The 138547-nt window shown below is 36.5% G+C and overlaps 14 protein-coding genes, 1 long non-coding RNA gene and 2 pseudogenes across 22 annotated transcripts; 8 read left to right on the top strand and 9 right to left on the bottom strand.

Moving 5' to 3' along the window:
• Positions 1-560: 560 nt before the first annotated feature.
• LOC103948967 (small RNA-binding protein 11, chloroplastic) lies at positions 561-1881 on the bottom strand. Its single transcript, XM_009360064.3, has 4 exons — positions 1473-1881; positions 1318-1386; positions 1099-1205; positions 561-779 (listed from the first exon to the last, which is right to left on the bottom strand). The coding sequence occupies exons 1-4, from the start codon at positions 1507-1509 to the stop codon at positions 708-710; spliced, it is 285 nt and encodes a 94-aa protein (XP_009358339.1). The 5' UTR covers positions 1510-1881; the 3' UTR covers positions 561-707.
• Positions 1882-3458: 1577 nt separating this feature from the next.
• On the bottom strand, positions 3459-4226 carry LOC103948966 (probable histone H2B.1). Its single transcript, XM_018647910.2, is given in 2 exon segments — positions 3459-3995; positions 3998-4226. Coding segments are annotated over 2 exon segments (444 nt in total). The 5' UTR covers positions 4124-4226; the 3' UTR covers positions 3459-3677.
• A 6803-nt stretch (positions 4227-11029) lies between these two features.
• On the bottom strand, positions 11030-11704 carry LOC103948964 (probable histone H2B.1; the record flags this gene model as incomplete). The annotated part of the gene is made up of 1 exon (XM_009360062.3): positions 11030-11704. A coding segment is annotated over one exon (462 nt), but the record flags the coding sequence as incomplete, so codon positions are not given.
• A 9079-nt stretch (positions 11705-20783) lies between these two features.
• Positions 20784-21890, top strand: LOC103948963 (40S ribosomal protein S15a-1). Its single transcript, XM_009360061.2, has 4 exons — positions 20784-20884; positions 21000-21174; positions 21272-21432; positions 21563-21890. The coding sequence occupies exons 2-4, from the start codon at positions 21042-21044 to the stop codon at positions 21659-21661; spliced, it is 393 nt and encodes a 130-aa protein (XP_009358336.1). The 5' UTR covers positions 20784-20884; positions 21000-21041; the 3' UTR covers positions 21662-21890.
• A 22739-nt stretch (positions 21891-44629) lies between these two features.
• LOC103948962 (ras-related protein RABE1c-like) lies at positions 44630-48117 on the top strand. 2 transcript variants are annotated; one of them, XM_009360059.3, is made up of 9 exons: positions 44630-44790; positions 44998-45130; positions 45706-45778; positions 45870-45970; positions 46964-47029; positions 47127-47224; positions 47408-47470; positions 47546-47638; positions 47742-48117. In XM_009360059.3, exons 2-9 carry the CDS (start codon positions 45058-45060, stop codon positions 47820-47822), a joined length of 648 nt encoding a protein of 215 aa, XP_009358334.1. In that variant the 5' UTR covers positions 44630-44790; positions 44998-45057; the 3' UTR covers positions 47823-48117. The 2 variants fall into 2 exon arrangements, with proteins under 2 accessions (XP_009358334.1, XP_009358335.1); XM_009360060.3 differs by having other exon boundaries at positions 44736-44893.
• Positions 48118-48593: 476 nt separating this feature from the next.
• On the bottom strand, positions 48594-51545 carry LOC103948961. 2 transcript variants are annotated; one of them, XM_048569645.1, is made up of 6 exons: positions 51384-51545; positions 51089-51172; positions 49409-50479; positions 49256-49321; positions 48952-49150; positions 48594-48832 (listed from the first exon to the last, which is right to left on the bottom strand). In XM_048569645.1, the coding sequence occupies exons 2-6, from the start codon at positions 51089-51091 to the stop codon at positions 48768-48770; spliced, it is 1404 nt and encodes a 467-aa protein (XP_048425602.1). In that variant the 5' UTR covers positions 51092-51172; positions 51384-51545; the 3' UTR covers positions 48594-48767. The 2 variants fall into 2 exon arrangements, with proteins under 2 accessions (XP_048425602.1, XP_009358333.2); XM_009360058.3 differs by lacking the exon at positions 51089-51172 and having other exon boundaries at positions 51384-51536.
• Positions 51546-56348: 4803 nt separating this feature from the next.
• Positions 56349-57225, bottom strand: LOC103948960 (zinc finger protein ZAT12-like). Its single transcript, XM_009360056.3, has one exon. It carries the CDS (start codon positions 57040-57042, stop codon positions 56521-56523), a length of 522 nt encoding a protein of 173 aa, XP_009358331.2. The 5' UTR covers positions 57043-57225; the 3' UTR covers positions 56349-56520.
• A 7855-nt stretch (positions 57226-65080) lies between these two features.
• Positions 65081-67943, top strand: LOC103948959 (methyl-CpG-binding domain-containing protein 7-like). Of its 2 annotated transcripts, none has more exons than XM_009360055.3 (5): positions 65081-65342; positions 66378-66497; positions 66667-66774; positions 67344-67463; positions 67560-67943. In XM_009360055.3, exons 1-5 carry the CDS (start codon positions 65142-65144, stop codon positions 67848-67850), a joined length of 840 nt encoding a protein of 279 aa, XP_009358330.2. In that variant the 5' UTR covers positions 65081-65141; the 3' UTR covers positions 67851-67943. The 2 variants fall into 2 exon arrangements, with proteins under 2 accessions (XP_009358330.2, XP_009358328.2); XM_009360053.3 differs by having other exon boundaries at positions 66378-66536.
• Positions 67944-68733: 790 nt separating this feature from the next.
• LOC103948956 (methyl-CpG-binding domain-containing protein 7) lies at positions 68734-71966 on the top strand. Of its 3 annotated transcripts, none has more exons than XM_048569531.1 (5): positions 68734-69226; positions 70063-70182; positions 70615-70728; positions 71295-71423; positions 71508-71966. In XM_048569531.1, the coding sequence occupies exons 1-5, from the start codon at positions 69014-69016 to the stop codon at positions 71787-71789; spliced, it is 858 nt and encodes a 285-aa protein (XP_048425488.1). In that variant the 5' UTR covers positions 68734-69013; the 3' UTR covers positions 71790-71966. The 3 variants fall into 3 exon arrangements, with proteins under 3 accessions (XP_048425488.1, XP_009358325.2, XP_048425489.1); XM_009360050.3 differs by having other exon boundaries at positions 68737-69226; positions 71304-71423; XM_048569532.1 differs by having other exon boundaries at positions 69109-69226; positions 70035-70182.
• Positions 71916-75375, bottom strand: LOC103948958 (annotated as a pseudogene).
• A 2982-nt stretch (positions 75376-78357) lies between these two features.
• LOC125470240 lies at positions 78358-80803 on the bottom strand. 2 transcript variants are annotated; one of them, XR_007252512.1, is made up of 4 exons: positions 80766-80803; positions 80362-80411; positions 80168-80235; positions 78358-79883 (listed from the first exon to the last, which is right to left on the bottom strand). It is a non-coding gene; the product is annotated as an uncharacterized LOC125470240 (long non-coding RNA). The 2 variants fall into 2 exon arrangements; XR_007252511.1 differs by lacking the exon at positions 80766-80803 and having other exon boundaries at positions 80362-80639.
• Positions 80804-80864: 61 nt separating this feature from the next.
• LOC103948955 lies at positions 80865-83150 on the top strand (annotated as a pseudogene).
• Positions 83151-84161: 1011 nt separating this feature from the next.
• LOC103948954 (protein SOSEKI 5) lies at positions 84162-88381 on the bottom strand. Its single transcript, XM_009360048.3, has 4 exons — positions 87826-88381; positions 87672-87741; positions 86717-87583; positions 84162-85005 (listed from the first exon to the last, which is right to left on the bottom strand). Exons 1-4 carry the CDS (start codon positions 88049-88051, stop codon positions 84819-84821), a joined length of 1350 nt encoding a protein of 449 aa, XP_009358323.2. The 5' UTR covers positions 88052-88381; the 3' UTR covers positions 84162-84818.
• Positions 88382-117383: 29002 nt separating this feature from the next.
• On the top strand, positions 117384-119482 carry LOC103948953 (transcription factor MYB59-like). 2 transcript variants are annotated; one of them, XM_009360046.2, is made up of 3 exons: positions 117384-117965; positions 118078-118207; positions 118473-119482. In XM_009360046.2, the coding sequence occupies exons 1-3, from the start codon at positions 117839-117841 to the stop codon at positions 118993-118995; spliced, it is 780 nt and encodes a 259-aa protein (XP_009358321.2). In that variant the 5' UTR covers positions 117384-117838; the 3' UTR covers positions 118996-119482. The 2 variants fall into 2 exon arrangements, with proteins under 2 accessions (XP_009358321.2, XP_009358322.2); XM_009360047.3 differs by having other exon boundaries at positions 117387-117994.
• A 6356-nt stretch (positions 119483-125838) lies between these two features.
• Positions 125839-129129, top strand: LOC103948952 (very-long-chain (3R)-3-hydroxyacyl-CoA dehydratase 2). Its single transcript, XM_009360045.2, has 9 exons — positions 125839-125995; positions 126080-126150; positions 126254-126301; positions 126456-126541; positions 127419-127472; positions 127559-127626; positions 127766-127812; positions 127924-128021; positions 128774-129129. The coding sequence occupies exons 1-9, from the start codon at positions 125937-125939 to the stop codon at positions 128876-128878; spliced, it is 636 nt and encodes a 211-aa protein (XP_009358320.2). The 5' UTR covers positions 125839-125936; the 3' UTR covers positions 128879-129129.
• Positions 129130-134919: 5790 nt separating this feature from the next.
• Positions 134920-136204, top strand: LOC103949015 (uracil-DNA glycosylase, mitochondrial-like; the record flags this gene model as incomplete). Its single annotated transcript, XM_048569018.1, has 2 exons — positions 134920-135184; positions 135266-136204. Coding segments are annotated over 2 exons (777 nt in total), but the record flags the coding sequence as incomplete, so codon positions are not given.
• A 104-nt stretch (positions 136205-136308) lies between these two features.
• On the bottom strand, positions 136309-137701 carry LOC103948949 (aquaporin TIP1-3). The gene is made up of 3 exons (XM_009360042.3): positions 137489-137701; positions 136905-137155; positions 136309-136821 (listed from the first exon to the last, which is right to left on the bottom strand). The coding sequence occupies exons 1-3, from the start codon at positions 137619-137621 to the stop codon at positions 136447-136449; spliced, it is 759 nt and encodes a 252-aa protein (XP_009358317.2). The 5' UTR covers positions 137622-137701; the 3' UTR covers positions 136309-136446.
• Between the last annotated feature and the right edge of the window lie 846 nt (positions 137702-138547).

Below are 138547 nucleotides of genomic sequence, written 5' to 3'. Positions count from 1 at the left end.
TAGCAGAGTGTTTGGTAAACTTTTTTGTAAAAGTGTTTTTGAAAAAAAAAAAAAAAGCAGTATAGTGTTTGGTAAACTTTTATGTAAAACAGATGTGAAAAAAAGTTAGTTTTTTAAAGTTGGGTTTTGCAGCTTCTTGTTTTTGGCTTTTTTTCACCCAAAACTGGGAAAAAAACTAAAGTTGAATGTTTACCAAACACAAAAACAGCTTTTGGCTTTTTTTATACTAAATTTTTTCAGAATCACCTCAGTACCAAACCAGGTCTATATCAAGTTTACATCCCCTCATGGCGGTTAATTGAAATGAGCTGAATCGAAAACTTGACTTACGACTGGTTTGGATCTTTTGGTACGGCAAGGGGCGTAGCAGTTGGATGTTCATACGCAATAACAGGGAAAGAACTAAAAATGAGAATATGCACAAGTTTTTGTTGTTTGTGAGATTTTGGAGTGAGAATATGGAAATGTTTGTGTTGTTTGTGAGATTTTGAGGAAACTAAACTTATCGAGAAACTAAACTTATTGAGGAAACTAAACTATATATAAGAGAAACAAACAAGAATAGTAATCTCATCGTTTAGTATAAGCAAAGTTGAATTCTCAATCCTTATGGTAATCTGATTTGAGTTCAATCCTAAACCATTCCATTTTCGTCGATTCAACCGGCCAACACTGAAAGTTACAAAGCTGACTAGGTTAACTTCCTCTCAAGAATAGGTATCGTTTTCATGCCTTCCAGTCTGGGCAACTTCAACAAAAATCAGCCTCCCATCAACCATCTGGACAAATTATCAACAAAGTAAGATTTCAGAAGAGAACGATGTCGAAAAAGCACAACATAACAAAGGATACTGGCAATTTGATCAACCAAACACACGCATTCAGGGATAATAGACCAGAAATGCTTGACAAACTGCAGTCCATAGCATCTCTATCAATTCAATTTGACTAATTTCAATATTAAATTGAAAAACAAACAAATTTACATAATTTAACAGCATAAGAACACTTCTGATACGAGTGAATTAACCACTTTAATCTGAAAAAATATGGGTTTGTGAATTGGGTTTTGTTTTTCCCATAGAGAGAGGAAATTACCCTGCCATTCATTGCCTTCAAAGCTTTTTGTGCCTCCACATCTGACTGGTAAGTAACAAAACCAAAACCTTTTGGTCTATCAGTTCGACGATCCATAATTAACCTGGCTAAACAAACAAATCAAAAAGGAAAAACCAGTCACCAATTTTCCACAAATTACAGAGTAAAAGAAAAGAATTAGAGAAAATTAATATGGAAAAATAAAAATAAAAAATAAACCTTCTGTAACATTTCCAAAGGGAGAAAACAATTTCCTGAGCTTTTCACTGGACGTGAACGATGATAACCCTGAAAAGCAAATCCAGGAAATCAGAACACAAAAACCCAAAACATAAAATTTGAGAGAGAGAGAGAGAGAGAGAGAGAGAGATTACTGCTGACGAAGAGCTGCGAGCCTAATCTTTTGGCCATCTCTGTGTAAACCCAAATCCCAGATTTCTATTTCTTTTGATAAAAAATAATGAACGAGCAGTTTTTGTACGTTTAAGCTAAATTGGGAATTTAGGGTTCATCACTTTGAAGTTGTAAATTTGCAATCTCACTTGTGCCCAGATGTTACATATCTGTTGGGCTTCATTGGGCTTTGTTTATTGCTAACCATCCGGCTCAGATTCTGAAGGAGCTCAAATTAATTTGGTTAACAAAAAACAAAATCTACACAAAAACGAATGAACACTAGCAAATCAAAATTTCAATCTCCTCATTTGCATCTATGCATTAGAGCAAAAATAAATTTTATGCATATGATCTCCAATCTTGGAGATGCTCTTAAGCCTCTTAGTTCTCTCTTCACCCAAACAAGGGACTTTTATTTTCTATTTTCTTTTTCATATACTAGCTATAGGATTTGTTTGAAAATACTTTTAAAATGACTAAACAACTTTTGGTGAAGGTTTTTTTGAGTTTTAAAAGCACTTGAAGTGCATTTCGAAAGAACCACCAATTACATGCTCGTTCCGAGAAGCATTTCAAGTACTTTTTCAAGATTTACTTGCATTTTCACTAAAAGTTGGTTTCATAATGACTTCATCAAAATCGCTTTTAGTCATTTTATTTCCAAACACATCCATACACATCAAGGCAGCAAATGCAAGTACCATATCATATGATATAATATTATGTAAAGAGAAACTTATAATTAATTCAAAATGTCACAATGAAGTGTAATAAATTTAAATAAATTTATTTTTTTCAAAAAAAAATTTGTTAAATTAGGGAGCCGACGGGGTTCAAACTCACGTCGTAGTGCAAGGGTAACACTCCTCTCCAGTCTCCACCACTATGACAGAAGTCCACTTGCTATTGTTAGTTTATTCATAGTTTTATATATTCATACAATTGTATATTAAATTTGATAAACATTATGGTATGTACCAAAAGGGTTTAGAAAAAAAATGATAATTTGCATATCTGAAAAAGTTAGAGAATATTAAAACTTGTAAAATATATCAATTTCAAAAGTTTTGAGATTACTCTGATTTCCAAAAAAAATTGGAATTGAGATTGCAAACCTTGTGGGGTGGATCGACATATTCACCCATTCCAAACAACGTATATTAGAGTACATGTTTTCTATTTAAAACCTTTCAATTTCTGATCATCACGTAAAGATTATTCTTAATCCATTCGAATTTGTGATCAATTATTTATTCAAATGTATCAAGTAAATGCACATTTCATCATGGATATATTATTTGTATACCAACACCGTCGATATTTCCTCAGACATTTGAAATTAGATGATTAAACAACCTCCGATTAGAATGATTTCTTTTTTAATGATCTTTATCTGTTAAAAAATTCAACTGACTTTGATTATAAAATTTATATACTAAAATATGTTATCCGCTAGGCGGATGTAAAAGATGCATATATCCTTCTCATGGGTGGATGCAATAATCATCCTTTTTATTAAAGATCGATGATATTCCCCCTTTATTAATGGGCACGATTGTGAAGAATTTATGTTTAAAGATCCGCTGAGAAGTTACAATTAGATGGAATGGCGTTCGTGATCATCGCAATGCAGTTCTGACAAAACACGAACATAATTGGAGAATCATACACCTAGAGTTTGATAGTATTCGATGACTAAAAACCCTCAATTCGAAGGTTGATTTCTTCTTCGAAAGAACGAGCTCTGAAGCTCCGATAGGGAAGTAACCCCAAGATAATGTTCCAACTAAGAACAAAGAATTCAACTTACTTGGTTGGAAAAGATATCGAACCAGCAGGACGATCAAGAACACCAATCACAATCGGAATTCTTAAATGTCAGAAAAATAAAAACTGAAGCAACAGACTAGGCAACGAGTAGCAATTTGATTTCAGTTGGGCATTTCATCAAACCAGCTTCGCAATTGAAAACCCCACAAGAAAGATCTATATATAAGCACCAAGGATTATATGAACCACAATCGTATTTCATTTCCTAACAAGATAAAGATCGAGATCCAAATCAACGTAAATTCAAAAAAAAATTGAAAGCAAAATACACATTTACTAATTAAAACCCTAACCCTAGACCCATACGACTTGATTTCGAGTACCAGACATTGAAACCCACAAACCCTAACCCTTCAAGAGCTGGTAAACTTAGTCACGGCCTTGGTCCCTTCCGAAACAGCGTGCTTGGCGAGCTCACCAGGGAGCACGAGCCTCACGGCGGTCTGGATTTCCCGGGAAGTGATCGTCGGCTTCTTGTTGTACCTCGCGAGCCTGGACGACTCCTGGGCGAGCTTCTCGAAGATGTCGTTGATGAAGCTGTTCATGATTCCCATGGCCTTGCTGGAGATCCCGATGTCAGGGTGGACCTGCTTCAGCACCTTGAAGATGTAGATCTTGTAGGTCTCCACGCTCTTCTTCGATCTCTTCTTCTTCTTGTCTCCGGCGGCTGCTCCGGCCTCTTGGGAAGCTTCTTCCCGGCCTTGGGCTTCTTCTCGGCGGGGGCTTTCTCCGCCACGGCGGACTTCTTCTCCTCTGCTGGCTTCTTCTCGGCGGGCTTCTTCTCGGCTTTAGGCGCCATTGATGGAGATGGGTGAGAGAAAAGTTCTCGGATTTGGGGATTTTTCGATTTGGATTGAAAGACTCTTGAGAGTTGGATATTTTTGAGATGGACTTAAGAGGTGAGGAGAACGTGTTTTTATACAATGGAAGCGGTTGGATTCTATTGGCTAAAGTATTTTGACGGGGATCGCTGTCTGGGATATGGTTTTGGCCGTGGATTGGGTTTGGGAAAGTTCAAAAATTGACGGTTGCGATGTGTTAAGCTGGATCAAGCGGATTGGTGCCGGATCGGTGAGTTCAAGAGGAATTGGACGGTGGATACTTTCTGTATGAAATTGACAACGGACGGCTGAGATGAGGAACTGATCGATGACGTCATCTGGATGTAGTTCTATTTACAAAGGATATCAAAAGGCAAATTAGAAAGGGAATTGTTATTAGTACTTCAAAAATCTCATTCTACACTCCAAATTTTTTATGTTTGGAAAGAAAAATACACTTGTGAGGAGTGTAGAATGAGATTTTTAGAGTGTCAATAACACTTCCCATTAAAAATATCAAATAGTAAAATTTAGGTGACATCTGATAAAATTTTAAAAAAGAAAAATTCATTAAAATTATACAATATTTTACAACAAAAAATAATAAAAGAACTAATTCTTACCAACTGTGAACTTGGTTTATATCCCCAAGTAGACTGGAAACCTTAAAACAATTGTACAGGAGAAATACGTAGAAGATTCTCTGAAGAGCAATTCCAGCGTTGCAAAGGCCCCCTAGGGCAACTCACTATTGAATAGCCTCCAGTGAACAATAACTGCCTTTGATAAACAGTAATTGCATTTTGCATCTCCACCCCTTAAACTGAATAGTTATGGCAATAGGCAATAAAATATTAGTATTTTTTATTTTTATAAAATACTAAAAAAATATTTTTTTTGTAATTTCGAATAGGATTTTTAATCGATCTCGTTGTAACATATGTCATTAAATAAGAAATTAAACCCAAAGTATTTGAGAAAATATAAAATTATGGTGTAAGTTGGAAGATAATGATAACATATTTATTAAAAATTAAATCAATTTAAAAAAAAAAATTCGGATTTTTTATTAAGTTTTTACTTTTATTAATTTTTTACATTTTTTATTAATTTTTTACGAATTTTTTACATCTTTTTATTAATATTATATATTTTTTATTAATTTTATATCGTGGTTGATGTCAGCCATGCATCACATAGGCCTCGGACTCCCGGGCAACCGATTGGAGCCGGGCCTCTCACTCGGGCCCCCCTTGGCCCACACGCCCGCACGGGCTAGAGCCAGCAGCTGGGGCCATTGGGTTAGAAAATCACAGGTCTATCAGGCTACTCCCCCTGTTGAAGTTGCTCTAAAGTGAAACTTTTTATGAACTTTGTCACCTTATGTTTTTAGCACAATGTTTTATAATGTTGACAATACGGAAATTGATGTTAAAGTATAACATGACAAAGATTCCATGAAGAAGCTCACTTTAAGAGAGTTTTTTTAGCATTTCTCAATTCTGAAATGTTGTATTAAGATTGAAGCACTTCCACCATGCTTAATTGCCTTGTGGATACTGGATAGGCCCCAAATCCATTGCAATCCACCCCTTTCCCCAAAACTCCTCTAGCCACCTTGGGCAATTGGGCTAAGAAGAGCCAACCAAGACGTCAGGCGAAAATCTAAGGCCCGAGCGTCTGGATGGATGTGACGTCAGCCATGTTCTAAAAAAATTTGAGTCAGGCGTGTGGGCAACACGCGCGAGTAGGCGAGTCTCCGACATATTTTCAAACAATGGGGCCCACGTGTCAACCCCACTCAATTACCGTTGAATCTAGACCATTTGATTTCTAAATCAACGATTCTCATTTTTTGGCTTAAAAAAAATTAGAAATGTAACGGTGGGCCACGTGTCAACATAAAGTGCCATCACTTTATATAATAAAATTATTTGTTAGAAAATTTAATAATAATATTATTATATTAAATTTATTAATTGAATGGAAATTAGAAGTGGAGCCTTTTGGTAAAAAGATGTGTCTACTCAAATGAAGAGTTGCAACTTTTGACTCTTCATGAATAGTCACATGTTTTCCAAAGAGATATCTCACATTCTATAAATAGAGAAGCCACCTATAATTACAAGATAATTTTTCATTGTTTTGCATAATCATACATAAAGTGCATGAAATATTAGAGAGTCTCATTGAGTCCATATGAGAGAGTTTTCAACACAATCGTGGTTCATGGAGCCTTGTGATTTGGAGTGCTACTATAACAAGGACGTGGTCGTTGTATCTTGGGAGATATGCGCCGATCAACCATGAGCACCGTAGTGGGACGTAAACTTGTCTTAAGGACAAAGTGTCCAACACTTGCCTCGACCGTATTTTCTAGGTTTTTATAATCCATTATATCATGTTCATTCAACATTGGTTACTCATGTGCATGCATTATTGTGATACATAATTGCATGAATTATTTCTTGAGTTTCTATGTGATTTATTATAGCAATTAGACCCTAATTTTTTCCAACAATCTTAAGACAAGTTTATGGTTTATTTGCTATATTTATGGTTGAATGAAAACATGAAGAAACAATATGTTTATTGGTTTATTTGGTATATTTATGGTTGATTGAAAACATGAAGAAACAATATATTTATATTTGGTTAAAGGGGACACGTTTGCATCCTGGGAATTTTGCTTAAATTGATTCAGTTTTCAAGTTGTTAAGATCTGCCTGTCGCTATATGCACATATATTTCTCTATTGGTTCATTTTATTGATTTGACTTTGAGAGACACGGTATTTAGACAGAAATATATGACAATTATTTTCAATTTTGTTTATGCTAGTTTCCAATTTATCTACTTAGTTTCTAAATAATCACACGTGACTGTGTTGAAACTACGAAGTTTGTTTCCTGTTAGGAAGTAATTTACAAATGCACACAGTGATCAGGAATATAAGAATATACTTGCTTTCATAACTCTATCTTTATAATATTCTTCAGCGATTACATGTTTATGACTTTTCAGAATGTCAGTTATTTGGTTACTCAATGCAGAAACTGTATGCGACTTCTGATAGTCGCACCATTTCGTAGTGGGAACTAATTTGGAATGGATGCTTCTTTTGAGTTCTTGCATTGCATGCAGATGTAATCATACAGATTGCACACGGATGAACTAGAAACGTAGATTTAATTCTAGCGACTCCAAGAAGAGTCTCACCATTTCAAAGCAAGACCACTTGATTAAGAACTTTGAATCTTGATCCGTTTGTATCTCTATGCCTATACGAAAACGAATTGGTGAACCATTTGGTCACTGGTTACTTGCAGAGATGGCGTGGTCACTAGTTTGGTTCTTTTCAGACTATGACCATATTGGTTACAGTGATAATGCCGTTTAGGATTTTGAGTGGCATAAGTTGATTTTCTTTATACGTGGAATGCCACTATATGATATTAGTAGCATAATTGAAAATAAAGCCGCATATAGAATGCATCCTAGTCAAACGGTTCTGCTTTTGTTCCCAAGCACATAAATTTCTGAGATGATGCAGATGCAAAGTGTCCAAAACTCAACTGGCAAAAATTATTGTGCTTCATTTGTATAATACCATTTACAAGGGGCAAGTTGATCACTATGACATATGTGCACTAACCTAAAAGGAAAAACGAATCCCTTCAGAGGCGAATAATGTGATGGCCATCACCGAAGTGTCAAGTGAGTTTTGCATAACTCATGATTGGTCATAGTATCATGAAGTTGTTGAATGGCGACACAAAAGCATTGTTGAATGGCACCAACAAGTGTTTTTCTTAAAAACACAAGTGGCTTTTATAAAGTCTATGTGAAGATACAAAGAGATTTTATCTTTACAGAGAATTCCTACCTCTTAATATGAAATTTAATTTATTGATAGCGTTAAAAGCAACCACAATATGAGAGGAATGTGGGGGTGACTTAGCTATTTTTGAGAAATGGAATATACTTAAAAAGAATGTAAAAGTAATTTTCTTTGAGAAAGAGATAACGATTATCTCTTATAATTAAAGTTTTAAGGTATTGAGAAGTTTGAGATCTTCAAGCAAATATCTTAAATGCGGGGAATTTACCCTAGTGTTAGCAAATTACTTATCAAGTTCAAACGCATGTTTGGAGGAATTATGTTGGAACAACTACTCTCGAATGAAATATAATTTCATAAATGGAAGTACACACCATAAGAGATAGTCATCAACCTAGTGGATCCAATTAATTAAATGTTTGACTAGAGAATAAGTTGTATCATCGAGGGGAATGGGTTAAAAAGCCTACGTCTTTAAGAATCGTCATAATGGCAACACAAGCTGACTGGAGATCCTAAGATCTAGGTTCAAAGGGACAACTGAATTGTGGATGATTCAATGGGAGCACTGCGAAGATAATCTCCTACCCATGTCCTATGATGAAACAGTGTTATCTGCAACGTATTTAGGATAAGCTTTGCATTTAATGATTCTTATACTTGGAAATAACAAGTGGAGTATTACAGGATACTATTAATGGGAAGTCACCTATCTTGAGTGAGGAATGGGGCCGTTCTTGTGAGAATTTTTTTTGAAGGGCTTAGTTTTCTAAAAGCACTCATGAGAAACCAAGAATTGTTCAGGGCCAAAATGAACACAACCAAGCAACCACGGGGTGTCTGGAAGGGTATTGTGTGATTAATATTGTCTTGGTTTACACAAACGGTTGAGCAGTTCAAGACATCGCATTCACTGATTAGCCAAGTAAATCCGATAGTAATTCACTACAAAAGGTTCAAAGCCAAAAGCCACCTATCCCGATGCGATACATTTCTTACTGAATTCTCTGTCTAGTGTCTGCATTGTCATTTGCATAGTATTGAGTCAATTTTCATTCATGTGGGGGATTGTTAGAAAATTTATTATATTAAATTTATTACTTGAATAGAAATTAGAAGTGTGAGCCTTTTGGTAAAAAGATGTGTCTACTCAAATGAAGAGTTGCAACTTTTGACTCTTCATGAATAATCATATGTTTTCCAAAGAGGTATCTCACATTCTATAAATAGAGAAGCCCTTTATAATTACAAGATAACTTTTCATTGTTTTACATAATCATACATAAAGTGCATGAAATATTAGAGAATCTCATTGAGTCCATATGAGAGAGTTTTCAACACAGTTGTGGTTCATGGAGTCTTGTGATTTGGAGTGCTACTATTACAAGGACGTGGTCGTTGTATCTTAGGAGACATGCGCCGATCAACCATGAGCACCGTAGTGGGGCGTAAACTTGTCTTAAGGATAAAGTGTCCAACACTTGCCTCGACCGTATTTTCTAGGTTTTTCTAATCCATTATATCATATTCATTCAACATTGGTTCCTCATGTGCATGCATTATTGTGATATATAATTGCATGAATTAGTTCTTGAGTTTCTATGTGATTTATTATAGCAATTAGACCCTAATTTTTTCCAACACTCTGTATATACAAACATTGCTCATTACGAATGTACTACTAACAACGATAGTAAAGATGTTGGGGTTTGCAGCCCATTGAATCCAACAATGACTAGAGTTTTTAATAAGTGAACAAATCTGAAGTGGATCTATGAACCATCATGCCTCTGCTTTCCAGATAGGGGAGAAGACATGGTATTCTTAAGCCATTGGAGTTTGGGGAATCAATTGAGAGATGGCAACGAAGTGAAAGTTCCCGATTTATGAGATCCTGGTTCCGAGTAAAAGAGGGGCATTCAGCTAATTGTGCACGAGGAAGAAAATAATATGCGCAGTACCCAACATGAAACAACTGGTCCTTGTTTTTCCGATCATTTTTGGACGTTTGGCGTAATACGAGTTGATGCCAAGAACATATTTCGTCTCCCATGGACCATTTGAAAGGAGAAAGAAGACGTTCAGGGATTGCTTCATTCGGTTTTGTTCAATGACATATTTGGGAACTCCGATCAAGAGAAAGAGAGAGAAACCAAAACACTCGACGATTTACAAGGAAAGCGGCGTGATACTCTCACGCAATCAGCAATTTCAGATTGTCTCTGCAGCAGCAATGGCAGGTACGAACATCAATTCAATTTGCTAGTTTGGTTGGTTCGTGTTTTACAATCCAAATCTATAGAAAACTTGCAAAGCCAATGACATATTGGTGGCAAGGGCGAGGATTACTAGTGTCTTGTTTCAGATCATTGCTTCTGAATACGGGTCTTGCAAAATTTCTGGCACCAGCGAAACTGAAACCGAGTTTGAGCCAACCGATCGAATCAATGTGTAGATTGAAATTTTAACTCCCCGTCAAAAACTAACTGATGTGGTTATAAGTTCATTCTATACCGAACCAGACCGAATTAGATTTATATACATTCGAACACGTAGAATCAGACCGAAATAGGGTTATATACATTCTAATATGAGAAGGGATCGAGCATATCTAAATAGGTACTAGGAAATTACAAAATTAAACACAAACAAAAACGTTGCCGCCCAAATTAATTGGTGGCGCCATTGAAATAGCGTCTAAAATCCCTACTTTCCTTTGATATTCTACACATTTGCATAATTCCCATTTCTTTATTTGGGCAATGAAAAACTTGAGCACAAGAAACAATCATCAATAAGACTGCTAATGATATTGAAATCGGATTCAAGACAACCAAAGATTTTGCCGAAAACCAGGTGAATTTTTCAAACACCGTTAGGACAAAATCAAATGACACCACCGATTACATTTCAGCGGGACATTTTATCAAACACCATCCGGGCTAAAGGGTTCTCACCACATCAATGTAAAACTCAAGCAAATGCAAATATTCAACAAATTTAAGTTACTCGAATCATGATTTTAAATTTTAATCACCAAAAGTAAGGAAATGGGCCGTTCATTTCGAATTCAAGAGATTACAGAATCCAAATTCATCAATCCATGCCACCACAAATTTCAGATCATTGTATTTCATCCAAAAGATAAGAAATTACATATCTTCTAACCAGAGACCCTACACACTAAACACATAAAGATCCACTCTTTAAAGCCCTAAAAGACACAGACGACGAACAGAACAGAACCCACCAAATTTCAAGAGCTGGTAAACTTGGTCACCGCCTTAGTCCCCTCAGACACCGCATGCTTAGCGAGCTCACCAGGAAGCACCAATCTCACGGCAGTCTGGATCTCCCGGGAAGTGATCGTAGGCTTCTTGTTGTACCTCGCAAGCCTCGACGATTCCTGGGCGAGCTTCTCGAAGATGTCGTTGATGAAGCTGTTCATGATTCCCATGGCCTTGCTGGAGATCCCGATGTCAGGGTGGACCTGCTTCAGCACCTTGAAGATGTAGATCTTGTAGGTCTCAACGCTCTTCTTCGATTTCTTCTTCTTCTTGTCTCCGGCGGCGCCTCCGGCCTCCTTCGGGAGCTTCTTCCCGGCCTTGGGCTTCTTCTCAGCGGGGGCTTTCTCCGCCACAGCTGACTTCTTCTCCTCTGCTGGCTTCTTCTCGGCGGGCTTCTTCTCAGCTTGGGCGCCATTGGAGTGGTGGGAGAAAATTAGGGTTTGGGAATTTGGGGGTTTTCGAAAGCGAAGTGATATAATTCAATTAAAGAGGGATAGAGTCTCGATGAAGATTATTTTGTGTGTGAATTGAAGTGGAGGAATGCATTTGTTTATATAGAGAGAAGTTCGCTGTTGTTATTGGTCGGTAGGGGTTTCACGCGGATCGCTGATGTGTATCATATTCTGGCCGTGCGATTTGGTTTTGAAAATGTTTAGGGATCGACGGTTGTCATGAGTGGGGACGATTACAGCGGATTCGGATGGATCGCTGAGTTGGCGTGTTACTACACCGCCGATTCTTTATGCACGATAGATTGTTCAGATATGTCATTTATACAGCCTCTCTAGCAATAAATGTTTTCTTAGGAAAATTAATGAAAAATGTATGAAAATTTTGAGTTTTAACGATAAAAATAAAATAAATAATAAAATGAATAGTATCAGGATTAACTTTTTAATGTAAAAATATGATTTTTCGTTAAAGTAAATAATACCGCGGATTTTTCGTTAAAACTTATTCTTTTTTTTACTTGCTTTTAAAGATGTTTTGTGGTAATTGTTTTATAATATGGTTATCAAGATATATTTTTAAATTCATCCATAAAAATGTGATTCAAAGAGGAATTTATAACTTTATTTTTATTGGGAGCAAGAACCTGGCACAACATGTAGTCTCTAACATTATCAGAAATTTACAAAATATAAAGAGAGAAGCACATACTGAAGAAGATTAAAAAAACTCAATGGAAGTGTGTGAAGTGAAATCGGTATGAAGATTTACCGTAACATTAACAATACCAAACTTGAGTACCTAAGAGCAACTCCACCCCTAAAGACTTTTCGCCAGCACCCAGCCCATTTATCCACTTCAGTGACCAGTAATAGACCCTAATGAACAGTAATAGGCCAAAGCATCTCCACCCCTACAAAATGCTCTGGCACCCAGTCTATTTAAAATCTTAAATAATTTTTTAATAAAATAATAAATTAAAAAAATAGTTTTAATTTCGGATAGGATTTTTAATCAATCTCGTCACACCACGTGTCATTATCCAAACGTACTATTTTGTGAATAGATTTCCGCTAAGATTTTCAACCAATCCCGACAAGCCACGTGTCACTTCCTGTTTACAATAATTTAGGCAAAATTTTGATAAGATTTTCAACCAATCTTGTCACGCCACGTGTCATTATCTAAACGTACTATTTTGTAGATAGATTTCTGATAAAATTTTCTACCAATCCCGACACGCCACGTGTCACTTCCTGTTTACAATAATTTAGCCAAGATTTCGATAAGATTTTCAACCAATTACGTAGTGCCACGCAGCATTGTCTAGAGCGTCATCTTTTCTTTTTTTGTCCATATAAACCCTACATCCCTACATCCTTCCTCACACTAAACTCAATCCTTTTTTTTTAGCTCAGAATCCTTCTTTATCGTTTTCAAATCTTGAGTTCTTACAATGTCTTCTTCAAGGAGAGTGTATAAACAGTTGCAACAGCAGCAGAAAAGGTTGTTGGCACAACAGGAAGAATTGGTCAATCTTGACGAAGGTGGAGGTGGAGATGAGGCCTTCGCAATGGAGGAGGATGAGGATGATCACCATAGAAGGCGGAGGATCTCACATTCCCACCGTATCATGGAAGCTGTGGGTCAGATAGCCAAACCCAGACATGCGGCAAACATCGATAGAAGAAGGGAAAGACAGTATTAAAAAATGTGGGATAAGATAGTACTAAAAAATGCGGGTGTAACACAAATAAATAAATTAAAATATTGATGGGCGTGGAATGCATAAGAAATTACATAAAAATTGCATAAGAAATTGCATAAAAATTACATAAGATATTAAATAAATTAAAATATTGATGTGGGTGGAATGCATATAAATAAATAAAAATATTGTTACCTGATCCGCTAAACTTGTCCCACTACGTAGATTACCAGATGTATGAGAGATGACATTTTTCCAACAAGTAAAGGATGCGTTGAGTTTTTTCCAACGACCTTGAAGACCTTGACTAGATCTGGCATCTTTTCCATGTACATCGTAAAACGCTTTCGTAATTTTACTCCACATTTCTTGCTTATTCATCTCATTACTCGTAATCGGATCATGAATAGTGTGAACCCAACATTCACATAACATAACATCTTCAATGAGCTTCCACGAAGTTATTTTTTTTCTCTCAAAGAGTACAAAATATTCAAATGTAGAAAGTGTAGAAACTGTAGAAAATATTGAAATGTGGTGTAAGGTGGAAGATGAGTGTTAGGTATTTCTAGAAAAAAAAAATTTAATTTTTAAAAAATTTTCTGTATTTTAAAAAAAAAATTCATAATTTTTAATGTTGTTAATTAATCTGGACCGTTGGATTTGAAAAATATTCAAATCCAACAGCCAACGAATTGCCACGTGGCCAACGGTCAAAATTCTAACCGTTGGGCCTTTTTTTTTTTTTTTTTTTTTTTTGGTGAAAAAAATGTGGATCGTTGATCTGTGATGGGACGGTCCATTTTAAAAGTCAAATTTAAATTTTTTTTACCGTTGGAAATCCAACGGCCTACAAAAACTAGCCGTTGGAAATCCAACGACTATGAGGAGGGCCACGTAGCCCTTATCTGGGTAAACACAAGTGGGCTGACAAGCAGGGCCCCGCCGCCTACACCCTTGTCTCCTACTCGCGCCTAGTCGCGAGTGTTCTGCACGCGCCAGCCAAATAGGCAGCTTCTGGGTCTGTCTGAAATGGGATGGTCTGTTGCCTGGCTTGGGCTGGGTGCCAGGCTATTTTGCGGGCTGGAGCACTTGAACAAGGTGCTGGCCTTTGTTTTGGACAGGGTGCTAGGCTATTCCACCTCTGGTGGAAGTGCTCTAAAGTAGAGTAAGGTTATTCAATTTGAGATAGCAGTAGGATTTCTTTGCTTTCAGTCCAAATTAGGAAGTAAATCTCCAATTTAAGCTTTGCCATTCCTACACAATTGACAAAGAATGAGGAAAATCAAGATGCATTCATAGACATGATTCCTTTTTCATGAGCTATTATAATAGCAAAATACACTGATCCAAACAATAATGCCTTTACAAAATAACACAACTTTCTTCGGATCAAAAACTTAAAACACAAAGAAATTTCATATAACAAAGGAATATAGGATATGTAGGCCCAAAAGAGTAACCCCATAACAACAAGACAAAACTTTATATTTTGAGGACTACTGCCTCCACCACACCAGCTGCGCCGCTATCGCAAATATGCCAAGACCACCAAGAAAGAGATGTTGGAGTATGCCTGAAAAACAATTGACGTGACAACACATAAGTAGTTATTCGAGCCAATCGAATGTCGAGTTATCGACCAAGGGCAAGTGAGAACATACATCAATTGAGTGTATGACTTAACAATGAATTAGGAAGGTTTATTATTGATTAGGATGAGTCTAAGGAATAGCTTAGGTAGTAGGAACGAGATTGCATAAAGGTTCCAATCTTGAGATATGTATCCTACAAATCTTAAGTCCTAAAATATGTCCATAGACATAGGCTAAGTAAAAGGACTATCTTTTTTTTTTTTTTTTTTGAGAGAGAAAAGGACTATCAAATATATGCAAAGGCGGTTTTTTGTCGTTTTTAGTAGTAAGTCTCAATCTAAGCATGTGGTGACATGAAATAGACATAAAGGTGCTCATCTATGAGATCGAGTTCATTGACCATTAACTAACCATAAAAGTGTACGAATGAAAGAATTATTTACTTGTCAATCGTACCATGCTTCTAAGTTATGGATGCAACTAGTTCTTAAATATGAGGCATCACTGGTTATCTTGTGTTAAGGAATGTGAGCTTTGGTCTCGCCTCAAAGCTCTCAAACAATAGCAGAGCCCTATAATAGAGGTTCACAATCATGTGCATTAACATAGAGATATGTGAATGCATAACAAAAAATATGTCACATTCTAGGTAATCAAGAAGGTTGATAGACTAGTAACCAATTGACGATTTACCTCCAAAAGTCTTTGTTCAAAACAACATACATTAAGGCGATCATATTCATGCTTAGAATTTGATATTCTATGCTCTAAAATATAGTAGACAGAGGAACCTAATTGCATTGTAATCGTAACTAAGGTTTTAAATATGTGTTGTATGAATTCAAACATATTCTGACTAATCTAGTTAGCAGAAATCCATTGCTAAATGTTACTATTCAGTTTGTGAATATTCCTACAAGGTTGAATTATACTGGTTACTAATTATGTAGAAACAAATAAATTTCTTTAATTAATCAAATTAACATTGCCAGCTTTAGTTGGAACCTACAAGGTGACACAAAATAGAATGATATTGAAGGATAAAATTGGTGAATGTTGAATTTAATATAAGTTGTTTATATTCAATACTTTTTTTTATTTTTTATTTGATTAATTCATTTGGAGCTTATATTTATGGGTTAATCTCAGTTTATTACCTTAAAGTTTCGTGGTTTTCAACATTTGGTACATGAAGTTTTTTCATCCCAGAGTCATATCTCAAGTCTTAATTTTTGGACAGTCTCATACATTCGTTAAGTTGACTGTTAAGTAAGCTGCTAACTAGTGACGTGATGCTCATGTGGACAATGACTGAGCACCAGTGTCATTAAGGGTTCACGTGGAAATTAAATTAAAAACTAAAAATTAAAAAATTAGAAAATTAATTTAAAATTTTAAAACCTAAATCTTAACCATCTTCCATCGCTTAGACCCTTTATTCCTAATTTGTCTTCGCCAACTCGGTCTCCCTCTTCCGTCCCTCTCCCTACTTGCACTCGTCATTCCCTCACCACCACCTCCTAACCCGACCCATTTCTCCCCTAATCCTTCCATACCTGACCTGGATTCCCGATTTGGACTCTCCACCACCATGAAAACATGGAATTTGCAGGTGCGGCGTGACTGAGTTTTGTCTTCGCAGCGTGACAGGGGCAGCCTGATCTTTGGCCTAATCCTCTACCACCTGATTTCTCCTCCATAATCTGCAACCTTGCTCTCAAATTTGCTGACTCACTTTTACTTGAGCTTTGATGAATCGGTCACTGCAGTCCTTAACGGCAACAGTAATTCATCATGCAGTTGTTATCGGCCTTCTAATTATATCCAAGTACACCAATGTTCTGGTGGATTCCGTCGCAGTGAAGGGGATTGAGAGCGGGGGGTGAGGTGGGAGATGAGGGTTGGGTGGGATATAGAGGAGATAAGGGAGAAGGGGGTTGGGGAGTGAAGGAGGGGCAGATCGAACTCTTCCTCTGTGAGCAAGTTTCGAAGGAAGTCTGGAATTGGGTTTTTTTTTAAGAAAAACTAATGAAAAGGGCTTGAAAACTTTGAGTTTTAATGATAATGACAGAATAAAGGGTAAAATGAATAGTACCAGGATTGACTTTTTAGTGTAAAAATGTGGTTTTTCGTTAAAGTAAACAGTACTGTAGGCTTTTCGTTAAAACTCCATTTTTTTTTTACCAGAGGAGGAGATCTTGCAAACGAGAAGAGAGGAGGAGACGACCTTCACCTTCGTCCCCAAATTTCTAGGCGCATCTCTATGTGATTTCTTTGTCTCCATTGACCATTGTAGAGACATACTTTTTGAAAGGGCAATGAATTTGTCCATCCATGGTTTAGCATTGTTCTATAGAACCCAGTTAACGGTTGACTTAACAGCTAACTTAACAGATGTATAAGATTGTATGAAAATTAAGACTTGAGGTATGACTTCTGGATGAAAAAAACTTCATTTATCAAATGTTTTTTTTTTTTTTTTATTTTTTTTGTCATTAGTTAAATTTGGGGGTGGGGGGAATCGAACCTGGGTGAGGTGGGAGTTTTCTTGGCTCTAGTGCCACTACAAATAGGCCTCCATCCTCTCATGTATCAAATATTGAAAATCACGAAACTTTAGGATAGTAAATTGAAAATAACCCTATATTAATTATAAGTTTTTTTTTTTTTTGAACAATCGATATTATCCACACTAAGGGAATAGGGGTGGGCTTAGTCTCACAATGTGCTAGCAATAATGTGATTAAAATTCACCTTTGACGAGAATCGAACTCAAGACCTCTTACTTACCAGTGAAGAGAAATACCACTAACTGTAGTTTTAAGTGGCTTATTATAAGTTATTTGAACTAAAATAAATAAGGAATCTCAATCTAAAAGGAAAGATCATATTAATTAAATAAATAAAATAGAAGCAAACCAGGCTAAAGCCCAATGACAAAGGGTAGGTGTGGTAAGCCCGAAGGAAGTGTTTCCTAAGGTATGCAGCACACATGTGAGATAAAAGATTAAATTGAAATCTTACTGGCTTATAAAATTGTGCTATATATCCTAAAGGTCTTTAGACCTAGTGTTGATTTTTTACACATGGTGAAATCAAAAATTGAGGGAGAAGGAAATTAGATTTTCTATTCAGAGAAACTTAAAAATATAACACTGCCCATTGCCGTATTCACCTGGAGGAAAGGGACCAATTGGTTCGTCACCATCCTGCTTCACCAGACAAAGATTAATTCGTGTGGGTATTAGTATAGGGCTAACAGTTAGGAGCCTAAACAACGAATTCATCTTCATATGAAATCTAGATACTGGAATTCTAAACTTAATTTAAATTTATGCATGTGTTCTTAAAATTGTATTGCATGAACATAAGCACGTCAATTAACCTAGATCACATGGATTAATTTAATAAGATTAAATAGAGTCCAACGTTTTGCTAACCATGCATGTAAATTATATTATATATGCTTATATCACATTGCCATGTTTCTGCACACGTGTGTTGTAGTCCACAAACCAACAAAAGAAATTGGATGAACAAGATATGGGTGTGAGCGAGCCACTTGCACAAAAAAAGCTCTCCAAAATCCTTCAAATAGTGCTAATAACACTTTAATAGTCACCTAACACCAAATTGTGTCGCTAAGGAGACGCACATAATGCACCAAGTAGAAAATATTGACGGTAGAAGAATGACCACGAGAAGCAACACTTAGGGGTGGGAAATTTTACCATAAACTGATTTACCGACCGAACCATAAGGTTGGCTCATAATGGTATGGTATATTTTTGGCATTTTTTTCATAATTGGTTGGCATTTTACCGAACTGACAATTAATGGCATGGCTTTGGTAATTGATTTTGTATGTTGGCGGTATGCCATTCCTACCACTATATATATATATATATTTTTTTTTTTTTCTATTTGGATATTTTAGGTATTTTTTACATAAATGACTCCTTAGTTTTAGGGTTTAAAAACTACATGCTTGACTTCTCCCTACTGCTATAAATCAGAATCTGATTGTCCATACTCTGTGCTGCAAGCCAATTGGAATTGGGGTGCAGCGAAATTGATGGCATGGAATGCATGTGAGGCTCACTAATATACTCAATAACCACAGGGATCCCAAACTCCCATACGCGAAGTGACTTGTCATCGCTGGAAGTAACAAACCTACGATTATTGTCCACAAATGTAATCGTTTTCACAACACCCAAATGCTGATCATACACTTGCAAACCTACGGTCATTATCCACACTTTCCTTATTTGCAAACCACCGGTTGTGCCATTTACCAACCGAATCAATCAATAATTTTGGCTAAACCGATTTTTGGTAACCGCAAGAAGACGGTTGACTAGCGGTAACTAATTTTCGGTAATTATGTATATGTGGCTGGCAGATGATACAAGAAATTTGGCACGATTTGCCAACCGAACCCAGCCCTAGCAACACTTGAGCAAGAGTGGGACGTAAAAGCCTGTATGTAACATGAGCTATGAGAAATGAGACAAAATCTCAAATAACAGAAAAAAAAAAAAAGAGGCAAAAGAGATAAAGGGCGTGAAGTAGTTGAGATTAGCCAGTACAAAGAGTTGTCATCGACTCCTACCCAAAAGAAGGAGCCGGCGGAAGGAAGATCAGGTTTGTTTGTTTGTTTTTTTTTTTTTTTCGCTTTCAACGAGACAGAGAAGGCCCTCGGATTTCTTTAGTTGATCTAATTCATAAATTTTAGTTATTTCATACGAATTTTAATTCCTTACATGCAAGTAAATGTGGGATAAGTTATGAGTTGGAACTTATTCTTGTTCTTTTTATTCCTATTATTGATAAGTACGCCAACTCTAAGTTCAAATCTGTATTAGTACTACAATGTATACCTACACTAATAGGGGTGTATTTAATTAGGATCTTGATGAATTTAAATAAATCGTTTTTATGAAGTTTACTTGATTTCTAGAGGTTTTATGTTAAATTTTGAGTGAATTCACTCAAGAGGAGAGGTGAGACTTGAGAATGTTTAAAATATACTATGAAATCTCTGGAATTTCTTCGAATTCCCCAACTTTTTAAAATCCTGATTGGATATACCTAAAATTTCATAAATTTTAGTTATTTTATATGAAATTCTAATTCCTTACATGCAAGTAAACGTCGGAGAAGTTATGAGTTGGAACTTATTCTCTTTCTTTTTATTCCTATTATTGATAAGTAAGCCAACTTAAGTTCAAATATGTATTAGTACTACAATGTATACCTACACTAATACGAGTGTATTCAATTAGGATCTTGATGAATTCAAATCAATCATTTTTTATGGAGTTTACTTCATTTCTAGATGTTTTATGTTAAATTTTGAGTGAATTCCTTCAAACTCTCGGGGGAAGAGGTGAAACTTGAGAATCCTTAAAATATACTGCAAAATCTTTTTAATTTTCTCGACAATTTTAAAAATTCTTTAAAATTAATTTCTAATTGATTACACATGGAGTGTTATAAACTCCTTTAAGATCCAGACTTAATATACCTAAACTTTTATAAAATTACTTAAAATACTGATTGAATATCTATGAATTTGTAAAATAATTAAAATATCTCAAATCCGAATTCACTTTAATTAAATAGAAAAAGCATAGTGGGTTTGTGGGCTTGCCCTTCTTCGATGTCTGTGACCCAATGGTCAACAAACTGGGCTTTGTCCCAACCCAAGTTCGCTCCTCGTGTAAGGTTATTTTCGTAAAAGGGCAATCATAAGAAGGCTGAAAGCTGCTGACTCCGCACCACTTCAAAAACAAAACCCTAGCGCCTTTCCTCTCCAAACTTCATCAGCCAGCCGCCCCCGTCTGTGCTCGCAGGTAAAACCCAATTCTCGAACAATCTCCAAAATGTCCGAACAATTTAACACCTACCCAGTATCCAAAACCCCATGATTTATTGACTGTAAATTTTGTTTCTTTTCTATGCTTGCAGATCTACACCTTTTGATTTCGTTTCCAGCTCGCACTTGCAGTAATGGTGCGCGTCAGTGTTCTCAATGACGCTCTGAAGAGCATGTACAACGCCGAGAAGAGGGGGAAGCGACAGGTCATGATCCGGCCGTCGTCAAAGGTCATCATCAAGTTCCTCCTGGTTATGCAGAAGCATGGTACGTGTTTTTGAAATATTTTCGTTTGTTTTGGAATTTTGTGTTTTGATGGGTGCGATTTGTGAATTGTGATTGTTGGGTTTTGGGATTTGTATAGGATACATTGGGGAGTTTGAGTATGTTGATGACCATAGAGCTGGAAAGATTGTGGTTGAGCTTAATGGGAGGCTGAACAAGTGTGGGGTTATCAGTCCCCGATTCGATGTCGGTGTGAAGGAGATTGAAGGCTGGACTGCTAGGCTTCTGCCTTCCAGACAGGTCTGATTCTCTATCTCAATTACTGGGTTTTGGTCTGTCGTATTATATGAATTTTGTGGTGTTCAACTATGGATTGCTCGATTGTGCATTTTTGTGACTTAAAATGGTTATTGAGCATACTCTTTTTCAGTTCGGATATATTGTGCTGACAACATCTGCTGGAATCATGGACCATGAAGAAGCTAGGAGAAAGAATGTTGGTGGCAAGGTCCTCGGTTTCTTTTATTGACACGATGAAGCACAACTTTAGGAACTTTTTGTGAAATTTTGGTTTCGTTTCATTTGTTTTTGCCGAAGGAAGAGAACCCTTTTTCTCACCAATGCTGGTTTGAAATATTTATTGTACTAGGATATTTAGTTTTATGTTTTGTTTTGATTGACTTTCATGTTATTGCAAGCCTCAATGATAAAGTTACTTGGTATCCAGCGGAAATGGCATTGTATTGGAATTTTATTCATCCTTGTTTCTATCTCCCCTGTCCACATCTCTGCCCTGCAGTTGAGTGGTTTCGTTTTGTTCAAATGCCACGGGAAAAACATGTAAGCAGTTTTGAATCTTGCACCCTGAGATGCCTTTCACGTTATAGGTTGGCTTCTTTTATTTTATAAGAGCTTGCGATTCATGATTCAGTTGAACTATTTTGTGTTAGGGCATTGGCCAAGGGTGTTTTGTAGATTAGGTTTTGTTTGTTTGGCTTATGTTGGCTTAGGGTGTTCTGTTGAGTAAGTTTTGTCGAACGGCAGCACTGATGCCTTGAGTTCCTATAATACTTTGGTGGTTCGTTGCTTGAGCATTGTTTTTTGAGACTAAGCTAGCGTTGGGAAACATCCTCTTAAACTATACTTTTACATTTTATATTGTTTTGAAGTCTAGCAGAGGAAATGAAGTATGCCATTATATATATAATTAAATATTAGAACTTGATGACCTTTGGATCGGCTTAAATATACATACCATTCAATTTCTTAAGTTTTATACATACAAAATAAATAAATTTAAATCTACTTAATATATATACACACCATTGAACTTGATGAAATATGAATTCTACGAAACTAATTTCAACGATCTAACCGTCAAACTTGTTTGTATATGCTTCGAGATCGCATTAGTAAAAAAATCGCAAAAAACAAACATTCAAAGATCAAGTAACGAGACAAAATATTTTTATGGTTCTCAACGAAAAATCATGATTTAATGGTTATTTTAACTTTGATTTTGATGATTTCTTATAGTTACACTCCTTGACCCTATATGAATATAATGAATGAACTCAATCTTCAATTTAAAATATTTACACTATTGGATACCACAAAATCTTATGTTATGCTTAATGAAAGTATGAATAAACTCTTAGTGTTAGTGAATTTATTGTTTTGACGGGATATGCATTCTACGAAACTAGTTTCAACGATCCAACCGTCAAACATGTTTGTATATACTTCAAGATTGCATATGCCAAAAATTGCAAAAAAACAAACATTCAGAGATCAAATGACGAGACAAAACTTTTTGATGGTTATAAACGAAAAATCACTATTTTACGATTATTTTAACTCCGATTTTGATGATTTTTAACAGCTACACTCCTTGACCCTATATGAATACAATGAATGAATTTGATCTTCAATTTAAAATATTTACACTAGTGGATACCACAAAATCTTATGTTATACTTAATGAAAGTATGAATAAACTCTAAGTGTTAGTGAATCTATCGTTTTGATGGGATACGCATTCTACGAAACTAATTTCAATGATCCAACTGTCAAACTTGTTTGTATATGCTTCAAGGTCACATATGCCAAAAATCGCAAAAAACAAACATTCAGAGATCAAGCAACGGAACAAACTTTTCGACGGTCATCAACAAAAAATCACGATTTAACGATTATTTTAACTCCGATTTTGATATTTTTTTTACAATTACACTCCTTGATCCTATATGAATACAATGAATGAATTCCATCTTCAATTTAAAATATTTACACTAGTGGATACCACAAAATCTTATGTTATACTTAATGAAAGTATCAATAAACTCTAAGTGTTAGTAAATCTATCGTTTTGATTGGATACACATTCTATAAAACTAATTTCAATGATCTAACCGTCAAACATGTTTGTATATGCTTCAAGATCGCATACGCCAAAAATCAAAAAAATCAAACATTCAAAGATCAAGCAACGGGACAAAACTTTTCGACAGTTATCAATGAAAAATCACTATTTAACGGTTATTTTAACTCCGATTTTGATGATTTTTATAGCTACACTCCTTGACCCTATAGGAATACAATGAATAAACTCGATCTTTAATTTAAAATATTTACAATAGTGGACTTATGTTATAATTAATGAAAGTATGAATAAACTTTGAAGTGTTAATGAATCTATTGTTTTGATGGGATACGCATTATACGAAACTAGTTTCAACGATCGAACCGTCAAACATGTTTGTATATACTTTGAGATCGTATACGCCAAAAATTGCAAAAAACAAACATTCAGAGATCAAGTAATGGAACAAAACTTTTCAACGATTGTCAACAAAAAATCACGATTTAACGGTTATTTTAACTCCGATTTTGATGATTTTTTTACAATTACAGTCCTTGACCATATATGAATATAATGAATGAACTTGATCTTCAATTTAAAATATTTACACTAGTAAATACCACAAAATCTTATGTTATACTTAATGAAAGTATGAATAAACTCTCAAATGTTAGTGAATCTATCGTTTTGATGGGATACGCATTCTATGAAACTAATTTCAACCATCCAACCATCAAACTTGTTTGTATATGCTTCAAGATCGCATACGCTAAAAATCGCAAAAAAACATTTAGGGATCAAGTAATGGAACAAAACTTTTCGGCGGTTATCAACAAAATCACGATTTAATGGTTATTTTAACTTCGATTTTCATGATTTTTTTACAGCTATACTCACTGACCCTGTATGAATACAATGAATGAACTCGATCTTCAATTTAAAATATTTACACTAGTGGATACCACAAAATCTCGTGTTATACTTAATGAAAGTATGAATAAACTCCTAAGTGTTAGTGAATTTATTGTTTTGATGGGATACACATTCTACAAAACTAGTTTCAACGATCCAACCGTCAAATATGTTTGAATATACTTTGAGATCGCGTACACCAAAAATTGCATAAAAACAAACATTCAGAGATTAAGTAATGGGACAAAATTTTTCGACGGTTATCAATGAAAAATCACGATTTAACGGTTATTTTAACTCTGATTTTGATGATTTTTTATAGTTACACTCCCTGACCCTATATGAATACAATGAATGAATTTGATCTTCAAATTAAAATATTTACACTATACTTAATGAAAGTGTAAATAAACTCTAAGTGTTAGTGAATCTATCGTTTTGATGGGATACGTATTCTACGAAACTAATTTCAACGATCTAACCATCAAACTTGTTTGTATATGCTTCAAGATCGCATACACCAAAAATGGAAAAAAACAAACATTCAGAGATCAAGTAACGGGACAAAACTTTTCGACGGTTATCAACGAAAAATCACGATTTAACGGTTATTTTAACTTCGATTTTGATGATTTTTTACAGCTACACTCATTGATCCTATATGAACACAATGAATGAATTCGATATTCAATTTAAAATATTTACACTAGTGGATACCACAAAATCTTATGTCATGATGATCAATGAAAATTGAGGATTTTGTAAAAGGAATAACATGCAAGCTTTGAGTTCCATCGGCAAAGTTTAAACTTTTGAGAAAGACTTCACAACTTTGAAAACAAAAACTCTTTTATTTTGCATATTCTTACACATTTAATATTTTGTAATAGACTAGTAGTATATGCATGTTTGTTTATTAGGCTTTTATTTTTTAGTGAATGTGTAGTACTTAAACGACATGTGTTTTAATGTTTTGCAGTAATATTTATGTGGATGTGTGGTATGTGCAAATTAAGGAAAAAAAATATTTTTCTTAACAGGTCATAACGGGTCGGGTTAGTTTTACCCAAAGTAACCCGAACTGTTAAGGACCCGTTAAGATAATGGGTGTAACACGACACGACTTGTTAAGATAACAGGTGTTACACGAAAATGACAGACACGACCCATTTTCCAGGCCTACTCGTGCTATTTCAAAGAGGTCTTGTGCCTTGAGAACTGCCAATGAAGATGCATACGACCTTGGAGTAGGCGCAGGCAACGGATACCCATGAGGTTTTGGGATGTGGTGCTGGTGCTGACGGGTACCCAATGAGCTCGTTCGTGGAAAATGTTTGTTCGTGAACTTTATAAGGCTTCTTATACCGAGGCTCTTAAGCATTTGGTTTCGAAGCTCATTTTAACTTGTTATGTACAATCAGGTCTTTAGGATTTGATTCTCTTTTTGTGATTTTATTTTATCTTCTTTTATGTAGTGTTTTACAAAATGTCATCTCCGGAGTCCAAGTATATCGTATCCCACTCGACTTGTGAGTCATTTTACCTATTCGACTAGTTATTATCTTACTGGTTTCAACTCAAGAATATCTGTAAAAGTCATGGAAATGCAACCGAAATTAGTGGTTTGAATTCGGTGCTGCTGCTACAATGAAACCCTCTATTTGCTTCACATTTTTGGCTGTCCAACTCTTAGTTGAAATGAGTTCATTCGATTATTAATGGAACGAACGACAACTATGACAAGCAAATTTACAGTAATCCTGAAAACAGTATAAAAGCAGTGCCGCATAACGACGGTACAAGAAGCTAGACAATGAACCTTTGGCACTAAGGGAAAGGCCAATGCTGACTGAGTGAGATCTCAACCTGCCCAAACTTGAGTTGGGATCCTCTTCGAACCTCACTATTCGGAGCCTAAAGATCAGCAAATCTGGAACGTTCACGAGAGAGAGATTCGGGCCCTTGATTTGTGTGAGATAGGTCAACGAAATGAGTTAGTGAGGATCACCGAGTTCAATTTGAATGGTTCGGTTATTGATCCTTGGCTCCGAACAATGATATCCGGAGAGGACCGTAACTCCTCAAAGTTGTACCAACAAAGAACTCCACATGCTTTTGGGATCTTTCGTTTTCATATTTATTTTAAACCCCCACGTCCCAAACTTCCATTTACATCGCCTCCATAATTACTGCATCCATCGCAATCTGTAACTACGAGTTGAGACTCCTTTTGCATGAACTTAAACTATTGGCCTTCGATGTTTAGGGTTTGGTTGAGGCGGAAGCCCTTTTCACTTACACATTTACTTTTTCCTCCATACACAACGTTCAATAAATTAAGAAAAACACTTGGTTCCGTATGTATAAATAGTTTATCCTTTTTGCTGACAATCAGTGCAAAATAACGTTTTTTTAAATGTAAGAAGTCAAACAATATTTATTATTTCACAAATTGGTTACAAACAAGAATAACAAAAAGAAAGATATCCAAGTGATCTATTACTATTAGTATTCTCACAACCACCATAAAAATTATAGCTTGCAAAAAAACCACCAACAATGTTTCTTCATTTCAAGCTTAAAACAACATGAAGGAAAAGAAACCAAAACCTTGTGCTACTACAAAAACCATGCTTTGCCAAAGAGTCCTTAGTTGCCCAAACATGTTCCAACTTTTACCGGCCACGATTCACGAACTCCTCCTCGCTGTCGTCCTCCTCCTCACCACCACCACCGTTGATCTCCCCGCCACACGTCCTCGTTGCCATGGCGGCCTAGAGCAGCAGTGGACGTACACCTAGATGGACGCCATGGATGGCCTTCCAAGGGGGAATGAGTGAGGGAGGTTTTGTGAACTTTAAAGGGAGGCTTGGTTTTGTGGTAAGAGTATCTTCCAAGCATATGCTTTCAGCATTAACTCGTTGATGGCCCATTCCTTTCCACCTTTAGTTACTTTTATGGGAGCATGGATGCAACTAAGGTATAGGATCTTGCAATGTGCACTTGTCCCATTTTTCTATGGTATTTTGCCTTGTCACTTTGTTTTCCCTCCGATGACACGTGTGCAACAAAATGGGATGGCTTATTAACAAGAACAGTCACCAAATAAGACAAATTATATCATAGTTTAACGTTAATTTTTTTACTGATATTATAAAACATTGTGTAAAAAAATGAAATGAAAGAGAGTTTATGAAGAGTTTCTCACTTTTGAAAGAATCTTCTTAGTTTTTTTTTTTTGAGTACATCGATATTTTTACATTAAGGAAGAAGAAGTGCGGTTAAGCTATATAATGAGCAATCTAATTTAGTATCGAATTTGCCAACCTAATTTAGATTCGAACATAAAACTTCTTACTTTCAAATGAAGAAGAATATTATCGCATTATAGTATTGAGTGACTAGTATTCTTTTTTTATTTACCAGAGAAAATTACTGCGGTCAGGGATTGATCTTAAATTGGTGTGGGTGCTTTGCCCACTAACCCACCTACCCACCGTTATTAAACTGATGTACTTTTTCCCCCTCGTACACTCATAACTACCAAAATTTGTTAAGGAAAAGAAATAAAGAACGAGGTAACATGCCCAAAATCTCGTCGAAAAGATACAACGAAGGTCGTAACAACCTATATAAAATGATAGTTAGGCACGCCTAACCAATCTCATGACAAAAAAAAGAAAAGAAAAAAGAAGTAAGAGTTGGAGGTGAATCCCACCAAGAAAAACTAGAGCTCACCATACTTTGCGAAAGCGTCTGCTGCTTGAGTATCATCACGGAAAATATGAGCTTAAAAGTCCTAGGTCTAATTGGATTATTAATCTTCGTGAGTGACAGAGTAATTGGAATATAGTTTTTGTGAAGAAAAAAAAATTTAGGATTTAAGCTCATGTGATGAAGTCTGTTAGGATTTAGGCTTCCGTTATCTTCGTTAATTGTTAGCATGTGAGCCACACATATGAGGCTAAAACGGAACTATCCATTAATTGTTAGCACCGACTAACTTTAAAAACTTTATCTTTTTAGTCTTAGTGAGCCTCATGTGCTAACAATTAATGAAGAGTTCAATTTTGGGCTTAAATCCTAACATACTTTACAACATGAGCTTAAATTTTAATATTTTTTTTTTTACCACATGAGCTATCTTCTGACTATTTTATCACACAATGATTAATAATCCAATTAAGCCAAAGTCGTGACTACTAATGATACTCATTGGATTAAACTGAACTAATCATGGATTTGATTAATTTTGTTAGGTTCTTGTCTACGGCCAGGCAGATAAATATTAGGTATGGCTTATCATGTTGCTGCTTCACAAAGCATGTGAGGCATATCATTTTGTATTAAAATGACACCAAAACCCAATCAATCATATTTCATTTGAGAGGCACCTTGATTTAGTACAGCACAAATTTGGATATCCATATAAACTTCCACTAAGTCACTCCTTTCTCTGTCTTTTGCAGGTGTAAAGAGTTTTTCAAAAAGCTAAAGTCCTTGTTTTGTTATTAAGTTTGATGCAGATTTACAAGGGAAGATTCGAACTTGAATGCAAAAAATAAACACATTGTTTTGACCAACTGCCATATCCGTATCAGCCTAAAAACCTAATTTTTATCTTCTAATTTTTTGTACTGGTATCTTGAAGATTGCTGACAAAAGCTAGTGCTGCTTTTGCCCTTAGGAAAATATTAACATTCATGTAATGGACCTACCGGTAATGGAAGACAATTAAAGATGAAAAACATGAATCCTCAAGATTTCTAAAGGCCCACAATATTCCTAGGAGAAATTTTTTGGCTGAGCCCCTATAATCTCACTTACACTCAACTTACTTTTTATACTTATTTTATTTTTTATTGAACAATTAATATCTCTTTAAATCTTAATTTACTACTTAAACTATCCTCACAAATCCATTTTATGTAAATTTATCTTTACACGTATTTAAAAATAAAACTCAAGATCAAAACATTTGTTCTTTTCTCTCCTTCCAACAAGTCCATCGTCTTTCCTTTCAATTCTTCATGATTTAATAAAAATCAAAATCGAAATTAATAAGAATTGATGAGGATTAATTTATCCTTTAGGTTTACAAGAGGATGGCATAAAGCCATCATTTATACGATTACCATGTTCAAAAAGCTTGATCTCCTAAGGCTAAGTTCCATAAAGCCCAACTAACAAAAACACAATTAATTCCTTTGACCAGTCTTCTTGTTCTGGTTAGCATCCAACTAGTGTGTTTATTACGATATGCAAATTGCACCAACCAACCATTCAAGTGGCATGGAATCATATATCAATATTGTAAAGTTTTAATAATATGTTGTGATTATTTTTCTTATCAATCTCAGTCTAAAACGCACTTTTTATCAAAATTATTCCCATATGGGTGGGTTAGAAAATCTTTCGAAGCCATTCAAACGAAGTTAAGATCATACATGGCTGTAGATACATGTGTGTCTCATAATATTACGTTCTATTCATATTGTGTTTTCGTCATCATTATGAGACTCACATGCATCGGTTGAACTATTTTGTACCCTGAGATGACATTCACGTTATAAGTTGGCTTCTTTTATTTTATAAGAGCTTGCGATTCATGATTCAGTTGAACTATTTTGTGTTAGGGCATTGGCCAAGGGTGTTTTGTAGATTAGGTTTTGTTTGTTTGGCTTATGTTGGCTTAGGGTATTCTGTAGAGTAATTTTTGTCGAACGGCAGCACTGATGCCTTCAGTTCCTATAATACTTTGGAGGATCGTTGCTTGAGCATTGTTTTTTTAGACTAAGCTAGCGTTGGGAGACATCCTCTTAAACTATACTTTTACATTTGATATTGTTTTGGAGTCTAGCAAAGGAAATGAAGTATGCCATTGTAGGTTCTCGTGCTATTTCAAAGAGGTCTTAAGCCTTGAGAACTGCCAAGGGAGATGCATACGACCCTGGAGTAGGCATGGGCAACGGATACCCATGAGGTTTTGGGATGTGGTGCTGGTGCTGGTGGGTACCGAATGAGCCCGTTCGTGGATAAATGTTTGTTCGTGAACTTTATAAGGCTTCTTATACCGAGGCCCTTAAGCATTTGGTTTCGAAGCTCGATTTTAACTTGTCATGTACAATCAGGTCTTTAGGATTTGATTCTCTTTTTGTGCCTTTACTTTGTCTTCTTTTATGTAGTGCTTTACAAAATGTCATCTCCGGAGTCCAGGTATATGGTATCCCACTCGACTTGTGAGTTATTTTACCTATTTGACTAGATAGTCTCTTACAGGTTTTAACTCCTACTGCGATAGGACTAACGAATATCTGTAGAATCCATGGAAATGCAATCGAAATTAGTGGTTTGAATCTAGTGTTGCTATGAGAAGGCAACTAGATTGATTCATCCATAATGAAACCCTCTATTTGCATCACATTTTTGGCTGTCCAACTCTTAGTTGAAATGAGTTCATTCGATTATTAATGGAACGAACAACAACTATGACAAGCAAATTTACAGTAACCCTGTAAGCAGTATAAAAACAGTGCTACATAACGACGGTACAAGAAGCTAGACAATGAACCTTTGGCATTAAGGGAGAGGCCAATGCTGACTGAGTGTGATCTCAACCTGCCCAAACTTGAGTTGGGATCCTCTTCGGACCTTACTGTTCGGAGCCTAAAGATCAGCAAATTTGGACCGTTCAAGAGAGAGAGATTTAGGCCCCTGATTTGTGTGAGATAGGTCAACAAAATGAGTTAGTGAGGATCATCGGGTTCAATTTGTTGATCCTTAGCTCCAAACAATGATATCCGGAGAGGACCGCAACTCCCCAAAGTCCTACCAACAAAAGAACTCCACATGCTTGTGGGATCTTTCGTTTTCATATTTATTTTAAACCCCCACATCCCAAACTTCCATTTACATCACCTCCATAATTACTGCATCCATCGCAATCTGTAACTACAAGTTGAGACTCCTTTTGCATGAACTTAAACTATTGGCCTTCGACGTTTAGGGCTTGGTTAAGCCCGAAGCCCTTTTCACTTGCACATTTATTTTTTCCTCCATACACAACATTCAATAAATTAAGAAAAACACTTGGTTTCGTATATATATATATATATATAGTTTATCCTTTTTGCTGATAATCAGTGCAAAGTAATGTTTTTTTAAATGTAAGAAGTCAAACAATGTTTATTATTTCACAAATTGCTTACAAAGAAGAATAACAAAAAAAAAAGATATCCAAGTGATCTATTACTATTAGTATTCTCACAACCACCATAAAAATTATAGCTTGCAAAAAATCCACTAACAATTTTTCTTCATTTCAAGCTTAAAACAACATGAAGGAAAAGAAACCAAAACCTTGTGTTGCTACAAAAACCATGCTCTGCCAAAGAGTCCTTAGTTGCCCAAACATGTTCCAACTTTTACCGGCCACGATTCATGAACTCCTCCTCGTTGCCGTCCTCCTCCTCACCACCACCACCTTTGATCTCCCCGCCGCACGTCCTCGTTGCCATGACGGCCTGGAGCAGCAGTGGACGTACACCTAGATGGACGCCATGGATGGCCTTCCAAGGGGGGAATGAGTGAGGGAGGTTTTGTGAGCTTTAAAGGCAGGTTTGGTTTTGTGGAAAGAGTATCTTCCAAGCATATGCTTTCAGCATTAACTTGTTGATGGCCCATTCCCTTCCACCTTTAGTTATTTTTATGGGAGCATGGATGGAACTAAGGAGTATGATTTTCTCCCCTTTTATTTTCATCTATTTTTTTTATATATTGTTTTTTGTCTTATTGTCTCTATGAAAAAAAAATCAATATAAGATGTTAACGTAACTAAACTGTAACCGTTTAAATAGGAGGGAGGGAAGAGGAAAGAGATTAGGAGGGGAGAGAATTCTACTCCAGTGTACGTGTAGGATCTTGCAATTTGCACTTGTCCCATTTTTCTATTGTAATTTGCCTTGTCACTTTGTTTCCCCTCCCAAGACACGTGTGCAACAAAATGTGATGGCTTATTAACAAGAACAGTCACCAAATAAGACAAATTTTGTCATAGTTTAAATTTAATTTTTATGCTGACATTATCAAACATTGTGAAAAAAAAAATGAAATGAAAGAGAGTTCATAGAAAGTCCTATTTTTAAAAGAATCCCCTTAGTATTCTCTTTTTAATTACCAGAGAAAATTACTGCAGTCATGAATTGTCTTAAATTGGTGTGGGTGTTTTGCCCCCTCCCTTCCACCCAGATGCTACGTTGAGGGAGAGTAAAAGATACAGTCGCACAAGGTCCCAAATTTGAAGGGGCTCCCAAAATATTTTGTAACTTTTTTTTACTTATTATAGTTTTAAACTTGCAATCAATGAGTGCTAAACTTTATTTTGATTTAAGTGATTGTTTTCTAGTGTCAATACATTGTCCTACCTTTTTTAAAACTATCTTAAGAAAGAAAGGACCATTTTATAAATTTCACACAGATCTTCCAAAATCTCAGAGACGACCTTGCTCCCATCAACCCACCGTGGTTAAATTAATTCAATGATGGTACTTTTTTCCCCTCGTACACTCATAACTACCAAAATTTGTCAAGGAAAAGAAAAAAAGAACGAGGTAACATGGCCAAAATCTCGTCGAAAGGATGCAACGAAGGTCGTAACAACCTGTATAAAATGATAGTTAGGCACGCCCAACCAATCTCATGACAACAACAAAAAAAAAAAAAAAGGAAGAAAAGAAGAAAAGAAAAAAAGAAAAAAAGAAAAACTGGAGCTCACTATACTTTGCGAAAGCGTCTTCTGCTTGAGTATCGTCACGGAAAATATGAGCCTAAAAGTGGTAGGCCTAATTGGATTATTAATTATTCTGGGTGGTAGAGTAATCGAAAGATAGTTTTTATGGTAAAAAAAATTAGAATTTAAGCTTATGTGGTGAAGTTTGTAAGGATTTAAGTTAACAATTTAAAATTCCATCATCTTCATTAATTATTAGTATGTGAACCACACATATGAGGCTAAAACGAAACTATTCATTAATTGTTAGCACGTGAGACTTATATTTGAGGCTAAGTTTTTCTTTTTAATCTCAGTGAGCCTCATGTGTTAACAATTAACGGAAAGTTGATGAAAATATCAACTTTGGAGCTAAATCTTAATAGACTAAACATGAGCTTAAATCTTTATTTTTTTTGTTTTAAACTACATGAGCTATCTTCCTTATCACACATGGACTAATAATCCAAGTAAGCCAAAGTCGTAAGTACTAATGATACCCATTGGATTAAACTGAACTAATCATGGATTTGATTAATTTTATTCGGTTTGTCTCTTGTCTACGGCCAGGCAGATAAATATTAGGTATGGCTAATCATGTTTCTGCTTCACAAAGCATGTGAGGCATATCATTTTGTATTAAAATGACACCAAAACCCAATCATATTTCATTTGAGGGGCACCTTGATTTAGTACAGCACAAATGGGATATCCATATGAACTTCCACTAACTCACTCCTTTGTTTGTCTTTTGCAGGTGTAAAGAGTTTTTCAAAAAGCTAAGTCCTTGTTTTGTTATTAAGTTTGATGCAGATTTGCAGAGGAATATTCGAACTTGAATGTAAAAAATAAACACATTGTTTTGACCAACTGACATATTTGTATCAGCCTAAAAACCCAATTTTTATCTTCTAATTTTTTGTCCTGGTATATTGAAGATTGCTGACAAAAGCTAGTGCAGCTTTTACCTTTAGGAAAATATTAACATTCATGTAATGGACCTACTGGTAATGGTAGACAATTAAAGATGAAAAACATGAATCTTGAAGATTTCTAAGGGCCTACAATATTCCTAGGAGAAATTTTATGGAAATTTTTTATCAGAACCCCTATAATCTCACTTACACTCGGCTTATTTTTTATACTTACTTTATTTTTGTTTGAGCAATTAATATCTCTTTAAATCTTAATTTACTACTTAAACTATTTTCACAAATCCATTTTACGTAAATTTATCTTTACACACATTTAAAAATAAAACTCAAAATCAAAACATTTATTCTCTTCTCTCCTTCCATAAGTCCGTCGTTTTTCCTTTCAATTCTTCATGATTTAATAAACATCAAAATCGAAATTAATAAAAATTGGTGAGAATTAATTTATGTTTACAAGAGGATGGCATAAAGCCATCATTTATGCGATTACCATGTTCAAAAAGCTTGATCTTCTAAGGCTAAGTTCCATAAAACCCAGCTAACAAAAACAGAATTAATTCCTTTGACCAATCTTCTTGTTCTGGTTAGCATCCAACTGGTGTGTTTATTACGATATGCAAATTGCACCAACCAACCATTCAAGTGGCATGAAATCATATATTTGTTGAAAATACTGGTGGGTCAATGAATGCCCATAGTGATATTGAAAATATTGGTAAATTTTTCAATGCCCACATAAAGTGATATTGACTTGGGAAATGAAGGAGGATCGTATTGTCAAAGGGTATGTGCTGTAAATTTCAATGTATAGTTAATACGTTTGTTTGAGTTGCTCTATAAATAGAGCGCTCCGTATGTTTTCAAGATACATAGAGAATAAGGAAAGATCAATAACATCATTATCTATCCTTCCATCTTTTATTTGTCATTCCCTTGTGTTACAGTTACAGTGTAATTTTACACCTGCTTCGCTCCTGTCACTAGTAAAGGTTATCTCTCTAACTTTTACCTATATAACACATTATCAGCACGACTCTCTAACCATTTCTCATTTCTCTTCTTCAAAAGAAAAAAAAAGTTTCATCTAAGGATTTTACTGTTCTTTTTCTTCCTCTGCCTCAACTGCTAGACATACCCTCGCGAAAACCTGTTTGCACCATGCCTGCTTTTAGTTTTCAATCTAACAGTTACATATATATTTGATTTCTTGTTTGGTGTAACTCTTGATTACTAACCCAGTGTTTATTTATATTAATTCACTGCAATCCAAGACGGCAAGGTACAATCGCCCATCTTGAACTGCAAATTTAATCTTACTGCAATCTTAGATGGTGCAGTATCATTGCCTATCCTGGACTGTAGATCTAATTTTACTACAAAATTTAGGTGGAGCGGTATAATCGCCCACCTTACGTTGCATATTTAATTTACCTGCTATTTAATTTCATTGTAATTTTAGATGGTGCGATATAATCGCCCACCCTGCTCTGCATATTTAAATATTCCTACTACTTGAGTGGTGCAGAATAATCGTCCATCCTATGTTATATTATTTCAATGAGAATGGTGTGGTACAATTGCCCTCCTCATTCATCATGTAAATATCGAGCCAGAAGTTTCAAGTGTTTATCATTTTGACCTGAAAATCAAAATTAAAAATTTGTAAGAACCATAAACTCTAACACTACATACCTCCATAATGCATATTATTACAAGTTCTTACACATCTCAGTTTTTCTTTCAGAAAAGAAAATGACGAACTTGGTAAAGCTTGATTTTGTTGGTCTGGACATTACTGGAAAGAACTACCTTACCTAGGTAGGGGATACCACGATCCATTTGGAGGCAGAGAATCTTAAAGAAACAATCAAGGAGGAGAATAGTGCATTTTCTCAAGATCGGGCAAAGGCCATAATTTTTATTCGTCACCACCTTGATGAAGGACTAAAGAGCGAGTACCTAACAGTTGAAGATCCGTTATCTATCTGGAAAGCATTGAGAAACAGATACAATCACCAAAAAACGGTGATTCTTCAAAGAGCTCGTTATGAGTGGACTCACCTAAGATCCAAGATTTCAAGTAAGTGGCTGAGTACAATTTTGCGATGTTTAGAATAGCTCCCAAATGAAACTCTGTGGGGAAACCATCACTGAGGAAAATATGTTGGAAAAGACCTTCAGCACTTATTGTGCCTCAAATGTGCTCCAACAATAGCAGTATAGAGAGCTAGGTTTCACTGAATACAACCAGCTGATATCTGTGCTCCTGGTAGTTGAACAAAACAATGAGCTTCTGATGAAAAATCATTAGTCCTGACCTACTGGATATGCACCATTCCTAGAAGTGAATGCTACTTCCCTCGAAGTGAACGCCATATCCTCTAGTGGCAATAATCATAAACAAGGACGTGGCCACAAGCGAGGATGGTGGAACGGGAAATACAAGAATTATGGTATCCAGTTTCACAACCAAGTTCCAAGGCATAATTCAAACCCGAGTTGCAAAAATGTAAATCGCTACAAAGGCGAAGCTCATATAAATAATGCTCCCAAAAACTTTGAAGGAGCCTGCCATATGTATGGTGGCAATGGGCACTGGGCGCATACTTGTCGTACCCCAAAACATCTAGTGGATCTACATCAAGCCTCCATTAAGGAGAAGGGTGTTGAGACCAACTTTCTCGACCAGGCTAAACCAATGGATATACTCGATCCAGTGTGTGACTTATCAGGGCAATTGAACACTACCTACCTAGATGTCTCAGAATTTATTGTGGAAAGGGGGAATGAAGTGTACCGGTCCGACTGAATCGTTTATGTTTGATGCACTGAACTTGTAGTTTAAAACTAGCATTTCAAATTCAATAAAAGTGGCATTTAAATTTCTTGTTATAAATTGCTTTTAACCGTAATCCCCTTACTCAGAAAGCATGGATAAACACTATGGTCATTATCAAAACAAGAGCAATGACGGAGATATTTGTCTTGCAAACAGCTCAACCATGCTTAAAATACTTCGAGATTGAAAGTATTTCTCATGATTTACAAAAGTAAGGGTAACAACAATATTTGGTCAATCAGATGTAATTGAAGGCTCAGTGAAAGCCCATATTATGTTACCAAATGGAACAATATTGTCTATACAGAATGTGTTGTACGCCACTTGATCTACTCGAAATTTGTTGAGTTTCAAAGACATACGTTTAAATGGATACCACATTGAAACAAAAAGTACAAAAAATGTAGAGTATATATGCATTACCTCTAATGATACCTAGAAGCGTATATTGAAGAAGTTGTGTGGTTTGATGAGTGAATTATATTATACATACATACATAAAGACAGTTGAATCACATACTGTCATGAACTAGAAGTTCATTGATTCAAAAGTTTACATGCTTTGACATGATCGTCTGGGTCACCCAGGATCTACCATGATGCGTAGGATCATTACCAACTCTAAGGGACATCCATTATTGAGCAGACACATTGCTATCTCAAATGATAATCCTTACAAGGCTTGTTCTCAAGGGAAGTTGGTAATTAGACCATCACAACTAAAGGTTGATGCTGAATTCCTAACATTTATGCAAAGAATTTAAGGGGATATTTGTGGGCCTATTCAACCATCCTGTGGACCATTCCGATATTTTATGGTTTTGGGTGATGCATCTACCCGATGGTCACATGTTTGTCTCTTATCTACTCAGAATGTTGCTTTTGCGAGACTTCTTGCTCAGATAATTAAGTTGCGAGCACAAACTTTTGATAACGCCATTAAGTCAATCCGACTCGATAACGCTGGTGAATTTACATCTTAAACTTTTGATGATTACTGCATGACATTGTGCATTGATGTTGAACACCCTGTTCCTCATGTCCATACTCAAAATAGTCTAGCAAAAACATTTATTAAGCGACTTCAATTAATAGCTCACACTCTACTCATGAAAACAAAATTGTCAGTTTCTGCATAGGGACATACCATTTTACATGTTGCATCATTGGTTCAATTGAGACCTATAGCCAACCACCAATACTCCTCAGTACAACTCGTGTTTGGGCATCAGCCAAACATTTCACATTTACGAGTTTTTGGTTGTGTTGTTTATGTACCTATTGCACCACTACAACGCATTAAGATGGGACCTCAGCATAGACTGGGAATTTATGTGGTTTTTGATTCACCATCTATCATTAGATATTTGGAACCCTTGATAGGTGATATGTTTACAGTTCGTTTTGCTGATTGTCACTTTGGTGAGACAGTCTTCCCATCATTAAGGGGATAAAAGACCGTTCCAGAAGAACGACAAGAGTTGACATAGGTTGTTCCCACCTTATCTCATTTTGATCCACGTAGCACTCAATGTGAAAATGAAGTGAAAATGATTGTTCATCTTCAAAGTATTGCCAATCAAATGCCATGTGCATGTAATGATGCTATGAAAGTGACAAAATCACATATACCAGCTGCAAATGCACCTGCAAGAATTGATGTCTCTGTTGGACAAAATAAAATGGCAGCAAATGGTTCATTTGGTGCACGCCTGAAGCGTGATAGACCTCAAGGTTCAAAAAATTCAGCTTCTCGAAAGAGAAAGACTAGGACACAACTGAATCCAAAGGAAATCATTTAAGAAGAAAAAATGAATGACGAATCCACAAGTCATGAATTCTGTACTTTTACAAAAAGAAAATGTCATTGATGAGACACACGTACCTAAAGAAACAAAGGTACATAAAAGCAAAGAATCCTTCATAAATTATGCTTGTACTAATGAATTGTGGGATCAGAATGATATAATCATCGACGACATGTTCGCATTCGTAGTAGCCACCAAAATCATATTAAGTGATGATATTGAGCACCGTTCTGTCAATGAATGCAAACAGAGATGAGATTGGCTTAAGTGGAAAGACGCAATCCAGGCAGAATAAAATTCTTTAGAAAGGCGAAATGTTTTTTGACCAGTAGTCCAAACCCAACCTGGTATAAACCCCGTGGGTTACAAATGGGTATTCATAAGAAAGTGAAATGAGAAAAACGAGATTGCAAGATATAAATCACGACTCGTTGCACAAGGTTTTTCACAAAAGCCTGGAATTGATTATGAGGAGACATACTTTCCTGTAATGGACACAATTATGTTTAGTTACTTAATAAGTTTAGTGGTTTTAGAAAAACTTGACATGCGACTTTATGGATGTCATCACCGCGTATCTATATGGAGAATTAGATACTGACATATATATAAAAGTCCTATAAGAACTTAAGTTGCCTGAAACAACTAACAAATCACTAGGTATGCTGTCTATCAAATTAAGGCGATCATTGCATGGACTAAAACAATCTGGACGAATGTGGTATAATCGTCTCAGTGAGTATTTGATCAAAGAAGGGTATATCAACAATGTCATTTGCCCTTGTGTGTTCATTAAGAAATCCAACTCTGGATTTGCTATAGTTGCAGTATATGTTGATGATATGAACCTAATTGGAATTCCTGAAGAGCTTAATAAAACTGATGAATATCTGAAAAGTGAATTTGAAATGAAAGACCTTGGAAAAACAAAATATTGTCTTGGCCTACAGATCGAGCATTGTGCTAGTGGAATTTTGGTCCACCAATCATCTTACATTAAAAAAATCTTGAAGCGATTTGGTATGGACAAGGCTTATCCACTCAGCACGGCAATGGTCGTCTGTTTTCTGGACATTAAAAAAGATTCATTTTGTCCAAAAGAAGATGATGAAATGGTCCTTGGTCTAGAAGTACCATATTTGAGTGCAATATGTGCTTTATTATATTTAGCACAATGTACTATAGCAGATATAGCTTTTTCAGTCAACTTGTTAGCAAGGTATATCTTTACTCCAACAATTCGTCATTAGAAGGGAATTAAAGATGTATTGCGATACTTTCGTGGGACAAGAGACATGGGTATTTTCTACTTAGAAGTCCACAAATGACTAGGTCTTTGTTAGATATGCAGATGCTGGTTTTCTCTTTGATCCTCATAAAGCCCGCTCACAAACTGGATATGTGTTCAAGAATGGAGATACAACAATCTTATGGCGCTCAACAAAGCAAACCTTAATTGCTACATCTTCAAATTACTCAGAAATATTTGCTTACATGAAGTAAGTCGTGAATGTTCTTGGTTAAGATCAACGATCCATCATATCTGTAATTCATGTGGTCTAACTTTGAAGATAGACAATCCAACTGTCATCCATGAAGATAATGCAGCCTGTGTTGCCCAAATAAAAGAAGGATTAATCAATGACGATAAGACTAAACATATATCTCCAAAGTTTTTCAGTGCATATGAGCTTTAGAAGGCTAAAGTTATTGAAGTCAGACAAATCCATTCCAATGAAAATCTGGCAGACTTGTTCACTAAGTCTCTACCAAAGTGCACATTTCAGAAGTTAGTGTAAAGTATCTGATTACGTCAACTTACCAATCAGCTAAATTTGAAAAATGCGGAATCAGGAGGAGATAATATCAGGGGGAGCACCCACGATAAATTCAAGTTGTACTCTTTTTCTTTCGATTAAGATTTTTCCCACTGGGTTTTTCCTATTAAGTTTTTACGAGGCAACATAAGCATATTTAACACTATATCAACAATCTAGGTAAAGTTGTACTCTTTTTCCTTCGCTATGGTTTTTTCCCACTGGGTTTTTCCGAGCAAGGTTTTAATGAGGCAATTGATGTTGATATGTGGACATCCAAGGAGGAGTGTTGAAAATATTAGTGGGTTAATAAATGCCCACATTGATATTGAAAACATTGGTAGATTTTTCAATGCTCACACAAAGTGATATTGACTTGGGAAATGAAGGAGGATCGTATTGTCAAAGGGTGTGTGCTGTAAATTTCAATGTATAGTTAATATGTTTGTTTGAGTTGCTCTATAAATATAGTGCTCCGTATGCTTTCAAGATACATAAAGAACAAGGAAAGATTAATAACATCATTATCTATCCCTCCATCTTTTATTTGTCATCCCCTTGTGTTATAGTTACAGTGTAATATTTTACACTTTCTTCACTCCTGTCATTAGTAAAGGTTATCTTTCTAACTTTTACCTATTTATAACAATATCAATATTGTAAAGTTTTAATAATACGTTGTGATTATTTTTCTTATCAATCTCAGTCTAAAACACACTTTTTATCAAAATTATTCCCATATGGATGGGTTAGAAAATCTTTCGAAGCCATTCAAATGAAATTAAGATCATACTTGACTGTAGATATATGTGAGTCTCATAATATAACGTTCTATTCATGTTGTGCATTCGTCATCATTATGAGACTCACATGCATCTGCAATTAAAACACATCAATCATGCACAATAGAAAGAAAAGAGCGCAAGACTGTGTGAGATAACAATCAAGAAAGAAACATCCTATATTCATGACCATAGATGCACTCAAGTTCCGCAGTATGCTAGGGTTATTCTCGACCATGTGATGCAAGTGCGCTTCGTTATGCGGCTCTCACTTATGCACGTATGACCTAGCGATTCTTTAACTGTGATTTTATTATCTTCCCCCATTCTATATTACTATGAAGTTGAATACATATCACATGTACTTGTACAATGCCTTACCAATTAAGCAAAGAGTGCAAGACTATATGAGAGAAGAAGAGTGGGCAAAGAAACATTCTTCTTTGTGGCATTCATCAATCGAAAGAAGGAAAAAAAAAAAAAAAAAGCAAAAATGAATTGGCCTATATTTAACTCTTTGGATTTGGCTAAGACAATGTCTTTGGCTTTTGGCCTGTCAAAGTCACCAACCATGGGGGAGATTTTTCAAAGTAACCAGAATATGAGGTGATATACCACATGTCATTGTATAAATGGTGAAATATGTGTGTTAGAAGTTAATAACTTAAAAAATAAAATTCTCCACTACTTATATAAAAACACTTGGTGTACCATCCGTATTCCGATCATAATAAAAAATTTCTCTAACCATGGAGGCATTGTTACAAACTCACCACTTAGTTGCCACATTGTGGGGCGGCCCCCCGTCCACATAACACCAATCTTTAAGTTGGTTATATTGCCTAATAAATAAATTAATAATTTGGTTATATTGTGTTTACTTTACGCGGTTGTGCTACTTCCATGGAACCAGCATCATTTGACATTTTTCTTGCATTTATAAACAACCAGTTGCTACATGACTAGATGAACATAAGATTCAGATTCTCTTATCTTCCATTTTTCTTCACTTTCAATCTTCTTCTATTTAAACACTTATGATTAAATCACGTCAATATCTTGTATTGACTTCTTCGTAGAGAGAGAAAGTCAAAATAAAGTGAGAGACGAGAGAAGGGGAGGGGAGGAGAGAGAATCTTACTATGAAAATAACTCTAAGTGTTTGTTACCTTTTTTACATAATGTTTGATACTTTGGTTTAGTGGGATAAACTTACATGTAATGTTACAAATTCAATTGATGAAAATGATCAAAATCAAATATTAAAGACACATCGATCAAATATTAATAAGAAATCGATCAAATATCAATAACATGTAATCAAATCTAGGCGATATATTATCAAATATTAAAAAATGATTATTTTGGTGATTGATCAATATTAAAGTGATTATTTCAGGCCACTTAGTACTACGGTTTAATGGTATTTTTCTTCATTTGTAAGTGAGAGGTCTTAGGTTCGATTCTCGTCAAAGACGAATTTGAACCACATTATTGTTAGCCCATTGTGAGGCTTAACCACTCCCCCACCCCTTAGTGTAGATAATATTGTTTATTTAAAAAAAAGAAGTAATTATTTGAGTGATTACAATTTTTTTTTTTGCCAAATGACTGATTATAATTTTTGAATTTGATCTTTTGAGCAAATTTCTAAGAATAAACTTAGTTTAGGGTTTAGGCTAATCTGGCAACCGGACAAAAACCTAATCCAACCCAAATGTAAAGGATTGGTTTGGGTTAGGTATGTTGATTGCGCAACCCGCCTTAGTTGCACCCCTAGACACTATCCTTCGTTGGAGAATAAGAGAGTGGGCAAGAGGCGCGGCAATGTTAGTGATAGTCGCTGGAGAGATGAACTTTAAAGTTCCGTAGTACCTTGGCTATGTTTGTTATGAATGCACTATAAAAGTTGCTTAGACCATCCACAACCTTTGGGTTAAAACCTAAAATTTTTAACCCATAAATTGTTTTTCTCATCCAACCCTTCTAGGTTAAATTTTTAGCCCAATATTATTAAAGAATGAATTTAGGATAATTTTTTTTCTTAAAGTAACTTAAAAAAAAAAAAAAATTATGTAGACTATCATATTAATTTTATGAACATTTTAACCTAAAAATATTTAGATTCCGAAAAATATAGAAAAATCACTAAACCGGCACCATAAAACTCGTGGAACACTACGAAAGAATATGAAACACATAAAATATTTTTTTAATTACTTTAGTCGTTGGATTTAAATTTAGACCATCATATATATATTTTTACCATTGGAGTCAATGAATTTATAAATGTAAAACTAAAAAAATACACATATATGGTGGGTCAGCCCTACTAACTCAGGTGGGAATCCTGGGCTAAATTTGTCCCAGAGATGAGTTTTGAGTTTTGACTCATATTTGCCCAAGGGTTGGAGCAAGTTGGGGTAAATTTAGAACCTAAAATTTGAGTTTTACTGCAAGGGTTGGAATATGTCTTAGAGGAATTTGAAATTGATTAGATGCAATTCATGTTAAGGTGTCATTTTGATAGTCCCTCCTTTAGTGTATTTGGAGTGCATTTGTAGTGTTTTAGTAGTAGCTTTGTCATGTCTGAGTAGTCCATTAATGGTGTCCATATAGGATTCGCTTGGTTTAGACAATCGGGTGGAAATGAATAAGTGACTATACTCACGCTAGAAGATAGATAACTCATCAAACAAAATTTGTCTAATCCCTTTGTAATCCTTTCAACATGAAAATTCATTCTCTTCTGCCTTTTATACACCTTTAATTTAAAGATTTGTCCATTTCGATACAATCCCCTAATAAATTTTCTAAATCATGTAGGTAGTTTTGTTTTATTGAAACAAAAAGGGTGCGAATAAGGATCATCTTCGGATCCTCAAATCATGTTCGTTTATTGTACATCGTAGCGTCAGTTTTAGTCAGGTACTATTTATGTTTAATTTTAAATAAAAATATTTAAAATAATTTCTGACCATACGATGTAAGATGAACAGACATGATTTAAAGATCTGAAGATGAATGAACATAATTTGAAAATCTTCTTAATCCTAACAAAGACAATCCAAAAAAAAGTCTCACCTCATTCCAAATAGTCTTTTTAACTCTTTATGTTTAAACAAATGGAAGATACTTTCCCCCACATTTCAACATTTGCTAGACCACATCTCATGAACTTACCACCACCCACTAAACCCATTCCACGTGGCACCCAAAACCAGCTTTACAAGCTGTCAAATCCTCATTGGCTTTAACTTTTCCCTAATTCATGAACAAGAAACAAATCCACCTTCCCCTGTACATCTACAAAGGGGGCTGCTACCGTGCGCACGGTGCGCAGAGGACGAAAGAAAGAAAAGAAGGGTAAAGGAGAAGGAGACGGTGCGCATTATTATTAGCCAACCCACCATAGTCGGACCAGGAGCTTTGTTAGGTATGTGTGAACCGCTCAAGGTCTCCCCCTCACTAATTTTGGCACCCAAACCCTGAAAATCCCCTTCTCTCTCCTCCTCTTTCTCTCTCTTTTTGTTGATCTGGTATTTTGCTGCTGTTAATTTCTTTGTTTTAATGGATTTATGAGTTTTTCTGGAGGAATGATTTCTGGGGTTTTGAATTTATTTCTCTTTGGTTATGTATGCAGAGAGAGATAGTGTTTGGATTTGATTGTATTGGAGTTCTCATTGATTAGATAAAAAAGAAAATGGCTGCTCCACCGGCAAGGGCTAGAGCCGATTACGATTACCTCATAAAGCTTCTGCTCATCGGCGACAGCGGTGGGTATTTTTTTCCTGAATTTAGATCGATTTTATGTTTAATGTATCAATTTTGTAGCAAATGGTATGATGTATTGAAAGGTTATAGCATTTTACCATTGAGATCAAAAGAGGGTTGCTTTAGGCTTTAAGATTTGTTGGACTTGGGGTTTCAATCAAAAGTATATAGGAAAAAGGGGTTTTCCTTTCTGGGTAGTTTAGATCTGGTTTGATTAAGATTGAAATTGTTTTTTTTTTCCTGATTTATGAGCTTCTTGTGTCAAAGAATGTGGAGCATTTGATTATTACCGTAGTCTGATTTATGAACGGTTTGAGCTACTGAATCAGATTTTTTATCAAATTAAGTCATGCGTTTTTTTAAAGTTTGTGTTGAATGCAATGTCTAGCAATATGTTTAGATTAGCAAATACCTAACGAAGCGGTATCTGTCAATAAATTGAAGACTCTAGTTCTTACTTGACGCGGTCGGTAGAATGTTGACTGCGTCAATTGGTATAAGAATTTTCGATATTACAAATAATGTACTTGGCAGAATGCCATTGCTAAATTTGATATATGCCTATTTATTTTTGCAGGTGTTGGTAAGAGTTGCCTTCTTTTGCGTTTCTCAGATGGTTCCTTCACCACTAGTTTCATAACTACCATTGGGTTTGTATTCTCTAACTTTAAAGTTAAATGCATCTGATAATTTTTTTCTATTTAGAAGCTTCCTAAACCTCATGGGTTTATCCTTGTGAAGCATTGATTTCAAGATAAGGACCATTGAGCTTGATGGAAAACGAATTAAGCTCCAAATTTGGGATACAGCTGGTCAGGAGAGGTTCCGTACAATCACTACTGGTAAAAAATTATTATCGTAGGTACTTGCATTTTGATTTTACAGAACATTGGTGGTAGTAAATTGATTACCCATGTTGCTCTTGATGGAAGATGGATTTCCATGAGATTTTAGTCACCTTTTATTTTCCACCTTTAGAGTTTTTCAAGAGACAAGGTTGTTAAATTCTATAACCTGAGTTCCTTACTAGAAAATTGGTCAGAAAAGACATAGTTCTTTGGTACAAGTGATTTATTGAAGAAAATGGTGATTGAATCCAAATAATGTGCCTTTTAGGAGAAAAGGGTAGAGTGAGGGTCCCATTAAGAGGTGGATTATAAGCAGGCTGTTATCAGAAGGGCGCTTGGGGAACATGGGAACCCAGAAGTAAAGGAGGAAATGCACCATTTTAAAATGCCAATGCTTAAGGGCATATATTCTAGACTAAAAACAGGGTATAGGTTAGTCGACTTTTAGTACCAAGCAGGCATGGTGGACAAGTTGGTCCCAAAGTAAATCATGAAACAGGTACATTCAGATGCAGAGCATCTTTGACTAGTATGGTGCATCTTTTACTATATGTTATGTCATATATGTGATGAATTCTTCAATTGGTTCCATGGGGTATTTATATTGGAACTATATTGGTTAACTAGCTGCTGCCGAGTCTGTTACTTGCGGCAGGGTGTGGAGTACACTATGCTCTTTTAACCTAGAGCTAGAATCTTATAATAATAGATGGCTCCTTTTTATGCAAACCTATACAATAGGACTGATGGGAATGTTTGGAAAATGGGCATCTGGTTTCCAGTAGCATGGCATCCTAGCATCTGTATCTCAGGGGTTCCCGATAACTGATAAGTGGGCCCTATTTGATGAAGTTGGTTAGACAAGTCTGACACTAGAATGATTAGGTTCGATGCTATATCTTTGTATGCCCTGCTGGTGTGTTATGTGTATGCTATTATTTGTTGATAACCAGTTTTCTTCTCTATTAACTGTTCCTTCTGTCCCAGCTTACTATCGTGGAGCCATGGGAATTTTGCTGGTCTATGATGTAACCGATGAATCATCTTTCAATAGTAAATTTCTCTCCCATGCTCTTGGTTTACTTGAACAAATGATCCTTGTGCTCTGCTTTATTCGAAAGTTTCTCACCTGGCTTGTTGCTATTTTCAGACATAAGGAATTGGATTCGCAACATTGAACAGCATGCATCAGATAACGTTAACAAAATACTTGTAGGGAACAAGGCTGACATGGATGAAAGCAAACGGGTGAGCGTGTGCTTGAAATCTATCATCAAAAGACACCTTTTATTTCTCACCTTTAACTCTTATTGGAAGTTGGTCTGAGTAAATGGAGCAATTCTTATTGGGTTCCTACTTTTGCTTGGATCTTGTTTAGTTATGGAAATGTACGTTTGCACCCGTCCTAATCTTATCTCCACTGTATTTTAGGCTGTGCCTACCTCCAAGGGCCAAGCACTTGCTGATGAATATGGGATCAAGTTCTTTGAAACGGTAAGTGATGCCTATAAATTGCGGGAACTAATTGATTAGCTGTTGCCGTGTACTCAAACATCTTGTGTAATGCAGAGTGCAAAGACTAATCTTAATGTGGAGCAAGTTTTCTTTTCAATAGCAAGAGACATAAAGCAACGGCTTGCAGACACCGACACTAGGGCTGAGGTATTTCAATTGCTTTCCTGGTTTTGTAAAGGGATATAATCTACATTTCATTTTTTAGTTCTCTGATTTAAGGATTTAAATGACTTCGGTTCCGGTTTTGCAGCCTACCACAATCAAGATCAACCCTGACCAGGGAGCCGGGGCCGGTCAAGCTGCACAAAGATCAGCTTGCTGCGGTTCTTAAGTTGATTACATTGTGATCGGAGGTGGGCATATTGGTGACTTACAAATGTTTGGAAAGACAAAAAACTAATTGTACGACAATACGATATGATGCTGCTTGTAATCTTCTTTTTTTTTTTCGTGTCATTCTTTCGAAGCTTAGTGTGTGAAAGGTAGTTTCTTAAGGTTTCAGAATTTTTTTTTTTTTTTTTTTGGTTGTTTTTACTTTCTTTTTGTGGTAAAGAATTGACGTGTAACCTGTGGCAGGCACATTTTTTTACTGCCCATTCTCCTTCCTATGCTTGTGACTTCCCTTAGTGCTTGTGACTTCCCTTTGTGTGTGAAAGATAGATGGTTGCTTATTATCTGAGACTTTCATAATTTGACATCTAAGTTCTGGGGAAAAATATTAATTGTACGATATAACGTTCTTGTGAACATTTCCGCCGCCGCCGGAAATCCTTCCGGCTTAGGGTTCAGTATATGAACACCGGAAGATTGGAAGTTTGACGGACATCATAACTCTTCCAACTTCAAGGTCAATTATTCATAAACTAAAAGGAAACTGAAACCATAGCCGCCACTAGCCAAATGACTGCCCTTGCCAGTGCCGTAGCCACACAGAGCAGCATCCGTAACCTTATCTCCGACACCACCACCGCCAGTAGTATACCTACTGCTGACAGTCGAGGGGGAGGATAAGGAGTGGAAGACAGAATATTTGTTTTCTAAAATTTCCAAGGGACGTGCCGGAATCCGAAAAAACTTAAAAGTATGATGGGTTTAAACGAGATCAAGATCAACCCATAAACTCTGCCATATAATAACTTACATTTGCATAAACTACTGTACCCAATTTAACAAAAAAGCTTAAATTCCTCCATCCATTTGCCATACAAAATACATTAACAAAAGTAATTATTTTCACGCGCGTAAAAAAACTTTCTCCAATCTTCTATACACACTCCTAAAAGTTCAGTTCCTCCTTTCCATAAATACGCTGAAGTTCACGAGTTGCCGCTTGAAATGATTCTGGGGAACAAACGTTTTAAATAAGCGAAAGGAAGAGAGAAGCTATGTTGAATACAAATTTAAAGCTGATGAACCGTTAAAGTCACAGAAAGAAGAAAAATGTAATTAGAATTCCTTACCTTTCCAACTGTTAAAAGCTTTCTGATTGATCGGAGCACCAAATACAGTTAGAAGTGTATCAAACAACAGGCTCTCAGGCGTGCTCCTTAATTCTTGCACTATCTGATAGATGGTCTTGCCATTCTCAAAGAATATGTGATTGTTTGGATGCTTTGTTTTGCAACCAGCATGGCGCTCAAACTCGTAAGCATTAAGCACCTTCCATTAACCAAATTATCCACATCGTGTCAAGGTAACATGTAAATAAGAAGAGAAACGATTAAATGATTTACCTCAGAATAGTTTATCGAGAGGGAGACTTACCTTAGTATAATTACATGATTGACACCCGCATAGATAGCCGACACCTTTTATAATCCCGCGAAGCTCCTTGTTACACAAGGGATATAACAAGTCATTAGAAAGAAATCCTAGATTCCTAATTGAACAAAATGGACAAGAAGATCTGAAGCTTACCTCACATGCCAAGGAAACATACTTTACAGGAACCCCATCAAGCATGCCTGTAGAAATCAAGCTCCTAACATTTGACGGGAAGCTGTTTGGAGCTTGTTTCTTTGATGTTTTGACCTCGGGTTTATTCTTCGAAACTGACTCAGGTCTTGTTTTGGGTACAGAAGCAATATCAACTGCACTGGCATTTGATACATCCAATTCCTTCTCGAACACAGTTTCTGATGTTTGAACTGTAGACGGATGGTATAATTGATCATAGTTACCAACAGGCCTGCCCATGGCTACAATATCTTGATCACCAGGAAACCCACCAAAAGATATCAAATTTGCATTCCCTTTATTGTAACTGTCAGCCATTGCTACCACACTTTCATCCCCCTTGCCATAGCTGGGACCTATTGGTCTGCCATGGGCATCCCTCTGGTTGTAGGCATGACCCATTAGTGTGACACTACTGTGCTCCTTATCATAGGCCTGCCCTACCGATAAAAAACCAGTTTCATTTATCCTATCAAATGCCTGATTTGTGGACAGGTTACTATTATTGTCCCTATTAGAACCATGTTCCCTCGAAACATGCATAGTATTGTCACCGTCCCTGACCTGATTGACTTTGACTTTTTTAATTCCAGCATAGCTAAAAGTTTCAGGATCTTCCATCGCATGAGATACTGACAAACTAACAGATCCATCTTCTCCAAACTGGTCGTCGATACCCTTCCTTGGATTCCAATTATCTGATCCGACAGGAGACACATTCCTTTCAGCAAAGTTCACAGAGCTTGTTGTATCAGATCCAAATAACCGGTCAATGAATTGGTGGGGAACTGACTGGAAACTGGAAGCATTCTCCCAAGAAGAGACATTTTCATTTGACATTCCTGAGCTCAATTTGCTGTTTGGAATATGCACTGCTTGCTTCTTGTTTGGGAACAGCTCTGCTTCACCAGCATCTACAAACCATTGTTGAGACCGCTTTGGCTCCATTCTTGAATGGTTGCCAAAATTTCCATCTCCCTCATTTACATGCCCACCGGTCTTTCGCATCCATAAACCCTTGTTCTGGAAAGACTGCGAGTAACAAACTCTCAGAAAATGCTTGAAACTTTATCCATCACATGCTCAAACATGATCAGATGCCAAATGTTCAAGATAATAACAATCAAGGAAACTTTTCAAAGCATTTTACTTAAATCAAACAGAAAAAAGTTCGTCAACTAAGCATAGGCTTAATTCTTTCAACTTTGGACCATCTAAACACTTCAGAATTTTGACAATCCTAAAGAACGTCACTAAACACCTGAACATCTAACTACACACATGACAATAAACTGAAGTACTAAATAAATAAGAACTTCAAGAGCAGCTGAAACAAACTATAACATACACTCTAGTCGAAAATCACCCTTCTCCCTAGCCATGTATTATTGCAGCCTCGAGTACTTACAATAACCACACAAACGCCAAAGTTTACGATAGAATTTCTCAAAAAATTTAACTTCAAATCGTACCCCAACGAAAGAATGTTGTAGTTACATGAACACCATAAGGATCATTAGCTTGAAAAAAATCACAATAAGCAAACCACACCAACGCACAAAAGCCACAATCAAGCAACTACCAAGTCCACTCAGATAAAACACATTACAGTTAGTGGGAAAAAAAAATTATACAACTTACCATTTTCCTCCTCCTACTTCACAGTAAAAAAATCCCCCCCTTTACTCTTCCGATTCCTGCTGTACAAGTGTCAGCACGTACGGACTGCGATGAATCCATCCGCATACATACACACACATACACAGAGATGTTCAAAAATTAAAAATTGAAAAGCGCATGAACTTTCTGTCAATTCAAACCCTAAAATTAAACAATATCCCTAAAAAAAATCCCCAATTTCTTCATAAAACTGCATGAGATAACAAATGTGGTGACCGAGGAATAAAGGAGGAAATAATGTTACATGAATCCGTACCTTTAGCAGCAGTAGGCCGATCGTTGATCGATGACTGATCAATTTTCCGGCGAAGGAACTCCGGCGACGAAATTAAAAATTGAAAATCTGAGAGAGCGAGAGAGAGGGGAAGTTAAGGTAGCTGAGGAGCACTCGATCCTTTCTCCAGAATAGAAAATAATTGGGTGAGGCGGCATGGGATGAAAGTCGCGGTTACTTTTTATCATTACCGTCCACGTGTCAGATTATAAATGAATTACAGCCGTCCATTAGGTAGACGGTCTTGACTCGAGTGTATTTTCGTCTTTACAGTTTCATCCGGTTATGAGAATTGGAAACCGGTTGTGGTCACGTGGAGCAAGTCAACCAATCTTCTGTCGACACGTTGCAAGATCTAACAAGCCGTGTCGTTCACTTGTAAAAACTCAAAAATCCAAAACATGTAACACTTTCATTTATTTGCTACACTACCATTTTGATAGTATTTAGCTTCATTTTTTAATTTGTAAGACAAATTAAATATTACATTTATTAAAAATAAGTTTTTTTATCTGTTTTTTGATAGGACGTATAAAAATTTCTTGACTGTTACGAAATATTTCTGAATCAAAATGCCTTCCCAGTGAGGATTGAAATTCCTTTGGAAATCCTATACCACTTTTGATTAGGAGTTAACTTCACGTATATAAATAGGGTAAAATACTCATTCACCAAGACCACCAAATCAAAAGTTCTAAGAAAAAAATTAGAAGCCCTCATTCGCTTCTCACCAAGCAAACAAGACCCAACGCAACATGTCTTGCATTAGTTTCTCGACGCTTGAATCACCTGCTCGAATGGAACAACAAGAATCAGAGTCGAAGTCTGTGGAAGCCGATCAAGTAATGGCGGATCATAAACCAACCATACTGTCTTGCATCAGTTTCACGACGCTTGAATCATGTTCTCGAATGGAACAACAAGAACCAGAGTCTAAGTCTGTGGAAGCCGATCAAGTAATGGCGGATCATCAACCAACCATCGACTACAAGCGACTGACATCTTTCTTGGAGTTCGATAACTCGTTCTTGACGCCGTGGAACTGCAACCCTAGTGCCCCTGCAACAAGTGACAGTAAATCAAGTTTGGAGACAAGAAACCAAGAGTACATCACGTTCCAACCTGGTTCATTCTTTACCGACGGATACGAGAGCGAACTCGTTGTTGGAGGAGACGATGATCATGATCAGGATACGTACTACGATGAATTTACCGCAATGATTTTAAGGGGTTGCGGTCTTGAATGAATAATGAACGAGAACAATGGCAAGGATACTGGGAAACGTAGTAGGGAGGAGGAACCAACAAGGAGAGAAATCGAGAAGCAAAGTGTAGTTTACAAAGTGTGATATCCTTTAACGAATTGTATTTTGTTGTTGTTACAATGTAAGATAATTGAGTTTTTTTTTATATTAGCGATATTTTATTTTAAACTAATATAAATTTCATAAAGGAAGATTTCAATTTGGAAGCATATATAGGAAGAACACATAACTCTAGCTAATATACATCTACATATGTGCGAAGAAAATTAAACCTTTTAATGAGTTAGATTAATCTAATGAATTATCACTAATCTCTACTCTATGATAGAATGATAAACTCGTTGTTCTAGTAACTATGATATGTAGACTTTCGTGTTGTAAAAAAAGCCACATTAATATTTATAATTTACGTATATAGTTATAGAATAATATATTAATTGGAGTTAAAAAAGAAATTAAAAAAAATCAGTAATAGTAAAATAAATTTCACTATATGGTAACTAGCTAGTATACACACCAAGTGGTGAGTGTCTCGATCGAGAGCCAATTAGGTATGAGAAGTTTAATACTAGAGAAAAACTCGGGTTCCTTTTCATTCTTTATGTACCAAATTTCGAATATTTCTTCCTCTCCCAATTCGGATTGAATTCCCTCGAATCCTATACCCTTGCGAAGTAGAAATTACTCCACAAATGTATCCATAAATAGGGTAAAAAATAATTAACTCCATCACCAAAACCGCCAGAGATCTGAGAGAAGATTAGAAGGTTCATAAGATTTTGTCAAACAAACAAAACCATATATGTATAGCCGCATGACTAATTGCATCATTTTTACGACACTTGAATCATCGGCTTCAGGTCCAATAGAACAACAAGAACCAGAGTTAAGTTAAAGGAAGTGGTAAAAAACTTGATGATCATAAACCCGGCCATAGGGGGCGTTGGGGTGGGCAAAAGGTGCAGTGGCACAGGAACTCGAATTTCTGAAGGGTTCCAAATTTTTAAGCCTCTTATATATTACATATGAGTATAAATTTTCTAAGAAAAAAGCTTTTAACTAAAACGAAAAACCATCATCTTATGATTTTATCTATATATTACAATTGATTAAGTGGAGCTTACACTTAATATATTAATTTTCACTTTTCTCTAGCAATAAAAAAACTTGTGTATTACTTTCTTTCACTTTTCTTTAGCAATAAAAAATTAACTTGTGTGTATTACTTTCTTCCACAAACACAAACATGTTTTCGTATCTCTCTTTCAGTTGTGCTCCATTTTTTCATGGATGAACCCTAAAGCATGATTTCATGGCAATTGAAGATTATTCAATTGGTAAGAGTGAGATGCTGATTTCGACTAATTTTGAATATATTGATTGTTGAATTCCGTATGAATATATTGGCCAAAAAATTATTTATTTTTAAAATAAGGAGGGTTTTTTTTATTAAAATTGCACAGAGGCCCCAAAATGTCAGAGACGACCCTGCATAAACCAACGATCGACACAAGCAATTGACATCCTTCTTGGAGTTCGAAACTCGTTCTTGAAGCCATGGAATTGGAACCCTAGTGCTCCTGCATGTTTGTTAAGCCAAGCTTTGGAGAAAAACCAAGAACACATCAAGATCGAACCTGGTTCATTCTTTAGCATTGATCAGTACGGCAATCAAGATTACGTCTGCAAGGATACTGAGGAAAGAGAAGTCAATAGGAGATCATGAGCAGCTTAATTCGTGAAGTAGTTTACAAATTGTCGTCTCTTATTCATGTCTATTGGATGTTGGAATTCCCTTTTTCATGTGTAATATGGATATTGGGAGTTCCCTTTTAGACCATGTCTATTGGACCTCCCTACTTCGAACCAAACTTGTATAACTTAAGTCATCAAATTTTAATTTAGAAGCATGATGGAATACAATCCTAATTAAAATTTGAAGTCACTTGAGACTTGTAGTTCACTTGTATTTCGATTACTTCTCCTCCGAGGAATTTTATTCTGGCCTAGTGCCGATTTATATATGTATAAAAGGATTATTCTCTTCCTCGTACAGACCTCAAAGGCCAATGGAACTAAATAATTAAGACACGACTACATTTTACAAGGCATAACCTCACATAAAATACCTGACAATAATAGTAAAAAATTCAAACCCTTCCCCCCAACTTTTGACTATCGATCGAGTCGCCATCTTTGTCGACAATCCCTACGACCAGTAAATTAAGAGCTGACCTACTAGTACAATACTTATTCATTTTCTATTTTAACTCTTTTTATTTGTTATTTTCCCTTTTTTAGGGAAAATTAGGTTCACATCCTTATTTTTGTTACTCCATTGATTAAAATCCTATTCATTTTGAATTTTTGATCAAGTCCTTGTGTATTAATAACATCATTAATTATTTGAATAATAAAATATTTTTATTTTTAAATATATTCCTTTAGTGTCAAAAATGTTACAATTAGTATATTTATATTTATGGCTAAATTTTTTATCATATATTTTTATTTTTAGTTTGTACCTATTTTTAATTTGTACCAATTTTCTTTTCATTTTTAATTTGTACCCATATATTAATTTCTTTTTGGGCCCATAATTTTTAAAGTTTTATTTGTGTTTGTACTCATGTGTATACCATCACGTGACATTGTATATTAATCAATGATAGAAAAATTACATATGGCATATTTATGTTTTATGCCTAAACTTTGTATCATATATTTATATTTTTAGTTTGTACCCACTTTTAATTTGCAACATTTTTTTTTTTAATTTGTAGTATTTTTAATCTTTTATCTGTACCCTAATTTATTTATAATGTACCTATGACATCCCACATCGTCCAGAGGAGTGATCCTTATATGTATATTCCCATCCCTACCTAGCGCGAGGCCTTTTGGGAGCTCACTGGCTTTGGGTTCCGTAGGAACTCCGAAGTTAAGCGAGAAGGGGGCTAGAGCAATCCCATGATGGGTGACCCACTGGGAAGTTGCTCGTGAGTTCCCAAAAACAAAACCGTGAGGGAATGGTAAGCCCAAAGCGGACAATATTGTGCTACGGTAGTGGAGCGGGCCTGGGAAGTGATCCGCCCTGGGCCGGGATGTGACAGTACCCATTTTTCTTTATTAATGTACCACTTTGTTATATGTGAAATGTACCAAATTTTTCTGTAAAATGTACCAATTTTTTTAACACTATGGATGCATTCTTTTGCCATTTATTATTTCTTATTTTTACATAGTTTTTATCCATTTATTCAATCAAAATGTTTGAATTTTTTTATTGTAACCGTTTCTAATAGTGTTATAATGAGGAATTTTAAATTTATAGGATTATAAATCTCATAAAATATCAAACAATTAATGTCAAAACTATAAAAATATAAATATTAATAGGAATATAATGAGGTGTACAAAGTCAAGTGACCTTGATCAAACTTTGAATACTATTAAGGTTTTAATTAAAGAATGTTAAAGATTAGGAACTGCATCCAAAGTATCCCTTCTTTTTAATATTACTCGAACTCTTTTCTGATATTATCATCAAGTATAAAGATTTATCATAGTAATTATAAATATACATATTTAAAAAAAAAATACAAATATGGCGTAAGTAATACGAAATATCGAATACAAAATCTCATAAAATTAAGAATATGTTCCCAAATATGCTCCCAAATGATCCCAAAAAAAATCCAATAAATTCATCTCCACTATGTTTCAATATAGACATCGAATTAAAAAATAAAAGATAAAAAGACTATGATCTATAGGAATAAATATACATCAAAACTAAAACTATCTGTTGACGGCAGTCGAAGGAGATAAATATAAATTAAACATGTAACAAATCAAGAAATCATCTGCAGCTTCGTCAAATCGTATTGGTGATAACCCGGTGGTGCCAAATGCAGATCCAAGTTCAACTCCAAATTCAAACACGACACCCTTTTGCTGCTATTCGACTTCTTCAAAACAGGCATCGGCGGCGACGGCTGAGCTCGAGCAGCCGCAGCTTGGATGACGTCCCTATGTCTCCTCATGTGTCCCCCAAGCGCCTGTCCGACCGTGAACTCAAGCCCGCAGATCGGGCACTCATGCTTCTTGGGCTTCACCGGCGACCCCGGGAACTCCGCCAAATGTAAAAGGTCAACAGCCCCACCGGGCATTAGCTTCGGCTTCTTGTGACTCGCTCTGTGGCCTCCGAGGGCTTGGAACGACGGGAACTCCCGATCACACGTCTTGCACACGAAAACTCGGTCCTTTTTCGAGTTTTCGTATTTGATGGGGGAGGAATCGGGTTCCCCTACCTTGGATAAAAGCATTAGACAATTGACCATGTCTAAGGTCTCGTCTTGCCCGCTTCTCTTCATGGCTGACGGTCGATTAGGGTTTAAGATTTCGGGTTTAGGGTTCAGCTCGCAGGAGTAAAGCGAAAAAGTAAGCTGGAAAGGAAAGATTTGGAAGTGGATGAGATTTGTGTGTGTCTTTTCGAGAGTTTTAAGGTTGTTCTTGAAGATGCTCGAAGTGCATGGAATGAGAGTTAAGAAGCTAGAGGTGATGTACTTATAGGAGGGAGATATCAGATGTGTTCTGCTGACTTGTCGTGTACGGAATAATCGAAGTGATGTAAGTCTTGCTGGGTAAGTAACGGAGCAATTTGGAATAGCGCCGTCAGTGTTAGGGTCCGATTGCGTCACCGCGTTGCTGGAGTAAAGCTTCCTGAAGGGGTCGTTTTAGGCGACCAGTGGGCGTGGGTTGAGTAATCCGACCGTTTCTAGATTTTGATTTACTCGGTATCCATGGCCACACGTATCCAAAGCGCGTGTCAAACTAAAATTGGTGTTTGCCTCTCTGTAGGCTTCTATATATTTGGTTCCGCTGGCGTTCCAAAAAAAAAACTAAAACTAGTCTTCTTTTTCGTAATTTCCATTGGGTTTGTGCATTTATTTTCGCATAAATTATGCTTATGATGATTGCCATCAATTAGAAGAAGGAAAATGTTATAATGCAGAATAACTTTCATGCGTTCTATGCCAATTAAATAAAGACATACAACAAACTTTTTTACGCATGTCTCTTTAACAAGGAACATCATCATGTTGTACACTCGTGCTATATAAGTTATTCTTGTTAAATATCCCATTTTATTAGACTACATCGTATTCTTAATAATAATGAGACCTACTTGTATCGGCAACTTTGTCTTCTATTAGAGAGGTAGTATAATATGACTTTTGTAACATCACTTGTAAAAAAAAAAAAAGTCAAACTATAAAAAAGAGAAATTTTTATAAAGACACGAAAAAACCAAATTATATGGACGATAAAATTAATACATCTCAATCTAAAATGTATTAACCAAGAATAATAAGATTACGTGCATATTTTTTGGCTTCATGAGACCAAGCTAGCTTCTTGTCCTTTGAACGTGGAATCTCTATCCAACATAATTATGTTTACTTTTTTCATTTTCTAATCCAGTTAGTCCTTTTCACATGTGTGATAAAAAAATCTAGATCACAGCGCGTTGTGTTGAGTAGAGGGGAGGTTCGTGTGAAAGCAACTAAAATTCTTTAAGGAACAAGCGAGTCAACACAAGAAAAGGAGCCATCTGTGGAAGAATACACAAAACTAACCGACATCGACGGAGAAAAGTGCATGCCAAGCAGTATTTAGTCCTACTAATGTTGGTAAGTTAACGCCAATTGGCTTACTGGAAACTACGCGGTCCGGTAACATCAAAACTTGTACTTTCGATGTGCCTTCAGTGTGGGCTTCCTACTTTCACACCATTATTTTATGTCATGACATCATTTATGCCGTTGCTAATAAGTTTTCTTAATTTCTTAATCACTTACCTCACGATTCACTCACATTTGAGTATTTTCCTTCCTGCTTCAGGGCTCTTCTTCGGTTCTTCCTTTTTCACAATTTATTTTCATATTTCATATAGCGTAGTTTAAGTGGTCATTACTATTCATATACATCATATCATATCATATTATATTATATTATATCATATATGTATGATTAGGAAGAAACACATTTTGTCATTCATTTTGTATGGCCCACGTTGTAGTGAATTTCAACAATCCAGAGTCTTCTATATTTTAGTACATTTTCTTAGGTCAGCCTTGCAAAATATTAAACAAACTCAAAACCATTAAAACATTTATATGTAGTGAAGAAAATTGACAAATACAATTTAAAAAAAATACTACTAAATTTAATTCAACAATTATATGGTTTTAGATTTGGATGATTTTTGGTAAACATGATCTTTCAGGTAATATATAAAAGATTAACAGTTGTATCGTTGAAATATATTACGAGGTGAGTCTCACGAAAATGTATCAAAATGTATGTTCTAGAATCCTAAACCGTATGACGTGCATGTTAGTTGTTTTACTCCCTTAATTAATCGATCATCACCATAAGTCGTACCTTATTTTGTTGGTTAACCAAATCAGTCACTCAAAAACATTTGAAGAGAATAGTTGGAGGACATGGGTTGGGTGTGCTGTACTCTCCTTAAATTCGGTCAAAGATAAGAAAAGTAGCAAGCATATGTGGCTGTGGAATGAACTTTCCTTTTCCAAAAAGGTTAGCTTCACGAGTACGGATGGCACTCCTTATTCTTTTCATTCAAAGTCCGTACGATTTGTTGATTTTTGAATTAGTTTTAGACCTTCTATTCCTTCGAATTTCTACATTTTTCATGTGTCATCTTCATATATGTTTTTCTTTTCTATGCAAGCACTGTGGATAGATGAGAAAACCGAGCACATTTGTTCGTACAAGGATAACTATTTTTAAATACTTGAACTATAAACTTAGCGTGTAATGTATTCATCTACTAGAAACAATATCTAGAAACTCCACACTCAAGGGCGGAGCCAAGCTAGGGTCAAGGGCGGAGCCAAGCTAGGGTCCACTCCAAGTTAATTAAGATTTTAGTGCTAGTTCTTAAGAAGTTCATTCCATCAAACTAAAAATTGGCCCATCCTGCCTTAACAACTCTCTTGAGACAAAGTGAGTTAATAAATCATGCATAATAGATGGAAAAAAGAAAAATTATAATAAACGCCATAAAAATTTCTAACCCCGCTCTTGTCTAGACCATTCTTTTGATAGTTTGCTTTATTAAATGTGGTTTTGATAAAACGTGCTTAGAGATTTTTCAGTGTAACCAATACAAAAAGTTGTACATCATATAATATATACATTGGCAAAGACACAGGATTATTTTAATCCTGTCGCGGGTCATGTGCTGCGTTTTTTAAAGCCAGCGGCCATAGAGATTTTGGTGTTCAAACCTTCTAGATCTTTCAATGCTTGTATAGTTGGCTATCCGTTTCAGTGTTTCACCCTCTTTCACAAGGGAATCAGTTCCAAGCTTAAAAACTCAATCTGTGGGATCAAGGTTTCTCTAATATATAAAAAATCATTTGTAGGCTTATACGCATCTTATTTATGATATCATTATATTTATATTTTAATGTCATTGCGTTTATCTCGAGATATAGACGTGCCAATTTTTAATAATTTTCTTTTGTTTTCGAAGACAAAAGCTATCTTACTATAAAATATTTTATTATAATTTTCTCCTCATCCCTATATAGTTGTATATGATTAAGAACATTTTAAAAGGAGATGTCAAAATTACCATATAAGTATATAACAGTAAAAATTGGTAGCAAACTTTCTCCAACTGAGCCTTCAATTTCCTACGTGGCGCTGAGTCAATTGAAGGCAAAGCCTTCTCTGTCAAATCCATTTAATATTTTTTAATAGATTTAATGGAAATATAATAAACATGGTTGTGTATTTTAAAATTTTGATTGGTTGCCTACATTAATGGACCCCACAAAGTGTTTAAAAAATTTTAGAATGATATTATTATTTGACATATATATTGGATCAAAAAATTGTACAAAATACCAAATTACCACACAAACCATCAAATATTAATTTAATGTTTTAAATTTGACGTCTCATTTGGAGATGCTCTAAGCTGTGCTCCTATGTATATGCGGTGGAGAAATGGTAAGCAAATTTTTCAAAGTGAAATTCTCTATGAACTTTTCGTCATATTATGTTTTTGGCAAAATGTTTTATAATGCTGGTATGAAAATTATGTCAAAAATATAGGACGGCAAAGAATCACATTTTGAAAAAAAAAAGGTCTTCTTTATCATTTCTCACATGGAATGAATGCTTGAGCACTTGTACTTGGCTGGAAACCCGAGGCACATCCACATCATAGCGCGTGGACAGTTATAAATGTCGTTGTCGTTGAGCGACGGAGAAAACGTGCATCGCAAGTACCCACGTATGCTGCTACGTATGTCGCGATGGTAATGACGTTAGGGTTAGTGTGTCCTACCCATGAAATCTATGCGATCCTGGTCCACCTCCATCGGCATAACTGTGAGCTTCCTATTTATTTCCTAATAAGTTACCTTTGCTTAGCTTAACAAATCATAAATTCACGATTGAGTCTTTCCTTCTTGTTTCATGAATCTTCTGCTAATTCAAGTGGATCCCATTTATATCAGTTTCTACCACCTTTGCTTGACATATAGTTAGAGAAATGCTAACGAGACTCTCTCAAAAGTGAGATTCGTTATAGATTCTCTATTATTTTATGTTTTTGGTCCAATGTTTATAATGTTGGCACGTTAATTGATGTTAAACTGTAAGGTAACAAAGAGTTTATGAAGAATCTCATTTTGATAAAGTTCCCATAGCATTTCTCCTATAGGTAATCGTATATAAGCAAATATCGATTATGTTTCCTTTACTTATGTTTTTTTTTTATTAGTTTATTCAAAATTTATTAATTTCATTAGTTATATGTTTAGATGAGAAACTTTCAAAATCTAAATATAAACTCAATTGTTTTAGTAATAGTTTCATAGTGCTTGAGTAGTTTTAGGTTTAAAAAAAAAATTCAATAGGTGATGTGACATGACTTAAACTTTAGGGTTAATTTCAATTTATTACCTTGAAGTTTCTTGGTTTTTAACATTTAGTACATAAAGTTTTTTCTCATCCCAGAATCATATCTAGAGTGTTAATTTTAGGACAATCTCATACATCCGTTAATCTGGCTGTTAAGTCTCCTGTTAACTAATGACGTAATGTCTATATCGATAATGATTGGGCATCACGTGTTATTAAGGGGTTCATGTGGAAATTCAAAATTCAAATTTTTTTTTTTTTCAAAATTCAAAATTTAGAATGGGGTTAAATCTATATCCCGCCCCTCCCACCCCACCTTCCCTTCCCTGATACCCACCTGCCACCATCCCTTTTCCTCGGAGTAATACTATTCTTATCACAATTTTATACCACATTTCTTTACCATCTTAAGTGGTAGATGAGTTGAACAAGCTATATCATTTAATTTCAATCTTTTTATTAATTAAAATAATCTTTTTATCACAAATATCAATTAATTAACAATCTTTTTATTAATTATTGATTAACATTTTGATTAAATGCTAATTAATTTAGATAATGTGGTTGTCCAACTCATTTGCCTGCCTAAGATGATAAAGAAATGTGATATAAAATTATGGTAAGAATAGCATTATTGTTTTCCCCGTCCCCTTCTCCAAGGGCCCTCTTAAGCAAAGGGCAGATCCAGAAGTGAAGCTCTCTTGAGAATCCAAGAGGGAATCCGAGAAAGGAATGCAAAGTGAATGAATAATGTGCCTCTTCTTGTCTTCAGGGGTGGTTGGGTCAATCCCATATAGAGCAATAGTTGGGACAACCTTTGAGCATACCTGTTGAAGAGGGAAAGACGCTGCACTCGAAAGCCAAGGTCTTCATTATGGTGGTCATGATGCTATTTATCAGAGGGACTATTTTAACACTCTGAACATGAGCAAGAACTTCGTACAGCGAAGTAGTGCATTCTCCAGACAAAGAACCAGTTTCTTTAGTCTGAGAAACTTCAGCAAGAAATATGGGAATTGCCGTGGAATCCAAATCCTTTACATAAGATTTCAGCGCTTTCATTGCTGATCTACGACTGTTAGCATCTTTATCCAGATTTTCCCACTCACGCTGTAGTATCGGGCATAAACTTCTAACCATTGTTGGCTTGCATCCAATTCACGAAAGGTTTATAGAAATGATTAGTGCCTAATAAATATGGTTTCATGAGATGGGTTTTTCAAGTTCTGCAAGAGAAACATAGAATGAAACACACAATCCACGAAAGTCCTAGACTTTGGAAATGTTTGGAACTTTCCCAAATCGCAAGAATTGAAAAAAAAAGAGTTTTTAAGCATTTTGGACGGCTATAATAACCATAAATGTCAAAACTTTTCTGCATCTCTTAGTCATCAACGTTGAAATTCAAAATTGAGGACAAAAGTTGGTTTCTTTCCCCACATTTGCATAGAAATCAAACAGACAAATATTCATTTGCTGCAGGAAACGATAAAATTCCTAGGGCAAAGCAGCACTAGAACCCATCATAGAAGATGGGTTTTCAGATTTAACACCAACAAACATTAAAAATCAAAACAAGAAGTGAAATGAAGAATAAAGTGTTGTCTTTAATATCGAGAACTGAGAAATACCTTCAAAGCTGCTTTCACCTGATGCTTGGGTTTTGACGCTGAGCTGAAATAGAGACTTTTGAGAGAGAGAGAGAGAGAGAGAGAGAGAGCACGCGGAAGAATAGGGATCAAATGGCCTCTCGATTCCGTCGATCCTCGGCTGCATTATGAAATCAAACTTCTCTGGCGGCAGGTCGGCCTGTGCGTGCGCCTAGCTCTCATCCAGATCGAGAAACTCCGTCATCTTCTCAAGAGAGACAACGGCGTAAGCGGTGGCTCGAACAAGAGCTTACGGCAGACGGTCTTTCCTGATCCGGGTTCGCATTTTGGGCGTCAGCCGTGGAGAGAGAAGGGAGGGAGGGTTTGGGGGGTTTTGGGGAAGGGGAAAATGGATGGTGGCGGGTGGTTATCAGGGAAGGGAAAGGTGGGGTGGGTGAGGGGAGGGATAGAGATTTAACCCCATTCTAAATTTTGAATTTTAAAATTTTGGTTTTTTTTTTTTAATTTTTAATTTTCACGTGGACCTCTTAATGATACGTGGCGTTCAGTCATTGTTCATATGAGTGCCACGTTATCAGTTAACGGGAGACTTAACGGTCAGACTAACGGATGTATGAGATTATCCCAAAATTAACACTTAGGTACGACTTTAGGACGAAAAAAATTTCATATACTAAATGTTAAAAACCACGAAACTTGAAGATAGTAAACTGAGATTTATCCTAAACTTTAATCACTAGATTGTAGTAAATGTAATGGCAGCATCTTTGCTCACCATCCTTAAATGGTGGTGAGCATACCATCATTCTCACTCGATAAGTTTAAATTTTGAAATTTGTTTTGTTAATTGATCAAATACACTCATCGTATCCCATTTTCCTTTAAGAAAATGCATCTAAATGCACCATTTGTATATGCAGAGGTTTACAATCCAGCGTAGGATAGTATTACTAGTTTCCACACTGCTATAGTTTAGTACTTCTCCTTTCCTCTGATTTTTCATTTCTTTGTTTCTATTCAACTATCAATCATTAAAATAAGAGGATGTGGACAAGTGCATATAAAATGCAACCAATCGTTACTCAACATTGTCTTGTATACACCAAAAACATGTTACCCACATGTTGTATACCATATTTATTGCAACAATAACGTTGAGGTGCTAACCGGTTATTAGGTTCATACGTTGCTAACCACTTACTTTGATATGGTACACAATTTAATCTCTTGAGATTTGAAATAGACCAACACTCTTACAAAAATTCACCAAAATAAATTATCTTGAAACATGCTAACAAATACTACGATATGGTGGTGATTCATAATATTACACCAATATATTATTTTATTTTACTTAGAGCTACCTTTCTCATGAGACCAACCCGGATTTGCCCTTATGAGTCTCTTTTGCATATCTTCACTTGTAAGTGAAAAATATCAAGTTTGATTCACATACATAACGAGAACATAATATATTTGTGTTAAGTTTGATACTTTAATATCTATAGGTGGACCGTTGAGTAGCCTAATATCTGTAGGTGAAATGTTAAGGGCTTATAGCGAGAAAATGACGGTAGTACACTCTAAAGTGTGTCAAGTGAATTAAGTTTTCAAAAAACTGGATAAAATAGCTTGAATATAATAGTAGGGATGAAATTAGCAATTTTTAATAAAATTAGGGACTTATTCTACCAAAAAATTAATTTAATAACCTAATTTTCACTGAGGTGATAGTTCAAGAACTAAATCCGCGCTTCAACCTAAAAAAATTGGAACAGTGGGGAACTGAAATTGGAATAGTGGGAACATCGGTCAAACTGCAGAGTGGCTTTTACCAAAAGAGGAGGGTTCTACTGAGCGACAGTCTTTAACCCTACCCCAAGCAAACACTGTCCATGAAGAAGGGAAAATCGTCAGAGTCGCAGACAGTTCCTCTTCTGACAATGAGGCCGGCAGAAGAACACGAAAAACCCTTCAATTGCAAAAGGCAATTGCAATTGGTCACCACATCACCCTTCAGACTCCCCGATGATTGGTTCGTTGAGGAAAAGCGTCGTCCCCTCAGCAACATTTGCAACCCCGGAAAAATCGACAGGGTCTCTCTAAACTTGTTCAAATGTGGACTCCTATGAATGTATATTATCCGCATGCATGGATTTTTGATGTGTGGATGTTTACATTTTGCTATGTGTTTGTGTTAACGCCTGGGGTTTTTTTTGTTGTTGGGATTTTTGCGGGGTTTTTTTTTACTGATCTTGAAATTCATGTGCATGTTATGGTTTTGTGGGAGTTTCTCGTTGGAGAGCGAAAAATTGGAGAGATTGAGGGTGGTAATTGTTTGGGGTTAATAAAGTTTCATGATTGGCATTTGGACTAGATTTACTCTTACCGAACTCCATTTGAATATCTGAAAAAAAAAGAAGGAAAATGATTGAAACCAGTCAAGATTTCTTCTTTTATGCATAAGAAAATCTAGGTCTTTGTTAAAAGTTAAAACCCAGTAAATGTTTAGGGGAATCTATTATTTCCAATATTTTAAAGGATTTTTATCCTAAATGGTCTTGATGTTTGGGGAATTCATCAATTTAGTTTCTCGTGTTTCAAAGTGATTAATGTCGCCCATAATTTATGCCCCATCACTCCAATGTGGGTACTTCAATTTCGTCAAATGTCAGGACCATTGCGATAAGAATCCTATTTTTAAATTGTTGTTGGGCATGCTCTTTGATCAGTAAACAATAAATAATGCTTTTGAACTTCTTATGATTTTTATTCTTTAATGTTGCACATGCATCTGGTTTTGTTGCTGGCATTGTAGCTTTCACTTGGTTCATCGTTATGGTCTTCTCCGAAAACAATAACTTAATCCGAATATCTTGATCTTATTTTCTTGCATTAATATACAAATGGCTGCTTCGAGTATTTTTGAAATGAAACTTTATGTTATCTACAATTACTATGATAAGCAAGAATATACATGCTGATTCAAAATTCCGACTCTCCGACAAGTACATTGTACAAATCTGCTCCTGCCGCGTATTTACATTCACGATTTCTTCTTTGTGAAAATTCATTATTATGTTTTGAAGTAGTTCTAGTTCAGGTCTGAGAACTTTCTTGTAATTTTGCAGTATTACATTGAGGCTGATACGGGACTGAGGTTTCGTTCACTGCCTGCTGTACAGAGATACCTAACTGAAGGGCAAACCGAAACATTTACCAAGAGATTAAAACCAGGCAGTGAATGCCTTGTGAGTTCTAGGATCCAAAAAGTGGTCAATCCAAAACATGTAATCTGAATCATATGATTCCCGAATTTACTTTGATTATGCAAAGCTTATTGAATTTTGTCCATTGATACAATTCGTGTGCGTGGATTAGATACCTCTATTATTCCTCATTGACAATGTCAATCTGCAGAAGCAAATTACACCATGCACCACCAGGAAAACTTCTTCATCCTTTAAACTACCTGATGGTTGGGAAATTGAGGAAAAGCCACGAAGGAAGTCTCGTGTCATAGACAAGGTACAGATCTTATGTTTTAAATATTGGCGGTTTCTCTCTTCTTTGTTGTAGAAAGGGTATATCTAGCTTGTAGTTGCTGAAAATATGTGCATTCTGCAACATGGGGTGAAATTGCAAAGATGCATGTTTCGTGGCATGCATACGTATGGACTTTGCATGTTCATGTACAGATGGTATCTTTATATAAATCTGATCCCTCTTTCGGGTCAGCGACTTAACCAAAACGTATTGCCTTAACGTCTGTAAATTACGCTCACTGTACAAATTGGTTGTTATTGTATATTAAAAATGTCAAAATAAGAGAGATTGGCGAGAAAGCATTGAAAGAAGTTGGCAAAAGGATTCGAGGGTAAGAGAAGGTTGGGAAAATTATGGTCCGGGTCTCTGAGATGTGCTATGCTCAAGATTTCTTTCCTCTTTTTACAGAATGAGCATGGCCATAGTGACATTGTGAAATGTATTTTAGACGATTCATTTCTCTAAAAGAGAACATTTACGAACAGCGTTCACATATTCATAAATTAGCACACTGCACTTCGAAAACATGATAATTTTTTTGTGTTTTGCAGACTTATATCGAGCCAGTTACTGGAAGGCAGTTCCGTTCTCTAGTAGCAGTTGAGAGATACCTAACAGAAGCAAATGAAGAAGTTCCACTCAAGGCATTGATGCCTGCCACCAAGTCTAGTGTATGTTTTTTTTTTCTTTTTCCAATTACTGATCAAACGAAAGTTTATCAATCTGCTCCTCTGCGGTCCTTGACCTTGTCCAGTATTGTGTTTCAGATATCGAGTGGCTCTTGCCATCAGAAGACAAAAAGTTTGGCTGAAAGCGAGCCCCAGAATGTTGGTTCTAGTTCTCTGAAAAGAAATATTTCCGGTGAGAATGATAGACCCTCCGAGCTCAATTTTGGTAGGCCACCGGCAAAAGTTAAATGGGTCCTCCGTTGTCCTGGAGGGAATATGTGGAATCCCATTGTTGACGATTCTAAGGTCCCAGATTCTGTAAAGCAGAGTTGGTCCGAGAGTTTGAAATCATCTCTCTCTGGTGGAAATATTAGTGCACCAATTCTATAAGTTATAGCTGTTCTGCTAAGTGGAACTTCTGTATCATTTTGTTTGTTTATTTAATTCAGATGCTAGTCCCCAAAGTTTTGAGGGATCCTTTTTTCTTGGAGGTTTATCAATAGTGATCATCTCGCAAGTCTTTTGACGTAAACCTTGCAGTGCCGATGAGCATAGGCCTCAGAAATCTCTCAGTGAAGAGCAAACCAAGATTTGGAGGCCCTTTTCCAAACACTAACCCAAAAATCAAACAAGTAGTAGCTAAATGATAATGTAAACACGAACATAAAATTTTAGAGTATTGTTGGATTTAACGATTGAATGTGTGCTAAAAAACTCATGTGAATTTAATAGGAAGATCTAAGCTACTTAAAATATATCGTGTAGGAGACAATGATTCATAATACGGTTGAATGTAATTAGGTTACAATGTAAAGGTTCAACTAATGAGTGTGGCTCAAATTCACATCAAATTTGAGTCAAGTGGCTATATTCTTTTACGTACCCGCGATACTGCTACTATAAACTATACTGAGGCTTTGAATCAGAACGCAATGAGTTCAAAAGAAAGACTCTATATACTAATGCAGTTCAACACTTGCACGTCAAGTGACTTATTTGAGGGAACTAGGGAAACGTCACCCCAAGGTTGAAGGGATCCCAAATTTAAAAGTTTCACTGTTGAGTTTAATGTAAGAAAAACTTTTACCTGTGGTATGCACCGGCTTTTTTTTCTGTCTCTCACAATCAATGAGACGAAGAAAGTACATATGCCAGAACCAAACTTTTGTTGAATCACCTAAATAACAAAAGGAAGTGATAAACACACACCGCGTTTTTATCTTTCGTATATTCATATTTAATTTTGCTCGTTATTTCAATAATTCATGCAATCCGAAAACAACAAAGAAAATGACATACGAGAAACCAGACTTAATCACCTCCAAATCCCATATTAAATAAATCAATCAAGTACAATCATATGCCAATAAAATAGGAAAATTGTCCAAATAATTGTTATGAAACTGGAATCATACTGCATGACACACTTTGTAGACCCGATCCCACATTTCTCATTTCTTGGGTCATGCTGGTCCAAGGCGGAGTAAGCTTTTCTACCAGACCCTCAAACAACAAAGACATGGCTGATCTGCTAAGGTGACTGCTCGGTGACAATGATGAATGGGGAATCGTCACAGTTGGAGCCGATTCCGCTGCTAACAGTGAGGCCAGGGGAAGAAGGAGAAGAACCCAGAAGCAGTGGCAGCAAAAGGCAATTGCAATTGGTCACGCCCTCACGGTCATTCAAACTTCCCGATGGTTGGCTGGTCGAGGAAAAGCCCCGTCCTCCAAGCTCTTCCCGCCCGGGCCATACCCAAATCGACAAGGTTCGATCTTTCTTTCTCTTCACTCTCTATTTCTCTCTCTCAACTTGTTCGAATTGCAAATGAATTTACAATGTATATCCTTTGCATCCATGGATCATGGCTGGATGGATGTATGAATGTAGGAATTTTTGTATTTGGGGTTTTTGCAGGGTTTTGACTGGCCTTAAAATTCATATGCTTTCCAGCATTTATGAGATTCTTGGATGTTTTTAGCTATGGGTTTTTAGGCAATTTGCATTGCAGAGTGAAAATTTGGAATAATTAGTGAATTGATCTTGTCAAACTTTTATATTTTTGTACAAGTAATTGTTTTCCCCCCTTTTTCTGTTGTACATGTTTACTATTTCACCGCTGCCTGCTGGCAGTTGACATTTCAATTGGTACATTTTGATAATCTTATAGGATAACGCCGACAATTTGTTATGAATCGAATTTTGAATTTTGAAAGTCTAACCAGTGTGTTCTTGTAAAGAAGCTGCCAATCTCGTCCAGAAAGCATAATGCTTGAGCGATAATAATGGTTTATGCTACACCTCCGACATTGGGTTTTTAGGCCACCCAGAACAATGTCGTAGTCGCCATTTTGCACTTCTATGATGGATTCTATAACTTTTTTTGAAATTAAATTTTATGTTACAGTTATTATGATAATGGAGAATGTCCGTGCAGTTTTTAAATTTCAGTTCTCCAATAAATGAATCGTATAAATCTGCTCCTACCACGCTATTTAACTGTACTAAGTTGTTTTGTTAAAATTCACTAGCAAGTTTTTTCTTTTCAGAAGTTATTCTAAATCTTGTGCGGCCAGGTCTCAGACCTTTTATTTAGTTTTGCAGTATTACTATGAGCCTGGTACGGGACTGAAGTTTCGTTCACTGGCAGCTGTTCAGAGATACCTAACAGAAGGGCAAATCGAACAACATACCAGAAGATCAAAACCAGGCAATGAGTGTACTGTGAGTTCCAGGATTTACAGTAATTGATAATATTTAAACTTTCTCATCCCACTCTAAGAGTTAGAGTGAGAAGAGAAATTTAGAAACAAGGGAAACATATGTTATGCTTAGTTCTTTACCCACGTAAGTCCTCTGCACTAATTATACAAAATCTCTATACCTTGGATTCTTGTCACATGGTTTAGTTGAGGGTCCACTAGGTTGAGGTACCATAATTGTCAAAGTGATTTTTTAAAATTTTTCTTTGTTCGATTGCTATTCATTATTATTCCAGAACTTATGCAGTTGTCCGAATTGAAGGAGAATTTTTTTAAAAATTTTCTCTATACCTTTGGATTCTGGTCACCGTTACAGCAGTCCAAATTGAAGGAGAAAAGCTTGTAATGCCTAAAATATAAGGTCAAAATCCTTGTTGATAGTGTCAATCTGCAGGTGCTGATTACACCACGCACCAGGAGGACCAGTTCATCCTTTGTACTACCTGATGGTTGGGAAGTTGAGGAGAAGCCACGAAGCAATATTAATTATTCTGGTTACGTAGACAGGGTACTTGTTCTTTTTCATTGAAGTTTTGGTGGTTTTTTCTCTTCTATGTTGTAGAAACTAGAAGGGGTTTATCTAGCCTGTACATGCTTAAAGTGCTTGCATTCTGCAACATCGGCTGAAATTGCAGGGATGCGTGTTTCTGGGTCATCCGTGCATATGCACTTCTGCATATTTACATGTATATATGTTATGTTTACTATTTCAAAGCTGATCGCTCTTTTGGGTCACCGACTTCACCGAAACATGTGCATTCTGCAAAATAGCTACTTACATTAACTATGCAGAATGGTTGTTATTGTATATTAATGGAAAATGTCAAAAGAACACACATTGACATGTGGGAAAGTTACAAGTTAGGTTTGGGACACCGCCATTTTGGCGTCCCCGTTTCATCTAAGGCTCTATAACGGATATGCTGTTTTCTTTGTTGAGTTGGCATAACATTTGGCATTTGGTAAACTTGTCTTGGCAGACATTTTATATGCTTAGATATGGCTTTCTTTTTATGATCCATCTGTTCTGAAAGAAAGTACACTGCACTCCAGAAAAGTAAATAATTTTTTCGGGTGTTGCAGTATTATATTGAGCCAGGGACTAGAAGGCGGTTCCGTTCTTTATTATCTGTTGAGAGGTACCTAACAGAAGCAAATGAAGATGCTCCACTCAAGGCATTGATGCCTGCCAACAAGTCTAGTGTAAGTTCGTCTCCAATTACTGATCAAACAGAAGTTCATCTCCTCCATTAAACTTGACCTTGTCGAGTTTTGCTTGTGTTCCAGCTTTCGCCTGGCTCTGGCTTTCAAAAGATGAACAATTTGGGCGAGATCCTGTCCAAGAAAGTTATTTCTGGTTCTGTGAAGAGAAATCTTTCGGGCGATTATGATACACCCTCCAATCCCAGCCCACCAGCAAAAGTTAATTGGGTCCTCGGCGGTCCTGGGGGGAATATGTGGAACGCCTTCATGGACGACTCTAAGGTCCCGGATTCTGTAAAGCAAAAGTGGTCCGAGACTTTTGTATCATCCATCTCTGGTGAAAACGTGAGCGTACCTAGGTTTTAAGTTATGATTGTTCATCCAAACTCATGTAATATGATGTTTTCCCAGATCCTAACTTCTTAGAGATCTGTAGATGTATGATATAGAGTTGTGTTGTAGAATAAAGGAGCAGTTTGTACATGTAGAAGATTAAGAGAAAGACAATGGCACATTATTCTACTGAGTATTACGACATTGAAACGACAATGCCTAAACAATAAAACAATTTGGATCATATCCTCAGAAACATACTCCGGAAAACCCGGCTTCAGCTCTATAATTTTCAGTATGAAACCATGTCGCGAAACAACTTTAAAACTGAAGGCTACAACAGTCTTTGACACCTAACACACTCATCGGAAAACGGAAGAGAAACAAAGTCAAGGCGGCATTGGCATCCTTCCAGACAAGTAGAGAGACAGCTTGTCTCTCAGATGAACGCCGTTTATGTCAACAGTTCCACAAATCTGTTGGCGGTATTCTGAGTCGTGTTTGTGAGGCTGAGGCATTTCGTCTTGAACCCCGTCTTCCATATCTATAACAATGTTGTGAAGCAAGCAGCAAACAAGAATGATCCTTGGCAATCTATGTTTGTCAGGTCTCCACATCACTCCTTGAATGATCCTCCACCTATCCTTCAACCTCGCCAATGCTCTCTGCGCTACCTTCTGCGTAGCATAATGCCGCTTATTGAACTGAGCTTTCGGCTCTGGGAGTTCTTTCCCTTCATAGGGGATTACGAGATAGGGCAGTAAAGGAAATCCCAAGTCCCCGATTATGTATTCCCGGATATCCAATCCTGTGGAGAGCTCTAACCTTTTCCCATTCAACCTCCCACCTCTCTCACAGAGTTGATAAAAGTTTGAACTCTGAAACACCTGACCAGTCCTTCATTTTTCCTGGCCATCCGGTGACTATGTCCCGAAACCTCATGTCAGGATCAACAATGGCCTGCAAGACCATGCTGTGATTCTTCTCTTGGTCGAGCCAGGCATTACTTGTGGGGTCTGAAGCAGGCAAACACATCATGATGTGAGTGGTATCAACGACACCGCAACAATTAGGAAAGCCTCGTATTTTCTGAAACTTGGATTTAACTTCTGTCATTTCTGCTTCAGTGGAAGGCCATTGCAGGTGGTGAAGTCCTCTTTCTTCCATGGCTTCAACAAAACGCCAGGTAACTTGAGACACAGTTGAGTGGTTCACCCCAAACGAATCACCAATTATCACCAATGACTCGCCAGAGCTCAATCTTCTTAAGGCTACAGCTACTTGATCGTGCAAAGACAAGGGTTTACCGCTTGTAAACACAAAATGTGCTGACTTAGCCATCATATCTTCACTCACCAGCGAACAGATGTAGTCAAAGGTTTTCCTGGAAAGCTTAAAAACTGATTCAAACTTGTCTAATACCTTGGACGGAAACTGCACACCTGCAAATAGGATGGGAAAGAAAAAAGGAATTTTACTATTCTGAACATGAAGTATTTAAATGCAACTTTAAATGCTGTTATGGGAGTTTTAGAACATCAGAAGTAACAATGATCTCAAACATCAAGATCAAACTATTTAAGCATAAATTTTGATCCATCCTGTATGGCACAAGCACAAAATTGAATGGGAACTACGGAGCCAGTACAATCAAAACATGAAATTAATTTGCATCGGTGAATTTGCTCAAAAGTAGTCAGCATGACTGTGTATTACATGATATGATTGTTCAACTGTATCAAAACATGAAATTATTTTGCCCACATTTCACAGCAACAATTTTATCATTCAGAATAACAATCCAATTGATCATGTTCTCAGAAGAAGACTCATAAGTTCGATCACTACTCGACCATAATTTCTTGGGAAACTGGTGAAGTCAATGCAGATACAACCCAGGTCTCTACCTACCACAAGCCACAAGGGAAATTACGTAGTACAAACCACACTTCTGATGAATTACGTTCAATCTCAAATTTGAGAAAAGGTAAGGATAGTGTCTTTGAGATCGGAATGAGGTTAGTGACATATGAGATTTATCAAGTTGAAGGATGTACGCTGTAGGAAACTACAGATACATACATACATACATACATATATATATATATATTGGCTAATTCATATCATATCGAGGATAATTGCTTCAAGTTTTGGTATTCCTGCCGCTATGCAATTGCAAAATCAATCTGCAGTCCCTCCAAATTAGCCAACAGTTTCTGAGGCGATGTCAGAAGGAACACACAAATGATTTTGTAATATACCAAATTTAACAAAACATTTGTTTCACAGTACCCAACTTCGAATAATTCTCTTGTGAATTTCACTAAAATTCCTGCCCCGGAACTGCATATCAAATCAAACCAGACCTAAAAGTACTAATTTTTTTCCTTTTAAGTTCCTTATACCACTAGGGCTGTAATCATTTTGTACCCAAGTCTCTTTACTACCAGCTCAATGCTTATCCACATCTGTAATGCTCAAACTATGACATCTGCATTTCCAAACTTAAAATATTTTGGATTACATGCGTGTTTTTCTTCAAGCAATGCTATATTGCTACCGTTCAATCATTACCAGTAAAGAACAAAAGTAAAAAATATAGCTAGAATTCACAGAAACAAACTTCATTATAAAATTCAACTGCTATATCAAAGGTGTTGAATACTTTTTGAGTTCTTGATTGTAGAAGGACCTAGATAACCTTATCCTAGACTTGATACAATTAATCTTATCCTTCTCAATATTCAACAAGGCAATGAAACCAGAACTGTTAGGTCAAAGTCAGATTAGGGATCTTTCTTCATAGTAAATAAACGCATTCGCAATATATCGACGCAGAAGTTGAACAAACACAAACCCAGTTAGAATCAGACACAATTCAATTAACCAGAAGTCAATTAAACATCAAAAGCACATACATAATCAACATAAGATAACTGTTAAAAAAAGCTGAGTATAAGACAGCATACCAGAAGTCCATTAAACATTAAAAGCACATACATAAAGCAAAAAAAGCTATCAAAATATCAAAGAAAATAATACCATTGATTCTCCTGGAGAATTCATCCCACCAATCCACAGGACCTTCCTTCTCTGATGACCCGGAACCAGAAGCATTCTCCTCACCCTTGTTGTCAGCCTTCTTTCTCTTCCTAATCCCCCTCACAGGACCCATCAGCGCACAGCCCACAACAACTAAATCGAATCAAAACCCAGAAACCCTCCAGCTCCGAACGACAAGACCAACACAAACCCTGATACAGTTAATAAAAGAATCAAAAACCCATTTGCAATGATACAATATATGTGCCGAATAACAGGCAGAGAGGGCAAGAGAGATCAACAGACAATGAGCAAAAGCAGCAACATGCAAAAGTGCTTTTGAATAGCTGTTGCCACTCGCAGTGTGTGTTTTCAACGGATGTTATGAAACGTGCAGGAAAAATAGAGAGCTTTGATGAAATAAACAGAGGAAGCTACAGGTGATAGAAAAATCCAAACTTTGACATGTGGGGTTTGTGTTTGTTCAAGACAATGTGGCAAGACAAGTGAGAAACATGGACATTGCTGCTTTGGCTACAGATTATATATCTGTACATATATATACACAGACTTTAGATGGGGGGAGAGAGAGAGAGAGAGAGAGAGAGAGAGAGGGTGTACTTTACAGAGGTTTTGTGCTTAAATTGCTTGGAGACTGCCTTCAAATTTTGACAAACGATAGGAAACCAAAGCAAATTTTCTCATGGGTTCGGATTTATAGTGTCGGATGAACAAATTGAGGGTCAAGTTACAACGTGGAATGACCAATATGCCATGAACTCCTAGTCGCGGCCAAATTCCTAGATTTGGTAAAAGGAGTGTAAATTCTGTTAACATGGAAAGGGGGATATTTTATATCCTCCACCACTACCCTTTTCATAACAAGACGCATAAATGCCCACGGTGAGATCAGAAGTTCTTAGTTTCGATTTTTGTGGATGATAAGTTTGTAATCAAATTACTATAGATAACTCATTATGTGGTATAGTCTAAATCCTCGTTTCATGTGTATTAAAAAAATTTAAAAAAAAAAACTGCACAACGAAATTATTTTCATTTAGTGAAAATATTTTTTCGACGGTGAGCCTTGGCACAATAGAAAGATTGTTCTTTTGTGATTGAAAGGTTTAAGTTCGAGTCGTGAAAACAACTTCTTTGCAAATCAAGAGTAAGACTGTTTGCAATAAACGTTCTCTTCCCACAACCCTGGACAAAGCAGAAAGTCTTATTAGCTTGGTGTCGTCCTTTTTAGTAAAAATATTTTTTCAACATACATGAAAGAATGGAAAGTTGGTTTAGGTCAATAAATATTTTTATAAAAGCACAATCCAATGAAAATAATTCTCCTCTTCAACTAAAGTTTTATAAAAGCAATTTTCTTCTCCAACTAAGCTCAATAATACTTGCTAGAATTTCCGTAGACTGACTTCTCCTTAAAACCACAATGTGTAGATTGACCCAATCTTAATATTGAAAATATTTTGACCTCGAACAAATTACAAGTCTTTTAAATTTTACGAGTACTAGCAGTATCGTCTAGCCGACTCCAATAAAGATAAGTTTTATAATAATTTTTTGTTGACCCATTATGTAACTTAGCCTAAATCTAAACCTCACCTCTTTATGTAGGTATCATAGAATATCTATTTAGTTTTTGTATTATTTATTTACTATATTTTTTTTCTTCTATCTGTCACTCGTGCAATACTTCGTCCCTTGAACTCTACAATTTACATCAAAGGGACTGAAATTTCTAAAATACATACACGTATTGCATGCTAGCATACACGTATTGCATGCTAGCACCAATGGGAACCAATGTAGCTGAAAAGATATGTCTGGTGTTTGAAATTTCCTTGAGACGGTCGATATTTCAGTTGAAATATTGGAAAAATTAGACAAAGATATGGAAAGGAACTTCACTCCTACTAGAGAAACTCTTGAATTTCAGCTAAACTCAACATATTTGGTTAATATTTTCGACATATCTATTCAATATTGACAAACTACCATATGACGCTACATAAAGTTTCATTTTAATTTTTTCACATTTTTGAGCAAATTTTCATCATTCTCATCGAAGGCAACTACTACCGATATCGGTATATTTATTGATATTTCTACAAATTTACATATCAATATTTCCGCTGATATTGATAACATTAGGGGCATCCAACTGCTAAAGAATAATGAGAAGAGAAATCAGCTAAAAACCGTAAACAAGTCTAACTCTTTCTTTCTCCTCTCTCTCACCTTCTCTCTCCTTCTCTGCTTTGCCATTTCCCAGCAAGCGTGTACTCATCTGCGAGCACGGTGGTAGCAGATGTGGTTGTTGTGATTGTGATGGTGGTAGTGTGGTGGTTGTGATTGTGGTGGCGGCGGCGGCGGCGGCAGTGATGACAATTATGATGATGCTACCGACAACGATAGTGATGGTAATGGTGCTCAGGAAGCTTATAGAGAATTTTAACGAAACACTTCCGGTACTGTTCACTTTTAACGAAAAACCACATTTTTACATTTTCCTGTGAAGGGATGTTTCTCTAATTCGTTACTTTTTTAAGCCAAATTTTTTTTGTCATTTTGCAGTCCTAAGTATTTTTTTTTTTTTTCATGGATTTCTACATGGGAGGAGCATAGAATAATTTTTTAGAGGTATTAATAATAACATCCTTAGTTCATCTCTTAACGGAGATGCAAAATGCCTTGAAATGAGCGTTTTATATTTTTTTTGTTGGCTAGAAAACTCTCTAGTGTAAAACACTCATTTTGGCTGGAAGATGTGAACAAAAATGTAAATTTATGTTTTTTTTTTTATTTACATTTTTTGGACATGGACTTTGTGTTCAAAAAGAGCAAATAAATATGATTCCAAATTTACGTATCTCGCATTAATGTAGCATTGAAATATGCATTTATCAAAAATGTAAAATGAGATGTAAATATGGCTTTTACATCTCAAATTTACGTCTTCCATTAAAAATCCATTTTGAAAATAACAATCACAACAAGTAAATAACAAGTAGCTTACCAATGCACTAGGGGCAACATATCAGAAAAGCAAATATATAAATTCAACGTGCAATGGCATTTCTCTTCACTCTTTTTCGACTTTTTTTCACAACGAACTTGCAATTAATTTATTTTTCGACCCCGTTTGTGGAAATATATAAGTTCTTTTGTTTGTTGGTTTTTGTTTTGTTTTTTTTCGAAACTGATGCAATTGTCTTTGTTCTTAAGGATGGAAGGAAGAAGCAGCTTGTAAGCCTAACCTCGTCATTCCATTCCATCCTCCAAGAATAATATTTCGATGACACAGTCAATGGATAATTGGTCATATTCTTACTAAGCGCGTGCAAAAGATATTTTTTTAATCACGGCGCGTTACGTGCGACTTACACATTTTAGATGTATTGGTTCAACGCATAGAAACATAAAATAAAGGCGATTATCATCTCTAATAATACAAGCATGAATTTAAAGTATTTTGTCTAGAATATGTAAAAAAAAAAAAAAAAAAAAAAAGTAATAAATAATAGAGAAGATCCTTATAATTTAGTTGCAACTAAAAGCTAAATAAAAAGTATAAAAACAATCCAAAAACTTCAATTGACCTTGACACACTTGACAGCAAAACATATAATGAACTTATATCGTTTCATCCTGTTGAAAATTTAATGCGTTTAGTTAACATCAAATATTAGCATTATTTGTAATTGAATTGCATTAAAGGTTGAAAAAGGGAATTAAACATTAAAAGAAAGAATGTAACCGTATGTTGAATTCGAGGGAAGCAAAATATCTTTGTACACAACATTTCTTGTGAAGACTCCTTCATGACTGTGTAATTCTCCTTTCTTTACCAAGACTTTTGTTGTAGACGCTGAAACTCCTCTTGATAAAGCCATGTACAAATGTTTAATTTTTCTACCTATTTACTCTTTGGCAAGAAAATATATAACATGAAATGAAGAGTATTCACAATAAAGAAGTAAGGATGCGTGTCGTATTTGACGAACATATGAGTACCAAATAGAAAACAGAACAATAAAGACACAGATAATATGTTTTTTACTCATTTGATTTTTATGGTGGGTGAATGAATAGACTTAAGGATCACAAAAAGGGGATTATTTCATTTATGGGTGACACAAAAATGCATGGACAAAACAGATAGTGTCATTTGGTGAGGCAGATTAGATAATCGTGTCATAGTGTTGTGCTATAATCGTGTCATCGTGTCTTAGTGTTCTACCTATTCTATCGCTAGCACTTGAACTTGGAAGCAAGCTACAGCTACCTTGAATGAATGAATGAATGAATAAAATATCGCTTACGATTCAGGGACCCCGAATTACTCTACACACTCCACATTCACTCCACATCAACCTTGTGTATACTATATTTGTCTGTTGATTTCAAATCCGAAGACGACGATACTTCCTTTTGCACTGTTAACCCTATCCTATCTTTCTCTGGGGCTTGGTTTTAAGAAATGGGGTCGAGACTGAAGTTTTACTTCAAGTCACTTACCCTTCATGTAATCACCTTTTGCTATTATTTTTGTTGTACCATTTCTATGCTTTCCCGTCTCTGTTTCTGGTGTTTTGCCTTAGTAAGTAAGTCTTTGGGCATGACCTTCCCTTTATATTCTACTTACCGTGAAAAAAAAAAAACTCCACTTGAAGGTTCCATGACATAATCTAACACACTCTTCTCTAACCGTTTGGAAAGAAAAAGCAAGTACATGCTTAAAATTGATCACGATGGTGTTGAAATTACTCAAGTACGAAAAATGTAAAGTCTTATCTCATGTGAAGCCTCCCAAAACGTCAATTTTATGTTTCATCCGTCAAAAATAATATTTTCTCATCAACGTGTTTGTACTTTTATTAATTAGAGTTTTGTTCTAAAGTAGGCATAAAAAGGTGATGCCTTTGACAGCATTCAAAGTAAATATTAAACATGATGTGCGATTGTCTACCATCTAACAAATTAAGAATGAAATGAGGGAAATACCTTAGTAATGCAGTAATTCTGTTTGTATCTCTGTTTGAATGCTCCAGTAATTCACTGCACCAAAGCCTATTTAACCAAAAAGAAATGAGCAGAATGTAGACAGGGAATTGATATTAGCAATGCAAACCACTAAATGAAACGCATATATACCCACTACCGATTCGTAGTCCATGTTTGTAATCCCTATTTAAGCTTGACAGGAGCAAAACGAATGAGGTTGAGAAATGAGTATAAAAGATTAAGATTGAGAGTTTAAATGTTGTACCGAGCAAGACTTTCTCGACCTGACATTATGCTGTTATGACAATTATGCCAGTAGAATGCAAACCACAAGAGAAGGAGATACGTACCACTGGAGATACTTTTATTTGAAAACACCTCTTGGAAGTATTTAACCCGCTCTCACCCGAATGTATTTCTGGCATATCGAAAACAATAGAAAAGAAGATTCTATTAATTTCACCACCTGTGATTATACAAAATGAAAACAGATAACAAATTTTATAACAAATGTTGGTTTGCAGAAGCACCACATAGCAAATACCTTTGAAGTCATCCGCAAGTATTTTCTTCCAACGCTTCGATTTCCATCTCCTGCTCTTGTATACACAGTTAAGTAAACATAGTAGTAAAACAAACAGTTAAGTAAATTCCATAGCTTGAAGCATAATTTAGTAAAATTTCATAGCCTTACGATAAAAATCACACATTTCGATCAAATCCCATATCCAGAGAAACCTCAAAAAATAAAAAATAAAAAAAAGATTATATCAACAAATTATGTGAATTGAAAAAGACCAAAGTATATTTAAGATTATATCAACAAATTATATCTACAAATTATGCAATTGGAGTTTCTGGGTAACTTTAAATTCCCCAAAAAGCAATCTAAAATACCAAAATCGGTGACAAACTACAAAGGCAACATAAAAAAAATCGAAGACTTACGGAAGAGATTCGACTTTGTAGTCCCAATCATTTTCACGAACTTGCAAGGAAAAAAGAAAATGAAAAGATGCCTAATCTCTTTTAACTCACACAATCTCACCCATTGAGTAAGGTAGTCACCGTTCCTAAATTAACTGACAGAAAAAAAAAACCCTAGTTTTTTAAATTGGAAAGTTGGGTACCACGGGATGGCACTGGAGGCGACGGGGATATTGCTAATATCACTTCTTGTTTTGGGTAGCAATATCACAAAAACATCAAATTTTGCATCCAAAATATAATCTCCGGGAAGAAAACTGATTCTTTTCCTCCGGGTGTGGTTCTTGTGTGGGACGACGACGGTTTCTTTTGCTTCCATCACGCGGATTCTTCTCGCAGGATAGTGGGAAGAAAACTGCTTCTAATGTTTTGTTAATTTAAATTTTTTTATGACAAAATTATCCCTGCTATTTTGTTTCTATTATTTTCAGTTAGTTTTGGATGTTTTTGTGGATGCTTTGGAGGCTGCTGGCGAGTGGCGACGACAATGGCTTCTTCTTCTTTGAAGGTTGGTTATGGCGTCGCCAGCAGACTGAGAGTGAGAGGTATTCGGCCTGTGTCTTGTCTTCTTCTTCAGTACTCTACTCTTTTTGTGTTCCCCAACAGTTACTTGGCTCCGTTTCACTGTCGACCTTGTTATCCAACCAAACCTACAAACACCCATTTGCATCGGCCTGTCAAAGTCACTAATCTTGAGGATGCACTCCATGTGTTCGACGAATTGCTTCAAATGCGTCCTCTGTCGTCCGTTATCCGATTCAATCAAGTCTTGACTCAAGTCGCCAAATTGAAACATTATTCGGCACTAGTCTCCTTCAATAACCGAATGGGTCTGTCGGGAATTCGTCCTGATGTTTATACTCTAAACATTATCATTAATTGCTTTTCTCATTTGAACCAAATGGGGTTTGGTTTGTCTGTCTTGGGAAAATTCTTCAAACTTGGTTTTGAACCTGATGTCACGATCTTCACCACTCTAATCAACGGATTCCTTCTTCAGAATAGAGAGGCTGATGCTGTCGGGATTCTGAATAAAATGACGGAGAGTGGTACTTGTAAGCCCAATGTGGTTACTTTCGGGTTGCAAGCCTATGATAGTTGTCTATAGCACGATCATCGACAGTCTTTGTAAGGACACTACGGTTGTTGATGCGATGAACCTTTTCTCTGAAATGATGAGTAAAGGTATTGACCCCAACGTCATTACCTATACTTCTTTGATTCATGGAGTATGCAAATTATGGGGGTCAACAGAAGCTACGAGATTGTTTAATGAAATGGTGAGCAACGGTGTATTTCCAAATCTGCACACCTTCAATGTCCTGGTAGACACCCTTTGTAAGGAGGGCTTGGTCGGGAAAGCGAGAAGCATTGTCGAAATGATGACTCAAAGAGGTATTGAGCCTGACACAGTTACTTATAATTTTCTCATGGATGGTTATTGCTTGCGAGGGAAAATGGACAAAGCAAAAAAGGTTTTGGAACTGATGCTTAGCAAGGGATCCATTGTTGATGCTTATACTTACATATTGATAAATGGCTATTGTAAGCATAGAAGGATCGATGACGCACTGATGCTTTTTGAGTAAATGTCTAGTAGCAGACTTGTTCTGAATGTCGTTACTTATAGCACTCTCATGGACGGTTTTTGCAAAGTAGGGAGAATACAGGATGCACAAAAGTTATTCACTCAGATGAAAGCTTGTGGGCATCTTCCAGATGTTCCCACTTGTAACATTTTACTGGATGGCCTTTGTAAAAACCAAGAACTCCTAATGGCATTGAAACTTTTTCTAGAGATGGTAGATAAAAAGTTGGATCCAAATATTTGGACTTACAATATTCTCATCCAAGGTTTATGCATAGCTGGAAAAGTTGAATATGCAAGGGATCTCTTCCACAGTTTATCGTCAAGAGGTCTTCAACCTGATACCAGGACGTATAACATAATGATTGGTGGCTTTTGTAACAGAGGGCTAACAAGCGAAGCGAAAAAGTTACTTAAAGAAATGGAAGAGAAAGGCTGTTCTCCAAATGATTATACCTATAACTTAATCATCCGAGGTTTTTTCAATAACAATGAGCCATCAGAAGCGATGGGACTTATTCAACAAATGGTGGGAAAGGGTTCTGCTGCAGACGCTTCAACTGCGGAATTGATATTTGATTAGCTGTCTAAAGATAAAATAGATCCTGCTTTGTTGCCATTGATAGAATGATCGTAATGAAATTAATTTCTATCTTGGAAAGTTGAAACAGAACCTTCTAATGATCGCAGTTAATTTTGAAACTATTGCACATTCAATACCTTAAATGCATTATATATGTTATTAGTTTAATCCATTATTTGATAGAGAAATTTGTATTTTACTATTATGAGATTGTGAATATGTTTGAGTAGCATGGTATTTGGATTGATGTGGTCAGATTAAGTACAATACTGCAACCCGTAAACATTTATATGCTATATTATATAATTTGTATTTCTTCAAGTCACTCACGTTAGTGCATGTGCATAGCGAGAATAAGACTGGTTTTACATTCAAACATGTTCTGAATAGTTTGTTTCTCATCTTGACGGGAGAGAGTAAGGGTATCGCTAGTTTTCTCAGTACCAACTGCTTTGCCGGGGATGAAATTCAGCAAACAACGTTGCCAGAAGAAGATGTCTTGTCTTGGACGCTTATGTGAAGGTACATGTTTTGTGTGTTTAATAATATTGTTAACGTAGTATGTTATGATCCCTTTGCACGAAGTGAAACATGAGTAGCTTTGGGCTCACGAGACACATAACATATATAGTTGATGCCAGTATGATATTTTGCAGAGCATCCATTTCCAAGTTCACGTGGAAATAGAGACTCAGAAAGTTATAATGATTATCAAACAAGATTTTTGTTTTCAGATATTTAAAATAGTGAAAATAAAAATTAAAAACTATAAAAACGAAATATTTATCAAACAAATCTTTAAATAGCCATATATTTCACGTGAGCGACTAAGTAGATATACTCATTTTGTTTATGAAGAAATGTTCTCCTAGTGAACTATCCAATAACTGCAATGTCACTTATCCTAAGATTTAATATCGAGAATTGAAACTAGACCATTAGGAACACAATTATCTATTCTCCACCCTTGATATCAAATCAAAAGTTGGCGACCAAGAATAATTGGTCACTTGGTCACCAACTGACCATCAAAAGAGACTGATTGTGAATTTGTGATACTGTATTAACGAGGTTACAAAATTTGGACAGAGCGATGGTCTCATTGATTTGATTATACGCAATCATATGTTTGTTTCTCTTTTCACGTAATAAACACATAATTGTCACAACCGTTGATACCCATCAATTGGAAATTGTGATGTTATCTCTAATAATGCCATATATAGAAGCACCTCTATTTTTCTGCATCATTCCTACACCCAAACCCTCATTTGTCTACTAAATAAAGTACCACAAGCAAATGCCCCATCTCTAACTTTCTTGGAGGAGGAACCATAAACCATTTACCTCTTCAATCTCCAAAACAGAGCTCACGTAGGTGCTCAAAAACGATGCGTTTTTAATACCTAGGACAGAATTCTTTCTATTTCCCATGTCCCAACGTCAAAAACTCAAAATAATGGCATAGACTTTAGCAAACATTGATCGAAATTTATGAACAAAACTCATTCCCCCACAAACACCAAGACGCAGCTTCAACTCTTCTAGCTTTTGTAAGATTCCCACGCCCCATGCTTTGTTTCCTCGTCGAAGCTTGCGCTCATAGTGCCGTGAAATGCAATGTGCTACCTAAAACGCCGACTGCCGCGTATTTTGCCTATGCTTTTCGTTATCATTCATTCAGCTATTTTTCGAATTTTAGGGTCTCAATGTTGTCCCATGTACTTTACAACTCCCGGTTGTATTAAGTTCAGTTGTTGATGTGCGCGTAACTGATTTTTTATTGTTAATGAGACATGAGCCTAACATGCGTGAGCGGCTGACTATAGCACAATTCCGCAGCTTATTGACGAACTTCAAGTCGTTTGCTCCCTCCTACATGGCTATTTCTACTATTACTACCACCACCATCACTACTAGAGGCGATATGGTTGATCTCTTTCTTGGTGGGTATTCCTCTGGGTTTCCTGGGAATGCATTTTGCTCTCACTCCATCTTTCTCTGTTTGCTCCAACTGCAACTGCGCACTCCTGCAAATCCATGCATGTTTTAAATCAATTAATCAATAAATTTGCCAAGAAACATTTTCTAATCAATAAGATTAAGGAAAGAAATCAACTGTGCACCCTCACATTAAACAAATTATAATTGGACTCTCTAGTAGGTATGAATGGAGAAGGTCTTGGGTGAGGCCATCGTTGATGGGTCTCTTTATTTTGTTGTGTGTGGTCCTATGGCCACCTGGTCCAGTCTCGGGACCAAAGAATTTCTCATATAAAAGAGATGTTCACAGAAGTTCTGAAAGAAGTGTGGTTTCATACCCTATAAAAATACTTGAAGAATTCACGGATTCAAAATCCACTTTTGTCTGCTTTGAACATTTACTGAATTATATACTAAAACTGCAATTGTAATGTGCTAAGATCAACTGCGCGGCCCCACAATTTTCTAGACAAGCTTAAATAAGGACAAAAAATTGAGAATAACTTGTATAGCACAGGTTCATTGTCACAATGATATCCTGTCAATAACGTAAAAACATGTGAAAAAATAATATATTCTTATATTATTGAGACGGAACGTCATATACCGTCGTACCTGGTCCATACAAATCTTCCTCCCCAAAAAACCTACTATACTTTGAGCATATCCAGTGAACCGGAGTTGAATGTTCGGCCAAGGGTTCATTAACCAAGTATCTAACACCTAAAAATTCAGCATATACTGTGCTTTGTTGCAAAACTACAAAAACCCTAAAAATTAAAGATAGCATTCTACAGAAAAGTGAGTAAGGCAGGAAGCTGGCCATGTTTCAAATTAGCCGTACGAATATTTCATTCGAAAAACGAAAGCAAACCAAACGGGCTATCAGAGAATCAAAAAGTTTCTAACTAGAATCCCGAGAAAGGCAGGGAAAGAGGATAATCCTACATTTTAAAGGTGAAACTTCAAATCAACATTTGTACTACATTACCTATTACTGCAGATGCTTCTAAGTTAAAATGCGTGCCTACTTTTACCAAAACCTACATACGTGACTAAAATGAAATTAAAGGAACGAATTAGGACTTAATTAAAATCTTCATATTCGACTCAAATCCTATGTTAATCGGATTTGAATCGACAAGTTAAATCTGAATAAAATTTGAATCTGTTAATCTGATTATAAGTAGATTCGAATCCAGACTGATTTGATCTGATACGACCCTTTTACCGGTCTAGTTTCAGTATAATAACAAGCATACAAGTCTACTGACTATATAGTTTGCATTTAGGAAGAAAGTTGTCCATGCAATAATTTAGAAGTGACGATTATTAGTGTGTCAACAATAATTAACTAGATGCCATTCATATAGATTATCAGTAGGTGAATCTAATTAATTACACACATAACAAACAGAAAGTTTGAAATGCAAAAAAAGTTATTGTACCACCCTAAACACTAAAAATGCTTCCATAATGTTGACATAGTGTTCCAAAAATACGGCACTAAGTAATTACGATTATTTAGAGTGTTAATAACGATTCCACTATCTTAAATAGACTGATTTTTCAGCGTTCCAAACATACGACCTCTACATCAATGTCATCGTATAAGTGGTTTGAAATTTTTTTCGAGCATCCAACTACTATAATGACACTTGTTTATGAAATTGTGTTTTCAGCACATTGAAAAATTTATCTACAAATGGAATCGGAATAAACCAAGCACACAAAGTTAAATGAACAAAGCATACGTACCGATCTGCATTGTAAGAAGACGACCTCTTCAAAGACGGAACCGCCTCTTTGTTGGTCTCAATTAAGCTCCCGCTAAAATACTCCTTATCTTCCATCTTTACCCTCGCTAGTTTCGAAATTACCGTCTCCGTCCCAGCATGATTTTCGGCTACGCCACGACGCAGCCTAGGCTTGTAATGCCCAACCAGCGAGAGCCCCTGCTCCCTCACCGCCGTGGACCCGCAGTCTCTGAACGAGGTCGAGCCGCACGATATCAACTGCATCAGGACCGTCGACGCTTTTAACTTGCCAGTTGGACAGACCTCAGCCGTCCGGTTCACAGCCTCCTCGCTCACCCCGTCCGCGCAGAGCACCAGCCGTCCATCCGCCTTCATCAGTGACTCGAGAGTTTCGGGGCTCGAATAGGACGGCGGAGGCGAAATCTCGTCCCGGCTCAGCTCCGTACCGTGGCTCAGAATCTGAATCTCCTCCCGTTTACTTTGACCTTGACCTTGACCTTTCTCGTCGTGCTCCTCTCGAACGCGTCGTCGGTGCCGTTTGTCATCGGTCTGAGTCGACGCGTCGGCGGCGGCTTTACCTGTGGACTCGCCGACCGACTCGGTCTTGTACACTTTGTACTCGTTCAAGTCGATCGAGCTCCACGATTGGTTTCGCCGGCGCGAAATCACAGGAGAGTCGAAATCGTCGCCGGATTTCAGCGCCTCCGGCGGCGGTCTCAGGGACCTCGACGACGCAGTCTCGAGAGCCAGATGGTTCAGCGGCGGGTCAAGAAGCTCCGACCCCTTGAGCACGTACTCGTGACCGTGCGACGGGTATATCAAGTCGTTCTCCGTCAAATCATGCCAAACGAAGCCTGTTCTGTAGCTCCTGCAATTTCAATTCCAATGAAGTCAGAAGATCAGACGGTTGAAGAAATCAGCAACTAGATCAGACGGTTTGAGAAGCTAGCTCGCACCGTTTGGAAGACCAGGAGTACATCAAGGCCATGCCTTTGCCACGTAGCAAGTTTAACCGGTTGATAACATCTGAGGAAAGAAACGCACAAACTAAATTCATCTGATTTGGGCCTGTTTGGTTGCCGAGAAAGTGGAGAGAAAATAAATTCTTACCTCTGAGAAAGAGGCCACGGGGAGAGGAGAGAGGTACTTCCATGAAGTGAGGGTGCTCGAGCTGGCCGTTCATGGAGAGATAGTAAACGACAGGGACTTTTCTGGGAGTGAAAGGGAGACTGGGACCGGTCTGGGCAGGACTAATCCGGTCCGGGCTGGTTTCCGAGTCCCGCCATTTACTGGGGATTTGGAGGTGGGAGAGTCTGCCACTGGAAGTGACAGCCATGGCTGATGGCTCAGTAGAAACGAAGAGTTTGGAGTCAGAGAAGAGCTGTTTGGTTACCGAGAAAATTGTGTGGGGTGGGGGGAGAAAAAGTGCGGGAAAATGGCAGGTGGGAGAAAATTTAGGAGAGGAAGGAAATGGGAGGGAAGAATTTTTATATACCGAGGAATTGGGGGAGGTGTAAATAAGGAAATTGGAGATTTTGGAGGTACATATTATTCAAAATGGGGATGCGGCAGACAAACGCTACCAAACAAATGAGGGCCGTTTCAGGCTTCCGAACCTTTGCAACGCCAATCCGGATACTCGTCGGATCCTTATTAAAAGCATCCGGAAAGGATTTTGTTAGTGGCAATACCTACACTTTCACCGTAAATTCTTATTTTTTAGTTCTTCACAAACAAATCATATTATATCTAGCCTAATGCGAGATTTAGCTCACCTTTTCTCTTTTTTCTTAACGTGGATAATATCATTTTTTTTAAAAAAAAAATTATTCACAAACAAAAAAAATTTCCTTTTAAGTTTTTCGATCAAAGGGTAATAATATCAATGATATTAAATTATTAATCACCTCAAGCCTTAATTTGTGCTTAGATATCTTGATTGATCACTTTTTATATAATTAGATCAATTATTAGATTTTCTTGTGGCTCTGAGATATTTTTACCACTTTTCTTGTGGCTCTGAGATATTTTTAGGGAGTTTTAACGAAACATTTCTGATACTGTTTACTTTTAATGAAAATGAAATTTTTACTATAAAAAGTCACTCTTAGTACTTTTCACTTACAACACTTTTTTGTCTTTTTGATTAAAACTCAAAGTTTTCAAGCATTTTTCATTAGTTTTTCTATATTTTTACTACTTTTTTTAATGTGTATTTGGTGGTAACCGGCAATTGAAATCATAATTCAAATCTAATTAGTTTTAAACTAAAAACTCAGAGTAGGACACTTAATTTAGGTACTTCGATGTTAATTTTTTTTTTAACAAGCGATATTATTTACATTAAAGGAAATGAGGTGGGATTATCCTCACAATGGGCTAGTAATAATTTGGTTCAAATTCATCTTTGACGAGAATCGAACCTAAGACCTCTTACTTATAAGTAAAGAGGAATACCACTAGACCGTAGTATTAAATGACATACTTTGATGTTATTTGAAGAAAATGATAACGACTTCCTCAATTTGCTTTGCTGAATGTAGGCGTATATGATTTGTTTGAGGTACTCCTAAATTCATCCATGACGCTCTTAAAGAGAATGTTATCGGTTGAGAGTTAGGTTTTATAACCATACTATTCATCTAATCATATTGATTAGTAAATTTTTTATTTTCATCACATTGTCAAAGTTGGAGGACTAAAATTAGTACCTCATATCACGTTGCATTGCATACTATTCACTCACCGAGTGTATCATCAACTCATCATAGAATTGACAAATCCTAATAATTTCAAGGATCAATGATGGACCAACTTTATCCAGATGCAATCCCCCCCCCCCCCCCCAAGAAATTTTTCTTGAGTAAAAATCTACTGCAATTAGACATATTTTTTTTTTTTATATAAATAGACTAGTTGATGATTTCGTCACGATAGTCTACTCTTCTAAAAATCAAGAGAACTTATAGAGACATTTCAACCTCCATCTGACTATCATCGTGTGATTCACCAACCTTAAAAATCAAACCTAAAATATATTGTATAAAATACGGACTTAAAATTCGTCTCCAACCATTGAATCATCTATTACCAAACAAAAAACTTTCTCACAAAATTCAAACCTACTAGATAGGTTGCCTTGTTTGTTTAATTGTCGTTTGTTACTTTGGTTTTGCACCACCTAACTTTGACTACAAACCGTAACTGCGTTTTCAACGCCCTTTCCGCAAGTTTGAAAACTATCTTGAAAACAAGTGGATGCTGACGTGGCCTCATCTCCTTAACCCAATTCGTTGACTAATAATTCCAATTTCAAAATAATTTCTTAAATCCCATCACATCACATAAGGTGGCACATACCCATAAATCATGGAGCATTGATAGATTGGACAGCCCTGATTTGAGTTTTCAGGGCACGTGGACGTACCAGATCAAAAGAGACTAAATCAGAAATCGTACAGACGATATGGGAGATATGCAGTGAAATCTTTAGATGGGCTGTTCTGTCATCCTCCTTGCTTGGTCTTCTCAGGTAGGTAGACGTCGTGATACTGGTGTACGTTTGAATAGGGTTGGGCACGGGTCAGGCCCAAATTTGAAGGAATCGGCTCCAATCCGTTTTAAAATATAACAGGCCGGGCTGGATCAGGTAGAGAGCTTTAGAGTTTTAGAATCAAATCTAACAATCCATTTCAAATGGGCCAGTTCAAGGCAGGTCCACGATTCCTATTTCATTTTTTTTTTCATCAACACAGAAGGGGATGACATCATTCAAGTTGTCTTCCTCAGTTGTCGAGCAACCGCTTCCCTGTTTCTTCCACAACAACCCAGATGCAGCTTGGACCATTCAAGCCGTCAGGGAGAGAGGAGAAGACGAAAAAATCAGAACCATAAAAAAAAAAAAAAACCCAGCCAACACAAAATTAGAACCATAAAAATAAAAAAAATAAAAAAATAAAAAACCCAAAAAAGATGAGTCAAGGAGAGAGAAGAAAAAGAGTCAAGGAGAAGGAGAGTGGCTTGCTCCATAAGAAACCCATCAGCACAACGCTGAAGGACTAGTCGGGGGCCATGAGAGTCTATTCTAGTCCTGGATCGTGGCGATAAGGTAGTTGATCGAGTCAAGAATGCCACATAATCAGTCACCTTAGACCAGATTGGGTGGTCAACAGCCGAGGTCTGACGGTTCAAGGAACTTTAGCGAAAGCTCAAGGAAGGCGCAATCGTGGTGGTCGGGACGGCAGTGATGGTTTGGGTGACTTCTGTGACTGTGATGTCATTGAGGAGGAGAATAGTGGTGATTGTTGATGGTGGTTGCAATTAGCCAGAAAGAAGGTGATGGATGGCTGTTGTTGAGAACTCAACGCAAGCTCGAGTGTGAATGAATGGGAAAAAGGAGATTGATGAAAGTCTCTGAGATAAGGAGGAAAAAACGCTGCAGAGTTTTGGATTTAATTAAATCATATTAACCTAATCCATTATCCCATGCTACAAACAAGTTAAGTTGGGGGACCGTTCTTTCTTATTTTTGGACCTGATAGGAGCATATTCATGCGACTTAAATGGCTTGTCCTCGTGCATTTACGTTATGTTTCTTTAGTTATTTTAGTCCTTTATGCTTCTTTTGTGTGTTTTCAGGTTCTAAGGGCAAAGTATGCAAAATGGTGCATTTTGGTGCATTTTGGAGTAGTTTGGGGCGTTAAATGGATTGTATATACTTGAAGCCAAGTAGATGGACGAAATTGAAGACCAAAGGAGGCCCTTTGTACCAGAAATTCACACCAACACATCCCATTTCAGATTGCATTCCAATCATTCCAGCCAAGCCATATGCACTCCCTTTAATTTATTCAACCTAGCTGTCAAAGCACATGCACATTCACCCTAATCATTCACATACACAATCTGCCATCACACACATTCATTCCACATGCATTCCCTTCACAAATCAGCCACATGCACTTTGCCTTTCATCATTGCACCATAAATCAGCCACATGCACCCATAATCATTCAACCAACTTTGCACATGCATTCATCATCATAACCTAGCTGTCATTACCCTTTAATCACATGCATAAATCAGCCACATGCATCTCCCATCACCATTTCAGATTTCCACCAAGTTCCTAGCTGTCATATTCCCTCCTTTTCACCTATAAATAAGCATCCATTGCAGCCACAATTCATTCATTCCCATTCATACACAATTCATTCACCATTCACGCCAGAAATTCATCCCCTCTCTATAACACATCCATACTTCACCATTCTTCATATTTTCTGCCCAAAAAGAAGCCTTGAGGTCCCCTACATCCATCCCTATCCTAAACACATCATTCTACACCATCCATAACTCCCCATCCCTCCAAACCTATCCTTAGACCTTGTGCTACAACGAAGAGGAGGAGAAGAGTGCCTAAACGTTCATACAATTCAAGTTTGAGTTGTTGGAATGTTTAGGTGTTTCTTTGATTTCAATGTTTAATTTCAATACCCTTTGTTTTGTACGAATGAGGAATGGAAGAGAAGAGGGCCTAAACGTTCATACAATTCAAGTTTGAGTTGTTGGAATGTTTAGGCGTTTCTTTGATTCTCTTTGTTTTGTATCATGAGGAACTAAAACCCCCCTGGTTAGGGGGGGATTCGAAATATATGTTTATGCTTGCATTTTGATTTGATTACTTCTAATTGCGTTTCATAAGTTGTGGATTCAATTCGTTTAACCGTTTGATTGATAACTTATTTATGTATGTTTATTGAGAGTGCACACTTAATTTTCATGCATGAATATGACGCTAGAATATAAGTAAGTTTCACCTAATAGTTACGAACTTATATTCACAAGTAGTGGAGGTTGCTTATAAACAATCGCGTTAAACATATTCTTGGCATAAGTTTCATGCAATCATAGTAACGAATGCCTCGTCAACACTTATAGTTTTCATGTTGCTTAATGATTCTTGCTTGTATCTCTATTATGCAATTCATGTAGGGAACTTGTGAGGAATGCTTTGGGTTGTCGTATGCAATCATCCAATTCATTAACTTAAGGAAAACTTGACGGTTAATTTAAGCGGACCTAATTAACCCGGGGTGATGAGTTTCATAATTTATTGAAATGCAATTGGAAATCTTTTTATTATGCAAGTGTAACATGTGTGGAGATGAACCCCTTAGCTAGTCATCCCATCCATTCAAATCCATCACATTCATATTTACATTCTGTTTTTAATTAGAATCTGTGCAATTAGTTTAATTTCGTCCAAAACTCAATCCCCCCTTACTTTAATGTCCAAATTAGTTAGAAATCAATTTAGTTTGTGTTTTTAAGAGTCTTGAGTCAAGTTACAACTTAATTTCGTCCAAATTTGGGTTTAAGGTCAGAAACTGCCTAGTTAGTGTTTTTAGGCAGTTTTGAGTCTTTTGAACTTGTTTTGAGTCCTTTGAGTCTTTGTATTGTTCAAATTAGTTAGAAAGTGTTTTGGTTTGTGTTTATAAGTGTTTTGATTCAATTTGTTACCCAAATTCGTCCAAAGTACTCAAAGTGCTCAAAACTGCCCAGAAAGTGTTTTTAAGGCAGTTTTGAGTGTTTTGGTGCTGTTTTGAGTCTTTTGGTTTGTTTTGGTGTTTTAAAGTTTAGTTTTGCATTCTTTGAGTCTAGTATAGTGTTTTATATTGTGTTTTTACGTTTTTGAGTCAAATCCAAGTGATTAACAATCCCTCCTAATCCCCGGTCCAGAACGATCCCTACTTACGTACTTACTACAATTGATAAAAAGAGGGTTTAATTTGTGTGCGTATAATTCTCGCATCAGGACCCGCCTCGACTCTCGGTTCCAGGACCCCCCACCTTTACATTTGAAAGTAGGGAAATCGTGTGCGCTCCAGCCTCTCCAAAGACAAATTAAACTCGGGATCCGTTTTATTTTGTGGGTCAAAATTGTGGGTTTAGATAACGATTAAAACGAGTAGTTTAAGTCCAAGTTATCAACGAAGTCTATTTGATAATAATTTCGTTTTTAATGTTTAGTTTAATTTTTATTTTTTTATAATTGACCGAAATCTTCTTTTGTAAAGATGAGAATGCAAACTCCACTGATGTGATTCTTAAATCCCTTATTACAAAATCACGAGAAGATTTAACCTTTTCAAACATGTTCTGCAACTCAGTATAGGCTAGAGAACCAAAGAAATGTGTAACAAATCCTGAACATTAGCCATCTCAGACGTGTTGATATCAATGGTGACTCATTGCTTTGATGAATCATTTATTTGGAGATTAGATGCAAGACAGGCTCTGGTCACTCAAGTTCCGAGTTCTGCCCTGCAAAATATTTATTGAAAGATTACTTGGAATCTCTTAGATGATGTGTTCCATTGCGATGCTTCATATAGCAAGCGTATTAAAAGATGAAAAACTGCAAACTGGGAGAAGAAGCAGCAGCTTTAGGAGAGGAGAAAATCGAAATAGTTCATATAAAAGAGCCCCTCACTAAGGAAGAAAACAATTCTCTGGGCCATACAAAGCTTCCCTATTTTCTCCTCAATTAAAGGCCCAGGTCCAACAATGTATCTTGGATCGAAGCCCAATCCATTTAAAATATCATTTTCCCCACTCCTAGTCTATCACACGGTCAGAGACTCAGACAGGGACACCATCTTTGAGAAGTGCATGCAGTTGCAAAGGCCTTTTACATGCTCTTGTGGAAACAGCAGCTTTGTACCAACCTAATGATGCTCACACCACAATCATCTAAAAACAAATTAAAAGATGCCTTCCTTTTCTTTTAGACTTCAATTAAAAGATGCCTTATAGATCAGACCCTTTAAGAGAAGGCATTCTCTTTTCTTGTTTCTTTTTTTCAAAAAATTGGGATTAGTTGGGGGATCCATTTGATATCGAACTTCAACGATTCAAACCGTCTATAATGATAGTCTCGGTTCATAGATAACCTTGCAAAAATTCAATTTAATCCGAAATCATTTGCCCATATAATTGTCACAACAAAATTTCGATGTTTCTTAGAACATAGTGTTCGTCAATTTCTTTGAACTTAATTAGATGCCTCAAATACATCTGATTTGGCTAATATTTTGCAATGATGAGCTATAGGGCATAACTTACAAAATAAACAGTTCGGTTCGTTGAAATTAAACGAGGTGTGAGCCACACAACTAATTCCTATGTTAATATATAGGGGCTAATTTGAGATATGTTGGGGAACAGAGTGTGAGCCTAGTTGATAATAATGTGGAAGTGGTTGGGCCTCCTTACCGAGCCCAGGGAAGTGGGGTTATTCTACAGGAAATTGGTGCTAAGCCCAGTAACCCTATGAGGTGCTCCACCTCTAAGCAACTACTAAAGAACTTATTTGAAAAGTTGGGCGTAAAGAAAATAAGTGGGAAGAAGGTGATCTTTGGACCTTATCCCCGGCTTAAAAAATTAAAAAAAGGGAGTAATAGTGCAGGAAGTAATGGAGGGAAGAGAAGCCGATTTGCTGATTCGTTTCTGAAGAAGTTGTGGTCTAATGGGGAGATGAGGTTATTGGCTGAGGGCAATCTCCAAGAGGTCCCGATCATAGAGGACGACAATCTATGGGCGTATATGGATAGTATAACAATAGTGGATAATGAGGAATTTTTAGAGCGAAGCGTGGGAAATAAGTCCCGGGGCAGTGGCAACTGGCCTGAAAATTGAAATAGCCGCAAAGTCGGCATGAGCTACCTCATCTGGAACTGCCGTGGTCTAGGGTCGGACACGGTGGTTCGAGCTCTACATGGGCTCATTAAAAAGTACATACCCTCTGCCATTTTTCTATCGGAAACTAAGATGAAAAGTCATAGATTAGTTGGGGTTAGAAGAAGAATGGGGTACGATTACGGGGCTAAAGTTCCTCTTATTGGGGCGGCGAGAAGATTATGCCTTTAGTGGAATGATCCAATAGAAGTCTAAGTGTTATTCTCCTAAAAAAATATAATGCATACGAGGATTAGAGAGAGATGTAATAGTGTATGGTGCTTGGCTACATGAGCGTACAGAAATCCTTATCGAGCGGAAAATCGAGAGTTCTGGATTTGGCTCTCTCAAGTTCTTAGCCCTTGCATTGACCTGTGGTTTTGTGGTGGGGATTTCAATGAGTTTTTGTGGGATCATGAAAAGTTGGGAGGAAGAGAGAATCCTCATTCTTGTCCATGCTATCTTAAGAAGTTCATGACGAAGATGGAACTTTTTAACTTGGAGTTCAGTGGGCCAAGATTCACTTGGCGCGGGACCTGAAATAACTGTCTCGTTCAGGAACGGTTGGATAAAGGTTTCGTGAACGGGAGCTGGCAAGAGAGGTGGCCAAATACCACAGTTATCCATAGATCGGTGCGAGTCTCTGATCATTGCTCTGTGATTATTAATTACGACCTGAGACCTGCAAAGGGAAAAAAGAATTTTTGATTTGAAGCAGAGAAATTATAGAAAAATGTTGGAGTATCCAATGTGGGAAGGGGGGGTTCATTAATGAAATGGCAGCGGAAGATAGATGCGTGCAAAGGTAACTTAGAGAATTGGAGTAGGAAAAGATTCAAGGAAGGTAGGATAAAGATAGAAGACATGATAAATAAGTTGGACTGTTTGCAAGAGAACTGGGAGAAACACTATGAGCTGATTTCAGAACTAACGGAGCTGATTGATAAGCTGGATAAGAAGGAGGAAAAATAATGGAAACATAGGGCGAGGATAAAGTGGCTGCAGAATGAGGATTTGAATACCAAATTCTTTCACCAGATGGTTATTCAACGTCGTAGGTTTAATTAGATTGGTAAGTTGCGTGACAGTCAAGAGGAGTGGACGAAGAGCCCGGATAACATTCGGTATGTAGTTCATAACCATTTCTCTTCACTGTTTACCTTGTGTGAGCATCGAGATTGGGGCTCATTACTTGATTATCTTGTCCCAACCATTATGGAGGAAATGAATTCCCATTTGTCAAAATCCATTGAGATGAAGGAGATTCGTGAGGCGGTTTTTCAGATAGGGGGTTCCAATGCCCTTGGACTCGACATATTTCATGGTGTATTTTTCCACTCTTATTGGGAGATCATTGCGAAGGATATAAAAGGTTTTGTCCAGGAATTTGCGAGTGGCATGGTGCGTTATCAAAACCTCAATTCCACCTATATCGTACTCATTCCAAATATCCCAAGCCTGGAGTCAATGGGCAGTTTTGTCCTATCAGCCTATGCAACTTCTCATACAAAGTCTTTTTGAAGATTCTGGTGAATCGATTGAAACCTTGGCTACCAAATATTATTTCCCTGACACAATGCTTTTGTGGGTGGTAGACAAATCCAAGATAACATCGTCATAGGTCACGAGGCTTTCTACTTCCTAAAGCTAAGAAAAGTGAAAAAGAAATGTGAATTTTCCATGAAGAGTGATATGAATAAAGCCTACAATCGCATTGAGTGGGATCTTTTGAAGGCGGTAATGGTTCGAATGAGATTTATTCCATGGTGGATAAATATGGTGATGTGATGTGTTACTACAGTTGAATTTTCAGTTCTAAGCATGGTTAGCCAGGAAGGAAGTTCAAACCATCATGGGGTTTAAGACAAGAGGACCCCTTATCGCCTTATTTATTCATTCTGGTTAGTGAGGTGCTTGCTAGACTATTGAGTGAGGTAATTGATCAGGGTTTTTTTAGGGGATTACACTCAGTGTTACTAGGCCTCATCTCTCTCATCTTTTATTCGTTGATGATACGTTGATCTTCCTCCAAGCCACGGCTCAAAACTGCCATAATATTGTCTAACTTCTTCATGCTTATTGCAGTGCGTCGGGGCAAGATTAGCACTAAAAAATCCTCAGTTTTCTTCACTGCAAATACCCCATATTCTGTTCGCCATGAGCTGTGCACAATTCTCGATATGTCGTAGGTCGAAGATCCAGGGCTATATTTGGGTATACCTACTGTTTGTGGAGGATCTAAAAATGATATTTTTGCTGACATCAAAGAACGGGTATTGGCTAAAATATAGGGGTGGAAACAATCATTTCTATCTTAAGTTGGTCAGGAAGTGCTGATTAAAACTGGTAATCCAAGCTATTCCAACCTATCCAATGAATTTGTTTTGATTCCCGGACACACTTTGTCGAGAAATTGATTCGGCTGTTGCTCGGTTCTGGTGGGGCTAAAAGGAAGGGGAACAGAAAATTCATTGGGTGAATTAAGAGACTTTAGGGACGGCAAAAAATAAGGGTGGGATGGGGTTTCGGAATCTCAGTGAATTTAACTTGGCTCTTTTGGAAAAGTAGTGTTGGCGTCTAATTAACGAACCCAACTCCTTTTGGGTTTAAGTCCTCAAAGGGCGGTATTTCCCTAACTGCTCATTCATGGAGGCAAAGCGTGGGAGCAGGGCCTCTTGGGCTTGGTAGAGTCTTTTGGGGGGAAGAGAGGTGATTGTTGCGGGCTTACATTGGCAAATTATAGGTGAAGGTCATACTTTGTTGTGGAAAGATCGCTGGATTCCGTCCTTGAGTCGGGGACACCCAACCCTTCTCCACAATGCAACCCTTGATTCTAACCAATTGGTTTCCTATATAATTTGCCCGGTATCCTAATATTGGTAGATTAATGATATTAGAAAAGACATTTTGATAGGTGACCAAGATGCAATCTTTGACATTGCTATTGGTGATGGGGAGAAGCATGATAGGCTTATCTGGCTGGCGGATCGAATGGGCAAGTATACAGTAAAATTAGGATACCACTGGGTTCATAATCACGCACATCACAGCCGGTCCAATCAGCCATCTTCGTCAATGTCTATCAATACCTCTGTGTGGAAAGCTATATAGAGGTTGGATGTCCCGCCGAAGATTAAAAATTTCCTTTGGAGGGTCCTCAGTAATGTTGTTGCCACCAAACTTGAATTATTTTGAAAACGCTGTTGCTCTTCTCCGTCATGCCCTTTCTACAATCTCCAAGAAGAATCGATTAAAAATTTGATGTTCTATGCCCATGGGTGGAAGGTGTTTGGTTTGGTGGTCTGTTAGGTTACCGTGTTCAGCAACACTTCATAACTACAATCCATGCTTGGTTAGAGCAATTGCTAAATGGGGCCGTTAGAAGTATTGATGGTCGAATGCAGTTCTTGGTCCAAGTTACGTTCACATGCTAAAATATTTGGAAGTCTTGGTGCAATGCTATTTTTAATCATAAGCTTCCATCTCCTCACCAAACCTTACACGCTACCTCTTGTGTTATTGCCTCTTTCCTGAGTGTGCAAGCTCTGTGCCCTGGGGGGAACCGTGATGTTAATACTAATCATGCTATTGATGTGACATGGTCCCCTCTACCTAGTGACACGATAAAGATAAACATAGATGCGAGTTGGAAGACAAATGGTATTCAGGGGTATATTGGAGTGATGGTGTAGGACTCTAATTCTAGGTGTCTGGCTGTTTGGAGAAGGGCAATCAGGGCGATAAGTTGTGTAACGGCTGAAGCTCTTGGATTGCTGGAGGGGTGCCTCTTAGCCTAACAACAAGGAATCATGAAGGTGATTGTGGAATCGAACTCGAAGGAGGTAATATCATGGTTGAATGAGTGTATCGAGAACGACTGCTGGGATGCTTTCCCTTCTCTATGCAAGATCCGGCAGTTAGGGGAATCCTTCCATGCATGTGCCTGGTTTTGGGTCCCAAGATCGACAAATGAAGCGGCAGATTACGAGGTGTCACACTGTGGCGTGGAGATGCACGACTTGGTATGGGTCGATCGGCCCCCATCTTCGCTCATGAGAATTCTGAACAAGGACGGTCTCCCTCGTCCGCATAGTTAGTTTTTTGGGGGTTGTAAGAGGTTGTTATTGTCTATGTCAATGCCTTTCCTACTCCCCTTACTTCATTTTATGCTTCATCTTTGTTTGCCCTAAATGGCTTTCTTTGTTCTCCTGGCTTCGGCCTTGGTTATGAAATGTTACCAGTTCTCAAAAACAAAAAAAAAACAAAAAAACAAAAATATAGGGGCTAATCATGTAGCTACTGCACGCGCGTCGTCCATAATATCTGGAGATTTGGCACCTATGTAATGTTAATTGCTTGATGGACTGTTGCATGAGGATTATCTCATCACTTATTTATCTTACTGCAAGTTTGCAAATATATGCACTTTGGTTTATCGTTAATTTTATGCTCCCTCACTGCCAAACAGTGTTGGAGAGTACTTTGCTCAAGAGATTATTAAGATGTGTGGTAGGTACTAAGAATGCATGATCTATCATATTTTCTAGATTAATCACTGCACTAACTAATGACATGTTTACTTGTTGGAAATTAGAGAATTAAGGAATCATATAACTTTGGGGGAAGGAATGAGAAATAAATCAACTACTTTTTCTCTATAGTGTTGGAAATACTCAATTAACTTCCTAAGAATCATGACAACTCGCCATAAAAAAAGTTAACTAATATTCATAGGGTGATATTATCCATGCCCCTTGATACCTTACACACACATCTCTCAACTTTTAGTGGTCGGATCAAATTAATTAAAAAGAATCAAAAGACATAAATTAACAAGAGGTGATAGCATTCATATTCCCAAACTAATTCAAGTTCCACTTGTTTTTTAATTGGGTAAAGTACAAAAAACTACCTCAACTATTGGGGTCACGACATTTTCATACCTCATCTTTTAAAATTGACAATGTCATATCGCATCTTACGAATTTGTGACAATGTCATACCTCCGTCAATTTTTCTGTTAAGTGCTGACGTGGCTTGATTTGGGACCTACTTTCTATTAAAAAATTATTAAAAACTAAAAAATAATTATTTAATATTTTTTAAATATTAAAATAATAATAAAAAGCAGAAGAGAAAAAAAAAAAAAAAACCCCCTCATTTCGTCCCTCCCCTCCCCCCTCCTCCCTCCTCCCTCCTCTCTCCTCTCCCCATCTTCATCTTCTTCCCCCACCTGCAAATCCTAACAAAAAAAAAAAAAAAAAAAAAATCCAATTTGTCTTCCCCCCACACCCCCACTCAATTTCCCCACACCCACTCTTCTCCCTCCTGCAACCCAGAAAAAAAATAAAAATAAAAAACCCCAGATCCCATCGGCGGGAAGATGGGTGAGCAGAGAAGGTGGAGGATGGGTGCGAAAGAGGATGTGGAGAATGGATGAAAGTGGTGGATTTGGGGTTTGATAGGTTTTCAAAAAAAAAAATTTCCCTTTTTTTTTCCTCTTCTTCTTCTTCTTCTTCTTCCGCAGGGGAGTTGATGGTTTAAAACAAAAAAAATAAAAAAATAAAAAATTTCCTTCCTCCTTTTTTTCCTCTTCTTTTTCTTCTTCCTCCTTCTCCTTCTCCTTCTCCTTCTTCTTCTTCCGTAGGGGGGTGTTGATGGGTTTTCAAATTTTTTTTTTTATTTTTTCTTCCTCTCCTCCTTTTCTTCCTCTTCTTCGTCTTCCTCCTTCTCCTTTTCCCTTCTTCTTCTTCCACGCCGACAGGGGGGATTTTTTTTTTCCTTCCTCCTTTTTTTCCTCTTCTTCTTCTTCCTCCTCCTCCTCGTCCTCCTTCTCCTTCTTGTTCTTCCGCAAGGGGTTGTTGGGTTTTCAAAATTTTTTTATTTTTTTTATTTTTTTGGGTTTGCAGGTGGGGGGAAGAAAATGAAGATGGGGAGAAGAGAGAAGAGGGGGAGGGGGAGGGGAGGGACGAACTGATGGTTTTTTTTTTTCTCTGCTTTTTATTATTATTTTAATATTTAAAAAATATTAAATAATTGTTTTTTAGTTTTTAATAATTTTTTAATAGAAAGAATGTACCGAATCAAGCCACATCAGTACTTAACAGAAAAACTAACAGAAAAATTGACGGAGGTATGACATTGTCACAAATTCGTAAGATGCGGTATGACATTGTCAATTTCAAAAGATGAGGTATGAAACTGTCGTGATCCCAATAGTTGAGGTAGTTTTTTGTACTTTACCCTTTTTTTTTAATTTTACTTTTATTTATTATTTTAATATTTAAAAAATATTAAATATTTTTTTAGTTTTTAGTAATATTTTATTAATTTTTTAATAGAAAGTGGTCTCCGTCTCTTGCCACGTCAGCATTTAACAGAAAAACTAACAGAAAAATTGACAGAGGTATGACATTTTCACAAATTCGTAAGATGCGGTATGACATTGTCAATTTTAAAAGATGAGGTATGAAACTGTCGTGACCCTAATAGTTGAGGTAGTTTTTTGTACTTTACCCTTTTTAATTTGTTGTTTTGAGATATGTTTTTTTACTGACAACATCTTTTTTTTTTTTTTTAATTTTTATTTTAATTTTAAGGGAGGACAACTGGTGGCAAGCCACAATTATCCACCCCTTATGGGAGCTGTGAAGACTCACAGAGGCATTTTAGCCTCTCACTGGCCACAAGTCTAGCTTCCACACCAGTAGCGGGTTTCGAACTTGAGACCTCCAATTTTTAGTTTCAAGGATCTCATCACTTGTATAGTATAGTGATATATGATAATTTTTTAAATAACTTTTCTTTATTATTTTAATATTTAAATAATATTAAATGATTTTTTTTGTTTTTAATAATTTTTTAATAAAAATGGGTCCCGGATCAAGCCACGTCAGCATTTAACTGAAAAATAAACGGCCAAGCTAAACATTGACACAAATTCGTAAGATGAGGTATGACATTGTCAATTTTTAAAGATGAGATATGAAAGTGTCATTTGACCCATAGTTGAGGTAATTTTTTGTACTTTATCCAAAAATAAATCTTTCCTCCACTTAAATAATGACACATGATGTACCATCCTGTGTTCTAAACACAATGAAAAATTTCTCCATTCCATACCTTGTTATTGGCAAACCCTAGATACTCCTTTCTCACACAACTTACAAATATCTCATCCCTCCCCTAACGATTTAAACTCTTTTAAAATATTTAAGGTGAATTGTGCGCCTCGACAGCATTGCAGTTGTGAGCATGTAGACATATACCACTATACACATGCAAGACAAGCTAAAAGGATGCTTATCAACTTATCTGATATCAAATTCTTAAAGGTGTCTCCATTTTATGGGATTAGACCCCCTGCATTTTCTTTGCCTAACATATTCATTAGGAAGTGGTAGTGGTAGACATAAAATATCATGAAATGAAGGGTTTTGCTTCTTCTTAGAGACATAGAAAGATAACCAAATTCTTTGCTCCATAGCTATATAGCTTGAAAATCATTACATCATAATGTGGTTTTACTTATTTTTTAAATCAAAATAAATGCCCAATCATAAAAATAAATTGGTTCTATATAACCTATGGATTCTTTTTTTCTTGTCAAACGATAGATTTGTTAGGTTAAATGTTAGATTAAGGAGCCGACTTGGTTCTAACCCACATAATGGTGCAAGGACAACACTCTCTCCACCACTGTGGTCGATGACCACTTGCAACCTTTGGATGTATTGAGACAATTGCTCATGGTCACATTCCCACTACTAGAATCTAATGCTTGACTTAATGGATGGACCCAAATTCTGCAATTACCCTTTCTTTTTTCTTTTTTCTTAATAAGAAAAGGTACGATATTCATTAACGGAATAGAAATCGTGCAATTACTTAATTATGATTCCTTATAATTTTCTTGACATTTCTATGTATGTATGTGTGTGGGTTAGGATCTAGGGACACACATTTTTGTGGTTCCTAATTTGTACATTTTTTTTCAAGGATCAAAACCGTTTACATTATCAATTCATCATTCATAGATTATCCTTGCAAAAAATTAGATAAATCCAAAATTATTAAGACATTCATTTGCAGTGAAGAAAATTGACAAATACAGCTCTATAAAGAAATATTAAATTTAATCAAACAATCATATAACGTTGGATTTGGGTGATTTTTTTTGTAGAGATGATATTTTAGAGAATACATAAAAGATAGACAGTTGGAATATTAAAATACATTACTGTGTACCCCCGAAAAACATGTGTCCAAAAGTATGCATCCAAATACATTATTGTAGAGATTATATATATATATATATATATATATGTATGTATGTCCCTTAAATAATCCTATTTAAGGGATCCTTTATAGCCCTCCCTCCCCCCATCCCACATGAGCGCGCAAAAGGTTGATCAAATAAACAAATTTTTGTTCAGTTATATACCCTCGTTTAATTCTAATCATTGAAGAAATAAAACTTTAATGAATAACTAATAAACTTCCTTTTTTTGAGTTATCCATTCTCGTATCCTATACTATTAATAACAAAACTGATTCTTCCAATGTATAAAATGAAAATTTCAATGACTTTTGCTACTTTAACCTTCCCAAGCACGATTTTTTTTCTAGGCATTTCACTTAGAAAAAAAATTACATCATATTTCAACAATCCAACTGATCATCTTTTATGTCTTTTTTCAAAAATCGTCTCTACAAAAAATAACCAAATCCGAAACTATTTAACTGTTGGATTAAATGTTAGTCATAATAATGTTTCTTTCAAAAATCTTATTCGTCTATTTTCTTCAATATAATTGGATGTCTTAATAGTTTTGAACTAGTCTAATTTTTACAAAGATAATCAATGAACGATGTACAAAATCATTGAAAAATGTTATTACAAAATAAACATCATCACAAGGGTACTTCAAATAAAATGATTTTAAAAATCCCTCAAAAGAAGGGAAGTCTCTGTATCCTCAATATGTGTGTATGTATTGTAGTAAAAGACCAACAGTCCCAACTAATTCAAGAAAAAGAAGGACCAAGCAAAGTGGAAGTGATCTAAAATTTTCTTAATCATTCTGTTCAAGATTTCAATAACTCCTCCCCATCTGACTGTTCTCCAGTAGAAAAGAAAGGTAGAAAAGGATTTCCCCTTTACAATTACAAAGATATGAATTTAACTATAATATTTGTATGTATTTAATACAATCATCATTTTAATTAAATAATAATAATATTATATATATTTTTTCACATAATTATATTTAATCGTCAGATGATTATAGCCAATCCCGAAAGATATATAGCAGATTCATATGTATTTTGGGTAATAAAGAGGCTAATTGTCATTACGAAATCATAATTTGCTTCGTATAAGTAGCAATCACAATCAAATTAGGGTAAGCTTGTCAATCATATGGGAAAGTTGCCACCATCCGCAGCTATGGGACCGTTATTCCATAACACGATCATACAATTCTCTCCACACCACTACTTCCGCATACAAAAAACAATACTATTATAATATTATATGTTGCCGGCTAAAGAACAAAGACAAATTTCAGTCCTAATTAGGTTAATCCGTACCATTTTATTAATGATATAACATTTTTTAAATTATCGTGTCAGTTATAATTTCAAAAAATAAAAAAAGAGAGGGGCGGCATCAACGATATGTATTACTGTTTCATATGTCAACTTATCGGCCAAACAATAGCGTATTTATATCTTACTCAAGTCCGTATAAGTCCGTGGATAAAGCAAAGCAACTGGGCCAATATTTACACACAATATAGATTGAGTTTCTTTTCAGATCTCACACTCTAGAGTATGCAAACCGAGCAATTCGAGCTGTTTAATTTAAATCTTGCAATGTTTATTAGTCCATCCATTGTTCCACCTCGCACCCAATCTCTCTCTCTCCAACGCCCATATATATATCTCTCTTGAAGAGTCCGGATTGCTTTGCGGACTCCGGAGTGTGAGATCTGGAGAGGATCTCAATCACACAGTATGTAGGACTCACCAGAAAACAATAATATTATATTCTTATTGTGAGAGTCTAATGCACTATTATGTGTATCCAAATTAATTTCATGAAGAGTCAACCTAACCAATGGTGTTTCAACCAAACAAATAAAAAAAAAAAAAAAAAAAAACCTAACCAACGGTGTTAACCGCCCTCTAATATTTTGGTCGCCTGTTCTTTTTGCCACAACATGCATATGAAACAACTTTTCTTCCTCCATCAACGATTTTACCATCCTCGATCACCCTATATACCCAGTGATATATCATTCAACATTATTTTCAGGTTTTTTATGTGAAGCCTTGATCACCCTAAGGGACATTCTTCCTAAGAATATTCTATAAATACATTTCAACGATCAGAATCATTTAAATTTTAGATTCTCATTTAAGGGTTATTTTGGCAAAAAAAAATCACTAAATCCAAATTTATGGTCGTTTAAAACGTACAAAAAATTGTAATTTTTTAGATAAAGTTCAGATGTAAAAGCGGCTATCAAACGGATAACCAATTGTCCATTTAGCTGATTTTTGACAAAAATAACTTTTGAAAAGAATATCTAGAAATTAAACAGTGTCGATCGTTAAACCATGCACACTCTAAAATAAGATGCTTTCAAGAAAGTTCGCATTGTATTAACTGGTGAGAGGAGAGTGAAGCAAATTAAAGAGTAGAGTTAAGTGGGATGGGCCCAAGGGTATAGTGTACACGTCACACTGATTGATCTTGCTGGCTAATCCCACCTTTTCCACTCCACTACAATTAAAACAAAGAATTTTATTCTCTAGTTTCTTCTATGCTGAAATCACCAATTCACCGCCACAAATTATAATCTTGTTAATTATTCTAATCGAGGCACATGATGCCATCTCCCACTTAACACATTTTTTGAAGAAAGATTTGGCTCTTTAAGGCTGAGAAGAAACTTTATAAGATCATTTAGTCGTCAAACTGTATAAAAACAGATGAATTGATTTGGTAAAAATATATAAACTGTGTATCTATTTTTTATAATTGATTGACTAAATAATCTTAATTTTAATAGATTTTTTACAAAAAAATGAGCTCTACAAAATAATTTATAATATAAACTGTTTCGATCGTGGGAACAAAGTTCTATAAATAGGTCAACATGTATTTTCATAAGAAACTTCTCATGAACCTTAAGGACCCAAGCTCTTCTCTTATTTTTATGATGAAGACTTCTCTTTAAACTTGTATGGCGCCTGCCAAATCGTTGATATTGAATCAGAGGAAAAGCCAACATTTTAATGTAGATATCGCGTGTGATGTGTTGTTAGAGAAATAAACAAACACTCATGAGCTCTAGTAAAGTGAAAGATCCTAAACTCAAATCTTGATCATTATACTAGAAACCACTATACACGATATATATATATATAGGTATTATAGGAAGAAGAGTTTTCTTCTTCTTTTTCTTCTTCTTTTCTTTAATGGAAATGAACGGAACAAGGGTTAAGTGTCACACCCTGACCGAGATCAGGGCATGCTGGCCGTCACATGGAAGTGACGTAGCCATGTGCGCGGTGCGGAAGCTAAAAGAAGTATATAAAAGTATGAATAAATTAAAAACTAGCATACAAAGTACTAAGACAAGTACTAGCGTAAGTGAAATGCTAAGTTCAGAGCAAGACTACAGCAGTCCAAAGAGGATACTACGACAATAGTACACCCGAAGGTGACCCTACAATGGTGAGTGTCTGTCAGAAATGCGGGGACGCCCTCTGGGAAAACCACCGCAACCGCTAAGCAACTAGAACCTGGAGGGGTGCAAAACAAAAGCGTGAGTGGGCAAAAACAAAGCTCTTTGAAAACCATTTCATAAAATACATTATAACCCCTCGCCGTAAAACCTGTATACTTCCCAGAAAATAAACGTATGTACGTATACATAGATATGCCAAGTCATGCTCAAAGGTATGCCAAACATACACAAGATATGCCACATCGGAATCTCATAATGTAATGTAAACGCTCATGCATAACTCATATCAATAACATATAATCTGGCAGCCGGAGTCACCTAACGTGACCTGTACGGCTGCATATAGAGCTCCAATCACAACTTAATAACTGAACAACTGAACCTGCCCACGAGTCGGAACCACCTAATGTGGTCTGTACGACAGGACTGGGTGTTACGTATATATATACGTTCTAGTGCTACGATCACGTGAAGGCTGGGCGAATAATCGCACGTCACCTACGAGTCGGAACCACCTAATGTGGTCTGTACGACAGGGCTGTGCACCTAGCTTGGATCCAAGCTGAGCATAAGGTGCGGGGAGGTGAACATCACGTGAAGGACTGGCCCTGCTCAGGGCGAGCACTAACACCGGGGATCAGGTTATGAGCTCTCTAAGCATCTCAAGCTACTTCTGAATATAAACGCGAATACCATTTACCTGGCACTTACCTGTACGTCCACAGCACCAAATACGCATACATAAATGTATGCCACTACTAATGCATGTGATGATGCATAAACAACAAACATATGGTGCATGGCATGAAACAAATAACTCTTTTTATTTAATTTCTGGGAATATAAACGTATATAGGTATATACGGAAAACCAAAAGCCCACTCACTGATAAGTGGAAGGGTCGTAGCCCCCCTGCCTCGAGTAACCACGCTCGTCCTCGGGATACGTATCACCTATACGCGAAACAACTACAAAAACGTTAATTTCAAAGCACATAACTAACTTCTCGTAATAACTTCTCATACATTGCTCAAAATGGACAAATGAATATACCAACGTGCTCTACACAACCTCAGGATCATCACCATATTTTTAAAATAATTTTTGGACCCCACACGCGCCCCCACGCGCCTGAATAGGCACGGACCTACGCGCCCCCCACGCGCGGCCACGTGCCATGCACACTGACGGCGTCAACTGACGCCGTCAGGAATATTCCGTCAACTTTGACAGATTCCGTTAACGGCGTCAGGAATATTCCGTCAGATTTGACGGAATATTCCGTCACCTTCTCCGGCGAGACGCCGGCGCCGGCGACGGCGCCGGAAAACTGGGAAAACTTCAAACTTCGATATCTCACTCGTTTTTCAACCATTTTTCACGTTCTTTATACCAAAATGAAGCTTAGGACTAGTAGAATCACGTTAGACTACTTTTAAGGCCTAAAAATCAAGGAATTATACCTGCAACAACGATCCAAAACCGGCAAACTTCGAACCTAGCTTTCCCGACATCCAAATTTGTCCAACGAAGCACTCCCAAGCTCCTTGGGACCTCACTAACACATCTACAAGCTTAAAAAGTTCAAAAACTAACTAGATTAAGTTTTCATGAACAGTGCATGAATCGGCCATTGTAGAATCGACGTGAAATCGTAAGATTTCTCACCTGAAAATGGTATGGTTGTGCTCCTCTCGACTTCACGAGTTCAATGGTGTCCTTAGTTTCCTCAGAGAGTGATGGTTTGGGTGAGTTTGTGTGTTTGGCCGCGTATTGAAAGAAGAAGAAGAAGAAGAATGATAGAGGACTCGGGGAGAGAGAGAGAAGAGAGACAGAGAAGAGGGAATCAGGGAAAAGCAAAAGGGAGAGGGAATCCCGGGAGAGAATGAGAGTGTGTGTGTGTGTTTGACCCCACCATTGTCAATACCACACAAAACACACTAACGTAAGTGTAACAAACTAGGGGTAAAAAGGTAATTTCACACATACATTTTTATAAACTCGGGACGGGATGTCACATTAAGAGTATAAGGAACTAGCTAGGCAAATGCATGTTGGCGCGCCACATCAGTAAAAATTCACTTTCAGTTAACTAGATAAATATGCAATAGCTAGCTAGGCAAATGCATTTTGGTGCACCACATCAGCAAAAATCCACTTCAGTGAACTAGCTAGCTAAACATGCCCTAGCGAGGCAAATATATTTTGGTGCGCCACATCAGTAAAACTTCACTCTTGTTAACTAGATAAATATGCGTAGGCAATAACGGGTGGTTAATGGGTTTTGCGGGTTCACCCAAAATGACCCGTTATGTAACGGGTGATTAACGGGTTAACCTGTTAACCACCCGACCTGTTTATCACCTACCCGAATACTAATTTTAACGGGTCGGGTCAGGTTGAAAATGCCAAGTCTACCCTCACCCTTTAGTATTGTAAATATGCCGTTGTTTAAAAAAAAAATTAGGGTATAATTTTCCTTACTCAACAAGGCAAAATAGTTTTGACATTGGATTTTTTGCCTACGCATATTCATCTAGTTCACAGGAGTGAATTTTTACTGATGTGGCGCACCAAAATATATTTGCCTATCTAGGGCATGTTTAGCTAGCTAGTTCACTGAAGTGGATTTTTACTGATGTGGTGCACCAAAATGCATTTGCCTAGCTATTGCATATTTATCTAGTTAACTGAAGTGAATTTTTACTGATGTGGCGCGCCAACATGCATTTACCTAGCTAGTTCCTTGGAGATACTCTTAACCCTTGTTCTGTTCATTTCCTTTAAAGAAAAGAAGAAGAAAAAGAAGAAAACTCTTCTTCCTATAATATATATATATATATCGTGTATAGTGGTTTCTAGTATAATGATCAAGATTTGAGTTTAGGATCTTCCACTTTACTAGAGCTCATGAGTGTTTGTGTTGAAAATCTGCATTATTTATCGTGTTCTTCCTATTTTTTCCCTTATGGTTTGTGCATTTGCTAGAAGAGGAAACTTCATACCAGCTAGCTAGCAACCATTTCTCAAGACCACAAATCTTGTTTATTTCACTAACAACACAGCACACGCGATATCTACATTAAAATGTTGGCTTTTCCTCTGATTCAATATCAGCGATTTGGCAGGCGCCATACAAGTTTAAAGAGAAGTCTTCATCATAAAAATAAGAGAGGAGCTTGGGTCCTTAAGGTTCATGAGAAGTTCCTTATGAAAATACATCATGACCTATTTATAGAACTTTGTTCCCACGATCGAAACAGTTTATATTATAAATTATTTTGTAGAGGTCATTTCTTTGTAAAAAATCAATTAAAACTAAAATTATTCAGTCAATCAATTGTAGAAAATAGATACATAGTTTATATATTTTTACCGAATCAATTCATCTGTTTTTATACCGTTCGATAACTAAATGATCTTATTATTAGAAAAGTATCTTCTCAACCTTAAAGGGCCAAATCTTTCTCCAAAAAATGTGTTAGGTGGGAGATGGCATCATGTGCCTCGATTAGAATAATTAACAAGATTATAATTTGTGGCGGTGAATTGGTGATTTCAGCATAGAAGAAACTAGAGCATAAAATTCTTTGCTTTAATTGTAGTGGAGTGGAAAAGGTAGGATTAGCCAGCAAGATCAACCAGTGTGACGTGTACACTATACCCTCGTGGCCATCCCACTTAACTCTACTCTTTGCTTCACTCTCCTCTCACCAGTTAACACAATGCGAACTTTCTTGAAAACATCTTATTTTAGAGTGTGCATGGTTTAACGATCGACACTGTTTAATTTCTAGATATTCTTTTCAAAGGTTATTTTTGTCAAAAATCAGCTATAAATGGACAATTGTTTATCCGTTTGATAGCCGCTTTTACATTTCAACTTTATCTAATAAACCACGATTTTTTGTACGTTTTAAACGACCATGAATTTGGATTTAGTGATTTTTTACCAAAATAATCCTTAAATGAGAATCTAAAATTTAAATGATTCTGATCATTGAAATGTATTTATAGAATATTCCTAGGAAGAATGTCCCTTAGGGTAATCAAGGCTTCACATAAAAAACCTGCAAATAATGTTGAATGATATATCACTAGGTATATAGGGTGATCGAGGATGGTAAAATCGTTGATGGAGGAAGAAAAGTTGTTTCATATGTATGTTGTGGCAAAAAGAACAGGCGACCAAAATATTAGAGGGCGGTTAACACCATTGGCTAGGTTTTTTTTTTTTTTTGGTTGAAACACCATTGGTTAGGTTGACTCTTCATGAAATTAATTTGGATACACATAATAGTGCATTAGACTCTCACAATAAGAATATAATATTACTGTTTTCTGGTGAGTCCTACATACTGTGTGATTGAGATCCTCTTCAGATCTCACACTCCGGAGTCCACAGAGCAATCTGGACCCTTCAAGAGATAGATATATATGGACGTTGGAGAGAGAGAGATTGTGTGTGAGGTGGAACAGTGAATGGGTTAATGAACATCGCAAGATTTAAATTAAACAGCTCGAATTGCTCGGTCTACATACTCTAGAGTGTGAGATCTGAAAAGAAACTCAATCTATATTGTGTGTAAATATTGGCCCAATTGCTTTGCTTTATCTACGGATTTATACGGACTTGAGTAAGATATAAATGCGCTATTTTGGCCAACAAGTTGACATATGAAAAAGTAATACATATGGTTGATGCCTCCCTCTCTGTTTTTTTTTTTTTTTTTTTTTTGAAATTATAATAACTGGCACGATAATTTAAAAAATGTTATATCATTAATAAAATGGTACGGATTAACCTAATTAGGGCTGAAATCTGTCCTTGTTCTTTAGCCGGCAACATATAATATTATAATAGTACAAACTGTTCTTTGTATGCGGAAGTAGTGGTGTGGAGAGAATTGTATGATCGTGTTATGGAATAACGGTCCCATAGCTGCGGATGGTGGCAACTTTCCCATATGATTGACAAGCTTACCCTAATTTGATTGTGATTGCCACTTATAGGAAGCAAATTATGAGTTCGTAATGACAATTAGCCTCTTTATTACCCAAAATACATATAAATATTTATACATATGAATCTGCTATATATCTTTCAGGATTGGCTATAATCATCTGAGGATTAAATATAATTATGTGAAAATACATATAATACTATTATCATTTAACAATTGAAATGATGGTTGTATTAAATTAATACATAAAAATATTGTAGTTAAATTCATATCTTTGTAATTGTAAAGGGGAAATCATTTTCTGCCTTTCTTTTCTACTGGAGAACAGTCAGAGGGGGAGGAGTTATTGAAATCTTGAACAGAATGATTAAGAAAATATTATATCACTTCCACTTTGCTTGGTCCTCCTTTTTCTTGAATTAGTTGGGACTGTTAGTCTTTTACTACAATACGTACACACTTATTGAGGATATAGAGACTTCCCTTCCTTTGAGGGATTTTTAAAATCATTTTATTTGAAGTATACTTGTGGTGTTTATTTTGTGACTTTTTTCAAGGGATTTTTTGATACAGGCGTCTCAATTTTGAATTTTTTAGATCAAACATCCATGCCTTTTAGTGATTTGATTAAACTTTTTTTTGTCATAATTTTGGTGCTATATGCACATTATATTGTAACAAATTTCCTATAATTTAGCCTTTTGATTACACTCTCCTCCGTTAGAGATAATTGTAAAAAAAAAAAAAACAGTTGGTTAGATTCAATTTATTTTCACAATAATGCTACAATTTAGCAATAATTATCTACGATTTATGATATTTTCTTTCAAAAAAAGTTTAAAATATTTTTAAATCCCCCAAAATAAAACGTACCAAAATGAGTTTTTCTGTTGGTACGTTAAGAGAAAATATGATTGAGAATAATATAAACATACCAATACACAATATGTACAAAATAAAACGTACCAAAATAAAAATAATGTACCAATATTAACAATATGTATCAAATCAAACGTACCAAAATTGCAAATAAACGTACCAATTAATGATTTTTGTAAATTCAAACGTACCCACAGATAATATATATGTAATGTATTGTACCTAATAATAATTTGTCAACAACTATACTTAAAAAAACAGAAAAAAAAAAATATTTTCACAAAAAAATTGAAAAAATTACACGGAGCTTTTATGTTGATCACCAACTATTTGAAAAAAGAAAAAATAATAATAATAATATTAAATGTTTGCATAACCAAAAAAAAAAAAAAAAAAACTGTGATCGAAAAAACATATTTGGAAGAAGAGAAAATATAATTTACTAATATCTCAACTAAATAAGAAAAAGTGCATCCTGCAGATAAAAGGATAAATTCAAAAATTATTTTTAATTTTAAAAAAATAGAGGTGACTGTGATCAAGCACTTTAATCAATGACCAATATTAAACGAGGGTATATAACTCAAGGACAACATAGACAACAAATTGTTTATTTGAGTCGCGCGTGGGGGGGGGGGGGGTGGGTTGGGCGGGCTTGGTGGGGTTATAAAGGATCCCTTAAATAAGCCTATTTGAGGGATATACATATACATAGATACATACATAATCTCTACAATAATGTACTTGGATATACACTTTTGGACACACGTTTTTCGAGGCACACACAGTAATATATTTCAACGTTCCAACTGTCTATCTTTTATGTCTTCCCTAAAATATCATCTCTACAAAAAAACCGTCCAAATCCAAAGTCATATAACCGCTTGATTAAATTTAGTATTTATTTATAGAGCCGTATTTATCAATTTTCTTCACTGTAAATGAATATCTTAATAGTTTTGAATTTATCTAATTAGGATGATCTATGAATGATGAATTGATAATGTAAACGGTTTTGATCCTTGAAAAAAATGTACAGATTAGGAACCAAAAAAATGTGTGTCCCTAGATCCTAACCCACACACATGCATACATAAAAATGTCAAGAAAATGATAAGGAATCATAATTAAGTAATTGCACGAGTTTAATGAATATCGTACATTTTCTTAAAATAAAAATAAAAAAAGTAATTGCAGAATTTGGGTCCATCCATTAAGTCAAGCATTAGATTCTAGTAGTGGGAATGTGAGCATGAGCAATTGTCTCAATAGATCCATAGGTTGCAAGTGGCCCTCTACCACAGTGGTGGAGAGAGTGTTGTCCTTGCACCACGATGTGGGTTAGAACCTTGTCGGCTCCTTAATCTAACATCTAACCTAACAAATCTATAGTTTGACAAAAAAAAAAATCCATAGGTTTTATATAACCAATTTATTTTTATGATTGGGCATTTATTTTGATTTTAAAAAAAAATAAGAAACCACATCATGATGTAATGATTTTCAAGCTATATAGCTATGGAGCAAAGAACTTGGGTATCTTTGTATGTCTCTAAGAAGAAGCAAAGCCCTTCATTTCATGATATTTTATGTCTACCACTACCACTTCCTCATGAATATGTTAGGCAAAGAAAATGCAGAGGGTCTAATCCCATAAATTGGAGACACCTTTAAGAATTTGATATCAGATAAGTTGATAAGCATCCTTTTAGATTGTCTTGCATGTGTATAGTGGTATATGTCTACATGCTCACAACTGCAATGCTGTCGAGGCGCACAATTCACCTTAAATATTTTGAAAGAGTTTAAATCGTTAGGGGAATGAGATATTTGTAAGCTGTGTGAGCTCACGGGTCATCCCCACAGTTGATATATGACTTCATAGAGCAACCAAGTCAACATCTTGATATGATCAATCATCACTATATGACAATGTATACTTAAAGTTTGTCATGATATTCAAGGTATGGAAGAAGGAGTAATGAGAAAGGAAGTATCTAGGGTTTGCCAACAAGAAGGTATGGAAGAGGGAGAAATGAGAAAGGAGTATCTAGGGTTTGCCAATAACAAGGTATGGAATGGAGAAATTTTTCATTGTGTTCAGAACACGGGTGGTACACCATGTGTCATTATTTAAGTGGAGGAAAGATTAATTTTTTTTTAAATTTTTTTAACACAAGTATCTCACCATTTGTATAGTATAGTGACATATGATGTAACACCCCGTCTAAGATTTACCAATAACAAGAGATCTAGACATTAATTAACTACTTGAGAGAGTCGGAAACAAGGGTAAACATGCGATGCATCATTTTCTCCCATGGAACTATTTGTTAATTCAAGCTTAATATTGGTATTCACATTCTTTCCTAGCTAGGAGGCTCTTTAACACTTGGTTTTATAAGGTGGTTTTGCTCTAGCAGATTGAGTATGGAAGTTCTATGGAAATCATTGCCTAATATAAATATGAAAAAATTGGGGTAAGATTTATAGTAGTGTTGCTCAAACTTTCAGTCTGTTATACTACTAGAACATAATTTTTTAGTAGAGATACAAATTGGGAATGCGAATAACATATGAGTAAAGCCAATAAGAAGATGTGTAATCACGAGTTGGTGGTCCAGTGGTAAAGGGTGGACTACGAGGCTTCCTTAAAACTAAAAATTGGAGGTCTCGAGTTCGAAACCCACTACTAGTGTGGAAGCTAAACTTGTGGCTAGTTGGAGGCTGAAATGCCACTGTGAGTCTTCACGACCCCCAGAAGGGATGGATAACCGTGGCTTGTCACCAGTTGTCCTCCCTTAAAAAAATTTAAAAAAAAAAAAAACCGTGGTCCGCAAAAAAACATATCTCCAAACAACAAATTAAAAAACAAGTGGAACTTGAATTAGTTTGGGAATATGAATGCTATCCACACACCTCTTGTTATTTTATGTTATTTGATTATTTTCAATTAATTTGATCCGATGACTAAAAGTTGAGAGATATGTGTGTAAGGTATCAAAGGGTGTGGATAATATCACCTTATGAATATTAATTAACTTTTTTTATGGCGAGTTGTTGTGATTCCTAGGAAGTTAATTGAGTATTTCCAACACTATAGAGAAAAAGTAGTTGATTTATTTCTCATTCCTTCCCCCAAAGTTATATGATTCCTTAATTCTCTAATTTCCAACAAGTAAACATGTCATTAGTTAGTGCAGTGATTAATCTAGAAAATATGTTAGATCATGCATTCTTAGTGACAAGTTTTTCATGAGGCAAATACAATCATATCATATTTTCTAGACATTTCTCTAACAAATTGACTCATCCATTATGGTGACAAGTTTTTCATGAGGCAAATACTGAATGCGAAGTGCCGCATACGCCACTCAGAGTATTTATTTGCATCAAAATGTTTCCTCATCCTTTGGAGATGCCCCAAGAAAGAAAAAGTATGCATGAATGAGAAAGTGGGTTAGTAATCCCTAGCGTTAGCCTAAGCAGTGAGGACGAGTATAAGTTAGAAAAAAAATTTTAACGCTTCATTACTTTACTACTCTTGATTTGGAAAAATTAAAAAAAATATAATAAATAAAACTAACACCTTATTTGATTGACAAGGAGAAATGTTTTAAATAATTACTAGCAATTCTGAAGAAATAAGCTCATTTGATTAAAAAAGAGATTTGTGGTAAGATAAAAATGAAGCATTGAGAGAAAAGCGTAAATCCCAGAGCATAACGAAAAATCAACCATCATATCAAGTTAATAAAATTCGAAAAATCTTCATAAGCCGGAAAAATATAAATCCACCAAAGCACTAAACAAATTCCTCGGAGTATGTAATATCTACGAAGGAAAATGAATCTACCAGACCATACATCTTCTCATTTTAATTGAACAAAAGGGAAAGTCTTAAAGTAGCTAGGGCACACTTAGGGCACCACACTAAAACCTAAAGTACAGTTTCTTCCTATTCTAGTACTTTCCAAGCTTTGTCCTCATCTGCTTTAACTTTCCCTTGGCTTCTACACCTCATATGGCCACTAGCTAGTATTGTCAAGGGTCACTAACTAACATCCATAATTGCTCAAATTGGAAGAAGAAGAAGCTAACTAGTGATCTCCATCAGTTTATTCCCTTTTTTCCACACCATACCAAGACAAAGCTAATCTTCTTTGTGGAACCATTCATATTTAGTTTGTAACGTGAAATAATGTTCTCTTGTTACATTTGTCCATTAAACAAATACTTATACTGACATGTTATAAATTTGATTCACACAAGAATCAGCTACACTAAATACCTCAAATTCACAAAATTTGAGAAGTTCCTCACAACAATCAATTGATTAGTGACTAAATTTGTATTAATTTTGATGAATATGATCAAGTGATTGTGTAGCGCCTTCACTCGTATGATTGGGTAGTTATAGGCCTTATGATATGAATACATTATGAGAGTTGCACCAACGGATCAATCTCTTGCTTGGATTATTGCATTCAAAGTGGCTGACATCAGATCGATAAAGTGCCTTACCACAAAAAAGCATGCGTGGAACACATGGACGGTGAAGATGGCAAGATGCATTATCAGCAATATTATAATCGCATACAATAATCATTGTCACTCAACATGAAAAATGGGTAGTATATGTATCAGTACTGGACAGCAAAGCTTCCATGTACAAAAAGAAGAAAACAGCAGAAGAAGGAATCAGAGAGACAAAGGCCCAAGGGAATTGAAAAGGAGAAGAAAAACGGGAAAGGAATCATCAAAGGAGCATAATTGTTAGTGATGAAAATGGTGCAAGATCAAGAACAAATCAGAAGGGGGCCATGGACTGAGAAAGAGGACTTCCAGCTGGTGTGCTTTGTGGGCCTGTTTGGAGACAGGCGATGGGATTTCATAGCCAAAGTTTCAGGTTTGAAGGTGGCGGGAGACAAATAATAGGTATGGTTATTTGGAGATGGTCGGTTTTTGCAAGGAGCTACCATTTAACCAACATATGTATGGTGTGGTTTTGTTACTTGTAGGTTTGAAAAGAACAGGTAAGAGTTGCAGGTTAAGATGGGTTAATTACTTGCATCCTGGCCTCAAAAGAGGAAAGATGACTCCTCAAGAAGAGCGCCTTGTGCTTGAGCTTCACACCAAATGGGGAAATAGGTTTGACCTAAACAAACAAAGCATCTCAATTCTTAATTCATGTTTATCGTCATTTGTTTTCCGTTATCTAAACATTTCAATCGTCCGACTCTAACATGCTATGTTTCCAGACTATGATCAGGACAAAGAATTATATTTAAATCCAGAACATAGGATTTTGATGCACAGCCTTATAACATAAAAATCCGGAATTTTCTTAGAAACCCTAAATTTCAGTTCTTCTGAATTTGAATTTACTTGACATAGAATGAAATTTTTTGTGCAGGTGGTCACGAATTGCTAGAAAATTACCTGGGAGGACAGACAATGAGATCAAGAACTACTGGAGGACTCATATGAGGAAGAAGGCGCAAGAGAAAAAGAGGGCAGTGTCTCCCTCATCATCTTATTCCAATTGTTCCTCCTCATCAAACATCACCACAGCTGAAGGAGGGGCAAGCTTCTACGACACCGGTGGGAAGGAAACCAAAGCATCATCAGGAGAAAAGAAAACTGGAGGAGGAGACGAAGCGAAAGAAGACGAGAAAAGGGAGCAAAGGGAGTACTCACTAGACGATATATGGAAGGACATCAATCTGCCAGAAGTGAACATTATTGAACCAGTTTATGATGCCAACCTTTCTTCTTGTCCTCTAATGGCTTCTCCGACGCTGTGGGAATACTGTTCCGACTTGCTTTGGAAAATGGATGAAGAAGAAGAGAGTAAGAATATGTTTCTTCCTACACCAAGTGGTGATCACCAATTTCTGTCATGCTATGAATATGGAAAAGCATCTCTGACTGGCTGATGATGATTAGGATTTTATTTATTAAGATTTGTTTATATGTGAAATAGTGTTTAAATTAAGGAGAGTTTCTAACGTGTATAATAACATTGGTCTGATCGGCTGCACCAGCCAGCCATCAGATGCAGATCACTTTGTTTTATGCATTACTAGTTGTAATTAGAGGTGGCGGATCAACCTATCGGATTGTTAATAGATACCAATTAAGACCTATTTGATTTGATTTTGCCATAATATAAAGGTGAGATTTGTAGTGGTGATGATGATTTACGGTAAAATCAAACTAAATAGGTGTTAATGGGTATCCATTAACAACCAATGATCTAATTTACCACCTCTGTAGTTCATGTTCTCTCTTTGTCTTGTGTGTTTTTCAATTTTCAGTGAGGATTAAGGAAACAGAGAACTTCAAAGCTTCCTATCATGTTGGTGTGGCATGTCCATGGAAGTATATTGTATATATGCTTTTGAGGTTTAATTTTGAATCAAGTTGGTGTAGTCTACCATATAAATTTTCTTTTTTGATTTCGCTTATATATATGTTATATTATGGAAACTACATATATGCAAGGTTTTACGGAAATATATAGGGAACGGAAAGTATGCAGACATTGTTGAAATTGTTCTGACCAAGTACAAACAAAGTTGCTTGATGTAAAATTGGAAATGATATTAGGTTATCAGAGCTAGAGAAACCATAAAAAAGAATTTTATTATGCACTCATATCAAACCCATTTAACCATATTTCAAGAAGAATCTTGAATTATGAGAATAAGAACCTTTCATGACAGAAATTAAAAAGGTTCTACTTTTATAGCTTTCCCAGATATACTGTTTCGCTTTTATTTTTCCGTGGGAAAAATAAAGCTACAACTTTGTCAACAACAAGAAAAGTAGACAAATTCTCGGTGTTATGAATTAATTACTAATTAACTGGTTGAAAACCAAGAATTAGTATATGAACAAAGTGGGGTGGAATGACTTAAATGGGACATAAATTTATAAAACAATGTCTTATATCTTACTAAATGAGATGCTCAGTTTTGCGCACATAAATTTATAGAAGTAAGATAAACAAAGAGTACACATGTTACTCAGACTACCTCACCCAGCATGGGGAAAAACTCCTTTTGAGGAGTGGTCCAGGAAACATGGTCTTGTCATTAATCCTTTTGTTAATTACACTAGTACTTTAGTGGTTATATGTCCAAATCCATTTTCTATAAAATTTGTTTAATTATATATTAATAGAGTAGTGGTCCATTTAGAACTGCACAAACATATTCTCCAGTAATATCAAATTGTCATGCGCAAAAACCATTTAATCTTTCATCATTTCATTTCCTAATGAATTAAACTCAGAAAGCACTTAGCTGGAGATCTCCTAATGATCTTGCAAATTTAGCCTCAAATCTTTCAAGAACACAGTTTGATTGCTTTACTTATTTTTTCTTTTTTGAATATAACCACTTCCTTAGTTTACAATATCAGACCAATCACAAAGGCAGAAACTATTTACAATATCAGACCAGTCACAAAAGGCAGAAACTATTTATCAATGTGGAAACATGATTCATACACAAGTCTTTATTAGAAGGGATCTCCATTTTTGCGTAAAAATGGGGACTAATTGTATGGCTCATTCTACATCGAACTTCAACTATTCAAATTGTCTATTTTGTAAGTCCCGATTCATAGATCATACTTGCAAAAATTCAATTTAATCCAAAACCATTTGCCTATTTAATTATCACGATGAAATTTCATTGTTTCTTGTAGAACAAAGTGTTCGTCAGTTTCTTTAAACTCAATTAGATGTCTTAAATATTTCCAATTTAGCTCGGGTTATGTGAGCGGAACCCGCCTTATTTTGCATGCCATAGTTCACCTTATTTTGTGTGAGCTAAGTCCGCCTTGTTTTGCATGGGTCGAGCCTACCTAACACCTATGTTTTTTGACAAAAATGCAAATTTTTTATTTTCGCAAAATATTTTTGTTGAACATTAAGTTAAACTTTTTAAGGAATTTGGAAGCAGTTTTACGGTTTATTGAGTAACAAATGTATATTTAGTGGAATATTTTAGTCGAAAACTAAAACAATAAGTGAAAAATATAGTAGTGAGCCCCAAAACATTGTCAAATGAGGTTCTACACTCAAGAATCTCAACGGAAAGTCTCACCTTAATTTTCAAAACTTCACATTGAGGCGAAGGTGAAAATAAAAGAATTGAACGATGATTTATGTACTAATTTACAAAACCGACGGAAAACCGTAAGTGTTAATCCACGTTTTTGTAAAAAATGCAAATTTTTTATTTTCTCGAAATATTTTCCGTGAGTATTAAGAAAATCTTTATAATGTATAAGGAAGTGGATTTACAATTTATTGAGCAACAAGAGTATATTGAGTACAATATTTAAGCCCAAAAGTAAAAAATAAGTGAAAAATATAGAGATGTTAAAATGTATATTTAGTGTATACTTTTTAATTTTATTACCTGTGGGTGAGGCTAAAACAAAAAATAACAAAATTTTGTTTTGTTAAATAGTCTTTCTGTAACATCCCACATCGTCCATGGGAGTGGATCCCGTAAGCCTTATATATATTCCCATTTCTACCTAGCACGAGGCCTTTTGGGAGCTCACTGGCTTCGAAGTTCATTGGAACTCCGAAGTTAAGTGAGTAGCGCGCGAGAGCAATCCTATAATGGGTGACCCACTGGGAAGTTCTCGTGTGAGTTCTCAAAAACAAAACTGTGAGGGCGTGGTCGGGGCCTAAAGCGGACAATATTGTGTTACGGTGGAGTCAAGCCTGTGATGTGGTGGGGACCAGGGCCGAGATGTGACAATTTGGTATCATAGCCTAACCTTGGCCGTGGTGTGCCGACGAAGACGTTGGGCCCCTAAGGGGGTGGATTGTTAGATCCCACATCGCCTAGGGGAGTGATCCTTATATGTATCTTCCCATCCCTACCTAGCACGAGGCCTTTTGGGAGCTCACTGGCTTCGGGTTCTATCGAACTTTGAAGTTAAGTGAGTTCGCACGAGAGCAATCTCAAGTTGGGTGACCCACTGGGAAGTTCTCGTGTGAGTTCCCAAAAACAAAATCATGAGGGCGTGGTCGATGCCTAAAGCGGAGAATATCGTGTTACGGTGGTGAAACAGGCCCGAGATGTGGTGGACCCCGGGCCAGGATGTGACAATTTAGTATCAGAGCCAATCCCTGCCCGGTTGTGTGCTGACAAGGACGTTGGGCTCCTAAGGGCGGCGGATTGTAACATCCCACATCACCCAAGGGAATGGATCCTCTAAGCCTTATATATACATTTCCATTTCTACCTAGCACGAGGCCTTGGGAGCTCACTGGCTTAGGAGTTCATTGGAACTCTTAAGTTAAGCGAGTAGCGCGCGAGAGCAATCCCATGATGGGTGATCCACTAGGAAGTTCTTATGTGAGTTCTCAAAAACAAAACCATGAGGGCGTGGTCGGGGCCTAAAGAGGACAATATCATGCTACAGGGGAGTTGAGCCCGTGATGTGGTGGGGACCCGGGCTGGGATGTGACACTTTCACCCTCTTTTGGTTAACAAAGAATGTTCTATTAATATATATTTCATATTTAGATAAAAGAAAATTTAACAAAAAAAAGGTTCAAATATCTTTAAATTTAGGTTTTAAATCATTGTTTACGAGTGTTTAAATATGAATTATAATAGATTTTGTACAGAAAAATATATTTTAAAGAACATGAATATGATAATTTGTTGTAATGGTAAGAGAAATAAAAGAAAAATTAACAATAACTTGGATTTACCTATGGGATTTGGATCATTTTTGTTAATTTTTCTTTTATTTCTCTTACCACTACAACAAAGTAACAAACTATAATATTCATGTTCTTCAAAATATAATTTTTTCGTGCATGGAGCCTGACTTGTTTTCTAGGCACCCAGGTGTTCGTCTCATTTTGTGTGTGTGCAGCCAGCCTCATCTTGTGTGCTTGGGTTTGCCTCGTTCTGCATGTGAGGTGTACACATCATTTTGCGTGCCAGAAGCTTGCCCCTTTTTGCATCCACAGAGCTTGCATCATTTTTGCGTGCACGTAACCCGCCTCGTTTCTGTGGCCAGAGCTTGCCTTGTTTTGCATGCCAAAACCCGTTCATTATTTGTGAACGGAGCCCGCCTTGTTTTTTGTGTCATGGTTCATCTTGTTTTACGTGAGCTAAATTTGCCTCGTTTTGTATGCATCAGGCCCACCTAACACCCATGTTTTTTTGACAAAAATGCAAAAAAAAGATTTCGCTAAATATTTTTCCTAAGCATTAAGTTAAACTTTTTAAGGAATTTAGAAGTAGTTTTGCGTTTATTGAGCAACAAATGTATATTTAGTAGAATATTTAAGCCAAAAACCAAAAAAATAAGTGAAAAAAATAGTAGTGAGGACTTTGTCAAATGAGGTTCTATAATCAAGAATTTCAACGGAAAGTCTCACCTTAATTTTTTAAATTTCACAGTGAGGTGGAGTTGAAAATAAAAAGGTTGAACGTTAATTTATGTACTAATTTGCAAAACTGACTGAAAACCGTGACGTTTTTTTGTAAAAAATGATTTTTTTTTTATTTTCTCATAATATTTTCCGTGAGCATTAAGGAAATCTTTATAATGTATTTGGAATTGGATTTACGATTTATTGAGCAACAAGTGTATATTTAGTAGAATATTTAAGCTCAAAAGTAAAAAAATAAGTGAAAAATACAGAGGTGTTAAAATGTATATTTAGTGTATATTATTTAATTTTTTTTTTTAAATTAGAGATGTTAAAATCAATCACTTGTAGGTGATGTTTAAAAAAAAAACAGTGAAATTTTGTTTTGTTAAATAGTCTTTCACCCTCCTTGTGGCAACTAGAAAGTCACACATGACTTTGTGGCACCCACAAGAATTTGGATATTTTTTGTTAATGTTTCTTTTATTTCTGTTACCACTACAACAAACTATCATATTCATGTTCTTAAAAATATATTTTTCCGTGCGTAGAGCTCGACTCGTTTTCTGAGCATCCAGGAGTTCGCCTCGTTCTGTGTGCCCAGAGCCCACCTCGTCTTGTGTGCTTGGGTTCGTCTTCTTCTGCATGTGAGGTGTTCGCATCGTTTTGCATGGCAAAAGGGCGCCATTTTTTTGCATCCACAGAGCCAACTTCGTCTTTTGTGCAAGGCTGACCTCGATTTGTGTGACGTATCCCACCTCATTTTTCGTGTGCAGCGCTCGCCTTGTTTTGCGCGTTGTGATATTTGAGACATCTAATTGAGTTCATTGTTTCCCGTTCGAATTGTTGAAGTCTGATGTGATTTAGCAAATCGATTTGTGTTCCTTAAAGAATAGTGTTCCTTTCTTTCTCTCCCATACAAAAACTTGCAGAGAGTAAACACGCAAATGCATTTTCTAAATCAGAAGTACCTCTTGGGTGTATCTGAAAATGCATAACTCTTTCTTTCCGACCGTTGTGTCTCCTAATTAAAATTTTTATAACATTATTTAAAACTTAATCCGAAATTAGAATTAATTAATACTAATTAATTTTAACTTCCAAGGTCCCAATTGACCATGGGCCCAAGGCCTAAGGCCCAAGTCTTGATTAATTAATATTATGGTATATACACAAGCCTAATCCACACAATTGAAAGCCCAAGTCTTAATTCTCATTTCAAATTGCCCAAATCCTAATTACTAATATAAGAGAGAAACCTAATATAAAACCTACCGAAAAATTGTGCTCTCGATGTGGAGAAATTAGTGTGGTACAGTAGTACCAACTAACATGTCACTTGTGATACTTCTATTCAAAATCTAACATGTGTTCTTATTTTATACTGTTGAAAATCAACTAGTTTTACTTTTTGAATTTAAAATTTAAAATTATGAAAACCGTAGAAAATTTAATAGAGAAAAACAGGGCAACAACCTCAGGGACGACTATGGCGTCAAAGGCGGTGAGGATGTTAGTGTCGTAGGAGCCGGTGCTCCAGCAAAGCATGTACGTGGCGAGCCGGACCTTGGGAGCGATACCGGTGACGACTCCCTTGGTGAACCCGAGAGTATACGCCAGAAAAACGTACCATCCGGCGGCGATTGGGCCGTGTGAGTTTTATGACCGTCGGAGTCTCTAGGGGAGTGGCACTCTGTCGTCTGATTCATCTTGCCGTTAGTAGATTCAAAGCCGGCTGAGAAGAAACAGGCGCCGATGAGCTTGTGGTTACAGAGGTTGGCTAGAAAGTGGATTTGAAGCCGCCGGAAAATAAACAGGTCGGCAACGTTATAGCGCTTTCAGTAATTCTAAAAACACTTTCAAACTAGCCCTAAATATGGTTAGTTTTGCAAGCAAATACTCGTCTAGTATCCTAGTATTCACAACTGCATGCTTCAATTTATATGAAAAAATGCAACAGCCGGTGCAGGTCTATACCGTTGGTGTTGGGAGAATCGTTGATCTTGGGTTTCTATTTTCAAGGCATAGAAAATTCATTTTTTTTAAGAAAAACTAACGAAAAATTCTAAAATGACAAAATAAAAATGTAAGTAAATAGTATCAGAAGTAAATTTTTAAGGTAAAAATAATCTTAACGTTAAAAGTGATCAGTATAAAAAATGTTTCATTATGATTCCTTTTTTTTTTTTTATAAAGGTTTAGGGGTTAATGGAAATTATACTCTTAAGTGGCTTGCATGTTGCTCACGTGAAAATATGAACAAAATTTTGAATGCAAAAATCTAATAAGTAATTTGAAGTCATAAATGAGAGTCCAGCCCATACCAAGCCATAGCTACTGAAAGTAAACATCCCCTGACCCACTTGGGCCCAATCCAAAGGGTCTCCAACTACCACCATTAACCCGCCAAGTCGCCTGGATTTCTTAGGCCAACCGTTGAAAATCGGAAAGCCAGAAATGGCAAAGCTATCCAATCTCTATCTCTTGGCCTACAACTCTCTTCAGGCTGCTGCATGGTAAAACCCCCTCAACACTAAAAACCCACCTCCCCAGTTTGTCAGATTTTTTTTCAAATTCATATCAAGGTTCTCTAATTGCAGGGCAGTTTGTCTCTCTCTAAGCTTGAGCAGCTCCGTCAATGGCGCTTACGCTTCTGCTGGACACCTTATCTGTCAGTATTTAGTTCTAATTTTTCAAATTCTGAAATCCTGATTAAATTAAACAAAGAAATTGTTTTTTAACGAAGTGTTGGGTTTACATTTTTTTTGCTGCAGATTTGCTCCAACTGGTCCAGTTCTTGGAAGTTATACACGGAGCCATTGGTGGGTTTTCTGAAAGGCCCAAAATTTATTTATTTATTATTATTATTTTTTTTTTTTGTGTTGAAAGAAGAAAACCCAATATTTATATAAGGTTTATTTTTGTAATTTTGTTAAGATTATGGGTTCTGTGTTTATATGTGTTTTGAAAATTGAGGTCTGGTGCCGAGTGGAGTGGTGTTTCCTCTGATGCAATGGGCAGGAAGGGCGCATTTTCTGTATGTTGTGCGCCAAACCCATGAGGTTTTCTTCTTTCCTTTCTCTCCTTTTTATCTGTTTGCTGTTTTAATTTCAGTTTAAGCACTACAAAAAATTATGTGTTTGATTATTTGAGATATGATGAGCTTTCTGTGAATATATTGCATGGTGAGAGTGATAAAGAGATGCTTGTTTGTGCAATGGGACAATGGTATACTAAGCATGGACTTGAATGCATATATGGATATTTGTTCGTAGGGATTTCAAGATCCCAATCCCAAATTCTCAAATCAAATCAAATTGCTATATAAGATAAATTAAGGATACTAGGTAAAGATCAATCACATATGTACTTGGAACCAGTATGCTTTATGCGGTTCACCCCAAACTGGGGTAATCCAGTGACCATGATTTGAATGGAGAAAAGTATCACGATGCAGAATGTATAGGTTCTTCCTCGTGAAAGTATAATTTTTTATTTTCCCTTGCATTCAATCAAGAACACTGAATGTACCCCAACCTCACTGGCAGTGTTGTCTCTGTAGAGAAACTTCTGCACGAGCTTTCACACATCCTGATGTCCAGGCCCTAATGTTCCATATATACCTTTAAGAACTAGGGTTGCAAAAATAGGGTAATAAAATACAAAATATGTTTCTGGTAAAAGCCTACAAATCTAACTTGTGGCCACTCGTACTTTCTGGAGCTATAGTTTACAAGGTTGAATCTGCAGATACTTGCTCAATCAATTTTAGCATGCAATGTAGTCGGATACAGCTTCACTTGAGAAAAATTGCACAAGGAGAAATCCTAAATTCTGTAGTCCTGCAGAAGTGCTTTGTTCTTGTCACAATATGAACATTTATGAGGTTTGCTCATTGTTCACAACTAATTGAGGACCATTGTTTTGAGCATTTTGTAGGTCCAGGAGTCGCCATCAGTCTTCATAACTTTTGTTTCTTGGAGCCTAAGTGAGGTAATTTGGTTTAATCTTTATAATGCAATCAAAATTTGTTTAACTAAATAGCGTATGTCAAACTATGATCACAAACCTGTATGCAGGTTATTAGGTATCCACATTATGCTTTTAACTGCAGGGGGAGCTGTCCATCTTGGATTACCTATCTCAGGTTCTACTCTTTCTCATTGTGATGATAAATTCAAAAGTTCGCATACAAGCAAATACTTACAATACCAGTCAACTAAACGTTACAATTCAAGCAGAAGATGATTTTCGTTTGCAATTATAATACTTTTGGTTTCCACTAGGTACACTGCATTCATTGTTTTGTATCCTCCGGGGATGGCTGGTGAAAGTAAGTTCATAGTTTCATTAGTCTTGGGTTTCAATTTTTGGCTGCATGTACAAGTCCCCCTCCCCTTCTCCGTTGATTTCTTTCTGTAAATGGTCGGTGATTACCATGCAGCCTGGCTTATGTACCAAGCACTTCCTTTTATAAAGAAGAAGAGCCTCTACCCAGATTTCTCCACTGGCCTCTCCTTCAGCTATTATAACTTTCTGAGGGTATGTTCTGATTTTCTTTCCACCATGATATGTTGCTTCTTTCCACTTTTCTAATTAGTCATTTTGCTGATAAAATATGCACTTAGGAATTTTTTTTATTAACATGTATTAAGCTTTCAAGTCTAAGGAAACTTCCAGTAGCCGAGGATAATTTGGTAGTTTTTCTGCTCTGCTTGGATGTGGTTGGGGTTCGATTATTAGGGTTTTGTTGGGATATCTAAACTGAAGTGAGCTTCAAATTTTTGCATAACTTACCTTATTTCCTGTGCATTTATGCTTAGTGCACATAGTTATTGCGCTTCCTTGTTAACTGAGAAATTATGGATTCAGAAACTATTTGCTACTTTCTTGGAGGTTTTGGGGTGAACCCCAATTTGAAGCCTGGTTTTGGGTTGGAGTTGCACTACTAGGATATCTATTTATTTATCAAAGCTCCCCATGAAAGAAAGAAAATACAAAGTCATCGTAGGATCTCCCATTTCAAAGTTCGTATTGCCAAGCCCTTTCAGTGTCAGGTCTGTCCAGGAAAAGTGCCCTGGTTTTCTTGGTCCTCCAAGGCGCCTCTATAAATATATTACTCTTTAAATCTTCCATCTGGTTCCTTCAATCAATGTTTTTAGTCTTCAATGCACACATTCAGAAGCCATGCAACGGGGGGAAACTTCTGCTCTTTTCTAACGCCTTAACTAATGTTTCAGTTATTGTTAGCTTTTACCGTTGTGATTAATATCATTGGAATCTTCTTAATTCAGGTTTTGCTTGTCTGCTACCCATTCCTCTGCTTGAAACTTTACCTGCATATGTTCAAGCAACGCCGATCAAAACTGGGTAAGCACCCCAAGAAGAAGAAAAGGTGAAGGACCATCTGGTTCTTGGTACCAATTATTTGCCAGTTGCTGGTGATTTAGGACTCAAAACTACATAAAGAGAGGCATGTATTGGATTTTAGTAAAATACTTGCAGTGGATTCTTGCTTCATTCTCCATTTCCGACTATGTAATTATCGAAGTCTAAACTTGTCTCTCCCATCTATTTTAGATGCCTGATCAACGTTGTCAATTCTTTCCCGATGATACTTTAATAGTATACTGGTTATGCATTTGATCTATTATGCAATCGTTTCATTGATGATATTAGTTGTTGGAAGTAAGTGATATTTTGGCACGATGTGTTGGATTTGTGATGCATGTAGTTGTGGAATTATGCATTGAAGTTCTGATCCTTCTACACAAAAGCGTAATCTAGTGACTGAAACAGATGCCTTTTGAGAGACGGGTGTTTTTGCACCTCATGTGGTTGGAGTCTCATCTGTTTTCTAGTTAAAGTTCTCTGTGGTCCGTTCTAAGTGTTGTTTTAAATTTACACAAAACTAACTACTCATGATACATGTTCAATTCCTCTACCACTTCTTCCTTGTCTTTCACTATTGTGATCAAGGTCCCCGGCCATGGATGTTTGGACCAGATAGAACCGGTACCAAGGACAGGATGCCCAACTAGCAGGTCCGGTACCAAGGACAGGATGCCCAACTAGCAGGTATGCTTTTAATCTAACTACACATTTCTATTAACGTCCTCTAAAGCTTTGTCTATGTGCATGGTTCACCCTAGCTTCTACATAGTTAAAAGTGGCGCCTCTACGATTAGCATCTCGAAGTGTACTGCTCTCTCTTTCTCTCACAAACACACACCCACACGCACACAAACATTTTCACATTGCACATTATGTAAACGCATGCTGCAAACTAACATGGACGTATTTGGAGTGAACCACGTAAACACTCGTGTCATTTGAATGATTGTAATTTCACCATCTCAATCCCGTTTTGTGCATCAACAGCTTTCTGTCAGCTTCCATGGAAGATAATATAATCGCTCCTTTTCCACAGGCCATTATATGCTCAACCACACAATCTCAGCTACCTTTTTCCACTCAATACTTTGAGCCGTTACTGTTCCCCTCCTCTTTTTTTACTGTACCAAGTCCCTGGTCTCTTTCAATATCTGATGTCGTCTTGTTGTCGACATTAGACTTTAATTATTGGTCGCCATTGTTGTAGTTGGTGTAATAGGACAAGTGGCTCTGTCTCTTTTCTCCGAGCTTCCTGTTGAGTCCTTTGGCTTGCACGTTATACGGTGGATTATAGTCACTCATCCATGTGCTGGATTCTGACTCAAAGCATTTTTACACTTCTTATAACCCTTAGATTTTATAACATCCAAGGGTTATTATTTATTCATTAAATGACTTGGATACTTATGTGGATTTTAAATAATATTAAAAATAAAAATAAAAATTGAAAAAACATAAAATCTGGAAGAAAATTAAAACTAAAATTAAAAGGGGAAGAAACCTAGCTATAATCGTGAAAATAAGAAAGGAGGTATGCAACCTCCATCTCCCCTAGGTTTGCAACTTCCATGCCTTGAATCTTCATTAGGTAAGCAAAATGAAACCCTAAATTCTATGTTATTGTTCATACATGCAAGGTGATAAAATTAAGTTTTGTCAGTTCATGTGATTCATGATTTTCTACTCTTAAATCGTGTTTTTTTTGTTATTATTAGGATTATTTTTTATAAAATGAAAGAAGAGAGAACTATAGACCTAATCGGCAAAGGAAAGATTTCATGTTTTTTTGTTATTAGGGTTCAAATGTTATTTGTTTTTTTTTATTTTCAGTTTTATTCTATTAGATATTAGTTTTCAATTTAGATTAGCATTTTCCTTATTAATTATTATCCACATCATCATTCAAGTCAATTAATGTTTAAAACTCTTCACATCGCTCTTAGTCTAGACCATTGAATGTGACAAAATCTAAAGGCTACAAAGAAGTGTAAAAATGTTTGTTAAAATGTTTGTCACTTGATCCTATCCCTATACATACATACATACATACATATATTTATAGACCACAAAATGGCCAAATGTTGTTATTTTTATATTTGGCTTTTGTGGCCAAATTATGGCTCATCTCATGCAAATGTCGTTGAAAAAACTCTTAACGTTACCCTTGTAATTAAGCTCGTTATCAATCTCAATCAAAATCGAACCGTAAATCTATATCCTAACTAAATTTTCCAGAGAGATTATATTTACACACTTTAGATTACTTCTCCCACACTTTTTTAATTTTTTCATATTTTTCTATCAAAAATATTAAAAAAATAAAATAAAAGTGTGTGGGAAAAGTAATTTTGGGTGTGAGGAAAAGTCATTTTAATGCATTGAAGTCTATTTGACGCTTGAATCTGACTCGGAAGTCCGTATTTACTCTTGCAAGTGATGCACGCATTTGTCCGAAATGGAGGAAGTTTTAATGAAAGTTCGATTTTGAGATGATAAGGAATGTAACTACAAGGGTATTATTAATAGCTTTTCCACCACATGAGATATATGGCATACATCACAACGATGAGCAGAACTTTCATAACACTGGTACAACATCATTGTAGCGTCATGTATCAAAAATACAATGTCATGCATGAGCTTTTCTGTATATAGCATTATATCATGGAATGTTGCAATAGCAGGGTACTCGAGTCATAAGAGTTGCTCCCCACTGCCTAGAGCATATGCTGCCGCCCCATCCATCTTTGTGTTCTCAAGAGGCCGGCATGTATTCTGGGGCCTATGTTCCTAGTTGTGGTTAAGCCATTTCGTTGCATGTTTTGGCATGATATAGCAACCCGATTATCTGTTAATTTAATAATTAGCTGAGTTATTTATACTTAATTAATTGGGTTAACTCAATTTACTACCCTCAAGTTTCGTGGTTTTCAACATTTGGTACATAAAGTTTTTTTCGTTCCAGAGTAATATCTAAAGTGTTAATTTTGGGACAGTTTCATATATCCGTTAGTCTGGTTGTTAAATCAACCGTTAACTGATGACGTGACGCTTACGTGGACAATTACTGGACGTCATGTGTCAATATGAGGCTCACGTGAATATTAAAAAATTTAAAATTTAAAAAATTAAAAAAATTAAAAAAAAAAAATCTGGGCCACCAAGAAAAACAAAACCCCTATTCGATCTCTTCCCACCTGCCACCGTTCCCTCCGCCAAACGCTTCAAATCCGATTCCACCGCAAGTGCCGACCACTCACTCTCGTCTACCACCAACAATGACTCTTCCTCCGCTGCCTCCACCGACCTCACCGCCCAGCAGAAGCCACGCATCGAATTCCAAAAGCTGCTCGCCAAAGCCAGACGCAACCTCTCCATCTGCTCCGAGAGAGTCTCCTATTCCAAGTCCAAATGTATTTAATTAGTTAAATCAAATTTCGCTACATTAATTACTTTCTGCAGATTAATTTGGGGTCCGTGTAATTACTAATTAGGCGAAGGAGTGAAACTGGAGGAGCTGTTGGTGGAGGAGACGTGGCTGGAAGCGTTGCCGTCGGAGCTTCAGAAACCCTACGCCAGAACCTCTCTAATTTCATTGATGATATTAGTTGTTGGAAGTAAGTGATATTTTGGCACGATGTGTTGGATTTGTGATGCATGTAGTTGTGGAATTATACATTGAAGTTCTGATCCTTCTACACAAAAGCGTAATCTAGTGACTGAAACAGATGTCTTTTGAGAGACGGGTGTTTTTGCACCTCATGTGGATGGAGTCTCATCTGTTTTCTAGTTAAAGTTCTCTGTGGTCCGTTCTAAGTATTGTTTTAAATTTACGCAAAACTAACTACTCATGATACATGTTCAATTCCTCTACCACTTCTTCCTTGTCTTTCACTATTGTGATCAAGGTCCCCGGCCATGGATGTTTGGACCAGATAGAACCGGTACCAAGGACAGGATGCCAACTAGCAGGTATGCTTTTAATCTAACCGTACATTTCTATTAAGGTCCTCTAAAGCTTTGTCTATGTGCATGGTTCACCCTAGCTTCTACATAGTTAAAGTGGCGCCTCTACGATTAGCATCTCGAAGTGTACTGCTCTCTCTCTCTCTCTCACTCACAAACACACACACACACACAAACATTTTCACTGTGCACATTATGTAAACGCATGCTACAAACTAACATGCACGTATTTAGAGTGAACCACGTAAACACTCGTGTCATTTGTATGATTGTAATTTCACCATCTCAATCCCGTTTTGTGCATCAACAGCTTTCTGTCAGCTTCCATGGAAGATAATATAATTGCTCCTTTTCCACAGGCAATTATATGCTCAACGACACAATCTCAGTTAACTTTTTCCACTCAATACTTTGAGCAGTTACTGTTCCCCTCCTCTCTTTTTTTACTGTACCAAGTCCCTGGTCTCTTTCAATATCTGATGTCGTCTTGTTGTCGACATTAGATTTTAATTATTGGATGCCATTGTTGTAGTTGGTGTAATAGGACAAGTGGCTCTGTCTCTTTTCTCCGAGCTTCCTGTTGAGTCCTTTGGCTTTTGCAGGTTATACGGTGGATTATAGTCACTCATCCATGTGCTGGATTCTGACTCAAAACCCACTGTGTGTGTGCATGTGTGTGTATTTATCAGGTGTTAGTTGGTGTAATAGGACAAGTGACTATGTCTCTTTTTTCATATTTTTTTAGGGTAGTGCTATTCACACACCTCATTTTACCTCTCACACACCCTTGTTAAATTTTTGCCCGTTAATCTTTTTCAATTTATTCAATCCGACGGCCGGAAATTGAGAAGGGTGTGTGAGAGGTAAAAATAGGTGTGTAGATAACACCACCCTTTTTCTATTAGGTGTTAGTGGTGCGTAGAATATAAAAAAAATATTAAAAAGATAAAAGGATGTGGGGAAAGTAATTTGAGGTGTGGGAAAAGGTCATTTTAAGGCATTGAAGTCTATTTGACACTTGAAGCAGACTCGGAAGTCCGTATTTTACTCTTGCAAGTGATGCACAGATTTGTCCAAAATGGAGGAAGTTTGAATGAAAGTTCGATTTTGAGATGCTAAGGAATGCAACTACAAGGGTATTATGAAGAGTTTTTCCACCACATGAGATATATGGCATACATCACAATGATGAGTAGGACTTTCATGACACTGTTACACCATCATTGTAGTGTCATGTACACAAGATACAATGTCATGCGTGAGCCTTTCTGCATATAACATTGTATCATGAAATGTCGCAATAACAGTGTACTCAAGTCATAAGAGTTACTCCCCACTTCCTAGAGCATATGCTGCCGCCACATCCATCTTTGTGGTCCAAAGAGGCCGGCATGTATTTTGGGGCCTATGTGCCTCAGTTGTGGTTAGCCATTTCGTTGCATGTTTTGGCATGATATAGCAACCCGATTATCTCTTAATTTAATAATTAGCTGACTTATTTATACTTAATTAATTGGGTTAATCTCAATTTACTATCCTTAAGTTTTGTTGTTTTTAACATTTGATACATGAAGTTTTTTTCATCCCAAACTCATACCTAAAGTGTTAGTTTTGGGACAGTCTTATACATCCGTTAATCTGACTGTTAAATCAGTCGTTAACTGATGACGTGACACTTACGTAAACAATAAATGAGCGTCACGTGTCAATATGAGGCCCACGTGAATATTATAAAATTAAAAAAAATTTAAAAATTAAAAAAAAAAGGGATAACTGGATATAAATCCAATTTTGTGAGCCATTAGTAGGATTAGTCCACTCCATTGAAATAGGTCCAATAATTGAGATTCCACGTATGCTTATTTGTGGTTTATACCATATTTACCCCTTAGACTTATGAATTATAGTAAATACACAAAATTTCTTAATTATGGGATTATTTGTGGTTTAACTAATTCCTTAATTGTAGGATTAGCTATAGGCATATAATCACCTCAACCCCCAGTCCGTTTCATCCCCCCTCCTTCCCTTCTTCCAAACAATTTAAAATTTTAAGAAATTAAAAAAATTTAAAAAAAAATCTGGGCACCAAGAAAAACAAAACCCTACCCTATTCGATCTCTTCCCACCTGCCCAAGTTCCCTCCGCCAAACGCTTCAAATCCGATTCCACCGTAAGTGCCGACCACTCACTCTCGTCTACCACCAACAATGACTCTTCCTCGGCCGCCTCCACCGACCTCACCGCCCAGCAGAAGCCACGCATCGAATTCCAAAGGCTGCTTGCCAAAGCCAGACGCAACCTCTCCATCTGCTCCGAGAGAGTCTCCTATTCCAAGTCCAAATGTATTTAATTAGTTAAATCAAATTTCGCTACATTAATTACTTTCTGCAGATTAATTTGGGGTCCGGGTAATTACTAATTAGGCGAAGGAGTGAAACTGGAGGAGCTGTTGGTGGAGGAGACGTGGCTGGAAGCGTTGCCGTCGGAGCTTCAGAAACCCTACGCCAAGAACCCCTCTAAGTTCGTTGAGAGTGAACTCTGCGGCGGCGTTCCCATATATCTGCCCACTCACTTGATCTTCAACGCCCTCAACTCCACCTCTTTCGACAGGGTCAAGGCTGTAATCCTGGGTCAGGACACGTATCACTGTCCGGGTCAAGCCATGGGTCTCTCTTTCTCTGTTCCTGAGGGTGTCAAGGTCCCCTCAAGTCTGGTTAATATAATCAAGGAACTGAACAAAGATCTTGGCTGTTCAATTCCATCTCGTGGCGGTGGGGTAGGGAAGAGAAGGGAGGGAGGTGTCAAGGTCCCCTCAAGTCTGGTTAATATAATCAAGGAACTGAACAAAGATCTTGGCTGTTCAATTCCATCTTGTGGCGGTGGGGTAGGGAAGAGAAGGGAGGGAGGAGGGAGGAGGGAGGGTCGGGAGGGGTGAGGTAGGGCGCCCAGATATTTTTTTTTTTAATTTTTAATTTTTTTAAATATTTTTTTTAATATTCACGTGAGCCCATATTGACATCAGTCATTGTCTGTGGGTGTGGGTGTCACGTTATCAGTTAACGGCTGATTTAACAGTCAGACTAATGAATGTATGAGACTGTTCCAAAATTAATACTTGAGGTATGATTCTGAGATGAAAAAAACTTCATGCACCAAATGTTGAAAACCACGAAACTTGAGGTTAGTAAATTGAAAACCACGAAACTTGAGGTTAGTAAACTGAGATATAACCTAATATTTTAATCAAACACATGCATGCCCCTTTACACCAAAAATGTTTTTTTTTTTCCTTTTAAAAATGGGAACTTTAACGAAAATCACTTTAATGAAAAATCACATTTTGACACTAAAAAATCAATCATGATACTATTTACTTTATCTTTTATTTTGTTATCGTTAACATTCAAAGTTTTCAAGTCATTCTCATTAGTTTTTCTTTTAAAAAATTGAACACGGATGATGAACGGAAAACAAAACAATAGAACTTCCACATCAAATTCAACAATTAACAACATCCAAATTACAAAACGTCACCAAACCACCACCCATTTCATCAACTTGAACTGAAACCAAAAAGCAAAAAAAAAAAAAAACTTGAAACTTCTTAGTAGTCTGCGGTAGGGAGCTGCTCGTGGGTGTCCGGGCCGATGAAGATGAGCTCGTAGACGACGGCGGCAATGGCAGCGCCGATAAATGGTCCGAGCCAGTAGACCCAGTGGTTGTCCCATGTCCAGCTGACGACAGCTGGGCCGAAGGAGACTGCGGGGTTCATGGATGCACCGTCAAAGGCACCGGCAACCAAGATGTTGGCACCAACAATGAAACCGATGGCAATGGGTGCAATGGTGCCGATGCTGCCCTTCTTGGGGTCCACGGCGGTTGCGTACACGGTGTAAACCAAGCCGAAGGTGATCACAATTTCGAGGACCAGAGCGTTCCATACACTGACGCCAGATGATAGGGAGAAAGCAGATGTTTCCTGCATCAAATCAATTAACATGTTAAAAAAATTGGTTGTTTCGATTGAAAGTATTAATTAGGGACGATGGGTTAGTGGCATACCAATCCGCCGGTCGCAAACTTGAGGAGCAAGCAAGCAACGACGGCTCCGATCAGCTGGGCAATCCAGTACAAGATAGTCCTGACGAAAGTGATGTGGCCACCAATGAAGGCTCCGAATGTGACGGCAGGGTTGACATGCCCGCCGGAGATGTTTGCGGCGATTGAGACGGCGACAAAAAGGGCGAAGGCGTGCGCCAGGGCAGCAGCTACAAGGCCGGCGGGTGTGGTTGATGCATTGTCAGTTAGCTTGTCTGCAAAAACAGAAGACAAAAAAATTAAGCAATGCGTACTATGACATAATAAATAAATAAATAATCACTTAGATCTACGGTTTAATAATATTTCTCATTTCTAAGTGGCAAGTTCCTAACCAATTTATTCTTCCATCTCTTATTATAAGTAGAACATAATGTGTTTGAGCGAATGTTACATAAAACAAAGTAGGAAATGAAAGAGGTGACTTCAACATAGATCATTAAGATCCGTGCTTGAAGTATATAGTTTAGATTTACAGTATGATAATATATAATACGTTTGAACGAAAGTTACGTAAAACGAATTGGGAAATGGAGAGGGTGACTTACTGAAGGCCATGCCAGACCCTTCCCCAGCAAAAACAAAGATGAGGACTGAGATGAACTCAGCAAGAGCTGCTTTCAGAGCATCAGCCTGACCAAACTCAGCTGCGCTTCCCACTGCAATTCTGTTGATCGCCATTTGGACTTTTGACTTAATCAGAAAGCCTTTAGACGGACAGTCACGAGGAAAATAAGCTGCTTTTGCTCTGATTGCTTTTGGTTAGTGTCATAGTGACAGTTATATATAGGGGTCCCTAATGACAACGTTAACACGATGAGTAACCGGAATAGTCGGTTTCCATCCGGTGACATCTGAAATTCAACGACATGTACAATTGGCAGCCACCTGTCATTGTCTGGGAGGGCTAGTAGGCGGGCCTCCGATTTGTTCCCATCTTGCCACGTGGACGGCTGATGTGACTTGGAGGCTTGACTGATCAGCTATGATGGAGAAGTTTGATCACATTCACCGGCCAACGTTTTGCCTTTGCGTCATTGCGGTTGTGGGTCCTCCCAATGATCCTCGAAAATTTAGACCGACCAATATTATTTTATTTATAATTTGTGGCTAAGTGTGATTAGTTGGTGCTGGCTTCACTTGTCTTTTATCATGCACTAATCATCAAACAAAAAGGAATTCCCAACATAATTATAGTGATTAAATTCATTTTTCATTTGTTAAGAGTAATATTGCATTGGTCAAAATGTGTGATCATTCAAAATTCAAATTCAACATGATTTACTTATTTACATTGTTGAATTCAGATAAAGACGAATGAAGACTATTGCTCCTACTTGCCATTTTTAACTTACGACAATGTTCTAAGAATTTCTATGTGAGAAGAGTATAACTGCCATAACAACAAATTGTTTGATAGAAATCATCCGAAAAAGCTACGGCATAGACTTTTGAACTACTATGCAAGAAAGCGAAGAGTGATGCAAATTTAGGATATGTCATGTACTTGGTATAAAAATTTCATGAATTCGCTACTGATTGAGTACGTACAAGTAAAGAGAGAAAATGATGTAACTATATGTTGGGATGATTGTTTCTATCCCAAA

This window comes from the organism of the source record quoted next, unplaced genomic scaffold (assembly GCF_019419815.1).
Source record: "Pyrus x bretschneideri cultivar Hongxiangsu unplaced genomic scaffold, Pyrus_bretschneideri_v1 Contig5, whole genome shotgun sequence".
Taxonomy (NCBI): Eukaryota; Viridiplantae; Streptophyta; class Magnoliopsida; order Rosales; family Rosaceae; genus Pyrus; species Pyrus x bretschneideri.
The sequence above is the reverse complement of the archived record's forward strand: the minus strand, read 5'-3'. Positions and strand labels throughout refer to the sequence as shown.

What these genes read in the sequence shown, in the direction of transcription:
- LOC103948953 (XM_009360046.2), top strand. Translation starts at nt 117,839, where the DNA reads ATGAAAATGGTGCAAGATCAAGAACAAATCAGAAGGGGGCCATGGACT. An exon ending in TTTCATAGCCAAAGTTTCAG is followed by an intron (nt 117,966 to 118,077) that starts GTTTGAAGGTGG and finishes TGTTACTTGTAG; the next exon opens with GTTTGAAAAGAACAGGTAAG. An exon ending in CACACCAAATGGGGAAATAG is followed by an intron (nt 118,208 to 118,472) that starts GTTTGACCTAAA and finishes TTTTTTGTGCAG; the next exon opens with GTGGTCACGAATTGCTAGAA.
- LOC103948952 (XM_009360045.2), top strand. Translation starts at nt 125,937, where the DNA reads ATGGCAAAGCTATCCAATCTCTATCTCTTGGCCTACAACTCTCTTCAG. An exon ending in TTGTGCGCCAAACCCATGAG is followed by an intron (nt 126,542 to 127,418) that starts GTTTTCTTCTTT and finishes AGCATTTTGTAG; the next exon opens with GTCCAGGAGTCGCCATCAGT. An exon ending in TTTCTTGGAGCCTAAGTGAG is followed by an intron (nt 127,473 to 127,558) that starts GTAATTTGGTTT and finishes ACCTGTATGCAG; the next exon opens with GTTATTAGGTATCCACATTA.
- LOC103948963 (XM_009360061.2), top strand. Translation starts at nt 21,042, where the DNA reads ATGGTGCGCGTCAGTGTTCTCAATGACGCTCTGAAGAGCATGTACAAC. An exon ending in CCTGGTTATGCAGAAGCATG is followed by an intron (nt 21,175 to 21,271) that starts GTACGTGTTTTT and finishes GGATTTGTATAG; the next exon opens with GATACATTGGGGAGTTTGAG. An exon ending in GGCTTCTGCCTTCCAGACAG is followed by an intron (nt 21,433 to 21,562) that starts GTCTGATTCTCT and finishes ACTCTTTTTCAG; the next exon opens with TTCGGATATATTGTGCTGAC.
- LOC103948967 (XM_009360064.3), bottom strand. Translation starts at nt 1,509, where the DNA reads ATGGCCAAAAGATTAGGCTCGCAGCTCTTCGTCAGCA. An exon ending in CTCGCAGCTCTTCGTCAGCA is followed by an intron (nt 1,387 to 1,472) that starts GTAATCTCTCTC and finishes TTTGCTTTTCAG; the next exon opens with GGTTATCATCGTTCACGTCC. An exon ending in TGAAGGCAATGAATGGCAGG is followed by an intron (nt 780 to 1,098) that starts GTAATTTCCTCT and finishes TAATTTGTCCAG; the next exon opens with ATGGTTGATGGGAGGCTGAT.
- LOC103948962 (XM_009360059.3), top strand. Translation starts at nt 45,058, where the DNA reads ATGGCTGCTCCACCGGCAAGGGCTAGAGCCGATTACGATTACCTCATA. An exon ending in AGTTTCATAACTACCATTGG is followed by an intron (nt 45,779 to 45,869) that starts GTTTGTATTCTC and finishes ATCCTTGTGAAG; the next exon opens with CATTGATTTCAAGATAAGGA. An exon ending in GTTCCGTACAATCACTACTG is followed by an intron (nt 45,971 to 46,963) that starts GTAAAAAATTAT and finishes CTTCTGTCCCAG; the next exon opens with CTTACTATCGTGGAGCCATG.
- LOC103948954 (XM_009360048.3), bottom strand. Translation starts at nt 88,051, where the DNA reads ATGGCTGTCACTTCCAGTGGCAGACTCTCCCACCTCCAAATCCCCAGT. An exon ending in CCGTGGCCTCTTTCTCAGAG is followed by an intron (nt 87,742 to 87,825) that starts GTAAGAATTTAT and finishes TTCTTTCCTCAG; the next exon opens with ATGTTATCAACCGGTTAAAC. An exon ending in TACTCCTGGTCTTCCAAACG is followed by an intron (nt 87,584 to 87,671) that starts GTGCGAGCTAGC and finishes TTGAAATTGCAG; the next exon opens with GAGCTACAGAACAGGCTTCG.
- LOC103948961 (XM_048569645.1), bottom strand. An exon ending in ATGTTTCCTTGGCATGTGAG is followed by an intron (nt 49,322 to 49,408) that starts GTAAGCTTCAGA and finishes TTGTGTAACAAG; the next exon opens with GAGCTTCGCGGGATTATAAA. An exon ending in AGCTTTTAACAGTTGGAAAG is followed by an intron (nt 48,833 to 48,951) that starts GTAAGGAATTCT and finishes TTTGTTCCCCAG; the next exon opens with AATCATTTCAAGCGGCAACT.
- LOC103948959 (XM_009360053.3), top strand. Translation starts at nt 65,142, where the DNA reads ATGAAGAAGGGAAAATCGTCAGAGTCGCAGACAGTTCCTCTTCTGACA. An exon ending in AGTCTCGTGTCATAGACAAG is followed by an intron (nt 66,775 to 67,343) that starts GTACAGATCTTA and finishes TGTGTTTTGCAG; the next exon opens with ACTTATATCGAGCCAGTTAC. An exon ending in TGCCTGCCACCAAGTCTAGT is followed by an intron (nt 67,464 to 67,559) that starts GTATGTTTTTTT and finishes ATTGTGTTTCAG; the next exon opens with ATATCGAGTGGCTCTTGCCA.
- LOC103948949 (XM_009360042.3), bottom strand. Translation starts at nt 137,621, where the DNA reads ATGGCGATCAACAGAATTGCAGTGGGAAGCGCAGCTGAGTTTGGTCAG. An exon ending in AGGGTCTGGCATGGCCTTCA is followed by an intron (nt 137,156 to 137,488) that starts GTAAGTCACCCT and finishes CTGTTTTTGCAG; the next exon opens with ACAAGCTAACTGACAATGCA. An exon ending in AGTTTGCGACCGGCGGATTG is followed by an intron (nt 136,822 to 136,904) that starts GTATGCCACTAA and finishes GATTTGATGCAG; the next exon opens with GAAACATCTGCTTTCTCCCT.
- LOC103948960 (XM_009360056.3), bottom strand. Translation starts at nt 57,042, where the DNA reads ATGAAGAGAAGCGGGCAAGACGAGACCTTAGACATGGTCAATTGTCTA.
- LOC103948956 (XM_048569531.1), top strand. Translation starts at nt 69,014, where the DNA reads ATGATGAATGGGGAATCGTCACAGTTGGAGCCGATTCCGCTGCTAACA. An exon ending in GCCATACCCAAATCGACAAG is followed by an intron (nt 69,227 to 70,062) that starts GTTCGATCTTTC and finishes TTAGTTTTGCAG; the next exon opens with TATTACTATGAGCCTGGTAC. An exon ending in TGCCTGCCAACAAGTCTAGT is followed by an intron (nt 71,424 to 71,507) that starts GTAAGTTCGTCT and finishes CTTGTGTTCCAG; the next exon opens with CTTTCGCCTGGCTCTGGCTT.